Source organism: Bombina bombina, chromosome 6 (genome assembly GCF_027579735.1).
Source record: "Bombina bombina isolate aBomBom1 chromosome 6, aBomBom1.pri, whole genome shotgun sequence".
Classification (NCBI taxonomy): domain Eukaryota; kingdom Metazoa; phylum Chordata; class Amphibia; order Anura; family Bombinatoridae; genus Bombina; species Bombina bombina.
The window spans coordinates 699,421,019-699,565,197 of record NC_069504.1 but is presented as its reverse complement, the minus strand read 5'-3'; the positions used below and the strand labels follow the sequence as shown (position 1 = coordinate 699,565,197).

The 144,179-nt window shown below is 39.2% G+C and overlaps 1 protein-coding gene across 1 annotated transcript; it reads left to right on the top strand.

The window, feature by feature from the left end:
• The first annotated feature begins 44,721 nt into the window (after positions 1–44,721).
• LOC128663475 (WW domain-binding protein 1) lies at positions 44,722–133,318 on the top strand. Its single transcript, XM_053717820.1, has 4 exons — positions 44,722–44,767; positions 75,926–76,028; positions 121,369–121,518; positions 132,360–133,318. Exons 1-4 carry the CDS (start codon positions 44,723–44,725, stop codon positions 132,878–132,880), a joined length of 819 nt encoding a protein of 272 aa, XP_053573795.1. The 5' UTR covers position 44,722; the 3' UTR covers positions 132,881–133,318.
• Positions 133,319–144,179: the final 10,861 nt, after the last annotated feature.

Below are 144,179 nucleotides of genomic sequence, written 5' to 3'. Positions count from 1 at the left end.
TAGTTTGTTTTTAGTTATAGCTATTTTAGGGGGATATCTGTGTGTGCAGGTGACTATTACTGTGCATAATTATTAGGCAACTTAACAAAAAACAAATATATACCCATTTCAATTATTTATTTTTACCAGTGAAACCAATATAACATCTCAACATTCACAAATATACATTTCTGACATTCAAAAACAAAACAAAAACAAATCAGTGACCAATAGAGCCACCTTTCTTTGCAAGGACACTCAAAAGCCTGCCATCCATGGATTCTGTCAGTGTTTTGATCTGTTCACCATCAACATTGCGTGCAGCAGCAACCACAGCCTCCCAGACACTGTTCAGAGAGGTGTACTGTTTTCCCTCCTTGTAAATCTCACATTTGATGATGGACCACAGGTTCTCAATGGGGTTCAGATCAGGTGAACAAGGAGGCCATGTCATTAGATTTTCTTCTTTTATACCCTTTCTTGCCAGCCACGCTGTGGAGTACGTGGACGCGTGTGATGGAGCATTGTCCTGCATGAAAATCATGTTTTTCTTGAAGGATGCAGACTTCTTCCTGTACCACTGCTTGAAGAAGGTGTCTTCCAGAAACTGGCAGTAGGACTGGGAGTTGAGCTTGACTCCATCCTCAACCCGAAAAGGCCCCACAAGCTCATCTTTGATGATACCAGCCCAAACCAGTACTCCCCCTCCACCTTGCTGGCGTCTGAGTCGGACTGGAGCTCTCTGCCCTTTACCAATCCAGCCACGGGCCCATCCATCTGGCCCATCAAGACTCACTCTCATTTCATCAGTCCATAAAACCTTAGAAAAATCAGTCTTGAGATATTTCTTGGCCCAGTCTTGACGTTTCAGCTTGTGTGTCTTGTTCAGTGGTGGTCGTCTTTCAGCCTTTCTTACCTTGGCCATGTCTCTGAGTATTGCACACCTTGTGCTTTTGGGCACTCCAGTGATGTTGCAGCTCTGAAATATGGCCAAACTGGTGGCAAGTGGCATCTTGGCAGCTGCACGCTTGACTTTTCTCAGTTCATGGGCAGTTATTTTGTGCCTTGGTTTTTCCACACGCTTCTTGCGATCCTGTTGACTATTTTGAATGAAACGCTTGATTGTTCGATGATCACGCTTCAGAAGCTTTGCAATTTTAAGAGTGCTGCATCCCTCTGCAAGATATCTCACTATTTTTGACTTTTCTGAGCCTGTCAATTCCTTCTTTTGACCCATTTTGCCAAAGGAAAGGAAGTTGCCTAATAATTATGCATACCTGATATAGGGTGTTGATGTCATTAGACCACACCCCTTCTCATTACAGAGATGCACATCACCTAATATGCTTAATTGGTAGTAGGCTTTCGAGCCTATACAGCTTGGAGTAAGACAACATGCATAAAGAGGATGATGTGGTCAAAATACTAATTTGCCTAATAATTCTGCACTCCCTGTATCTATACTTATATAAGATCATATATATATATATATATATATATATATATATATATATATATATATATATATATATATATATAGGTATAATAGCTGGCGAGATAAACATAGCGCTACCTTCCTCTCAACCTGCACTTCGCTGCTTTGAACGTTTCAATCTTGTGTCAATGTGTCAAGTGCAGGATACTCCCTCTAAATGCCTATAACAACGTCATGCCTAAATTACACTCCCCCTGCTCCGCATCGCTACCTGCCACCGAAATCGGACTGGGGCTCAATTCAGATCCAGCATTCCAGGAGCTCAGATAGGCCGAGTAGGTTTTGAAGACCCTCCGGCGTTTATCCCATCTACATGAAAAAATATGCATTGTCATGTACAATGTAGAGTATTTAATATATTGGAGATATCTTAAAAGGGATGTAAAAGTTGCTTGCGATTATTTCATATATAAATATATATTTGAAAATAAATGTTTATGTTTCAAATAATATTAAGCAAACATTAAATCCATTATAAGATATCTACAATAACTTAATCAATATGCATTGTACACGACAAAGCATATTATTTAAACATTGACCCCTAATCTGCCATAACCTAAAACTAACTGAAGAAGCTAAGGGCCTACACATAAATATTCAATATCTAAATGATGCATTGTTATGTACAATGCATAATATTTAAATATTTGCATATACATTGAAATGTAATTAATGTTGCTTGTTGTGTTTTATTATTTTTAATTAAAGACAGTATAATTAATATTATAGATCTAGATAACTGGATGCCTGTTATGTAAATATATAATTTAATGATACTGACTACTATAACATAAATATTTATTAACATATATATCTATGTTATCACTAATAAACACAACACGCTTACAAAAACACATTTTAATTTATATGCAATAATTAAAGGGACAGTCAACACTAAAAATTTTATTGTTTATAGAGATAGATAACGTCCTTACCCATTTCCCAACTTTGCACATATAGATAACATTGTGCTTTTTCCCGTGGAGCTGTGTATAACACCGTACTAATTGGCTAAAATGCAAGTCAATTGATAATAAATAAATAGCCATGTGATCAGGAGTCTGTCAAAAGAGGCTTAGATTCAAGGTAATCACAGAGGTTAAAAGTATATTAATATAACCATGTTGGCTGTGCAAAACTGGGGAATGGGTAATAAAGGGATTATCTATCTTTTTAAACAATAACATTTTTGCAGTAGACTGTTCCTTTAAACCATTATGCAATATCCATGCAGAACTGTTTAAATATTGAATATCAATGCAATGCATGACAACATTATATCTACAATTTTTTAAAATAAAATACATGGTCATGTATAATTCATATTAGTTTAAGTATTGATATATAAATTAAAATGTAGATATTCTTGCTTGATGCATTTATTATTGTAAATAAAAATATGTTTTTAAAATAGATATTTATGTTATAAAAGACAGTTGCATTATAATTTTAGTATCACATACCTGCATGCCTGTTATGTCATAAAACAATTGTAACACTAATGCCTTTGGTAACATAAATATACATTTTAAAATATATATTTATATTTAAAATAAAAAAACACAATAGTGAATATGCATCATACATAATGCATAATATTTTAAAAATTGTAGATAAATGCACTATTAACCCCTAAGCTGCCCTAACCTAATCAACCCCTATACATGTATGGGGTAGTTAGTTGATTAAGCCTAATAAATGGTAACCATCATTGATTACCTAATCCACTCCCATACAGCTATGGGGAATTGTTAGGAGATTAAAGCCAAAAAATACTAACTAACAATAATCACCCAATTAGCACCCATACAGGTATAGGAGATTTTTATTTCATGTTTTTATTTTACATTTACCAATTGCATTCTCACTTTGGACGAATTCCTGCATACTCTGGAGACTGCCGGGCGGCTGTGAAGTCCTGGCCTGCTTTGGTTAGCATCCCTTTAGGTGCGCTCCAATTGTGAGTATTCTGATTTATCACCCAATCATTCTTTGGCTGTAGCTGTGCTGGGCTATGTTTGCATCTCCCCCATATAGGACTGGAGAGCTTGCTTCAATCAAAAATCCCAGATGAGCTATTGTCAGTGTGCTGGACTACTGAGAAGTTCCAGCATGTATAATCTGCACCTTGGAGATGTCTTTCCTTTGTTAGTTGCCTAAATATTTTTCATTTCCAATTGTTATTGCTGTACTAGGCCATTTGGCGCCTTTGTGTTTTTTGTTATAGATCATCAACTTTCAAGAGTAGCTGACCACCCTTATGACAAAGAGCAGCCTGCATTTTATTTATTTTCATAGGATTAATTGTATGGACTTATCTTTGGACATTGAATTGTATTTGGATTTATATTATTTATTACATTAATATGGACTTTTATGAAGAAAATGTCACGCTGCTCCTCCACTCTGCTGTGGCCGTTGCCATTGACGCAGGCAGTCCTCCTGTTGCTAGGGATGTGGCAGTGTAACTGCAGCACAGTGATGACATCATCACCGCTTGCCATGTCTTCCCTATGTAAGTGTCTCAGCCTCTCTCACCTGTGCCCAAGTATAGGTGTTACTTTGTGTTCTCCTGGGTGCTGTATTTCTGTTTACTGGATTGCTATATTGATACTCTGTTGATGAACTTTGCCTGTTTGACTACTCTGCTTGCCTTAACCCCTGAACTTCTGGATTTCTATAGTGATACTGAACTCTACTTGTTTGACTACTCTGCTGGCCTTAACCCCTGAACTACTGGAATGCTTTACTGACACTGAACTCTGCCTGTTTGACTACTCTGCTTGCCTTAACCCCTGAACTACTGTATTGCTTTACTGATGGTGAACTCTGCTTGTTTGACTACTCTGCTTGCTTAACCCCTGAACTACTGGATTGCTACTTTGTTGCTGAACTCTGCCAGTCTGACCATTCTATTGGTTTACCCCTGAACTTCTATACTGCTGGATATCCTTTTGTTGCTGACTCCTGCCTGTTCCTGGTCCATCTATTGGTTTACCCCTGAACTGCCATACTTCTGGATTACCTTCCTGTTGCCGCTTAGTACTGCCCTGCCTGCTGTGAGTACTGCTTACCTCATTTTACAAACTCTCTCTCTGCTCTGGGATATTTCCTATAATTCCACTTGACACCGGGATAAGAAGACTACTGGCCAAGTTTGGTCTGATAGTGGAATATCCCACGAGCATTACAGAAAGCACCTCCTAGGGGTGTTCACAATTGATGCTGTTGTCACTTTTTAGAGTTCCCCACATATTTATTATCATTCTAGCGTAAATTGCGATTGTGCTTGTGCGTTCACATTTAATTTCAACTTGTAATACCAGTGTAAATTAAATTGTGCACAAACGGATGTGAAAACCTGATATCTCTCTGGCACAAAAGATAGCACACCACACGTAATCTGACTTTATGTGTTTAATCCCTTTGCAGGGGGTTAAGCACACAGTTAGAACATTTTCTTTTTGGGCAGAAGAAGTGATGAGATATTGTAAAACAAAATGACAGTGTAAACCCTTGTCTTCTCCAATAACAAGCCTAGATTATCTCCTCCATCTACTCCAGACAAGGCAAGTGGTGTTGGGAACATTAAAACTGATTCCTGTATTCATACATTTTTCGTACAGGTACAAAAGCCTTTATACAACCTGCTTGGGATCGAAAAAGTTTTGGATTTCGTAATATTTGTATCTGTTAAATGTGACAGCTTGTAGAGGGGATAGGACCAAGTCTACAATACATCTTATGTCATTTAGATAATATTTACGTATCATAATGCAGCTTATACATGCAACCTTAAGGTAGTTTTATACTTTTATATATATATAGTACCATCGGGTATGGAGCAGGGCAGGGATGCTCCCATACTAATAAGCATAAATTTGCATATATGTGGTGGGTGGGTGTGATATGGTGGTGGCCCTTCCCTAATTTTTGCCCAGAGCCTTTGTCTCAGTCCACCCCTATACAGTACTGTAATCAGAAAGGTAATTGTTGTTGTTTTAAATAAATATAGACTAGTATTTGCATTTTAGAACACAAAAACTATACTAAATATGCAGGCAGAGAAGATTGTGACACATAATCGCACATACATAAGCTCGTTCGTAAGCCATTCTAATTTTTTTTTATTTAATGAACATAATTAAACATGTATACCCTTCAACAGTTGAACATTTTTTGCTTCCTGGGAAGGTTGGGACAGATCAAAATTTCTTATAGGCAGATATGAGTAAAGTGAGATAAGGTACTGCACCTATTTAGGGCAATCATACAAATTACAGTACAATTGGAAGTTCCCAATATAAAAAACCCTGCAGTTTTCTTTAGAGACCCCTAAGCCAAAGTGAATACATTTATTAGCTAAAGCACACCAATTTACATATTGTGATTTGCTGTTTTTTTTTTTTAGTTATTAGGAGTAGTGGTTTTCCTATACAGGTACAAATCCCCAAATCTGAAATTCTGGAATCCAAACTTTTTAATTAATTTAAAAAAAATAAAAATAAATACAATTATAAAAAATGTACTATTTTCCCTACCTATAAGTCACAATGTCCTCTGTGTCTTTGTTTTTGTGTGTGTTTCAAAATGCAAATGCTAGTCTATATATATAGCTTTATGATTACAGTACTGTACTATATTTCTGAGGGTACTATGTGTAGCCCTTCCTGTTGAACATTTTCCTGTTGAACTTTTGCACCTGTATACAGTCTGCAGGAGAAGTTACCTAGGTAACTATTAGACTGGTTGGTCATGTGATCAAGTGAAACTGAAAGAAGAGTGTAATACACAGGAGGAAGCAGACATTGAGCAGTGAAGGTGTGTGTGAGGCCTGGCTGTGAGAGCGCTTTGGAGAAGAATGCAGACAAAGTAAATGACTGACAGACCCTGGAGTTTTCTTTCAGCCTGTGCAGATGAATCCTGTTTAGTGGTAAGAAGTATCCTCTCCCCTTGTCATACTGACAGAGCATTCTGTCCATCACAGAAACTTATAAACATCTCTTCCTGTGGATTGCAGTTTCCTATGAGCTGTAACTGTTTAAATGCATGTGGATTACCTTAAAGGGCCCCAACATTTCTGTGCACCAACTGGTACCCATCAGCCATTAGGGTGAAGCCTGAGGGTGGGTTCGCAGGTGGTTTGGGAGGGTGCTAGGCCTGGTAAGAGAGAGTTGGTGTGTTAGTTAGCCACTGTATTTCTTGCCTTATTTTTATTTGCCATAATCCTTTAATACAGGTTCATACTGTTTTACTGTTATTATTGTGTGTGTTGTAGTAATTTATTATGTTCCTGTCTGGGAAACCCATTCTTGCCCTGGATGCCCAGTCAGGTGGAGGCACTGCCACAGTCATGTACCCCAACTCCCAGGTAGCGGAGACTCAGGATCAGCCTGCAGAGCACATGGAGGTAGCTGGGGTAAAGACCCACAGGGGTAATTGTGAGCCTAGGCCAAACCCCGTTACATTTGGTGGTACTGCTGAGATAAATTGGGGTACACCCAGTAAGGATACGTTAATTCCCCGGCCCACGCTCCCATTTGTAACAGATTGGGCCCAGCAACAGAAGGTACCATTGCATCATGCAGTGATTATATGCCAGGTACCTCCCTATAGTGAGATAAAACATGTCACCAAGTGCGTAGAGATTGTACTGGGAATAGAGATGGCTACGATCAGAGATATCCTGCATGATTCATACGGTCAAACTTACATGTTAGTATATTCCCATGCAGATTTGAGAGGCCGTCATAGGCCTACATGTCTATACCTTCTTGAAACAGCTCCTGAAGCATGTCGTTTAGTGTACGCTCTGCCTGATAAGGAGGAAGGGGTTACACTGCAGCAACCCTCCAGTATAGGCCGAAAAGACTAATGTATCAAGTTATTCCCAGATTCTGTCCCCTTTGTCAGAGAAACCCACCAGGAGATTACTGGTTACCCCTGTACAGACTGGGGCCATCCCCAAACGAAATGTCTACTTTTCCAGTGTGCAAGGGACAACTGCCCCTAAGACCCCAGATCTAGTGGTTCCCTTATCTCCAACATCCCCAAAACCAGGCGATTCCCTATTGAGAGCCACAAATTCAAGAGAGAGTAACATATCTGAAATACTGCAAAAACTGTCAGAAGCCATAGTAACAGCTACCCATACCCACAGTTACAGTAAGCTGAAAGTGTTTTCTGGGAATCAGCCTGTTCCTGCCGGGGAGGAACCCTTTAAGGCCTGGAAGGATAATGCTGTACAATTATTGGAAGAATGGTCTTGTACGGATAACATAAAAAAACAACGGATAATGGAGAGTCTTCGTTTCCCAGCTACGAATATGATAAGGCTGTTTAGGGGAGTGAATGAACAAGCTACCGGACAAGATCACCTGAAAGTTTTGCAGGATGCGTATGGAAAATCAGAGGACTCTGATGATCTATTAAAGGGACAGTAAACCTTAAAAATAATGTTATATAATTCTGCACATAGTGCAGAATTATATAACATTATTTAAGTGCTATAGTTCTAATAGCCTTTTTTCTCTTTAAATATGTAAAAATTATGGCGCTTTTACAGACCCGCTCTCTGCTGAGCGGGTCTGTAATATTTAGTCAGCGCATCGGGCCAGCTGTATAGTCACAGCCCGGCCCGACCGCGCCATAGCACTAATGTCACTGTCACAGGAGCGAGCTGCACTTAGTCTTATGGCGCGGTTGGGCCGGGCTGTGACTATACAGCTGGCCCGATGCGCTGACTAAATATTACAGACCCGCTGAGCAGAGAGCAGAGAGCGGGTCTGTAAAAGTGCCGTAATTTTTACATATTTAAAGAGAAAAAAGGCTATTAGAACTATAGAACTTAAATAATGTTATATAATTCTGCACTATGTGCAGAATTATATAACATTATTTTTAAGGTTCACTGTCCCTTTAATCAAGTTCCTAGCCACTAAACAGAAGAAACATGAGAAAGCTTCAGTCTATATCAATCGATTACAATTGTCACTGGGAAAACTGTTTCATAATGGAGCAGTCACTGCATCTGAGTTGGATGCTCGACTATCCAAACAAATTCAGAAGGTAGGCCTTAGCAATGATCCAGTCATGATCATGTTAAGAGTTAAGTTGGATGATCAAGCCTTGTCCTATTCCACACTGATCCGAAAAGCAAAAATATTGGAGAACCAAATGTCCCCATCTCCTCCACAAAAAGGAAATTCTTTTAAAGCCGCAGAGAAAGAGGACATGGAACTGTTCATCCTTAAAAAAAAGGTAGCTGAATTAGAATTATTGTCTAAGTCATCGCCAAGAAGAACAGATTATTCCCCTACCAGGAGGCAGCACCACAGGGAGACCACAGGAAGGTTATTCCCAGAGGAACAGTCCCCCTGAGGGAACTGTTTTAAGTGTGGAAAATCAGGGCATTTCAAGCGGGAGTGTCCCACTAATTCATCAGAGACAGGAGTGGAAGTGCTAGCTATTGAGCTGGAGGAGGCTCAAGTTACCAGTCCTTTCAGGAAAAGAGAAAAAAAAAACACACCCATGTTATCTGTGGGGGCCAAGATCGGGCCCAAATCTCTGATACAGTTACAAATAGAAGATATTCATGCCTCGGCCTTGTTAGATACTGGATCTCAGGTCACCATCATTAATAGAGACTTCTATGAAAATCACCTAAAACATATTCCCCTGGAGCCAGCAGGAGAGTTGCAGTTGTGGGGAGTGGGATCTCAGGCCCAGCCTGTAGAGGGATGTATAAGAGTGACAATAACCATCCCACAGTTAAACACAGGAATGATCTGCCCTATGGAATTGGAAGCTCTTGTATGCTCCATGAAGAAAACAATGTGCGCCCCAATAATTTTGGGTACCAACGCAAGAATGGTGCAGGACATGTTCAGGGCCTACCTAACTGAAGTGGGAGATGTATCTCTAACCAGACTGATGGAAGTCAGCCCTGTTCTAGGGAAAGAGTTCCATCGACTAGCCCTACAAGCTAGACCAGGATCATGCCACTACTCAGGGAAAAAACCTTTATTTGTAAGGCCTGGATAGACTAAGACTCTACGAGCCATAGCATCTATGCACCATGAAATATCAGGAGGAACCAGGCAATACCTCATTGAGTCCTTGCCTGAGGAGGATGCAAAAAAAAGTGTGGACTCTCATACCTGAGGTGAAAGACTGGCGGAATCACTGGTGTAAAGATTTTCCCATAATGATAAGAAATTTAACACCCACAGAGATCAGAATTGATCGTCACCAGAAGATTGGTGTGATTCACTTGTTGGACCAAGTCTCTTCAGTAATGTCTGTAAAGGCAGAACAGGGAGGTGATCATGAAGGACCTATAGTTTTTGAACTGGAAGATTCTCCTCTACCACAAAAGTGGAGAGATAGCCTCCGATCTAAATTAGCTACTCGAGAGAAAGTCTTCTCCAGGAAAGAAATGGATGTGGGATGTGCAAAGAGTGCCACACATGCTATCAGACTTTCTGACTCAGCTCCTTTCAGAGAAAGATCAAGGAGAATACCCCCTCGAGATGTGGAAGATGTCCGGGATATACTCAAACAGATGGAAGAATCTGGCATTATTAAAGAGTCCAGAAGTCCATATGCCTCACCCATAGTGGTAGTTAGGAAAAAGAATGGCACACAGTCCGGCTCTGCATAGAATATCAGACTTTAAACAAAAGGACTGTGCCAGATCAATATACTCTGCCACGGATAGAAGATCTGCTAGATGCCGTTTCTGGAAGCCAGTGGTTCAGCGTCCTGGACTCGAGGTCTGGGTATTATCAGGTACCCATGAAGAAGGAGGATCAGGAAAAGACAGCTTTCATCTGTCCCTTGGGATTTTATGAGTTTACCAGGATGCCCCAAGGGGTCACTGGAGCTCCCGCCACCTTTCAAAGGCTGATGGAGAAGACTGTGGGGGATATGAATCCCAAAGAGTGCCTAGTCTATCTTGATGATCTCATAGTGTTCGGAAGGACACTAGAAGAGCACGAACAGCGATTGCTGAAGGTGTTGGATCGACTCCAAGAAGAGGGTCTGAAATTATCAATAGACAAATGTCAGTTTGCCCAGAACTCTGTTACATATGTAGGTCACATTGTTTCCGCACAAGGTGTGACAACCGACCCGACCAAATTTGAAGTGGTGATGAACTGGCCCAGGCCAGATAACATCAGTGAGCTGCGCTCATTTCTTGGATTCTGCGGTTACTACCGGAGGTTTGTGAAAGACTATTCAAAGATTGCTTGAGAGCTACACAACCTGTTAAAGACTACCTCTGATATAGAGGGTGTTAAGGCGCCAAGTCCTAAAGACTCCTTCGTAAAGAAATGGACCTCAGGATGCGAAGAAGCCTTCTTAATCTTGAAGAAAAGACTCACAGAAGCTCCTGTATTGGCATATGTAGATCCCGAGAAACCATATGTGCTCCATGTTGATACCAGTATGGAAGGCCTAGGGGGCGTATTGCATCAGAGCTACCCAGAAGGGTTAAGACCAGTGGCCTACATAAGTAGAAGTCTAACTGGTGCAGAGAAAAACTATCCGGTCCATAAGCTAGAATTCTTGGCGCTCAAGTGGGCAATTGTGGACAAGTTACATGACTATTTATATGGAGCAACATTCAAGGTAAGGACGGATAACAATCCGCTTACTTATATTCAAACAACAGCAAAGCTGGATGCCACAGGGCATAGGTGGCTGGCAGCATTGTCGAACTATAGTTTCAGCCTTAAATACAAGCCAGGCCCTAAGAATGTCAGTGCAGATGCTCTGTCCCGCAAACCTGGACTTCCTCCTCATGAAGAAAAGGAGGAATGGGAAGAAATCCCTGTGGCTGGGGTAAGAGCCCTGTGCCAAACATATGTAGTGGCTGAGAGGCAGGATGAGTTCTCTGAACTCAGAGGAATAAACTCCATATGTCACTCCCCAGAAGCCGTACCAGAGGTATTCTGTTCTCCAGCAATGCTCCAACAGTGGTCTCACATAACCAATGAAGACAAGAAGAAAGCCCAGTCACAGGACTGGTATATAGGGACAGTCCTCAAGGCAATGAGAGCCAAGAACCCTAAATTACTGAGCTCCCTTCCCATTGGACATAGAGATTTGTACCAGAGAGAATGGAGTAAACTACATCTAGAAGATGGAATCCTTTATAGAATTATAAAATACCATGACCACCCTGGTCAAAAGCAGCTAGTGTTACCTCATAGATATCGGGGAATGGTTCTGAGAGCCCTCCATGATCAACATGGGCATCTTGGGGTAGACAAGACCTATGGCTTGGTACAAGACCGGTTCTATTGGCCTTGCATGAGAGAACATGTTGAACATTATGTGAAGACCTGCAGAAGATGTATTCAGAGAAAGACTCTGCCTGTGAGAGCTGCCCCTATGGGCCACCTGAGAAGTATAGGACCCCTGGATCTTGTGTGCATGGACTATCTATGTATTGAGAATGATACTACCGGAATTGGGAATGTTCTGGTAGTAACAGACCATTTCACCAGATACGCTCAGGCTTTTCCCACTAAAGACCAGAAGGCTGTGACCGTAGCCAAGGTCCTCTGGCAGAAATATTTTGTGCACTACGGTCTGCCCAATCGATACATTCTAATCAAGGTAGAGACTTTGAGAGTAAGCTGATCAAAGAACTGTTGGATATGTTGCAGGTTCACAAGTCCAGAACAACACCCTACCACCCTGAGGGTGATGCCCAGCCTGAGCATTTTAATAGGACACTCCTAGACATGCTCGGGACTCTGAAACAAGTGGAGAAGCGGTCCTGGAGTAAGCATGTAGAAGCCATGGTCCACACATATAATTGCACAAGGCATGAGTCTACAGGATTCTCACCCTATTTCCTAATGTTTGGAAGGGAAGCCAGACTACCGATAGATGTCCGGTTGGGGGTGTCCCCAGATGGGACAAAGTCAGACTCTCACTTCCAGTATGTGAGGACCCTCAGACAAAACCTTCACAGTGCCTACGAGTTGGCCACTAAAGCTTCAGCAAAAATGGATGAACGCAACAAAAGAAGATACGATACCAAAGTGAAGCATGGGGAAGTCCAAGCGGGAGATAAGGTTCTCCTCCGGAATCTAGGGGTACCTGGGAAACACAAATTAGCAGACAGATGGAAGGATACCCTATTTGAATTTGTGTCTAAGCTAAAGGGGCTGCCAGTGTACAATATAAAAGGCCTAGAAGTCCGGATCAAAGCTTGGCATAGGAACCATCTACTACCAATAGCCTATGTCGATGAAGAGGAAGGGAGTAGTAGTGAATGGGAGAAAAGCACAATGGAGAGTCCTGACAATGAGGCAGTGGAGACCCCAGAAGCTCTTAGTGCTGATGATCAATGGTGGTCTCCTCTTGCTGAGGAAACACAGCACTTTCCTTCCTCTCCTCCCTTAGCCTCCTCTACATTGAATCCCAACAGTCCCAACTTTGTGCCTGGGACCCCAAAAAGAGACTCTTGTATCATGGGAAAGCCAGGGCCTCAAGCATCTGGTGACCTCCCCACCCAAGTGGCCAGAGCTGAAGATTCCCAGGCACATTCTGGACTTCCTCAGAGAGAACAGAGACTGGGTACTAGAATATGACAGCCTCCCAGGGTTCTTACTTACGATCAAGTTGGAGAACCCAGTTATGTACATATGCCCCAGGTACAGTCTGAAATGGTTGATTTTCTGTATGCGGTTGCGGACATTATGAATGTTGGAACCCCTCTGTACTAGAGTAAACTGTAAGATAGTTAACATTTATTTATAGGAATGTTAGTGCATTTATTATTATTTATATGTTCTGTTTTTTCAATTTACCTCTTGGTGGAACCTTGCCAGTGGAAGGCAAGGATTTTACGAGGGGGAGAATGTAGCCCTTTCTGTTGAACATTTTCCTGTTGAACTTTTGCACCTGTATACAATCTGCAGGAGAAGTTGCCTAGGTAACTATTAGACTGGTTGGTCATGTGATCAAGTGAAACTGAAAGAAGAGTGTAAGGCACAGGAGGAAGCAGACATGTCAGAGCAGTGAAGGTGTGTGTGAGGCCTGGCTGTGAGAGAGCTGTGGAGAAGAATGCAGACAAAGTAAATGACTGGCAGACCCTGGAGTTTTCTTTCAGCCTGTGCAGATGAATCCTGTTTAGTGGTAAGAAGTATCCTCTCCCCTTGTCATACTGACAGGGCATTCTGTCCATCACAGAAACTTATAAACAGCTCTTCCTGTGGATTGCAGTTTCCTATGAGCTGTAACTGTTTAAATGCATGTGGATTACCTTAAAGGGCCCCAACATTTCTGTGCACCAACTGGTACCCATCAGTAATTAGGGTGAAGCCTGAGGGTGGGTTCGCAGGTGGTTTGGGAGGGTGCTGGGCCTGGTTAGAGAGAGTTGGTGTGTTAGTTAGCCACTGTATTTCTTGCCTTATTTTTATTTGCCATAATCCTTTAATACATGTTCATACTGTTTTACTGTTATTGTGTGTTGTAGTTATTTATTATGTTCCTGTCTGGGAAACCCATTCTTGCCCTGGATGACAGTCAGGTGGAGGCACTGCCACAATCATGTACCCCTACTCCCAGGTAGCGGAGACTCAGGATCAGCCTGCAGAGCACATGGAGGTAGCTGGGGTAAAGACCCACAGGGGTAATTGTGGGCCTAGGCCAAACCCCGTTACATATGCATACAAAATTATTAAAAATGATGATTATTTTCAAACCCCTATTTATCGTCAGTGCAATAGGTCTTTACCAAGCCGGCCGGTTGCAGACTTTCTTGGGAACAATGAATGCTGAACACAACATGTGTGCGACTGAGGACTCTAAGGAGGGACACGCCTCTATGTGTTTCTTCTGCCACATGTGCAAAGTCTGCATGTGTGGCAGACGAAATACGTAGAGGCGTGTCCCCCCTTGGAGTCCGTAGCCTCACACGTGTTGTGTTGAGGTTCAGTGTTCCCAAGAAAGTCTGCAACTGGCCAGCATGGTAAAGACCTTACACAGAGACAATCAACACCTCCCAACATTTTAAAATTCAAAAGAGGGACAGCCCTCCCTGCGGCAAAAAATTTAAATGTGGTGGGCAGGAGCAGGGACAGGACTTAAAAATAAATCATAAGACCAAAGTAATATAAATAAAATTCTAAATAAAGTAATATCTTTTAATACTCTTAGGCAGCAAATCAAACACAATCTCAAACCACTGGTATAGCTATGTGAGCTCTGTATTTAATTAGCCTTTGTAGAGACAGTGCTAGCTATTTTTATCTTAATTGGACATTTAATAATATATTCTTTAAAACTGCTCTCTGCATTCCCCATTAATATTCTAGATTCTGGCCTTTAAAGTCAGCAAAAATGGACAGTAACACACTACATAGCATACACTTACACATGCGGATACTCACACACATACACACTATAGCATTTTTTTATACATGTAGATACACACACACACTACATAGCATACACTTATACAGGCAGATACACATACACTACACAGCATACACTTATACATGTAGATACTCACACACATACACACTATAGCATTTTTTTTATACATGTAGATACACACACACACTACATAGCATACACTTATACATGCAGATACACCCACACTACATAGCATACGCTTACACATGCAGATACACACACTACATAGCATACACTTATACATGCAGATACACACACTACATAGCATACACTTATACATGCAGATACACACACATACACACTACATAGCATAAACTTATACAGGCAGATACACACACACTACACAGCATACACTTATAAATGCAGATACACACACTACATAGCATACATGTATACATGCAGATACACACTTATACATACAGATACATACACATACTACATAGCTTACATTTACACATGCAGACACACACACACTACATAGCATACACTTATACATGCAGATACACACACTAATACATGCAGATACACACACACACTACATAGCATATACTTATATATGCAGATACACACACACACTTATAGATACAGATAGACACACACACTACATTATATATGGGTATCTTTTATTCATTGTATGGGGTCCTGGGGTTGGCAAGCACATTAGCTGGCAGTCTGAGGCTGCCACTGTTCGTTACCCTGGTGTTAGCACTGCTCATTGTATAAAACTGAAGGCATGCTAGTATTATCACCAGGGGTTAGACGTCATCACTACCAGAGGTAGGTTAGAGGTCACCATTACCTGAGGTCAGAGCACTACAACATAATTTATGTAAGAACTTACCTGATAAATTCATTTCTTTCATATTAGCAAGAGTCCATGAGCTAGTGACGTATGGGATATACATTCCTACCAGGAGGGGCAAAGTTTCCCAAACCTCAAAATGCCTATAAATACACCCCTCACCACACCCACAATTCAGTTTAACGAATAGCCAAGAAGTGGGGTGATAAAAAAGTGCGAAAGCATATAAAATAAGGAATTGGAATAATTGTGCTTTATACAAAAATCATAACCACCACAAAAAAAGGGCGGGCCTCATGGACTCTTGCTAATATGAAAGAAATGAATTTATCAGGTAAGTTCTTACATAAATTATGTTTTCTTTCATGTAATTAGCAAGAGTCCATGAGCTAGTGACGTATGGGATAATGACTACCCAAGATGTGGATCTTTCCACACAAGAGTCACTAGAGAGGGAGGGATAAAATAAAGACAGCCAATTCCTGCTGAAAATAATCCACACCCAAAAATAAAGTTTAACGAAAAACATAAGCAGAAGATTCAAACTGAAACCGCTGCCTGAAGTACTTTTCTACCAAAAACTGCTTCAGAAGAAGAAAATACATCAAAATGGTAGAATTTAGTAAAAGTATGCAAAGAGGACCAAGTTGCTGCTTTGCAAATCTGGTCAACCGAAGCTTCATTCCTAAACGCCCAGGAAGTAGAAACTGACCTAGTAGAATGAGCTGTAATTCTTTGAGGCGGAGTTTTACCCGACTCAACATAGGCAAGATGAATTAAAGATTTCAACCAAGATGCCAAAGAAATGGCAGAAGCTTTCTGGCCTTTTCTAGAACCGGAAAAGATAACAAATAAACTAGAAGTCTTATGGAAAGATTTCGTAGCTTCAACATAATATTTCAAAGCTCTAACAACATCCAAAGAATGCAACGATTTCTCCTTAGAATTCTTAGGATTAGGACATAATGAAGGAACCACAATTTCTCTACTAATGTTGTTGGAATTCACAACTTTAGGTAAAAATTCAAAAGAAGTTCGCAACACCGCCTTATCCTGATGAAAAATCAGAAAAGGAGACTCACAAGAAAGAGCAGATAATTCAGAAACTCTTCTGGCAGAAGAGATGGCCAAAAGGAACAAAACTTTCCAAGAAAGTAATTTAATGTCCAATGAATGCATAGGTTCAAACGGAGGAGCTTGAAGAGCTCCCAGAACCAAATTCAAACTCCAAGGAGGAGAAATTGACTTAATAACAGGTTTTATACGAACCAAAGCTTGTACAAACCAATGAATATCAGGAAGAATAGCAATCTTTTTGTGAAAAAGAACAGAAAGAGCAGAGATTTGTCCTTTCAAAGAACTTGCGGACAAACCCTTATCTAAACCATCCTGAAGAAACTGTAAAATTCTCGGTATTCTAAAAGAATGCCAAGAAAAATGATGAGAAAGACACCAAGAAATATAAGTCTTCCAGACTCTATAATATATCTCTCGAGATACAGATTTACGAGCCTGTAACATAGTATTAATCACAGAGTCAGAGAAACCTCTTTGACCAAGAATCAAGCGTTCAATCTCCATACCTTTAAATTTAAGGATTTCAGATCCTGATGGAAAAAAGGACCTTGTGACAGAAGGTCTGGTTTTAATGGAAGAGTCCACGGTTGGCAAGAGGCCATCCGGACAAGATCCGCATACCAAAACCTGTGAGGCCATGCCGGAGCTACCAGCAGAACAAACGAGCATTCCTTCAGAATCTTGGAGATTACTCTTGGAAGAAGAACTAGAGGCGGAAAGATATAGGCAGGATGATACTTCCAAGGAAGTGATAATGCATCCACTGCCTCCGCCTGAGGATCCCGGGATCTGGACAGATACCTGGGAAGTTTCTTGTTTAGATGGGACGCCATCAGATCTATTTCTGGAAGTTCCCACATTTGAACAATCTGAAGAAATACCTCTGGGTGAAGAGACCATTCGCCCGGATGCAACGTTTGGCGACTGAGATAATCCGCTTCCCAATTGTCCATACCTGGGATATGAACCGCAGAGATTAGACAGGAGCTGGATTCCGCCCAAACCAAAATTCGAGATACTTCTTTCATAGCCAGAGGACTGTGAGTCCCTCCTTGATGATTGATGTATGCCACAGTTGTGACATTGTCTGTTTGAAAACAAATGAACGATTCTCTCTTCAGAAGAGGCCAAAACTGAAGAGCTCTGAAAATTGCACGGAGTTCCAAAATATTGATCGGTAATCTCACCTCCTGAGATTCCCAAACTCCTTGTGCCGTCAGAGATCCCCAACCTGTGAGACTTGCATCTGTTGAAATTACAGTCCAGGTCGGAAGCACAAAAGAAGCCCCCTGAATTAAACGATGGTGATCTGTCCACCATGTTAGAGAATGTCGAACAATCGGTTTTAAAGATATTAATTGAGATATCTTCGTGTAATCCTTGCACCATTGCTTCAGCATACAGAGCTGAAGAGGTCGCATGTGAAAACGAGCAAAGGGGATCGCGTCCGATGCAGCAGTCATAAGACCTAGAATTTCCATGCATAAGGCTACCGAAGGGAATGATTGTGACTGAAGGTTTCGACAAGCTGCAATCAATTTTAGACGTCTCTTGTCTGTTAAAGACAGAGTCATGGACACTGAATCCATCTGGAAACCCAGAAAGGTTACCCTTGTCTGAGGAATCAAAGAACTTTTTGGTAAATTGATCCTCCAACCATGATCTTGAAGAAACAACACAAGTCGATTCATATGAGATTCTGCTAAATGTAAAGACTGAGCAAGTACCAAGATATCGTCCAAATAAGGAAATACCACAATACCCTGTTCTCTGATTACAGACAGAAGGGCACCGAGAACCTTTGTAAAAATTCTTGGAGCTGTAGCTAGGCCAAACGGCAGAGCCACAAACTGGTAATGCTTGTCCAGAAAAGAGAATCTCAGGAACTGATAATGATCTGGATGAATCGGAATATGCAGATATGCATCCTGTAAATCTATTGTGGACATATAATTCCCTTGCTGAACAAAAGGCAAGATAGTCCTTACAGTTACCATCTTGAACGTTGGTATTCTTACATAACGATTCAATATTTTTAGATCCAGAACTGGTCTGAAGGAATTCTCCTTCTTTGGTACAATGAAGAGATTTGAATAAAACCCCATCCCCTGTTCCGGAACTGGAACTGGCATAATTACTCCAGTCAACTCTAGATCTGAAACACATTTCAGAAATGCTTGAGCTTTTACTGGATTTACTGGGACACGGGAAAGAAAAAATCTCTTTGCAGGAGGTCTCATCTTGAAACCAATTCTGTACCCTTCTGAAACAATGCTCTGAATCCAAAGATTGTGAACAGAATTGATCCAAATTTCCTTGAAAAAACGTAACCTGCCCCCTACCAGCTGAGCTGGAATGAGGGCCGCACCTTCATGTGGACTTAGAAGCAGGCTTTGCCTTTCTAGCTGGCTTGGATTTATTCCAGACTGGAGATGATTTCCGAACTGAAACTGCTCCTGAGGATGAAGGATCAGGCTTTTGTTCTTTGTTGAAACGAAAGGAACGAAAACGATTATTAGCCCTGCTTTTACCTTTAGATTTTTTATCCTGTGGTAAAAAAGTTCCTTTCCCACCAGTAACAGTTGAAATAATGGAATCCATCTGAGAACCAAATAATTTGTTACCCTGGAAAGAAATGGAAAGTAAAGTTGATTTAGAAGCCATATCAGCATTCCAAGTTTTAAGCCATAAAGCTCTTCTAGCTAAAATAGCTAGAGACATAAACCTGACATCAACTCTGATAATATCAAAAATGGCATCACAGATAAAATTATTAGCATGCTGTAGAAGAATAATAATATCATGAGAATCATGATGTGTTACTTGTTGCGCTAAGTTTCCAAGCAGAAAGTTGAAGCTGCAGCAACATCAGCCAAAGATATAGCAGGTCTAAGAAGATTACCTGAACACAGATAAGCTTTTCTTAGAAAGGATTCAATTTTCCTATCTAAAGGATCCTTAAACGAAGTACCATCTGACGTAGGAATAGTAGTACGTTTAGCAAGGGTAGAAATAGCCCCATCAACTTTAGGGATTTTGTCCCAAAATTCTAATCTGTCAGACGGCACAGGATATAATCGCTTAAAACGTTTAGAAGGAGTAAATGAATTACCCAATTTATCCCATTCTTTGGAAATTACTGCAGAAATAGCATTAGGAACAGGAAAAACTTCTGGAATAACCACAGGAGCTTTAAATACCTTATCCAAACGTTTAGAATTAGTATCAAGAGGACCAGAATCCTCTATTTCTAAAGCAATTAGTACTTCTTTAAGTAAAGAACGAATAAATTCCATTTTAAATAAATATGAAGATTTATCAGCATCAACCTCTGAGACAGAATCCTCTGAACCAGAAGAGTCATCAGAATCAGAATGATGATGTTCATTTAAAAATTCATCTGTAGGGAGAGAAGTTTTAAAAGATTTTTTACGTTTACTAGAAGGAGAAATAACAGACATAGCCTTCTTTATGGATTCAGAAACAAAATCTCTTATATTATCAGGAACATTCTGCACCTTAGATGTTGAAGGAACTGCAACAGGCAATGGTACTTTACTAAAGGAAATATTATCTGCTTTAACAAGTTTGTCATGACAATCAATACAAACAACAGCTGGAGGAATAGCTACCAAAAGTTTACAGCAGATACACTTAGCTTTGGTAGATCCAGCACTAGACAGCGATTTTCCTGTAGTATCTTCTGACTCAGATGCAACGTGAGACATCTTGCAATATGTAAGAGAAAAAACAACATATATATATAAAGCAAAATTGATCAAATTCCTTAAATGACAGTTTCAGGAATGGGAAAAAATGCCAAAGAACAAGCTTCTAGCAACGAGAAGCAATGAAAAATGAGACTTAAATAATGTGGAGACAAAAGCGACGCCCATATTTTTCGCGCCAATAAGACACCCACATAATTTGGCGCCTAAATGCTTTTTGGCGCCAAAATGACGCCACATCCGGAACGCCAACATTTTTGGCGCAAAATAACGTCAAAAAATGACGCAACTTCCGGCGACACGTATGACGCCGGAAACGGAAACGATTTTTTTGCGCCAAAAAAGTCCGCGCCAAGAATGACGCAATAAAATGAAGCATTTTCAGCCCCCGCAATCCTAACAGCCAACAGGGAAGAGTCAAATTTTTGAAGGTAAGAAAAAATGATTAAATCAAATGCATTATCCCAAATATGAAACTGACTGTCTGAAAATAAGGAAAGTTGAACATTCTGAGTCAAGGCAAATAAATGTTTGAATACATATATTTAGAACTTTATAAACAAAGTGCCCAACCATAGCTTAGAGTGTCACAGAAAATAAGATTTACTTACCCCAGGACACTCATCTACATGTTTGTAGAAAGCCAAACCAGTACTGAAACGAGAATCAGCAGAGGTAATGGTATATATAAGAGTATATCGTCGATCTGAAAAGGGAGGTAAGAGATGAATCTCTACGACCGATAACAGAGAACCTATGAAATAGACCCCGTAGAAGGAGATCACTGCATTCAAATAGGCAATACTCTCCTCACATCCCTCTGACATTCACTGCACGCTGAGAGGAAAACCGGGCTCCAACTTGCTGCGGAGCGCATATCAACGTAGAATCTAGCACAAACTTACTTCACCACCTCCATCGGAGGCAAAGTTTGTAAAACTGAATTGTGGGTGTGGTGAGGGGTGTATTTATAGGCATTTTGAGGTTTGGGAAACTTTGCCCCTCCTGGTAGGAATGTATATCCCATACGTCACTAGCTCATGGACTCTTGCTAATTACATGAAAGAAATTTTTTTTTCTGACCTTTTGTAGTGTACACAAGAGTATATAGTGATTTGCTGTAGTGTGAACACTACATGTATTTGTCACTAATATCATGAATTTTGTTGTCACCAATACTATTGATTATTATGGATTATATAGATTTGCAATCTGTGCAAATTGGTAAATGTTTATTGGTTGTGCACTGGGTGGGAGGATCCCTATGAGGTTATGTTTACACATTGTTTCACTGAGTTTGGTTTGTCTGAGGAAGGGATGAAGGCCCCAAAACGTTACATAATAAAAATTGAAGTGGGTTAAATCCAGCTTTGGATGAATATTATGTTCCATGCTGATACTGTGACTGAACATTGTTAGTGAGAGAACCTATAAGCTTTGTTTATCAGTACTCAAGCAGCACCCGCTGCATTTTATTTGGAACTCCCGTCCCCAGGAGCACAACAATACAGGCACTGTTGATGGCACTTTTTTCATTTCTATTCCCATTATTTATATACCATGGATACTTCTTCTAAACCAACATCTCAGGTAACTATACCTTTGGAATTGGAAGGAGCTGAAGTTACTTTTACCAAAGATGATGCTGCCACCATTATTTTTGAATCTGAGATACTGAATTTAAGTTCTGAATCTATGCAATGGGGTTATATGTTTTTATTGAAGTTGAAGAAAAGAGAAAACAATTTATACTTGCATGGCGTTTGCCTTTCAGAGTATCACAAGAAGAAAATTATACCCAAGGGGTTCAGGATCTGTAATGTACTCACTATAGGGTGGAACAATATTGAGGTCTGTAAAAATGGTGTGATGTACTGAAGAAATTTCTTTGTACTTGCTATTACTAGTTGTAGAGGAAGTCAGAACCTTACTACAGAAATTAAAGGAGGAAATTAACATTTTTTAACTAAATAAAAAACCTTTATTACAACAGGACACCATGGAAGATTGGTATAACAAATTTTCTGTACAATTTAAGGAATATAAAGATGAACAAATGGCATTGAAGAAATATAAATTACACCAAGTAGTTGATGACTAGAAAGAAAAGAAAGTGTATAAATGGACCTTGAGTACTTAAGAGAGTTGGACCTTTCAGCCTTGGAGACCTCGTAGGCAGGGAGCATATACAATAAGATAATTGACAACTATTGAAAGCAGTTTGTATTCTGGCTCTGATATTCTTATGATGCCTGGCAACCCCATGCAGTCTTCTATAGGATTTCATCCTTTTTTATGGGTGACTACCGGTTAGTACATCAAAGAAAGGACGAAGGAAACAACCCAAACGGGGGTGGGGGGATACTATACCAAAAAAAGGCCTTTACCTGGCAGAGTGATCAACCTTAATTATAGTGAATTGACTACAGTTGAACAAGTACTAAATTGAGGACTAATGTTTGTTTCGACAACAAAACCAGATCAATTAAGCTGGATAGTGGATACCACAACTGGGTGAAGGTCCTGACAGTAGAAGCATCTCACTTGAAGCAGAGTCTCCGAATTTGTGACGTTAGTCGTTGAGCCACATTGAGGACCTTTTGCTATAAGTTTATGTGCTTTTAATTGAATACACTTCTGAGACCATTTTATTTTTCACTATTAATAGTGTTTTGATCAAATTACATTAAGAACCCTTGTTTGTGTTTGAACTCCCTCTTTCTAATGATTTGCTTGCTACTGTTACAGTGTTGAGAGTCATCGATCTGCTGTGAGGAGCTGCATCCTTCAAAGGAGGGCACAGAATTCAGCTGGGTTTACATTGTTTTTGGCTCTGGAGTTTTAAACACTTGAACTTTTCAGAAGTAAGACTGTTCCATACTGAATTACTGCTATTTATTTATTTACTTTTGTAACTTTTTATTTTGTAACAGAACAGTTTGAGGTCTGGGTAGATCTTTAAAAATTTCAGAGATCTCTCGTTAAAATATTTTTTTCAGTCTACCACTCCAGAAGAGAGTCACAAGGTGTTCAAGGCATATAGCTAATTTGACCCTGTACACATGGCATCTTTAGGACTTACATGTAACTTATCACACAGGATACACAGTCCATTTTACAGCCAAGTTTTGAGATAATCTAATTTGGGATGAGAAACTGGCCATTCACAATTTGGCCAAGGATACCCAGATTGTGATTCGTACAGCCAATAACAGGGAGGATATTATGTTACAATTGGGTGTTACAAACCACTGCCTGGAGAACCAACATCAAAATTCCATCTAGAGATCAACAAGATTCTAGAGATGTGTTTGAAGATAGTTGGATAGATTTAAATACATTTGAATGGTTGCAGGTAAAACATCCAATCTGCCCAAATTGATACACAATTTGAAGGGTGCATAAACTATTACATAAACCTCCAGGTTGTCCTATAGTCTCAGCTAGATGGTCTTTAATGCAACTTTTGGCTATGTGGGCTGATTATTACCTAGAACCTCTAGTGATCCACATGCAATTATACATTTGTGATTTTACTGACAAAGATGTTACTTCCATTTCAGGCCTAAAACAGACAGACTTGCTGCTGACATTCTAGCTTGTATACAATCATACCACTTGAAGATAGGCTCATGGCAGTTAAACAGGCACCAATGAAGGGCCTTTACTGACATAGTAAAATAAAGTGGTTTGACCACACCCCATCTAATATATTACAGTGCTGAGGTTGTTTGTAGTCTTCTTCTGAAGGATTGGGATGAGTGGACATGATTAGGGCAGTGTGATGAGATATGATTAATTGATGAATTTGATTTAAGATCTTCGTTAGTGCCCGCTGCCCATGATGATGTAGTTATAAACTGTGTTTGACCACGCCCCCTCTGCCACATGTAAACAGAAGTTTTCAGATTTTTTTAATCTTTGCAACTTTTAATAGCGGGGAATTATTCGCCTAGATTATGAGTCTTGCGTTAGCCTTAATAAGCAGTGTTGAGAGGTCCCAACGCTGCTTTTTAACGCCCGCTGGTATTATGATTCTGGCAGGTACAGGTGTACCGCTCACTTTTTTTTTGCGGATCGAGCATACCGCAAATCCACTTACGTAAATTGCATATTCTATCTTTTTAATGGGATTTGCCTAACGCCGGTATTGCGAGTCTTGGAAAAAGTGAGCGGTAGACCTTCTCCTGTCAAGACTAATACCACATTTAAAAGTCAGTAGTTAAGAGTTTTATGGGCTAACGCAGTAACATAAAACTCTTAACTAATGTGCTAAAAAGTACACTAACACTCATAAACTACCTATTAACCCCTAAACTGAGCCTCCCCCCCACATCGCAAACACTTAAATACATTTTTTAACCCCTAATCTGCCAACCGGACATCGCCGTCACTTCAATAAATATATTAACCCCTAAACTGCCGCACTCCCACCTCGCAAACATTAGTTAAATTTTATTAACCCCTAATCTGCCATCCCTAACATCGCCGACACCTACCTACATTTATTAACCCCTAATCTGCCGCCCCCAACATCGCCGCAACTATATTAAATATATTTCCCCTAAACCTAAGTCTAACCCTAACACCCCCCTAACTTAAATATAATTTCAACTAATCTAAATAAAATTACTACAATTAACTAAATTATTCCTATTTAAAACTAAATACTTACCGATAAAATAAGCCCTAAGCTAGCTACAATATAACTAATAGTTACATTGTAGCTAGCTTAGGGTTTATATTTATTTTACAGGCAACTTTGTATTTATTTTAACTAGGTAGAATAGTTGTAAAATATTTATTAACTATTTAATAGCGTCCTAGTTAAAATAAATACAAATATACCTGTAAAATAAATCCTAACCTAAGTTACAATTACACCTAACACTACACTATCATTAAATAAATTACCTAAATTAACTACAATTAATTACAATTAAATTCAATAAACTAAATTACGGAAAAAAAACCCCCACTAAATTACAGAAAAAAATAAAATAATTAAAAAAAATTTAAACTAATTACACCTAATCTAATCCCCTAATAAAATAAAAAAGCTCCCCAAAATAATAAAAATCCCTACCATATACTAAATTACAAATAGCCCTTAAAAGGGCTTTTTGCGGGGCATTGCCCAAAGTAATCAGCTCTTTTACCTGTAAAAAAAAATACAATACCCCCCAACATTAAAGCCCACCACCCACACACCCAACCAACCAACCCTACTCTAAAACCACCCAATCCCCCTTAATAAAACCTAACACTACCCCCATGAAGATCAACCTACTTTGAGACGTCTTCACCCAACCGGGCAGAAGTGGTCCTCCAGACGATCCGAAGTCTTCATCCTATCCGGGCAGAAGAAGTCCTCCAGACGGGCAGAAGTCTTCATCCAGGCGGCATCTTCTATCTTCATCCATCCGGAGCGGAGCGGGTCCATCTTCAAGACATCCGACGCGGAGCATCCTCTTCTTCTTCCGACGACTAACACTAAATGACGGTACCTTTAAGTGACGTCATCCAAGATGGCATCCCTTCAATTCCGATTGGCTGATAGAATTCTATCAGCCAATCGGAATTAAGGTAGAAAAAATCCTATTGGCTGATCCAATCAGCCAATAGGATTGAGCTTGCATTCTATTGGCTGATCCAATCAGCCAATAGCATGCAAGCTTAATCCTATTGGCTGATTGGATCAGCCAATAGGATTGAAGTTCAATCCTATTGGCTGATTGCATCAGCCAATAGGATTTTTTCTACCTTAATTCCGATTGGCTGATAGAAATCAGCCAATCGGAATTGAAGGGACGCCATCTTGGATGATGTCACTTAAAGGTACCGTCATTTAGTGTTAGTCGTCGGAAGAAGAGGATGCTCCGCATCGGATGTCTTGAAGATGGACCTGCTCCGCTCCGGATGGATGAAGATAGAAGATGCCGCCTGGTTGAAGACTTCTGCCCGTCTGGAGGACTTCTTCTGCCTGGATAGATTAGGTGTAATTAGTTTTAAAAAAATTGTAATTATTTTTTTTTTCTGTAATTTAGTGTTTTTTTCCCCGTAATTTAGTTTATTGAATTTAATTTTAATTCATTGTAGTTAATTTAGGTAATTTATTTAATTATAGTGTAGTGTTAGGTGTAATTGTAACTTAGGTTAGGATTTATTTTACAGGTATATTTGTATTTATTTTAACTAGGTAGTTATTAAATAGTTAATAACTATTAATAACTATTGTACCTAGTTAAAATAAATTCAAAGTTGCCCGTAAAATAAAAATAAACCCTAAGCTAGCTGCAATGTAACTATTAGTTATATTGTAGCTAGCATTGTTTATTTTATAGGTAAGTATTTAGTTTTAAATAGGAATAATTTACGCCTAGATTTAGAGTTTTGTCGGTAACGACCCGCGTAGCTAACGCTGGCTTTTCCCCCCCCGCACCTTTTAAATACTGCTGGTATTTAGAGTTCACAGAAGGGCTGCGTTAGGCTCCAAAAAGGGAGCGTATAGCATATTTACCGCCATTGCAACTCTCAATATTAGCGGTGCTTACGGACTCGGCCAGCTTCAAAAACGTGCTCGTGCACGATTCCCCCATAGAAAACAATGGGGCAGTTTGAGCTGAAAAAAAACCTAACACCTGCAAAAAAGCAGCGTTCAGCTCCTAACGCAGCCCCATTGTTTCCTATGGGGAAACAGTTTCTAAGTCTGCACCTAACACTCTAACATGTACCCCAAGTCTAAACACCCTTAACCTTACACTTATTAACTCCTAATCTGCCGCCCCCGCTATCGCTGACCCCTGCATATTTTTTTTTACACCGCCGCAACCTACATTATACCTATGTACCCCTAATCTGCTGCCCCTAACACAGCCGACCCCTATATTATATTTATTAACCCCTAATCTACCGCCCCCAACGTTGCCGCCACCTACCTACAATAATTAACCCTTAATCTGCCGACCGGACCTCACCGCTACTATAATAAATGTATTAACCACTAATCCGCCTCACTAACCCTAGAATAAATAGTATTAACCCCTAATCTGCCCTCCCTAACATCGCTGACACCTAACTTCAAGTATTAACCCCTAATCTGCTGACCAGACCTCACCGCTACTCTAATAAATTTATTAACCCCTAAAACTAAGTCTAACCCTAACACCCCCCTAACTTAAATATAATTTAGATCTAACGAAATAAATTAACTCTTATTAAATAAATTATTCCGATTTAAAGCTAAATACTTACCTGTAAAATAAACCCGAATATAGCTACAATATAAATTATAATTATATTGTAGCTATTTTAGGAATAATATTTATTTTACAGGTAACTTTGTAATTATTTTAACTAAGTACAATAGCTATTAAATAGTTAAGAACTATTTCATAGCTACCTAGTTAAAATAATTACAAAATTACCTGTAAAATAAATCCTAACCTAAGTTACAATTAAACCTAACACTACATTATCAATAAATTAATTAAATAAAATACCTACACATATCTACAATTAAACCTAACACTAAACTATCAATAAATTAATTAAATAAAATACCTACAAATATCTACAATTAAACCTAACACTACACTATCAATAAATTAATTAAATAAAATACCTACAAATAAATAAACTAACTAAAGTACAAAAAATAAAAAAAGCTGTTACAAAAAATAAAAAAAATAATTACAAACATAATAAAAATATTACAACAATTTTAAGCTAATTACACCTACTCTAAGCCCCTTAATAAAATAACAAAGACCCCCAAAATAAAAAATGCCCTACCCTATTCTAAAATTAAAATAGAAAAGCTCTTTTACCTTACCAGCCCTTAAAATGGCCTTTTGCGGGGCATGCCCCAAAGAATTCAGCTCTTTTGCCTGTAAAAAAAACATACAATACCCCACCCAACATTACAACCCACCACCCACATACCCCTAATCTAACCCAAACCTCCCTTAAATAAACCTAACACTAAGCCCCTGAAGATCTTCCTACCTTATCTTCACCACACCGGGTATGACCGATCCGTCCAGGCTCCGAAATCTTCATCCAAGCCCAAGCGGGGGCTGGAGATCCATCATCTGGCTGAAGTCTTCTATCAAGTGGCAAGAATAAGTCCAGAAGAGGCTCCAAAGTCTTATCCTATCCGGGCAGAAGAGGAAATCCGGACCGGCAACCATCTTCATCCAAGCGGCATCTTCTATCTTCATCCGATGGCGAGAGGCTCCATCTTGAAGACCTCCGGCGCGGATCCATCCTCTTCTTCCGACGTCCTAAATCCGAATGAAGGTTCCTTTAAATGACGTCATCCAAGATGGCGTCCCTCGAATTCCGATTGGCTGATAGGATTCTATCAGCCAATCGGAATTAAGGTAGGAAAAATCTGATTGGCTGATGGAATCATCAAATCAGATTCAAGTTCAATCCGATTGGCTGATCCAATCAGCCAATCAGATTGAGCTTGCATTCTATTGGCTGATCGGAACAGCCAATAGAATGCAAGCTCAATCTGATTGGCTGATTCAATCAGCCAATCAGATTTTCCCTACCTTAATTCCGATTGGCTGATAGAATCCTATCAGCCAATCGGAATTTGAGGGACGCCATCTTGGATGACGTCATTTAAAGGAACCTTCATTCGGACTTAGGACGTCGGAAGAAGAGGATGGATCCGCGCCGGAGGTCTTCAAGATGGAGCCTCTCGTCATCGGATGAAGATCGAAGATGCCGCTTGGATGAAGATGGTTGCCGGTCCGGATCTCCTCTTCTGCCCAGATAGGATGAAGACTTTGGAGCCTCTTCTGGACTTCTTCTTGCCGCTTGATAGAAGACTTCAGCCGGATGATGGATCTCCAGCCCCCGCTTGGGCTTGGATGAAGATTTCAGAGCCTGGACGGATCGGTCATACCCGGTGTGGTGAAGATAAGGTAGGAAGATATTCAGGGGCTTAGTGTTAGGTTTATTTAAGGGAGGTTTGGGTTAGATTAGGGGTATGTGGGTGGTGGGTTGTAATGTTGGGGGGGGTATTGTGTTTATTTTTACAGGCAAAAGAGATGAATTATTTGGGGCATGCCCCGCAAAAGGCCCTTTTAAGGGCTGGTAAGGTAAAAGAGCTTTTCTATTTTAATTTTAGAATAGGGTAGGGCATTTTTTTATTTTGGGGGGGCTTTGTTATTTTATTAGGGGGCTTAGAGTAGGTGTAATTAGCTTAAAATTGTTGTAATATTTTTATTATGTTTGTAATTAATTTTTTTATTTTTTGTAACTTAGCTTTTTTTATTTTTTGTACTTTAGTTAGTTTATTTAATTGTATTTATTTGTAGGGATTTGTATGTAATTAATTTATTGATAGTGTAGTGTTAGATTTAATTGTAGGTATTTTATTTAATTAATTTATTGATAGTGTAGTGTTAGGTTTAATTGTAACTTAGGTTAGGATTTATTTTACAGGTAATTTTGTACTTATTTTAACTAGGTAGCTATTAAATAGTTCTTAACTATTTAATAGCTATTGTACCTGGTTAAAATAAATACAAAGTTGCCTGTAAAATAAATATAAATCCTAAAATAGCTACAATATAATTATTATTTATATTGTAGCTATATTAGGATTTATTTAACAGGTAAGTATTTAGCTTTAAATAGGAATAATTTATTTAATAATAGTTAATTTATTTCGTTAGATTTAAATTATATTTAATTTAGGGGGGTGTTAGTGTTTGGTTTAGACTTAGCTTTAGGGGTTAATACATTTATTATAGTAGCGGTGAGGTCCGGTCGGCAGATTAGGGGTTAATACTTGAAGTTAGGTGTCGGCGATGTTAGGGAGGGCAGATTAGGGGTTAATACTATTTATTATAGGGTTAGTGAGGCGGGAGTGAGGCGGATTAGGGGTTAATAACTTTATTATAGTATCGGTGAGGTCCGGTCGGCAGATTAGGGGTTAATAATTGTAGGTAAGGTAGCAGTGACGTTGGGGGCGGCAGATTAGGGGTTAATAAATATAATATAGGGGTCGGCGGTGTTAGGGGCAGCAGATTAGGGGTACATAGGGATAACGTAGGTTGCGGCGGTGTGCGGTCGGCAGATTAGGGTTTAAAAATTTTTATTAGAGTGGCGGCGATGTGGGGGGGCCTCGGTTTAGGGGTACATAGGTAGTTTATGGGTGTTAGTGTACTTTAGAGCACAGTAGTTAAGAGCTTTATGAACTGGCGTTAGCCCAAAAAGCTCTTAACTCCTGACTTTTTTCTGCTGCTGGAGTTTTGTCGTTAGATTTCTAACGCTCACTTCAGCCAAGACTCTAAATACCAGCGTTAGAAAGATCCCATTGAAAAGATAGGATACGCAAATGGCGTAGGGGGATCTGCGGTATGGAAAAGTCGCGGCTGCAAAGTGAGCGTTAGACCCTTACCTACAAGACTCTAAATACCAGCGGTAGCCCAAAACCAGCGTTAGGAGCCTCTAACGCTGGTTTTGACGGCTAACGCCAAACTCTAAATCTAGCCGTTTGTTAATAGTAGTAATTTTATTTAGATTTATTTAAATTATATTTAAAGGGACAGTCTACACCAGAATTTTTATTGTTTTAAAAGATAGATTATCCCTTTATTACCCATTTCCCGGTTTTGCATAACTAACACAGTTATAATAATATACTTTTAACCTCTGTGATTATCTTGTATCTAAGCCTCTGCAAACTGCCCCTTTTTTCAGTTCTTTTGAGAGACTTGCAGTCTAGCCAATCAGTGCCTGCTCCCAGATAACTTCTCGTGCACGAGCACAGTGTTATCTATATGAAATACGTGAACTAACACCCTCTAGTGGTGAAAAACTGTTAAAATGCAATCTGAAAGAGGTGGGCTTCAAGGTCTAAGAAATTAGCATATGAACCTCCTAGGTTAAGCTTTCAACTAAGAATACCAAGAGAACAAAGCAAAATTGGTGATAAAAGTAAATTGGAAAATTGTTTAAAATTACATTCTCTATCTGAATCATAAAAGTTTATTTTGGCCTAGACTGTCCCTTTAAGTTAAGGGGTGTTAGGGTTAGGGTTATACTTAGATTTAAGGGTAAATAACTTTATTATAGTGGCGGCGACGTTGGGGGCGGCAGATTAGGGGTTATTAAGTTAGGTAGGTTGCGGCAACATTGGGGCGGCAAATTAGGGGTTAATAAATATAATGTAGGTGTCGGCGATGTTGGGGGCAGCAGATTAGGGGTTCATAAGTATAAAGTAGGTGGCGGCGGTGTCCGGAGCGGCAGATTAGGGGTTAATAATATAATGTAGGTGTCAGCGATAGCGGGGACGGCAGATTAGGGTTAATAAGTGTAAGATTAGTGGTGCTTAGACTCGGGGTTCATGTTAGGGTGTTAGGTGTAGACATAAAATATGTTTCCCCATAGGAATCAATGGGGCTGCGTTAGGAGTTGAACGCTGCTTTTTTGCAGGTGTTAGGTTTTTTTCAGCCTGTTCTGCCCCATTGATTCCTATGGGGAAATTGTGCACGAGCACGTTTAGCCAGCTCACCGCTATCGTAAGCAGCGCTGGTATTGAGGTGAGATGTGGAGCTAAATTCTGCTCTACGCTCACTTTTTTGCGGCTAACGCCGGGTTTAAAAAAAACCTGTAATACCAGAATTACTTTAGGTGAGCGGTGAGGGAAAACTGTGCGTTAGCCACGCACACCATTATCGTCAAAAACTCATAATCTAGCCGATAGTAAGGTAAGCAGGCATAATATTTAGATACACTTTTAATTGGAGCTAGTTGTGATTTATTATATGAATTATTCACGTATTATACACAAGAGTATATAATGATTTGCTGATGCACATGCAATTCGAATTAATATGATCTTTACCTGTATATTTCACAAATATAAACTTTGTTGTTACTAATGATATTGATAAATATGGATGATATAGATTTGCAATCTGTGCAAAGTGGTAACTGTTTATTGGTTGTGCACAGGGTGGAAGGAGCCCTATAAAGCTATATTTACACATTGTTTCACTGAGTTTGATTTGTCTGAGAAAGGAGAGAAGGCCCTGAAATGTCACATAATAAAAGTTAAAGTAGGAAATTCAGAGAGTGTGATCATTATTGGACAGCATAAGTATTTGTGTGTGTGTATATATATATTTTATATATATATATATATATATATATACAGCTCTACAAAAAAATGTTGCTGTGCGGCTATACCACTGAAAAATTGGCTATTGCACAAGGAATATGCAGGTCCCATTTTACAAGTAGCGGTGGTACAGCTATACCGCGACTATATACTTTTGAGTGTGGGATTTTCATTGCGCCCGTATTACAGGTTGTGCAGTCCAGCTATAACGCTAGTGTTATGGTCTATACCTCCGCGATCCATTCCGCTATCTGAGACCAGTAGTTATGGATTTTGCAAAACAAAATTTTTTCACAAAACTCATAACTAACATCCATAAACTACCTATTAACCCCTAAACCGCCACCCCCGCATCGCAAATACTATATTAAACCTATTAACGACTAATCCGCCGACCCCCCACATAGCCAACACTAAACAAACCTATTAACCCCTAAACCGCGGGGCCCCCACTTCGCTACTACTCTATTAAACTTATTAACCCCTAAACCACCGGCCCCCACATCGCTACTAATAAAATAAACCTAAAAATTTAATTCACAATCCAAAATATAAGTTTATTCTCATAAATGAAAGGAAAATAAATAAATCAAAAGCAGAAGAATCAAACTGAAACAGCTGCCTGAAGAACTTTTCTATCAAAAACTGTTTCCGAAGAAGCAAATACATCAAAATGGTAGAATTTAGTAAATGTATGCAAAGAAGACCAAGTTGCTGCTTTGCAAATCTGATCAACTGAAGCTTTATTCTTAAAAGCCCAGGAAGTGGAAACTGATCTAGTAGAATGAGCTGTAATTCTCTGAGGTGGGGCTTGGCCCGACTCCAAATAGGCTTGATGAATCAAAAGCTTTAACCACGGAGCCAAAGAAATGGCAGAAGCCTTCTGACCTTTTCTGGAACCAGAAAAGATAACAAATAGACTAGAAGTCTTCCCGAAATCTCTAGTAGCTTCAACATAATATTTCAGAGCTCTTACTACATCCAAAGAATGTAAAGATCTCTCCAAATAATTCTTAGGATTAGGACACAAGTAAGGAACAACAATTTCTCTATTAATCTTGTTAGAATTCACAACCTTAGGTAAGAATTTAAATGAAGTCCGCAAAACTGCCTTATCCTGAAGAAAAATCAGAAAAGGAAATTCACAAGAGAGAGCGGATAATTTAGAAACTCTTCTAGCAGAAGAGATGGCCAAAAGAAACAACATTTTCCAAGAAAGTAGATTATTGTTCAAAGAATGCATAGGCTCAAACGGAGGAGCCTGTAAAGCCTTCAAAACCAAATTAAGATTTCAAAGAGGAGAGATTGATTAATGACATTCTTGATACAAACCAAAGCCGGCACAAAACAATGAATATCAGGAAGTTTAGCAATCTTTCTGTAAAATAAAACTGAAAGAGCAGAGATTTGACCTTTCAAGGAACTTGCAGACAAACCTTTATCCAAACCATCCTGAAGAAAGTGTAAAATTCTAGGAATTCTAAAAGAATGCCAAGAGAATTTATGAGGAGAACACCATGAAATGTAAGTCTTCCAAACTTGATAATAAATCTTACTAGAAACAGATTTATGAGCCTGCAACATAGTATTAATCATGGAGTCAGAAAAAACTCTAAGACTAAGCACTAAGCGTTCAATTTCCATACCTTCAAATTTAATGATTTGAGATCATGATGGAAAAACGGACCTTGAGATAGAAAGTCTGGCCTTAATGGCCAAGGTTGGCAACTGGACATCCGAACAAGATCCGCGTACCAAAACCTGTGAGGCCATGCTGGAGCCACCAGCAGCACAAATGATTGCTCCATGATGATTTTGGAGATCACTTTTGGAAGAAGAACTAGAGGCGGGAAATTATAAGCCAGTTGATAACACCAAGGAAGTGTCAATGCATCGATTGCTTCCGCCTGAGGATTCCTGGATCTGGACAGGTACCTGGGAAGTTTCTTGTTTAGATGAGATGCCATCAGATCTATTTCTGGAAGCCCCCACATCTGAACAACTTGAGAAAACACATCTGGGTGGACGGACCATCCTCCGGTTCTGACAACTGAGGCAATTCACTTCCCAATTGTCTATAACTGGGATATGAACCACATAAATTAGACAGGAGCTGGATTCTGCCCCAAACAAGTATCCAAGATTCTTCTTTCATAGCTTGGGGACTGTGAGTCCCACCCTGATGTTTGACATATGCCACAGTTGTGATATTGTCTATCTGAAAACAAATGAACGGTTCTCTCTTCAACAGAGGCCAAAACTCAAGAGCCCTGAGAATTGCACGGAGTTCCAAAATATTTATTGGTAATCTCGCCTCTTGAGATTTCCAAACCCCTTATGCTGTCAGAGATCCCCAAACAGCTCCTCAACCTGAAAGACTCGCATCTGTTGTGATCACAGTCTAGGTTGGATGAACGAAAGAGGACCCTAGAATTATACGATGGTGATGTAACCACCAAGTCAGAGAAAGTCAAACATTGGGATTTAAGGATATTAATTGTGATATCCTTATATAATCCATGCACCATTGGTTCAGCATACAAAGCTGGAGAGGTCTCATATGAAAACGAGCAAAGGGGATCACGTCCGATGCTGCAGTCATGAGACCTAAAACTTCCATGCACATAGCTACTGAAGGAATGACTGAGACTGAAGGTTCCAACAGGCCTCAACCAATTTCAAAACGTCTCTTGTCTGTTAGAGACAAAGTTATGGACACTGAATCTATCTGGAAACCTAAAAAGGTTACCTTTGTCTGAGGAATCAAAGAACTTTTTGGTAAATTGATCATCCAACCATGTCTTCCAAGTAACAACAGTAGTTGATTCGTGTGAGATTCTGCAGAACATAGACTGAGCAAGTACCAAGATATTGTCCAAATAAGGAAACACAACACCCCGCTCTCTGATAACAGAGAGTAGGACACTGAGAACCTTTGAAAAGATTCTTAGAGCTGTCGCTAGGCCAAAAAGGAAGAGCTACAAATTGGTAATGCTTGTCTAGAAAAGAGAATCTCAGGAACTGATAGCAATCTGGTTGAATCGGAATATGAAGATATGCATCCTGTAAGTCTACTGTGGCATATAATGCCCTTGCTGAACAAAAGGAAGAATAGACCTTATAGTCACCATTTTAAAAGTTGGTACTCTTACATATCGATTCAAAATTTTTAGATCCAAAACTGGTCTGAATGAATTTTCTTTCTTTGGGACAATGAATAGATTTGAATAAAACCCCAGACCCTGTTCCTGAAACGGAACTAGCATGATTACCCCTATTCTGTACCCCTGAGAGACAATATTCTGAATCCAATGATTTTGGACCGAATTGATCCAAACATCTTTGAAAAATCTTAATCTGCCCCCTACCAGCTGAGCTGGAATAAGGGCCGCACCTTCATTTGGACTTGGGGGCTGACTTTGATCTCTTAAATGGCTTGGATTTATTCCAATTTGAAGAAGGCTTCCAATTGGAAACAGATTCCTTGGGGAAGAATTAGATTTCTGTTCCTTATTTAAGAACGAAAACAGTTAGAAGCTTTAGATTTACCCTTAGATCTTTATCCTGTGGCAAAAAAACTCCCTTCCCCTCAGTGACAGTTGAAATTATTGAATCCAACTGTGAACTAAATAATTTTTTACCTTGGAAAGAAAGAGATAGCAATCTGGATTTAGAAGTCATATCAGCATTCCAAGATTTAAGCCACAAAGCTCTTCTAGCTAAAATAGCTAAAGACATAGATTTAACATCAATGTTGATGATATCAAAAATGGCATCACAAATGAAATTTTTAGCATGTTGAATCAAGTTAACAATGCTAGACATATCATTATTCAATACTTGTTGCGCTAAAGTTTCCAACCAAAAAGTTGAAGCAGCTGCAACATCAGCCAAAGACATTGCAGACCTAAGAAGAAGATCTGAAAATAAATAAGCTTTCCTTAGATAAGATTCAAATTTCCTATCTAAAGGTTCTTAAAAGAAGTACTATCTTCCGTAGGAATAGTAGTACGTTTAGCAAGAGTAGAGATAGCCCTCTCAACTTGGGGATCTTTCCCCAAAACTCCAATCTAACTGCTGGCAAAGGATACAATTTTTTAAACCTTAAAGAAGGAATAAAATAAGTACCAGGCCTATTCCATTCCTTAGAAATCATATCAGAAATAGCATCAGGAACTGAAAAAACCTCTGGAATAACCACATGAGGTTTACTAGTTTTAATATCAAGAGGACTAGTCTCCTCAATATCCAATATAATCAACACTTCTTGAACAAAGAACGAATGTACTCCATTTTAAATAAATAAGTAGATTTGTCAGTGTCAAAATCTGAGGAAGGATCTTCTGAATCAGATAGATCCTCATCAGAGGAGGATAATTCAGTATGTTGTCGGTCATTTGAAATTTCATCAACTTTATGAGAAGTTTTAAAGACCTTTATATTTATTAGAAGGTGGGATGGCAGACAAAGCCTTCTGAATAGAATCAACAATAAATTCTTATAAATTCACAGGTATATATTGTACATTAGATGTTAAAAGAACAGCAACAGGCAATGTACTAATACTGATGGACACATTCTCTGCATGTAAAAGTTTATCATGACAACTTATTACAAACCACAGTTGGAGATATAATCTCCACAAGATTACAACAAATGTACTTAGCTTTGGTAGAACTGTTATCAGTCAGCAGGATTCCAGCAGTGATTTCTGAGACAGGATCAGATTGAGACATCTTGCAAATGTAAGAGAAAAAACAACATATAAAGGAAAATGATCAATTTCCTTATATGGCAGTTTCAGGAATGGGAAAAAAAATGCAATCAGCATAGCCCTCTGATAGAGAAATGGGGTTTAAAATAATGAAAATATTTGGCGCCAAGTATGACGCACAAACAAACAGAGAAATCTTTTTGGCGCTTACACACTCGCGTCAATGAAGACGCAACCTTGTGAAAGGACTCGGCGTCGAGAAAGACGCTGGAAATGACGAATTTGCGTCATAGAACGTAACTTCGCGCCAAAAAAATATCGCACCAAAAATGACGCAATATAGTTTGGCATTTTGCGCCCTCGCGAGCCTAATTCTGCCCGCGAATTTAAAATGACAGTTTATTGAAAAAAGACTATACCCCAGGTAAGAAATAAATTTTCCTAAAAAATGCATTTCCCAGATATGAAACTGACAGTCTGCAAAAGGAAATATACTAAAACCTGAATCATGGCAAATATAAGTACAATACATATATTTAGAACTTTATATAAATACATAAAATGCCAAACCATAGCTGAAAGCGTCTTAAAGTGAATGTAAATTTTGATGCTAAAGTGCCCTTTTTTTTAAATTTCATTAAAACAGGGGCACTTTAATTCATCAAAATTTACATTTCACTCGTGTTGTGAAAAAAAACTTACCTTTTAATCTTGACAGCAGCTCCAGCTTCCTCCACCCGTTGCAAAGCCTCTTCCTGGGTCTAAAATAAGGAATCCGGCTTCCTCTAATCACGTCATTGAATCAGACACTGATTCCCCCGGGGGAAATCTGTGATTGGAGGATGACCTATCCATTATTTCTGACATCAGAAATGGCTTGCGACGACCAGAGGAAGCTGGAGCTACTGTGAAGTTTAAAAGGTAATTTTTTTTTCACAACAGGAGTGAAATGTAAATTTTGATGAATTAAAGTGCCCCTGTTTTTAATCGAATTTTTAAAAACCGGGCACTTTAGCATCAAAATTTACATTCATGTTAATTAATGAAAACATACTTACCAAAAGACACCCATCCACATATAGCAGATAGCCAAACCAGTACTGAAACAGTTATCAGTAGAGGTAATGGAATATGAGAGTATTTCGTCAATCTGAAAAGGTAGGTAGGAGATGAATCTCTACGACCGATAACAGAGAACCTATGAAATAGATCCCCGTGAGGAAAACCATTGCATTCAATAGGTGATACTCCCTTGACATCTCTCTGACATTCACTGTACTCTGAGAGGAATCGGGCTTCAAAAAATGCTGAGAAGGGCATATCAACGTAGAAATCTTAGCACAAACTTACTTCACCACCTCCATAGGAGGCAAAGTTTGTAAAATTGAATTGTGGGTGTGGTGAGGGGTGTATTTATAGGCATTTTGAGGTTTGGGAAACTTTGCCCCTCCTGGTAGGATTGTATATCCCATATGTCACTAGCTCATGGACTCTTGCCAATTACATGAAAGAACTAAAGAACTGAAGAAATACTAAACACCCCCTAACAGTAAAAACCTCCATCCACCAAACCCCCCAAAATAAAAAAAAAACTAACACAAAAAAAACTAAGTTACCCATTGCCCCTAAAGGGGCATTTGTATGGACATTTCCCTTAAAAGGGCAATCAGCTCTTTTGCAGGCAATTAAAATAAAGAAATCCCTAATCTAAAAAACAAACCCACCCCAAAAAATCTAGTGTAACCCCCAAATAGGTACTCATCGTTCCAGAAGTCTGACGGAGAAGGTCTTCTTCCAGGCGGTGAAGGTCTTCTTCCAGGTGGCGACATCTTTATCCAGCGCGGGGACCTCTTCTATCTTCATCCAAGGTGAAGGCAGCGTGATGCCAATGCGGCCGCGGAACAGGACCGGCAGCTGCATGCGGTTGCTACCGCACACTGAAGCTTGAATGCAAGGTACCCATTTTATATTTGGGGTACCTTGCATTCCTATTGGCTGAATTTTTTTTAATTTTAAGGGCTTATTGCAGGTTTTAAGGGTTTATTGCATTGTGAGGGATGGTGGCTTAGGGGTTAATAGGTTTATTTTATTAGTAGCAATGTGGGGGCCGGCGGTTTAGGGGTTAATAGGTTTATTGTATTAGAAGCAATGTGGGGGGGCCAGTGATTTAGGGGTTAATAGTTTAATTATAGTATTAGCGATGTGGGGGGGCCTGCGTTTTAGGGGTTAATAGGTTTATTTAGGTGTTAGCGATGCGGGGGGCGGCAGGTGTTATGTTTTTACATAACTTTCTTTTCCCCATAGACATCAGTGGGGATTGAGTTATGGCGATTGCCATTCCGCGATCGCAGGTGTTAGTTTTTTTCTTACACTTTCTCTCCATTGATGTCTATGGGGGAAAACGTGCACAAGCACGTTAAGTCAGGCCTTGGATTTTGTGCGGTATGGAGATTATCGCACCTTACTGCCCAACAAAAGAAGGTTTTTCATTAACGTGTAATGGCAGCGCTATAGAGAGTGCGAAACCGCTCATTTTTTTGCATTATTTATGCACCTGGTTTAGCACACAACTTGTAATTTTGCCGTAAGAGACCACGGCAAAATGATCAGTTTCTCTGGTTTTACTGTGAATTTAACATAATGAACAAGATAAAATCTAGAACTATAGATTATTGTTAAATATTTCTTCTCACTAGATATATTATCCTTCATTCTAAAATGCTTTATATCTGAATATTATAGATTTCTATCATTTGTATTTCTGTATGTGTTCCTTTTTCTATAGAGAAGAAAGTCTATTTATGCACAAGCTCATAGAATTAGAATGTGATGTCAAACAGACGAAATAGAACTATATTTATGTTTATGTTTTGTTCTGGATGTATTTATGTTATCATTTATCTTTTTTCCAATAAATATATATTAAAACAAAAAGTATCTTCAAAACCAATAGGGGTTTGGACACTACTTTCTTTCCAAAAAGCACTGATAGAAATTCCATTCTCCACGGTAGGAGTTGTCATCCTCTGGCCCTATGCCAGTACCAGCTTGTTATAAGAAATAATACTGAGGATATAAATACACAAACTCAACTAAAAGAAATGGAATTGAGATTCCATCAAAGAGGCTATAACTACAAAAACTTAAGGGAGTGCAAAATCAAAGCCTTTGAGAACAAGAAACCAGATGACAGGACATCCAAATGGCTAACTTGTATCACCACTTACAGACAAGACAAGGGCCAGATTAGCTCTAGCATACAGAAGCATTGGCACATCTTACAATCTGACAAAACCTTACCTTTTCAGAATATTAACCCTCCCCGAGTAGGATTTTGCAGGGGTAACAGCCTGACGGACCAACTAATGCACCCTGACACATATTTAGCAACTGTACAAAGAACCTGGTTACCTCCTCCAAAGACGGAATGTTACCGCTGCTCTAGTTGTACCACTTGCAACAGTTTAATAGCTGGCAAGACTTTTAATCATCCTCATACAAATAAAAGGTTTTATATTAAAGGGACACTAAACCCCAAAATTTTCTTTCATGAATCAGGTAGAGAATACAATTTTAAATAACATTCCAATTTACTTCTATTATCTAATTTGTTTCATTCTTTAGATATCCTTTGTTTAAGAAATAGCAATATACATGGGTGAGCCAATCACACAAGACATCTATGTGCAGCCACCTATCAGCAGCTACTGAGCCTATCTAGATATGCTTTTAAGCTAAAATTATAAATAGAATGAAGCAAATTAGTTAATAGAAGTAAATGAGAAAGTTGCTTAAAATTGTATGCTCTTTCTAAATCATGAAAGAAAAGGGTTTCATGTCCCATTAAACATCACCTAACTTGTACAACATCACACATAGTGTATTTCATTGTCTGTGTGTGCAGTTTGTACTATGTGGGTAAAACGAGTGACAAGTAAAAATTATGGAGAATCAGATCAACCTGTTGCCAGGCACTTTCTGGAGTAGGGACATTCTGTCTCGCAAATAAAGACCATGATTATAGATCATGTGCCACCATTAAAAAGAGGTGAAAATAGAGACAAGACTTTGCGCAGATTGGAATCCAGATGGATTCCATAAACTGGACACTTTGGCTCCTAAAGACTTGAATACTATGCTTGAGTGGCAGTGTTTCTTATGATTCCATTATAAAATCTTTTTGAAACCTGTTAGGACATCCCTCTGTCTTAATAGACAGATTTTATCAGCTTGATATATAGTGTGCACAGATTGGCTGTCTTGCATAGGTCTGACTCTATATATCCTACCTAGCTGTCTGTATGCAGGTTATTTCTATTTTGTGCTACTAATAATATACATAGTGTTCTAGCGTTTTGAATATGCTGTATAGTCTGTATTTGAGAAAATAAATGTTTATTTAAGTTATAATTTTGGAAATTATAGTAATAGTCAGATAGTAGCTGGTATTCAGCCATATGACAATATAATGGAATTTTCTGTTGACGTATATTTAAAATATTTGTTTGGTACATGCAAATTACTGCAGATAAAGTCTGGAATATTGACTATTGTACACAATTGTTATATATAGCCTCCTCAACACATTGGGTGTGTGCATATTTACCATATTTAACACATTAGACTTTGTTTCCATTACTAAGTTTGTACAACTACCCAAGGTGTATATACTAATTGGGATTGTGAATAACGATGCTGGTATCTCTATATCCTCCCAAGTTTGAGTTCCAACATTCTATGTTTTTAATTAGACCTTAGGATGTATTTTCCTCATGGCTTAGATCCCATATTTACACTTGTCACTTTAGTTACATCACTTTATTTACATTATAGAAATACATTACGCTTTTTGTTTAGCATGTTGTCACAGTAACCTTGGGGGTGTGAATTTGCATGCGACACGCTGCACCGGAAGTGTGTCCTTCCATGGCGCTCACATGTACAGGGGTCACCATTTGTTTAAAGCTCGTTTGTGAGTATAAATTGCACTTTATTACTTATTTTTTTCTCTGAAGAAGGGATTATTTAGCCTAAAACGTCACATTAAAACACTGTTGTGAAATCCAGAGAGTGACCCTTCCCACTTATTCTTTTGCTGTTTGTGGGTTTTTGGACTACATATTTCTTAAAATGGACACCCTGGTCTATTGATTACATTTAAAGTGAGAGTGCCCTTTCCCTAAGGATTTGTATATATATATATATATATATGTGTGTGTGTGTGTGTGTGTGTATATATCTAAATAATCTATTGAAGCTATCTACCATCATCTATCTATCATCATCTATTATCTATCAATCTATCTATAACTATCTTTAGCTATCATCTATATATCTTTATCCATCTATCTTCTATCTAATCTATCATCAATCTTATCTATCATTTTACTATCATCATTTATCAATCTTTCCATCTGTATCTATCATCTATCTAGCATCTATCATCTATCTATCTATCTATCTATCTATCTATCTATCTATCTATCTATCTATCTATCTATCTGTCTATCATCTACCCATAATCTATCAATCTATATCTATAATCTATCTAGCTATAATCTATCTATTATCAATCTATCTATTATCAATCTATCTATCTTTATCTATATATCTATCATCTATCTAGCTATCATCTATTTATCTATCTATCTAACTATCTATCTATCAATATATATATATATAAATATATATATATATAAAATAAATCCTATTATCTATCTATCATCTATATATATCTATAATCTATCTATTAACCAATTATCTATCCATATATATCTATAATCTATCTAGCTATAATCAATCTATCATTGATCTATCATCTATCTATCTAATCTATCATCAATCTATCATCTATAACTTATCTATCATCATCTATCAATCTATATTTATCATCTATATAGCTGTAATCTATCTATATATCATCAATCTATTATCTATCTGTTTGTATCTATCATCTAGCTATTTATCTATCTTTATCTATCTATCTATCATCTATCTAGCTATCATCTATATATATATATATATATATATATATATATATATATATATATATATATATATATATATATATACATACATATATCCATCATAAATCTATATCTATTTATATATCTATCTATCTATCATTTAGCTATTAAACCATTATCTATCAATCTATATCTATCCTCTATATTTATCTATCTATCTATCTATCTATCTATCTATCTATCTATCTATCTCTATCTATCTATCTATCTATCATCAATCTATTTATCTATCATATATCTTATTTATCAATCTATCATCTATCTATCTGTCTATCTACCTATCTGTCTATATATCTATTTATCTATATATTTATCTATCAATCTATCATCTATCTCTATCAATCATCTAGAGCTATCATCTATCTATCTATCTATCTATCTATCTATCTATCTATCTATCTATCTATCTATCATATATCTATAATCTACCCATCATTTATCAATCTATATCTATCATCTATCTATCTATCATCTATCTATCTATCTTGGTTATTTACACATTAAACGGATTATATTATATATATATATATATATATATATATATATATATATATATATATATATATATATATATATATATATATATATATATATTATATATATATATATATATATATATATATATATATATATATTCTATTTATAATCTATATCTATCATCAATTTATTATTCATCTATCCATCTATTTTTATCTATCTATATCTATTATCTAGCTATATATCATCTATATCTAATTATCTATCTAATCTATCATAGATATATCTAGCAGCTATCACCTATCAATCTATCAGCTTATCTACCTATTTATTTCTAATCTATCTATTCATGCCCCTTCCAGTTCTTTCAGACCCCGTCATATTATTATATGTCAATTATGTGCTTGTTCTAAGTTTGTTTTGTACAAACATTGCATCACTACACACTGATCAAAACTTTGGGATCTTTGTAAACAAAACCCAAAGATACCAGTGACATTATACGACAGACAAAATATGCTTGGCTTTTACCATTAAAAAAATAGATCTACCAGCACATTCAGTGTTAAATTGGCAGTGCTACAGCTTTTAATGCGTGAAAAACCATCGCGTCAGAGACATATCAGACACCTGCTGCAAGCTATGCTGTTTCACTGTCACTTTCACATATTGGTATGCAATATAACTCCTCAGCTCCATCTACTGGCAATATAATATATTACCTTCACTAGCCAGGAGGAAAGCTTGGCCAATTAAAATGAAAGGAAGTTGAACAAGAGACCAATTGGGAGGAGAGGTTAATATAAACCAGGAAGTGTTATAACAGGAGCAGAAAGATGAGACGAGAAGAGCTGGAGTTGGGAGTGCGAGGATCAGTATATGTACGTATAATACAACTACTGTACACTGTGTATATGGAGAATGCTTATAGCAGTTTATAAATACTAATTGTAGAATATATATTAGTTATAATGACCTATCTGAAAATATATTAATTATTTATAACTTATTTTTATCACTTCTTTATTCTGTGCCTGCTCTTTATTAAGATGTATAAATAAATAACTGCTGTATATAAATGTCTCTATATATAGGTTATGGGAATTGTATATATTAGCTCTTATTAAAGCAGTATGTTTTGTATATACAAACCTCTTTTGTTTTATAGATGCTATATACAGTGTGCCCACTTTGATTTTCTGGGGTACTCTACAGATAAATAATGTGTCCATATAATCTTTTTATTTTGTTTTACTTGCTACTGAGAGATCCTGGCTAAAACAGCCATAATATGACTCACTGTGATTCAATCTTGATGGTAGAGCTCAGTTGTACCTGGTTTTTAACATTCTGCAAAACTAGAATGGGTTGATAGAACCGGATGAGTCAGCTTAAACCTGTACTGGTTTCAATAATACCAGTTCATGTTGATGATGTGTATTAAAATGTTTTTATACCTATTTATGTAGGCTATTGCTTTCAGCAAACACACACACATATACAGATTTTCAAGTGTGTGTGTCAGAAGAGCCTTATACAAAGTGCTGTCAGTAACAGATGTTCCTTATACAGAGAGCTGTCAGTAACAGAACAGCCTTATACTGAGAGATGTCATTAACAGAAGAGCCTTATACAGAGAGATGTCGGTAACAGAAGTGCCTTATACAGAGAGCTGTCAGTAACAGAAGTGCCTTTTACAGAGAGCTGTCAGTAACAGAAGAGCCTTTTACAGAGAGCTGTCAGTAACAGAAGAGCCTTATACAGAGAGCTGTCAGTAACAGAAGTGCCTTATACAGAGAGCTGTCAGTAACAGAAGTGCCTTATACAGAGAGCTGTCAGTAACAGAAGTGCCTTATACAGAGAGATGTCAGTAACAGAAGAGCCTTATACAGAGAGATGTCAGTAACAGAAGAGCCTTATACAGAGAGATGTCAGTAACAGAAGAGCCTTATACAGAGAGATGTCAGTAACAGAAGAGCCTTATACAGAGAGATGTCAGTAACAGAAGAGCCTTATACAGAGAGATGTCAGTAACAGAAGAGCCTTATACAGAGAGATGTCAGTAACAGAAGAGCCTTATACAGAGAGATGTCAGTAACAGAAGAGCCTTATACAGAGAGATGTCAGTAACAGAGGAGCCTTATACAGAGAGATGTCAGTAACAGAGGAGCCTTATACAGAGAGCTATCAGTAACAGATGTGCCTTATACAGAGAGCTGTAGTTTACAGAAGTGCTTTATACAGAGAGCAGCCAGTATCAGAAGCGCCTTATACAGAGAGCTGTCATTATCACATGTGCCTTTTACAGAGAGCTGTAATTTACATAAGTGTTTTATACAGAGAGCAGCCAGTATCAGAAGCGCCTTATACAGAGAGCTGTCAGTAACAATAAGAAGTATGAGAGCACACGAGTTAAAGCAAGCAAATCAATTTAATGGACAAATCCAAAAAACATGTACATCCTTAGCGTAGGGAGTATATACTCCCGGTTAAAAGTGCAGAGAAAACAGTGGAAAAGATAAGTGCAGGGCACCTAAACAAACAGCTTACGCATTTCGGCCTAAGCCTTACTCATAGCCTTTAACTGTTAGTAACAAAAGAGCCTTATAGAGAGAGTTGTCAGTAACAGAAGAGCCTTATACAGAGGGATGTCAGTAACAACAGAGGTTTATATAGAGAGCTGTTAGTAAAAAAATATCCTTATACAGAGAGATGTCAGTAACAGGAGAGCTTTATACAGAGAGGTGCTAGTAACTGATGAGCCTTATACAGAGAGCTGTTGGTAACAAAAGAGCCTTATACAGAGAGATGTTAGTAACAGGAGAGCTTTATACAGAGATGTGCTAGTAACAAAAGAGCCTTATACAGAGAGATGTTAGTAACAAGAGAGCCTTATACAGAGAGATGTTAGTAACAGGAGAGCTTTATACAGAGAGATGTTAGTAACAGGGGAGCTTTATACAAAGAGATGTTAGTAACAGGAGAGCTTTATACAGAGAGATGTTAGTAACAGGAGAGCTTTATACAGAGAGATGTTAGTAACAGGAGAGCTTTATACAGAGAGATGTCAGTAACAGGAGAGCTTTATACAGAGAGATGTTAGTAACAGGAGAGCTTTATACAGAGAGATGTCAGTAACAGGAGAGCTTTATACAGAGAGATGTTAGTAACTGAAGAGCTTTATACAGAGAGATGTTAGTAACAGGAGAGCTTTATACAGAGAGATGTTAGTAACAGGAGAGCTTTATACAGAGAGATGTTAGTAGCTGAAGAGCTTTATACAGAGAGATGTTAGTAACAGGAGAGCTTTATACAGAGAGATGTTAGTAACTGAAGAGCTTTATACAGAGATATGTTAGTAACAGGAGAGCTTTATACAGAGAGATGTTAGTAACTGAAGAGCTTTATACAGAGAGATGTTAGTAACAGGAGAGCTTTATACAGAGAGATGTTAGTAACAGGAGAGCTTTATACAGAGAGATGTTAGTAACTGAAGAGCTTTATACAGAGAGATGTTAGTAACTGAAGAGCTTTATACAGGGAGGTGCTAGTAACTGAAGAGCTTTATACAGAGAGATGTTAGTAACTGAAGAGCTTTATACAGAGAGATGTTAGTAACAGGAGAGCTTTATACAGAGAGATATTAGTAACAGGAGAGCTTTATACAGAGAGGTGTCAGTAACTGAAGAGCTTTATACAGGGAGGTGCTAGTAACTGAAGAGCTTTATACAGAGAGATGTTAGTAACTGAAGAGCTTTATACAGAGAGATGTTAGTAACTGAAGAGCTTTATACAGAGATATGTTAGTAACTGAAGAGCTTTATACAGAGAGGTGTCAGTAACTGAAGAGCTTTATACAGAGAGGTGTCAGTAACTGAAGAGCTTTATACAGAGAGATATTAGTAACAGGAGAGCTTTATACAGAGAGATGTTAGTAACAGGAGAGCTTTATACAGAGAGATGTTAGTAACAGGAGAGCTTTATACAGAGAGATGTTAGTAACAGGAGAGCTTTATACAGAGAGATGTTAGTAACTGAAGAGCTTTATACAGAGAGATGTTAGTAACTGAAGAGCTTTATACAGAGAGATGTTAGTAACAGGAGAGCTTTATACAGAGAGATGTTAGTAACAGGAGAGCTTTATACAGAGAGCTGTTAGTAACAGGAGAGCTTTATACAGAGAGATGTTAGTAACTGAAGAGCTTTATACAGAGAGATGTTAGTAACAGGAGAGCTTTATACAGAGAGATGTTAGTAACTGAAGAGCTTTATACAGAGAGATGTTAGTAACAGGAGAGCTTTATACAGAGAGATGTTAGTAACTGAAGAGCTTTATACAGAGAGGTGTCAGTAACTGAAGAGCTTTATACAGAGAGATGTTAGTAACAGGAGAGCTTTATACAGAGAGATGTTAGTAACAGGAGAGCTTTATACAGAGAGATGTTAGTAACAGGAGAGCTTTATACAGAGAGATGTTAGTAACTGAAGAGCTTTATACAGAGAGATGTTAGTAACTGAAGAGCTTTATACAGAGAGATGTTAGTAACTGAAGAGCTTTATACAGAGAGATTTAAGTAACTGAAGAGCTTTAGACAGAGAGATTTTAGTAACTGAAGAGCTTTATACAGAGAGATTGTGTAACAGGAGAGCTTTATACAGAGAGGTGCTAATAACTGAAGAGCCTTATACAGAGAGCTATTAGTAACAGAAGAGTCTTATACAGAGAGATGTTGGTAACAGATGAGTCTTATACAGAGAGATGTTGGTAACAGATGTGCCTTATACAGAGAGATGTTGGTAACAGATGTGCCTTATACAGAGAGATGTTGGTAACAGATGTGCCTTATACAGAGAGATGTTGGTAACAGATGTGTCTTATACAGAGAGATGTTGGTAACAGATGTGCCTTATACAGAGAGATGTTGGTAACAGATGTGCCTTATACAGAGAGATGTTGGTAACAGATGTGCCTTATACAGAGAGATGTTGGTAACAGATGTGCCTTATACAGAGAGATGTTAGTAACAGATGTGCCTTATACAGAGAGATGTTGGTAACAGATGTGCCTTATACAGAGAGATGTTAGTAACAGATGTGCCTTATACAGAGAGATGTTAGTAACAGGAGAGCTTTATACAGAGAGATGTTAGTAACTGAAGAGCCTTATACAGAGAGATGTTAGTAACTGAAGAGCCTTATACAGAGAGATGTTAGTAACAGATGTGCCTTATACAGAGAGATGTTAGTAACTGATGAGCCTTATACAGAGAGCTGTCAGTAAAAGAGGAGCTTTGAACAAACAAATATCAATAGTAAACTTAGAAGAGTCTTATACAGAGATTTGTTTAAAGGGAAATATAACCCAACATTGTTCTTTCATAATTCAGATAGAGCAGTGATTTTAAACAACTTTCTAATTTACTTCTAATAATTTTTCTTCGTTCTCTTGGTATATTTTGTTGAAAAGCAGGGGCCTTAGCATAGGAGCCGGCCCATTTCTGGAGCACTATTTAATATCAACAATATAAATTCTTTATTCAGTCCTAAATAACAGAAACAGATTTTTATTTGTATTGGTTTATTAAGTTATTTTCTGTCTAATTTTGGTGACTTAATTTCAATAAAAGTGTGGTTATTTATTTTATTGGCGTGTAGTTTTTCATTTTAGAGTAATTCAATTCATTAAAAGTCTAATATTATTAATACAATTATAGAAAAAACCTATTTTAAAATCATTTGGGGAAAAAGGTCATTTTCGGTTTCGGTTTTTGGCCAAGGGCATCCTGAATTTTCGGGTTTCGGTCCCAAATTTTCATTTCGGTGCATCCCTACATACAAATATACAGTATCTCACAAAAGTGAGTACACCCCTCACATTTTTGTAAATATTTTATTATATCTTGTCATGTGACAACACTGAAGAAATTACACTTTGCTACAAAGTAAAGTAGTGAGTGTACAGCCTGTATAACAGTGTACATTTGCTGTCCCCTCAAAATAACTTAACACACAGCCATTAATGTCTAAACCGTTGGCAACAAAAATGAGTACATCCTTAAGTGGAAATGTCCAAATTGGGCCCAAAGTGTCAATATTTTGTGTGGCCACCATTATTTTCCAGCACTGCCTTAACCCTCTTGGGCATGGAGTTCACCAGAGCTTCACAGGTTGCCACTGGAGTCCTCTTCCACTCCTCCATGATGACATCACGGAGCTGGTGGATGTTAGAGACTTTGCGCTCCCCCACCTTCTGTTTGAGGATGCCCCACAGATGCTCAATAGGGTTTAGGTCTGGAGACATGCTTGGCCACTCCATCACCTTTACCCTCAGCTTCTTTAGCAAGGCAGTGGTTGTCTTGGAGGTGAGTTTGGGGTCGTTATCATGTTGGAATACTGCCCTGCGGCCCAGTCTCCAAAGGGAGGGGATCATGCTCTGCTTCAGTATGTCACAGTACATGTTGGCATTCATGGTTCCCTCAATGAACTGTAGCTCCCCAGTGCTGGCAGCACTCATGCAGGCACAGACCATGACAATCCCACCACCATGCTTGACTGTAGGCAAGACACACTTGTCTTTGTACTCCTCACCTGGTTGCCGCCACACAAGCTTGACACCATCTGAACCAAATAAGTTTATCTTGGTCTCATCGGACCACAGGACATGGCTCCAGTAATCCATGTCCTTAGTCTGCTTGTCTTCAGCAAACTGTTTGCTGGCTTTCTTGTGCATAATCTTTAGAAGAGGCTTCCTTTTGGGATGACAGCCATGCAGACCAATTTAATGCAGTGTGCGGCGTATGGTCTGAGCACTGACAGGCTGATCCCCCAACCTTTCAACCTCTGCAGCAATGCTGGCAGTACTCATTGTCTATTTCCCAAAGACAACTTCTGGATATGATGCTGAGCACGTGCACTCAACCTCTTTGGTCGACCATGGCGAGGCTTGTTCTTAGTGGATCCTGTCCTGTGAAACCGCTGTATGGTCTTGCCCACTGTGCTGCAGCTCAGTTTTAGGGTCTTCGCAATCTTCTTATAGCCTAGGCCATCTTTATGTAGAGCAAAAATTATTTTTTTCAGATCCTCAGAGAGTTCTTTGCCATGAGGTGCCATGTTGAACTTCCAGTGACCAGTATGAGAAAGTTTGAGAGCGATAACACCAAATGTAACACACTTGCTCCTCATTCACATCTGAGACCTTGTAACACTAACAAGTTACATGACACCGGGGAGGGAAAATGGCTAATTGGGCCCAATTTGGACATGTCCACTTAGGGGTGTACTCACTTTTGTTGCCAATGGTTTAGACATTAATGGCTGTGTGTTGAATTATTTTGAGGGGACATCAAATTTACACTGTTATACAGGCTGTACACTCACTAATTTACATTGTAGCAATGTGTCATTTCTTCAGTGTTGTCACATGAAAAGATATAATAAAATATTTACAAAAATGTGAGGGGTGTACTCACTTTTGTGAGATACTGTATATATTGTGTCTGTGGGAAGTGAGCAACTTTTAGAAATTAGAAAAAAAGTGACCTTAGTCGCCAGAGGGCGCTATTGGCAATATGAATGTACGGTGTTAAAATACTAGATAAACTATTCAATAAAATAATGAAACATAAATATACAAATGTATTGCAAATACCCTATATATGACGATAATGTATCTTATACAGAAATTATATACATTTAAATAATGGAAAATGGAACCTCATTAAAGACTGATGTATTCTACTTCAATATGCAAAGTCCATTGACATCAAATAAAGGACGTTCCAATGTGAAGTGGCGTTGTACTAAGTCCCAAATGTTCACTTGAAAAATCTCACTTCATCCGGCCGCACCCTCCAAACTTTATCCAGCAGGAAAAAGAGACTTCTAGAAGATGGAAAAAGAAAGGCGCACAAATGTGTGTATCGATAAGGACAATAGGAAGACAGACTGCTATTAATCTGTGCGCAGGGTACTCACAATAGTAAAAAGAACACCGGTGTGCTTGTGGACACTGGCTGGTAATCAGAGCTGACCAGCTGGCTCTCTCCGGTATGCAACTCTCCTTGGGCAGTTAAGGCGTCTGGTAGTGAACTGCTTGTTATATATAGATTCCAGGCACAAGTTTTTCTTAAAACAAAAACTTTTATTACTAGCTCTGCAAATGAGCCTTGGAACATCAAAGTGATTCAACAAGCATGTGAAAATAGCAAGTAAAAATTGCTACGTGTTTCTCGGCTCTCCTGGCCGTTTCATCAGGCATACTAAACAAGTTTTAAAACCGGCTTTTATTGCCGCCACTACCAGACGGAAAAAATTCACACCCCTAATGGGTGTGTGCACAGGTTAGCCAATGAGGATGCAGGGATCAAGGGGAGTGTACACACAAACACCTTTGGCCAATGGGAAGATAAAATCCAAGGGGTAATGTGTAAATATTTATTTTTACTGAAGGAAAAGCTTTAGACCAAAGGCGCTTGTGTGTTGACTCGGGGGGGGGGGGGGTGTATACTGCTCTGACAGATCGTGAATGTCCATTGACAACGCTCCTATTACATATACAATATTAAAAACATAGATGCAGTCACAGATGATAACAATTTTTACTGTGATTAATTGTTTTCAAAAAGGTTTATTGTGTAATGTATGTTACCCTAAAGTACAATTGATAAATGCCTTCATCTTGAATAGAAATTATAATAATATGTATCCTATTGTGACGCTCGTGGTAATGGGGAATAGTGTAGCGAATTAATAGATGTGGCTTAAAAGAACATGATAAACAAGTGCACATAAACATCTATTATGTGCTCCTTAGTAGTCGGTGATAGGTATGATAATAATCGAGGACCGCAAACCGCTGTTGTGAAAATTGTTTAATATGTTACTGTGACATTATACTATAGAGTGTTGTTTGATATAGAGTGATAAGTGCATATACATAAAATAGGCAGCTTTAACGCTGTTGTGGGGAATAATTATTTATATGTTGCGGGGACAGGGTGTGATGGATAATGTTCTCGTACTAAATGGAAGTGACTAAACCTAATATGGGGGGTGTCTAAATGTATGTGTAATAAAATATCACTAAATAAAAAATAAATTTATGAACGTGAGTACATCATATCTTAATTATAATTTAAATTATTAGACCCTATATATGAAGACCTAAATGGATAAAATTGGTGAATGGTATAGTAGGATATCACTAAATAAAGAATAAATTAACGAACGTGAGTAAATCAGATCTTAATTATAATTTAAATTATTTGACCCTATATACAAAGACCTAAATGGATATAAAATTTGGTAAATGGTGTGAAAGTGAATACATATATACCTAAAATAATATGTAAAAAATATATATTTATATGGACCCATTGCGTTAGCCGGAGGGGAACGATATATTATACAATTAATAGGATATGTTGACATAATATGAAATACACTGATAAATGTTAAAATAAAATCATGTATATATAATCACAGTAAAGTATAGTCTGTGACTTCATCCAAATTGATATCATTACTATCTAAAAATCACAAATATCTACACAAAAACAATCATAAAATATAAAAATGTATCTATATTATGGAATAAACCGATAAAATATTAAATTTAAAAAGTGATATAGACACAACCTAACAGCACTGCATTGTCTTGTATCAACTAAACCTCCTGTATATACTAAGAACATGGGGTATATGTAACTCTGCAAATACATAAACATGAAGTATTGATCGAATGATGGGGCTTCAATATGGACCGGAGAAAATTAACCAGAACAAGTGTATGTATATATATATATATATATATATATATATATATATATATATATATATATATATATATATATATAACAAGTAAACCTAAATTATTATTGTCTCAAAAAGCAGCAGAATCTATAACCTCATTTAGCCCATTCGGAAACAAAGAACCAAACCTATAAATCCAAAAGGTTTCCCTTTGGCGCAATTTGGTGAACCTATTATATTTATTGGAAGCAGGGATGCTTTCAAGTGGTGTAATGGTAAAGGGGCAATTCTCTCCATTGTGTTCATGGATGTAGTGTCGAGATGCACTATGCTTGGTAGATTTATTCTTAATATTGCGATGATGTTCGCTCCATCTGGTGCGAACATTTCCTATCGTACGCCCCAAGTATTGCAGTCCACATTTACAAGATAATATATAAATAACATATGATGAGCTGCATGTCAAATTATCTTCAATATGAAATATTTCCCCAGTGGTATGTGATCTGATAGTTTTCACACGGTGTGTTATGTATTTACACATATGGCATCTTGTTTTCCCACATTTCTAGACACCCTTACGACCAGTTGGGTTCCTGTATACTGTACTTTTAATTGCTCTTTTTGAAATAACTACTTTACTAGGAGCCAGAGACTGTTTAATTGTGGGAGCCCTTTTGAAAACAATGTTAGGTGTACAATTTAGATTTTTCTTTAATATCGGATCTTTAAGTAAAATTGGCCAGTGCTTTTGTAATACTTTTTTTATACATTTAAAATTTGAATTGTATTGGGTCACAAAACAAGGTTGTTTTGTTTTATCCATAGTGTCATTGGTGTTTTCAAAGTTCTTCTTACTTTGGAGAATGGTGGATCTATCTAATTTGCATGCTTTTTCAAACCCATTTAAGATGATGTTCAAAGGATAACCCTTTTCTTCAAATCTTTTAATTAGAATATTATATTGTTCATGGAATGTTTCTGTTGAACTACAGTTCCTCTTAATTCTACAGAATTGGCTGTATGGTATGTTATTTTTCCACTGTTGGTAATGGTTGCTGGTATAATGGAGAAAGTCATTGCAGTCAACCGATTTAAAAAATGTAGATGTGGATATATTATTTTCTCTATCCCAAGTTAGTACTAGATCTAAAAATTCTATCTTTTCTAGTTGGATATTAGAAGTAAATTGAATACCCATTGAGTTATCATTGAGATCCAAACAAAATAGTTTGGCCTCTTCTACTGTCTCTTTAAAAATAAAATCATCTATGTAATGGCCATAGAACACCAGGTTTGCCCTCCAATTTGAGTTATAGATATATTTATCTTCAAAATAACCCATGACTAAATTTGCAAAACTTGGGGCAAACCTGGTGCCCATGGCCGTACCTTTAACCTGTAAATAAAATTATCTAAAAATTGAAAATAATTATGTTTCAATATAAATTCAATGAGTGTCAAAATGTATTCCTTTTGGATAATAGGCATGTAAATGTCGTCATCTAGATAATATTTCGTAGTAAAAAGACCCAATTCATGAGAAATATTGGAATAAAGGGCACTCACATCTGCAGTTACCCAAATAACATCTTTACTCTGTTTAAAATCCTTGATTTTATATAGTAGATCTGTGGTATCTCGGATAAAAGATGGTAGATTTTGGACATATTTTTGAAGGAAGCTATCGATATATTGTGATAATTTATCGGTAAGGCTATTAATGCCTGCGATGATGGGCCGACCTCGGGGTTTGAGGCGATCTTTATCAATTTTGGGGAGATGGTGGTAGTAGTATGGCATCGAAGGATGTATAGGAGTTAAAAATGTCCTTTCTTTAGTATTCAAAATGCCCATACTACTACCATCCTCCAAAATCTGCAGTAATTTTTGTAAAAATACCTGTGTGGGATTTTTTTTCCAATGTTCTATAATATTCCACATTGAAAAGGATGTTCTGGGCCTCACTTACATAATCTCTGTAATCTTGCAGGACAATCCCACCCCCCTTGTCAGCCTGTCTGATCACCAGGGAAGAGTCATTGGCTAAAGATTTAAGAGCTCTTTCCTCATTAGGCCATAATTTTTTATGTTTATTGGGAAATCTAGGTAATTTGTCAAAGTCTTCCATCACTAATTGCTGAAAAAGATCAATATATGTTACATCATCCTTAGGAGGATTGAAGTTTGATGGTAAAGCCAAAGGGGTATGTATGATACCTTCAAACATTTCTTCTGTTATTAGATCTGGTTCAGCATAAATAGTATGCGTCTGACTATTCATAGAGTGGGTAAGAATAGGTATACCTTCTATATTTCTTTTTTTGAGAGTATTTAAGGAAAAATATCTCTGTAGCGATAATTTTCTAGTGTATTTATTCAAATCCACAAATAAATTGAAGAGTTTATGTGGATTGGGGGGACAATAGGACAAACCTCTTCCCAAAATTCTGACCTCATCGTTGGTTAACTCATGGGAAGAAAGATTAATATACCTTTAGCTAGTTTTTGTAGTTGCTTTTTTTGTGCGGTGTTGCCTCTCCCTCGTCTTCCCCGTTTGGGTAGGGCCTTTTTCTTTTTTTTGTTGTTGTAATTGTTGGCTTAGTTGTTGTGAGTGTGATGTATTCGGAGGGCCTATGTTCAATTTTTACTTTTAGAAATTATACTACATTATACAAAAATGTATATTGTTCATATATATATATATATACAAACTTAAAAAGGCAGATGCTTCCTCGAGCTATACTATTGTATGTGGCTTACACAGATAGTAGTACCAATATCTTCCTGGTACCAATAAGCAGCTATAATATTGTACACACAAAGACATTGGCATACAGGATATTTTCTACCTGTTCCTACATCAGTGCGCAATTGCCGCTAGAAGAGTAATTTTGCTGTTATAAGATCAGATTTCTGACAAATCGTTTCCGGCTCTGACAGATACAGCATGCAACTTGTAGTAGTAGAGAGCCCCATGCATATTTTAAGGTCTGCCATATACATTCAAAACAGAAAAAAAAAAAAAGTTTAGTGTTCACTTAAAGGGATATGAAACCCAAAAAATTTCTTTCATGATTCTGATAGATTTTAAACAACTTTCTAATTTACTTCTATTATAAAATTTGCTTTGTTCTTTGCTATCTTTGTTTGAAAAGCTGGGATGTATGCTTGGGAGCCGGCCCATTTTTGGAGCACTGTATGGCAGCAGTTTAGCAAGAATGTTATCCATTTGCAAGAGCACTAGAGGGCAGCATTTCCTACCATATAGTGCTCCAGATGCCTACCTAGGTATCTCTTCAACACCGCATTTTATAGGAACGGAGCAAATTTGATAATAGAAGAAAAATGGAAAGTTTTTAAAATGCTCTGTCTGAATCACAAAATCCATTTTTTGGGTTTCATATCCCTTTTAATTGACATTCAAAATATAGATTCAGTATTCACCCTTAGACACTAAATAGAAGCACAACTGCATAAAAGCACAATGTTGTAACATATCTCAGCCTAATGTCACTATCCCTTTAAGAAATCCTTTTCTGACTGCTGCATTTGGGCAGTATTCACATTCAGCTTGCCTGCCTGCCTGATTAATCATTCATGCACCTGATTACCTCAGCCTCTTTTTAAGCCTTCTCAGGTCTAATGTGCCTTGCATTAACATTGAAGTTGTGATCCTGAACAGAGGTCTGTGACTGTTTCCTGCATGAACTTAGCAACTATTCCAAGATACAGCATTTCCTATTACCTATGCAAAATATCATCAAACCGCAAGTATCAAAAATATCTCCATTCTGTTTCCTGGACACAGCTACTTAACAATCTCTGAACTTTATTATAATTCAACTATGCTTTTGTTTACCATCACTCTCTAATTACAACAGCATCTTACTCAGAACTTTATAACTATTTCTCTGCTACAAGTTGTCATTGCTGAAATATCCTGCTGCAAATATGTTAACATATTCTGAACTCTGCATCTATGTGTTCAATTAAAAGCTTTCCTGTGATTCTCCAATATATGTTCAAACAGTAATTAATGCCTTAAACTTAACTTTCACCTGTGCTGCTCTGCTAATTACTGACATACAGCTCATTATAATAATATGTACTGTGAACCTGCAATAAACCAAGTTTGCATCTAAATGCACAAACAGTAATTAATGCCTAAACTTGCAGCTTGTCTAAGTACCTGTGCAGCTGTGCTTTAACTCTGACATACAGCTTTATATAATATTATGTACTGTGAACCTGCAACAATCCTTAGTTTGCATCTAAGTGTCAAACTTTCACCAGGTTACTCTGAAGCCTGAACATTCCACTTTGCTATATTTCTCTCTCATTGAATCCTGCAGTTACTTCTATTAACTAACTATAAGTCACAGTGAACTCAGAATATATTGTATACAAATGTTGCACTCTCCATTTATTCTACAATAACTTCTAGCAACTATGAATCACAGAATATCATCTATCCACGTCCAGGATACTCTTCCCCGGGTCAGGGGTCGGTGTCTTCAAATCCCTACCACTGCCCCGAGGGTCTGTTTCCTGAGCGCATGTACACCGGATCATGACAGAATGTTAATGCCTAAAAAAGGGATCCGCAGTGGTAGTGGATGCACCGACCCTCAAAGGAAAATAAAAAATTACAACATAACTCAGACCCAAGCAATCCCTAAAGGAAAAACAGAAGATTTTCAAACTTTAAAAAATTTAAAGACACAGTACTCCCATTCTAGACAATCCTCTACTCATGTTCGTGGTTACCATTTTGGTGAAACTGATCCTGAATCTGACTATGAAAATGAAGAGGATTTAACCATAGCTTCAGCAGAAAAAATTCAGGCTTTCAAAGATTTAAAGAGACAGAACCACTTTTCCAAAATGTCATCTGTTCATGTTCGTGATTACCATTTTGGTGAAACTGATTCTGAATCTGACTATGAAAATGAAGAGAATATATCCATCGATTCAGCAGAAAAAAATCAGATCTTTAAAGATTTAAAGAGACAGAACCACTTTTCTAGAATTTCATCTGTTCCTCATGTTTGTGATTCCTATCCTGATGATACTGATTCTGAGTCTGTATATGTCAACAAGGAGGATGACTTCACAGATCCAGCTGAATTGGCATTAGACTGGTATGACCGCAACTTTAATTCGCCACAAACTCAGACAAGACCTCAACCTATTTGCTATAATGACATCCTTGGTTGTTATATTTACAACATGGATGATACAGACAGCTCCCATCATGAAACCTCTCATGGAAATACTGATATTACCATGGATTCGTTAGATTGGACAGATTCAGAGCTGGAAGAAAGGACATCTGGTTTACAGACTGCTGTTAGGAGTAAAGGTCCGCTCAACTACTATGCTGATTTATCACATCAGAATTATGCATCCAGTGATGAAGAGGATTTCTGTTCTCAACCTTACTACAAGCCACAATGGCAGCAACTTAAGAAGCCTCATACTGGGAAGAAATCTAAGCTCTCTAAGAAAAAGAAGAAGAAGAAGAAAATCCTTCTGCCCACAGAAAATCAGAAGTGCAAAGAGGAAACTCAGCCTGATTCCCCTGTTTTAGATTCTGTTGTACCAGACCCTCTCTTGCCTCCTGACACTGTCAACACCGAGCTGGATGATGTCTATAGTCACTATCAGTCTCTTCTTAAAGCATCTAATGGTATCTCTTCTCAGACTCTACAACAACTACAAAAACTGTTTCCAACTATTGATTTCTTGCATCCCTCTCATGCTGCCTCAATACCTGTAAACCCTGTGCTAGAAGCAAAAGATAATTCTGTTCCAGATATACAACCTTTCAGTTTACCAGAGATAATCCCTGGAGAATTTAGCTCTGATATTCAAACTCAAATAAGCATGCCTGCTGAACTCCAGATAACTTCTCAGTCAGAATCTTGTGTCACAATTCCTCCGCATCTACCTGAGTGTGGCATATTGCAGTACACTTCACCTTCTCAAAATTCTTCTGTTATTGCATCTAAGAAATTGTTTCCCTTGGGAGATACTTTGCATCAACCTACATTTTCTACTACTTCAGTTTCCTGTACAGGAATTCCTGATACTCAATCCTGTGAGGACAACTTTGAACCAAGTTTGCAAGTGGACATTCTTGAACCTGAAACTTGTACAAAAGTTCTTCAAGAAGATTCCCCTGTGCCCATTCCTGTTCCTGTTTTCCATGATTATACTACTAAACCTGACATCAAGGTGGACTCTCCTGTTTTTGACCCTGGTATGGGTATTCCTTTGTTTAACCCAGAAATGGGTGTAATAATACTTGATCCTGAAGATAGCCATGCCCTCTACTCAGAAGCGAGTATGGTTCTTGGCTCTAAAGTGGGTCTTGTTAATTCTTCGTTTATGAACCCTGAAGAAAGCCTTGCCCTCTGCTCAGAAGAGAGTATGGTTCCTGGCTCTAAAGTGGGTTCTTTTTCTTTCTCTATAGTTGAACATTGCCCTGGCATGGGCATTCCTTCACCTGATCCTACTGAGGATATTCCTGAACCTTGCCCAGATGTGGGTACTTCTGAACATTGCCCTGGCATGGGCATTCCTTCACCTGATCCTACTGAGGATATTCCTGAACCTTGCCCAGATGTGGGTACTTCTGAACATTGCCCTGGCATGGGCATTCCTTCACCTGATCCTACTGAGGATATGACTGAAACTTGCCCAGATGTGGGTATTCCTGAACCTTACCCTGGTGTGGACATTCATATACCTATTCTTAGTGAGAACACTTTTGATTCTGAATCCAGTAAGGAGACATTTCATTTTGAATTAGAAGATGGCAAGAACTGGACAAATCTTGCACTCTACACTCCTATCTCCTATTTTGAAGAAAGCCCTGCTATTGCGTTAGAAGTGGCTATAGCTTTTTCTTTTGGAGTATATCTAATCCTCAGCCAAGAGGTTAATTCTGAGGATACTCAAATCTCTGACCCAAAGGTGGTTAATCTGGTTATCAATCCAGAATGCTGCATCTCTATTTCTGAAGCTGAGGAAAGCCTATTCATATCTCTAGGACTGGCTGCCTTTTCATTGGCTATATACATGGTCATCTATCATGAAGAACATCCACCTGTCTACCCTCAGGATGATTCTGTGGTAGGAAGCTCATTGTATGTTACGTTCATGCATTCTCACGATGACTACAAAAAAGTTGACTTCAAGTTTTGCTCTCATCATTGTCAAGATCTTTTGATACCTGAATTACATGGCCTTTACTTCGTCATTCAACTTTTTCAAGAGATCTCCAACCCTCCTTTCTTGATTTCCGATTGGACTCACTACCTCCATACACCTACTACCGATTCTCCATATCAATTTTGTTCTCTCTCCTTTTGGATTGTATTGGGCGCCCGGAGGTCGCCTTTAAGGAGGGGAATCTGTAACATATCTCAGCCTAATGTCACTATCCCTTTAAGAAATCCTTTTCTGACTGCTGCATTTGGGCAGTATTCACATTCAGCTTGCCTGCCTGCCTGATTAATCATTCATGCACCTGATTACCTCAGCCTCTTTTTAAGCCTTCTCAGGTCTAATGTGCCTTGCATTAACATTGAAGTTGTGATCCTGAACAGAGGTCTGTGACTGTTTCCTGCATGAACTTAGCAACTATTCCAAGATACAGCATTTCCTATTACCTATGCAAAATATCATCAAACCGCAAGTATCAAAAATATCTCCATTCTGTTTCCTGGACACAGCTACTTAACAATCTCTGAACTTTATTATAATTCAACTATGCTTTTGTTTACCATCACTCTCTAATTACAACAGCATCTTACTCAGAACTTTATAACTATTTCTCTGCTACAAGTTGTCATTGCTGAAATATCCTGCTGCAAATATGTTAACATATTCTGAACTCTGCATCTATGTGTTCAATTAAAAGCTTTCCTGTGATTCTCCAATATATGTTCAAACAGTAATTAATGCCTTAAACTTAACTTTCACCTGTGCTGCTCTGCTAATTACTGACATACAGCTCATTATAATAATATGTACTGTGAACCTGCAATAAACCAAGTTTGCATCTAAATGCACAAACAGTAATTAATGCCTAAACTTGCAGCTTGTCTAAGTACCTGTGCAGCTGTGCTTTAACTCTGACATACAGCTTTATATAATATTATGTACTGTGAACCTGCAACAATCCTTAGTTTGCATCTAAGTGTCAAACTTTCACCAGGTTACTCTGAAGCCTGAACATTCCACTTTGCTATATTTCTCTCTCATTGAATCCTGCAGTTACTTCTATTAACTAACTATAAGTCACAGTGAACTCAGAATATATTGTATACAAATGTTGCACTCTCCATTTATTCTACAATAACTTCTAGCAACTATGAATCACAGAATATCATCTATCCACGTCCAGGATACTCTTCCCCGGGTCAGGGGTCGGTGTCTTCAAATCCCTACCACTGCCCCGAGGGTCTGTTTCCTGAGCGCATGTACACCGGATCATGACAAATGTCCTTACTCAGGAGCTCTTCATTAAATCATAAGAGGTTATAATATGTGGAGAAGTTCTGATTACCATACAGCCTCTGAGGAAGAGGAATCGAAATGCGTCAGGTGCTGTGGTAGGGGTCCTCGGAGTATATGCATTGAGTTGAATGGCATTTTAACTTGTTGCAATAAAATAGACTATATATTCAGTATAAGGTTCTGATTGACATGTTTAGTGACTGTGGGCTTAAACTTTGACTAAATGATTATCGTCACAAAAGGTCGTACCATAAAACTAAAAGGCTATAATAATGTGTGCTTTGTTTAACACAAGCAAAGGATTTGAACACGTAGTTAAAGTACTATTTGGTAGCCACAGAGCAGTGCTAGTCCCGAGCTGACCCAATCACAACCTAGCGGTGCAACTACTGCTGCTGACTGGGTGACCAGTAGTTTCCGCTTGAGACAGAAGTGCTCTGTGGCTTACAAACAGTACTTTAACTATGTGTTTAACCATTTAGGTAGTGTTGTGACATTGCCATCTTAAGATTTGGTGTCAGAAGTAAAGTTTTGATTCTGGCTTAACCTAACTGGACCATATAAAAAAGGCTCTCTCTGTTGGTCGCTTACACTTAGTCTATAATACATAAAAGACAAGTGCATATTTTACCATTGTTGGTATGTATGTATATGTATATGTATGTGTGTGTGTATATATATATATATATATATATATATATATATATATATATATATATATATATATATATATATATATATATATCTATCACACACACACACACACGTGTGTGTGCGCGCATACATACCCACGCACACATATATAAACGCATACACACACACATAGATATATACATTATATATATATATATATATATATATACACGCATACATACACGCATACACACAGACACACATATATATATATATATATATATATATATATATATATACACACACACACATATATATATATATATATATATATATATATATATATATATATATATATATATATACACACACATATATATCACACACACACCACACACATATATATGACACACACACACCAAGCTATTGGTAGATCATATAACTACATGGACTATGGTGATAGATGTACCAACCTTTCCAACTTGCTGATGAGCCGCCCTCAGCCTCCTGAGCCAGCTCCTTTTTCAGCTCAGTGCAGTGGTTCTGTGAAGGAGGTCGGACTTGGTGGTGAAAGACAAGTCACGTTGGTGGCTGCAGAGGGATACACATATACCCAGCAGCAATAAACGGCCATCCACAGGCACCCACTGCCCACCTCCTGCAGCCTCCAGAAAGACAAACGCTTCCACTAGTGCCGGCCCAGTCCCTGGGTAAGAGCTGCAGGTCCTACCTTGATGGATTGAGGCTCAGCTTTTGTGTTTGATGTGTTGTGGTGCTGCCTGTGCGGGATGGGGCTACAGCACCCGGCTCACCAGGCATTTGCCCGGTATGCCCAATAAGCAATCTGGGCCTGATTCAGACAGAACATGCAACTTTTTAAACAACTTTCCATTTTATTTACCTTATCAAAATTGCTTTGTTATTTTGGTATCCTTTTTTGAAGAGCAAACCTAGGAGCAGAAATGCACTACTAGGAGCTAGCTGAATACATCAGGTGGGCCAATGACAAGAGGCATATGTTTATCCACCTATCACCATTTAGGACCCAGCAGTGCCTTGCTGCACCTTAGCCTACCTAGGTTTACTGTTCTATTTAGACAATAAAAACAGCAACATTTCGGGGTTGATCCCCTTTATCATACTCAAATTAAAGGGACAGTCAAGTCCAAAAAATCACTTTCATGATTCAAATAGGGCATGTAATTTTAAACAACTTTCCAATTTACTTTTATCACCAATTTTGCTTTGTTCTCTTGGTATTCTTAGTTGAAAGCTAAACCTAGGAGGTTCATATGCTAATTTTTTAGACCTTAAAGGCCGCCTCTAATCTGAAAGCATTTTGACAGTTTTACACCACTAGAGGGCATTAGTTCATGTGTTTCACATAGATAACATTGAGCTCACGCACGTGAATTTACTGAGGAGTGAGCACTGATTGACTAAAATGCAAGTCTGTCAAATGAACTGAAATAAGGGGGCAGTCTGCAGAGGCTTAGATACAAGGTAATTACAGAGGTAAAACATGTATTATTATAACTGTGTTTGTTATTCAAATCTGGGGAATGGGTAATAAAGGGATTATCTATCTTTTTTAAACAACAAAAATTCTGGTATTGACTGTCCCTTTAACATGCAAACTTCAAGACTTTTTAATCTTATTTTTCGCACCAAATACCTTTGGCTGTGTACATACTCCATCTTGTGGACATTTTATGTAATTACATCTCTTACACATTCATACATTTTGTATATAAATACATCTCTTCTAAAAAAAAAAAAATTAAAAAGGAAAAGAAACAATTCAAAACTGGATACTATCAAATCTAACCATTTATCCTACCTTCACATGGAGATTTATACAGAAGATTAATATGGGGAAACATAAGGACAGGGAATAAAAGAAGAACCTTAGTTAAAGAAACAAGTAAGGTCATAATCTTTAGTTAGGCCCCTAGGGGGCAATCTTTCTAGTTTATGTATCCACCACGTCTCCCTTTGTTTTAATAATTTTTCCTGTCCATACCATCTCTGGAAGGCCATATGTGATCTTTAACTTGCCATCTCAATTGGCTTATGCCATGTTTTTTTCCAGAAAATATCTGGACAAGGAAGCCTCCAGATTCCTACACAGATTCGAGCGGTGTTGGCTCATACTGTCCCTCACTTTGCATGACGTTTCCCCTATATATACACAAAGGAACACGGCCACTTTATAAGATACACTACATGGGGGGTTTCACATGTAAAGAACCCATTGATTTTGTACTTTTTACCACTATGGGGATGATGAAAATTTTCACCTCTTATAATAGAGCTGCAGCTCGTGCAATTTAAACATGGGAAACCACCCGTTTTTTTACTCCCTATATGTGTTTGTATGCGTTCCTTACTGGGCCCTACATCTGTTTTGACCAAATGGTCTCTCAAGCTTTTGACCCTCCTGTGTGCCATTAGTGGGGGATTTTTTAATAAACACACTTGTTGATTACAGTCTCTCAGAATGTGCTAATTTTTGCATATGATCTTTGAAATCTTATCCCTCAATGTGCTATACTGTGAAACAAAAACCATCCTGTTCCCTTTTTCTCTCTTACTTTGGTTGGTGATGTTCCCTTTTATTTCTTTCACTTTATTCTGTATTAGACTCATAGATGATGCTTTCTTCGAATTCATTCATAAACAAATTGGCGTATGATAGGGTTATATTGGGTTCCACTGTCGCATCATCATAAGCCAATTTTTTCACGAATGAATTCGAAGAAAGCATCATCTATGAGAATGATAAATTTAAAGAATATGGAGCGCTATGGTGGCGCTACATTGATGATGTGTTTGGCGTGTGGTGGGGTGACAGTGGAACCCTCTTAGATTTTGTGAGAGTATTGAACTCCATGGTAAGAGTTCTGGAGTTTACTGTTGCTCACAGTGAACAATCAGTGTCATTTTTAGATACCAAGTCTATAAGACAGGTAACTATCTAAAGTTTGACCTACACTCTATTACAATATGACAGCTTCCACCTTAAGACATTGATAGATTCTCTTCCTAAGAGTCAACGTCTCAAGGTTAAAAGAATAGTGAGTGAGGAGAAGGACTGTGAACACAGAATGCAGGAAATGTCCAAAAAGTTCACAGAGGGTATCCAGTGAGTCTAATACAGAATAAAGTGAAACAAATTAAAGGGAACATCACAAAACAAAGTAAGGGAGAGAAAGAGAATAGGATGGTTTTTGTTTCACAGTATAGCCCATTGAGGGATAAGATTTTAAAGATCATACGCAAAAATTGGCAAATCCCCCACTAATGGCACACAGGAGGGTCAAAAGCTTGACCATTTGGTCAAAACAGACGTAGGGCACTGCACGAGCTGCAGCTCTATTATAAGAGTTGAAAATTTTCATCATCCCCACAGTGGTAAAAAGTACAAAATCAATGGGTTCTTTACATGTGAAACCACCCATGCAGTGTATCTTATAAAGTGGCCGTGTTCCTTTGTGTATATATAGGGGAAACGTCATGCAAAGTGAAGGACAGAATGAGCCAACACTGCTCGAATATAAGGTGTAGGAATCTGGAGGCTCCCCTGTCCGGATATTTTCTGGAAAAAAGCCATGGCATAAGCCAATTGAGATGGCAAGTTAAAGATCACACATGGCCTCCCAGAGATGGTATGGACAGGGAAAATTATTAAAACAAAGGGAGATGTGGTGGATACATAAACTAGAACCATTGGCCCCTACTTCTTTAACTAAAGTTATTCTTTATGTTTCCTTATATTAATCTTCTGTATAACTCTCCATGTGAAGGTAGGATAAATGGTTAGATTTGATAGTATCCAGTTTTGAATAGTTTCTTTTCCTATTTAATTTAGTTTTCAGAAGAGATGCATTTATATACAAAGTTTATGAATGTGTAAGAGATGTAATTACATAAAATGTCCACAAGATGGAGTATGTACACAGCCAAAGGTCTTTGGCATGAAAAATAAGATTTAAAAGTCTTGAAGTTTCTGTTAACGTGAGCATAATTAAGGGGATCAAACCCGAAAACGATGCTGTTTTTATTGTCTAAATATTAGCATTATTAATATATTTTGGTGCTGTTGACGTTGTTGGAGTGATATATTTGTTTATAAAATATTTTACCAGGAAGTATACATTGAGATGTCTCTCATTTTCAAGTATGTGCGGGATGAACAAAACATTGCATTGATAAAATAGGGTACAATAAAATACAAAAACAATAATAATAAACAGTATAACAAAATGTAACATAGAACAGGTAGGAAATATATAATCAACCATAACAGGTGCATTCTGTTTTGAGATATGCAGAGAGGGATCTCTTAAAGGATATTAGGCTTTGGGAAGGTTAGAAAGTGTGGGAATAGTAAAGAGACACTGCTGAAGGGACTTGGCAGTGTCTCTTGTACTATCGTGCACCGTTCAGTAGTGCTGTGTTAACTATTGTTGCATAGGTTTACTGTTCAGCACACGGGATACTAAGACAACAGGAACATTTTATAATATGAGTAAAATAGATAGTAGTTTACAATTGCATGCTGTGTCTGAATCATAAACATTTCATTTTGTTTTTACTGTCTCTGCATACTGCTTATAAAAGCAGCTGAATAATTTGACACCCAGTGTCATCTTTCATTGTGAAACAGGACACAAATGGTTTGCTCCAGTCTGGGACTCATGTGCTGCTGGATGTAGGGGACATGAGAACTGACTGGCACCAGCCCAGCTTTTCTCTAACTGCATCCCATTGGGATATCTGCTTGATAAGGGGAAAGCCAAGCACAGCGTGGGCCCCCGTAAGGGGAACACTATTGTTATTATAAAGATAGAACGCTTCTAAAATGGTTTAATAACGAACGCATTTTAAAACGATTCATTTGCATTTCTTTGTATAATTTTGCTATTCGTCTTCAGTGTTATCTGTTAATAGAACTTGGACATCGGGGAGGGAGACAGATATCGGGAAAACTGGGAGTTGAACTGGTATTGGAGGTGGCTTTTTAATTCTATAACATTTATTGTAAGGAAGGTGAGCATTCTACTAATTTACTCCTATTATAACATTTTCCTCGTTCTCTTGTTATCTTTATTTGAAAAAGCAGGAATGTACGCTTAGGCGCTGGCCCATTTTTGGTTCAGAACCTGGGTAGCGCTTGCTGATTAGTGGCTACTGGCTACATTTAACACAAATGCACACATCTTCTGTATAATAATTTTTGGAGTCAAGATTCTGTTTAAGCTTTGTGAAACCTATGGCTATGTTAACACAGATTTTTTGTAGCCTATACTTAATTATAGAAACTTAGGTAAAGGAGTTCTTTAAAAACAATTGAATACATTGAAGCAGATAAAATAGATAAGATAAAATGATTACACCCCAACAGATTTGTCAGAAAACCTTTACTTATCTTTCAGAAACAACATATTCTATGGGACACTATACTGTACTACAAAATAATCCCACAAAAGTGGGCCATTGATTGCTGTGGGTGCAAATTAACAAATCTTGGTTGCAAAGTATTTTTCCTAACAAATTCGTTCAAGACCATGTTGCAAAAATGAATACACCCCAATGAAGTCACAGGAGCAAAGCTAATTTGTCTGACAACAAATTCCTCATTAAGAAGAATTTAACTACAGGTGAGTCTAATTATTCATTAAACAGGTGTCCAGCAGACAGTTGATTATAAAAGGGCGCTACTTACCAAAGAAAACCCCTTCCCATGTCATGTGGTCAGCAATGGCACCACAGGGAAGAGAAATGTCACAAGGCCTGAGAAATAAAATAATTTCTTTACACAAGAAAGGTGAAGGAAGGAAAAAGGAAACACAGCGCATCCGCGATTCACAGTATCATTTTATTCACCAAAAAATGACACGCAACCTAAATACACTTACAGGATAGAAGTGTAAGGAAAGCACTTCAGCACAATGCCAACTCGATAAAACAATACTGTGAATCGCGGATGCGCTGTGTTTCCTTTTTCCTTTTTTGTACAGCTTCTTGCCTTGGAATCGAACACAGTTGGAGTCCCGTGAATATTCGGCTGCTCCGCACACAGCAGGACAACTTATAACACCCACATTAAGTGATTCACCAAAATTGCACTCCTTTTACCAGTATTGACTAGACCTAACAGGACTGATCACGTTGGGACTAAGTTAAGTGTGTATAGACTTTTGGAATAATTTTAAACTAGTAACTACTTTCGTTATATTGTTTTTTTACTGTGTGTCTTTTGAATAGTGTGTACTTTCTGGGTTTTATTGCGCTGTTTATCATCTATCAAGAAAGGTGAAGGCTACAAGAAGATCAGCAAAGCTTTACTTATCAGTCAGAATACTGTAGCAAAAGTGATACAAAAATGTAACAAAGATGGAACTGCAACAATCTCACAAAGACGTCCAGGCCATCCACAGAAGGTGACACCTCGACAAGAGCGTCTTCTGATGCCATGCAAGTTCATTGCAGTTAGCTAAAGAAGTAAAAAGCCAAACTGGGGTGATTGTTTCCCATGACACAATACGGCGTACACTGCAGAGGAATGGCATGCATGGGTTTCGTCCACGAAGGAAGCCTCTCCTAAAGCCCAAGTACAAAAAAGTCTGCCTAGAATTTGCCAGGACACATGCTGAAAAAGAAGACTACTGGGACGCTGTACTCTGGAGTGATAAGACCATGATAAATGTTTTTGGAACTGATGGCTTCAAAACTGTATGGTGTCACAAAGGTGAGGAGTACAATGAAAAATGCATGGTGCCTACAGTGAAACGTGGTGGCAGTGTCCTGCTGGTGTCGGGGAGCTGCATTTCATTGATGGTATCGTAAATTCACAGATGTACTGCTCTATATTGAAAGAGAAGATGCTACCATCACTCCATACCCTTGGTCGTCATGCAGTTTTCCAATAAACACACATCTAAGGCCACTGTTGCATTTCTGAAGAAGAACAGTGTGAAAGTGATGCAGTGGCCAAGTATGTCTCCTGATCTAAACCCAATCTAACACCTACGGGGAATTCTGAAGAGACAAGTTGTGCATCACTCTCTATACAGCATCCAGGCTCTAAAAGAGGTCGTTCTTGAAGAATGGAAAAAGAAAGATGTTGCAATATGTTACCAACTTGTTCATTCCATGCCTAGAAGACTTGGTGCTGTCCTTACAAATCATGGCGGTCATAAAAAATACTAGATGTAGTAGTTTTTGTTGTGGGGTGTATTCATTTGTGCATTCACCTACTTTAAGTAAACCTGAAGATTTTGTAATCTTAGTTACATTATTAACTTTACTTTCATTTAATGAGCTAAACAAAAGTTCTATAAAACTTAGTTTTGTCAAAATTATGGACATTGTTCTTGTGTTCAATGAGATATTGATTAAAATCTTACTTTTCAAAATGGGTGTACTTATTTATGCTGAGCACTGTGTGTGTGTAAATATATATATATATATATATATATATATATATATATATATATATATATATATATATATATAATCAAGAGAGAGACTAAAGCACTCAGTGGTCTTTAGTCAACAGTCAAACAATTTTATTGTGATGTGACATTTCGGGGTAAACAAGCCCCTTCTACTGACAAACAAACAGTGAGTCTTATAAAGCCTAGATAGGCCCTTCTCCAGCAATCTGCCAATTGAAGAGCAGCATGTGCAAAAAACAAAACGTGTTACCAAACAGCTAGTTAACTGTGTAAAATATATATAGTGGCTACTAATAATAAAACAGACTCAATGGTGATCATACTCACGCCATAATGGCACCCACACTGAAAACTGCCAAGTCTCCAAGGAATAGTAACAAAATCCTAACATAAAGAATTTATATCAACTAACTCATATAGATGTTGCAGAAAATCACAACACCTCATTGGTGGGGTCACACACACCCCTTCTCATGACATCATGGACCAAAGGATAACAACCCACCATACCAACCATACACCCTGACAAGAGAGAGTATCAGATTAAGCATTTCCTGACCTGCATGACCATGTACATCATTTACCTATTACATTGCCCGTGTGGCAAGTTCTACACTGGCAAAACGTGCAATGATGCACGCACGAGCATGGCGAATCATCGCTCTTCTATCCGTCAAGCCCTGGACACCAAGAAAGCATAACAACCAGTGGCTCACTACTTCCTGGAAGCTAAACATTCCATGAAGGACTTAAGGTTCCATATAATTGACCATGGCCCTCCACTCCAGAGGGGAGGATATAGAGAGAAGATTCTACTCAAGAGAGAGACGAGGTGGATTTTTGTGCTTGGAACTCTTGCACCCAAGGGACTCATTATCAACACGGGATGGCAATGCTATCTCTAAGGACTGTTCACATTGAGAGTCCACAATTTCACTCAGATCTCTGTATGAATATAATACATTTGGGAGCTTTTATGACAGAGTCCACATATATTCATGATGGCTTTTGTGATTTGACCTACATCTATGGTATTTATGTTTTTGATAGTTTTGATATTATCTGCTGTTTTGATAATGTCTGCTGTTTCACATTTTTAAGATGTGCCATTTGTTTATTTTGGCTGAAGTCATGTATATGTCTGCTTTTAATTTAATGTAATCATATACTTTTAACTTTTTCCCCATTTGCACTTTGAAATCCCTTTTTTTTGAGACTCTGTGGTGGTCTATGCACGCCACCGGTGGCACCTCACTGGACTCCTCTCTTTTGTTTTTTAAGCTGTTTGTGACATCCATTATTGTTACTCTTGTCATTTTATATGCCTCTTGTTTCTATGACAGATATTATATGAATATTCGCTATACCGTATCAAACATCTTATGTTTTTATGTGTCTTCCCTTGTGCTTTTGATAACACTTTGCTAATATGATGGGAGTTGCCTCTACTAACAAATGGCCATTTGCCTTCCACATAGGCTTGATTTTGACAGATTTTGCTGCTTTGACACTGAGTCTGTCTCTTGTCTCTATGACAGATATCAGAGTAATGCTAGAGCTTGTCTAAGTTTCTGATTTTTTTTTTTTTCCTTGTTGTGTTGAACATAATTCTGTTTGTTTTTGTGTGTTTTTCCCTTGTGCTTTTGATGACACTTTGCCAATATTATGGTAGTTGCCACTGTTAACCAATGACTATCTACCTTCCACATAGACTTGATTTCAACAGATGTTGGTTTTTCTGCACTGAGCTGTGACATCTTTGGGGTGATAAGCATATGTAGTGTTTATGACCGTAACCAATGGCACGATCAGTTTTTGATGCCTCCCTAAATATTGCCAGCACAGCATCTGCAACTTCTGTTTACTTTAGCCAGCTAATCATCAGAATACAGCAGCGTGACCACACCTCCTCTTTGTGACAAATCAATGCCTTTTTTGTTTGGAGTTGGGCACTATCATGTTATGATGCGTTCGGGGGTGGCCACGCCCCTTTGTGTTTGATTGGTTCTACTGCATTTAGCTTGGAGGTTGCTATGATGACCGTACACGCCCCTTGGGGGTACTATTTTGATAAGTTGAATGTTTTTTATTTTTATCGTCTTATGCTCTGTTGTGTTCTTAAACCGATTGAGCCAGGCTACTAGTTTATGTTTGCTTCTCTCTAAGTATACATTATCGGCTAAATGGCTAGAGATCGGTATGTTAGGTTGTTATCCTTTGGCCCATGACGTCATGAGAAGGTGTTGTGATTTTCTGCAACATCTACAGTTGTGCTCATAAGTTTACATACCCTGTCAGAATTTGATTTCTTGGCCATTTTTAGAGACTATGAATGATAACACAAAAACTTTTCTTTCACTCATGGTTAGTGTTTGGCTGAAGCCATGTATTATCAATCAACTGTGTTTATTCTTTTTAAATCATAATGACAACAGAAACTACCCAAATGACCCCGATCAAAAGTTTACATACCTTGGTGATTTTGGCCTGATAACATGTACAGAAGTTGACACAAAGGAGTTTGAATGGCTTTTAAAGGTAACCATCCTCACCTGTGATCTGTTTTCTTGTAATTAGTGTGTGTATATAAAAGGTCAATGGGTTTCTGGACTCCTGACAGACCCTTGCATCTTTCATCCAGTGCTGCACTGACGTTTCTGGATTCTGAGTCATGGGGAAAGCAAAAGAATTGTCAAAAGAACCTCTGGAAAAGGTAGTTGAACTGTATAAAACAGGAAAGGGAAATAAAAAGATATCCAAGGAATGCCCTTCCTCCAGACTGAGATAATGATGGAAGCGACACTAAGGGGGGAGTGGGGAGCTCTGTATGAACCTCTCCCTAATATACCCTTAACAGAGCCTGGGAATGACATTGAGGTGACATCTTTCTTCTAAGGAATGTAGGAACTTTCTTCCTTTTCTACTTATAATTTTTTTTCTTTCTTTTTTTTTTTTCTCTCTCCTCTTCCTCCCCCCTCCCTCTCTCTCTTGAGGAGGATTTAAAAAGACATATCCCCCAGAGACTGAACTGTTTATGAGTGTTTGGCCAATGTTATTTATTAGAGTATGTTTAATAAGGTTATAAGTTATGCTAAGTTATTGTTTATAAAATATTAAAAATGGAGGGTGACAGCTACTTGTACGAACGTTGATATATGCAAACACCCTGATGAAGGATTATGTTAAATATGCTAATGATGATGGAATTGTAGATCTTTCTTGTCACTATGTGATCCGATTACTAATCAGACTGAACTCCATGTTAAGTATTGTATACTTACTGAGATGTATGTCTTCTGACGTCTAATGCTGTAACTCCCTTTTAATAAAGATATATTTAAAAAAAAAGATATCCAAGGAATTAAGAATGCCAATCAGCAGTGTTCAAACTCTAATCAAGAAGTGGAAAATGAGGGGTTCTGTTAAAACCACGTTCAGGTAGGCCAACTAAAATTTCAGCCACAACTGCCAGGAAAATTGTTCGGGATGCAAAGAAAAACCCACAAATAACTTCAGGTGTAATATAGGACTCTCTGTAAACATGTGGTGTGGCTGTCTCAAGATGCACAATAAGGAGGCACTTGAAGAAAGATGGGCTGCATGGTCGAGTCACCAGAAGGAAGCCATTACTACTCAAATGCCACAAAGTATCCCGCTTACAATACGCCAAACAGTACAGAGATAAGCCTCAAACCTTCTGGCACAAAGTCATTTGGAGTGATAAGACCAAAATTGAGCTTTTTGGCCACAACCATAAACGCTACATTTGGAGAGGAGTCAACAAGGCCTATGATGAAAGGTACACCAATCCTACTGTGAAACACAGAGGTGGATCGCTGATGTTTTGGGGATGTGTGAGCTACAAAGGCACATGAAATTTGGTCAGAATTCATGGCAAGATGAATGCAGTATGTTATCAAAAAATACTAGAGTAAAATTTGCATTCATCAGCCCGGAAGCTGCACATGGGACATACTTGGACGTACTTGGACATTACAACATGACAATGATCCTAAACACAAGGGCAAGTCGACCTGTCATTGGCTACAACAGAATAAAATGAAGGTTCTGGAGTGCCCATCTCAGTCTCCTGACCTCAATATCATTGAGCCACTCTGGGGAGATCTCAAACGTGCAGTTCATGCAAGAAAGCCCAAGAATTTACAGGAACTGGAGGCTTTTTGCCAGGAAGAATGGGCAGCTTTACCATCTGAGAAGATAAAGAGCCTCATCCACAAATACCACAAAAGAATTCAAACTGTCATTGATGTTAAAGGGGGCAATAAACGGTATTAAGAACTGGGGTATGTAAACTTTTGACAGGGTCATTTGGGTAGTTTCTGTTGTCATTATGATTTAAAAAGAGTAAACACAGCCAAACACTAACCATGAGTGAAAGAAAAGTTTTTGTGTTCTCATTCATATACTCTGAAAAATGGCCAAGAAATCATAGATTCTGCTAGGGTATGTAAACTTATGAGCATAACTGTATATGAGTTAGTTGATATGAATTCTTTACGTTAGGATTTTGTTACTATTCCTTGGAGACTTTGTAGTTTTCAGTGTGGGTGCCATTATGGCGTGAGCATGATCACCATTGAATCTATTTTATTATTAGTAGCCCTTTTATATATTTTACACAGTTAACTAGCTGTTTGGTAACCCGTTTTGTTTTTGCACACGCTGCTCCCCAATTGGCAGATTTCTGGAGGAGGGCCTATCTAGGCTTTATAAGGCTCACTGTTTCACTGTTTGTGTGTCAGAAGAAGGGGCTTGTTTACCCCAAAACGTCACATCAGAATAAAATAGTTTGACTGTTGACTAAAGACCAGCGAGTGCTTTATTCTCTCTCTTGATCTGTTACACCAAGAGCACCCTGGCAGCTGCTGTACCTTTGGTGAGAGTTTGCACACCCTGCAACTTTTGTGTGTGTATATATGTGTGTGTATGTATGTATGTGTATATATGTATATATATATATATATGTGTATATATATATATGTATATGTGTGTGTATATGTGTGTGTATGTGTGTGTATATATATATATATATATATATATATATATATATATATATATATATATATAAAGAAACGAGGACTAGCTGGATCGTTTGCAACCAAGTAGGTTTATTCAGGCATAGGTGATAGAACACTCAGTGGTGTACAAGGTAAGGTGTTATAGGTCTGACGCGTTTCGCGCATGTGCAATGCGCTTCATCAGAGAGATATATATATATATATATATATATATATATATATATATACAGTAAATTCAAAATGAACATTTCATGCTTAGACAAAACTTTAAATAAAAGAAATAAAAAATAAACTTTCAGTTTATGTTCTCAAATTTAATTTGTTTTTTGGTATTATTTTTTTTACAAGTAAGGAACGTGCACATCTAGCATTGTATGACAGCAATGTTTGTAGCAATTTTTAACATTGCTACAAATATTGGATACTAAGAGAATGAAGCAAACTTGATAATAGAAATAAATTGGATTTATTTTTAATTGGCATGCTCTAGCTAAACATGAAAATTTAATTTCAACTTTACAATCTCTTTTATGAATTGCTTATTAGAACATTTTCATGTTATGGAGATATATGGTATATTTTGGGCCACTGCTCAACTCTTTTTTTTTTTTTTTTTCTGTAACAGGGCAGGGAATTCTGTTTTGGAGAAGATCGAAAGCCGTATAGATGTGAAATTGGTTACTGCTGTGGAGATACTGAATGCTGCACCTACTACTATGAGCTATGGTGTAAGGGATTTTATTTAAAAATTTGATTCATTTTTTAAAATTTCTTCATCGGAAAATTACACATTACAGTCTTGTACAAAGGACAGTTATAACAAAGTATAAATCAATATTTTTAGATGGGCTCATTATACAAAAACAGGTTCAATGAAGTCTTCTAACAGTGTGTATTATACGACACTGATTACAAACTGTGGTTATTCCTCTCATGTTTAAACGCTTGTATAAAATATATTTAAAATTTTTTGTAATAACACCTCTAATGTTAATATTAACCTTGTACATACAGAAAGAGAAGCTCTCTTTTAGAAACAAACAGCTCAGTAGCTTGTTGTATAAATACCAGACAATTCCTCTCTGAACAAGGAACATGGCAACCCCAGATAATTGTTTTGGCATTTTTTGGGCCTCTTCAGTGAGGTGCAGCTATATTCTTCTAAGCAAATTGGGTACGGAGTCCACATCTGGTTTCTCCATCACTCTTAGAGAGACTTCCCTAGGGTCATATTACAAATACACACAGAAAGTGAAGCGCTCACTCAGGAACGAACAACAGCTCAATAGCTTGTTCTATGGAGATTTACCAACTGGGGAAGTCTCTCTAAGGGTGATGGGGAAACCAGACGTGGACTCCTTGCCCAATGTGCTATACCACAATTCCTCTGGAGGGCAGCACTTCCGTTAGTGACTCTATAGATAGGAAGTTTGAGAGTTTTCTCTGAAAATCTGCAGGGGTGTCTCCTATTCCCCCAGCTGTGGGTATTGCTTTTGTTGCATCCAAAGCACTCCAGCCACCAGAAAAATCTTTGTTTAAAAGACCTTTATTCTCATTAGTTGGGTCCGAAAGTTGACAGGAGCAACGTTTCGAACCTACTATAGGCGCTTAGTCATGTACACTGATTGCATACAGGTTATACTTTTTATACCCTCACTTGTGTAATGCAGAGTTCTAGGTAACATTATAGTGACATCTATTGGTAACATATTGGTATTACATCTTTTTTCAACTACAATGTTAACCCTTAATGTACCATACTCACAAAGTTAAAAACATAGGTAAAGTAAAACCATTATATACAATTTAAAAAAAAAAAAAGCAGAATATAACACAACAAGTATGTTCTGTGAGTCTCTCTCTGGCCTTTCTACAGGTCTCACCAATGTAAATTAAACCACATGGGCATTTGATTAGATAGATAAGAAATGTAGATCTACAAGTGAGATACTCTCTAATCTTAAATTTGTTACTATTGGTCGGATGGAAGAAAAATTCTCCTCTGATCGTTGATCTACAGTGACTATAATTGAGGCATGGGTAACAGCCAGTTTTTGTACTCCCTATGGTTTTTTGTATAGTTTTTTTTTATTACTTCCAATATCTGAATAGACCAATTGGTCTTTGCGACTTTTATTCCTCTTAAATGCTATCATGGGCATATTTTTAAAGGCTTCTATTTGTGGATTGCAGTCCCTAATTATGTGCCAATACTTTTTCACAATCTGTTTAATTTTAGGACTAAGTCTGTTATACTGAGTAATAAAAATGAACCTCTCTTGTCCATTGACTTTATTTTTTTTTTGTGTTTTTTTTTTTTTTGTCATGTGTTGTAATCTCAGTTTAAATAACATGTTGTAATTGTTCCTCTATTACTGTTGGTGGATATCCTCTTTCTTTGAATTTATCAGACATTTCTTTTAACCTCAGTTTACATTTAGTCTCGTCAGTCACTATACGCTTAGCCCTTAGAAATTGGCTTTTGGGTATAGCTTTTAAGATGTTAATAGGATGAAAACTGCCAAATTCTAATAAGTTATTTTTATCTGTGGGTTTAACATATAAATCAGAATGTAAAAACCATTCAATATATATATATATATATATATATATATATATATATATATATATATATATATATATATATATATATATATATATATATATATGTGTGTATATATCTAAAAAAAGAATTCCTATTTCACTCATTTCCAGAATGAATTTAAGGCCCTGTACTGTGTTGTTCAGATCCTCAACAAACTCTACCAGGGTTCCAACGTCGCCCAACCACACACCAAAAATATCATCTATGTACCTCCACCAGGAGGCACCATAGAGCAAGAACAACTTATTGGCGTAAACAAAGTGCTCCTCAAAGTTGCTCATGAAAATATTAGCGTATGTGGGTTCGGCGTTAGAACCCATGGCAGTTCCCTGTTTCTGCAAATAAAAAGTATCCATAAAAAGAAAATAATTGTAGTGTAATATAATAGTTAACAGGTCTACCAAAAATTGAATCTCTCCCGATGTATATTCACCTTCTGATATTAAAAGATTCTCTACTGAAGAGATGCTACTTGTATATTTTATTGAGGTATAAATGCTACATACATCAAGAGAGAAGAATATACGTTTGTCACCAATATGGCCTAGTTCTTTAATTTTTGCTAAAAAATCATTAGTGTCCCTTATGTAGGAAGTAGTTTTTACTACCAAAGTTTGCAATACTTTATCTAGGAAGATAGCAATTTGTGCAAAGATGGACCCCATGCCTGCCACTATGGGGCGTCCTGGAGGCTTATAAGGATTTTTGTGAATTTTGGGGAGTACATAAATTACCGGTCTGATTGGATGTTTTACTAATAATGCATTTTTTAATTTTTCTGTAATAATGCCCATTTTAACAGCTCTGGTAACAACAGATTAAATCTCTTTGTTAATTTGAATGGTTGGATCTCTTGGTAATTCTTGATATATTTGTTTATCTGCCAACTGTTTCTTAATTTCGTCAATGTAATCTTTTTTTTTTTTATTTTGCACAACTACCGCCCACCCTTGTCCGCCTCCTTTATGATAATGTTCTCATTATTTTTCAAGGAGTTTATTGCTAATTGGGCTTTCTTATTCTCATTCACAAGATGTCTTTTTTTTTCTCTTTTTTAAAAAGATTGTCAATTTCTCCTGTTAAGTGTAGTCAGTCCACGGGTCATCATTACTTATGGGATATTAACTCCTCCCCAACAGGAAGTGCAAGAGGATCACCCAAGCAGAGCTGCTATATAGCTCCTCCCCTCTACGTCACACCCAGTCATTCTCTTGCACCCAACTAATAGATAGGATGTGTGAGAGGACTGTGGTGATTAAACTTAGTTTTTTTATATCTTCAATCAAAAGTTTGTTATTTTAAACGGCACCGGAGTGTGTTGTTAACTTCTCAGGCAGAATTTGAAGAAGAATCTACCTGAGTTTTTGTATATGATCTTAGCGGACGTAACTAAGATCCGTTTGCTGTTCTCGGCCATTCTGAGGAGTAAGGTAACTTCAGATCAGGGGACAGCGGGCAGGTTCACCTGCAAAGAGGTATGTGGCAGTATATTATTTTCTAAGGAATGGAATTGACTGAGAAAATACTGCTAATACCGATATAATGTAAGTACAGCCTTAAATGCAGTAGTAGCAACTGGTATCAGGCTGATATGTATATATGTTTACACTTAAGTATTTCTGGGGAATGGCACTTCACTGGGAAAATACTGTATGCATATAATTTTTAGCCTAACTTGCAGTGTGAGCGACTAGCAGCAGGCTTTTTAATGACATTTCATATATTAGATTTTAAACGTTTACTGGCATGTTAAATCGTTTAATTATCTGAGGTACTTGGTGAAAATTGTTTTGGGCTTTATTTTCCACATGGCTGTCGTTTGTTTTAAATTAAAACAGTTTACTGAGCTTCCCTCACTGTTGTAATGTGAGTGGGAGGGGCCTATTTTGGCGCTTTTACTACGCATCAGAAATTCAGTCACAGTCTGTCTTTTTCTCCCTGCATGATCCAGGACGTCTCCACAGAGCTCAGGGGTCTTCAAAACTAGTTTTGAGGGAGGTAATCACTCACAGCAGACCTGTGAGACTGTGCTTGACTGTGATAAAAACGCTTATATTTTCAATTGTTATACGTTTTTTCTGATATTAAGGGTTAATCATCCATTGCTAATGAGTGCAATCCTTTGCTAAATTTGGTTTCTATAACTAATCCGGTTCATTGTTATTCAACTGTGACAGTTTTTGTGTGCTTCTTAAAGGCACAGTAACGTTTTTACATATTGCTTGTAAATTTAGTTGAAAAGTATTTCCAAGCTTGCTAGTCTAATTGCTAGTTTGTTTAAACATGTCTGACACAGAGGAATCTCTTTGTGCAATATGTTCAAAAGCCAAGGTGGAGCCCAATAGAAATTTATGTACTAATTGCATTGATGCTACTTTAAATAAAAGTCAATCTGTACATGTTAAGCAACATTCACCAGACAACGAGGGGGAAGTTATGCCGACTAACTTGCCTCACGTGTCAGTACCTGCATCTCCCGCTCAGGAGGTGCGTGATATTGTAACGCCAAGTACATCAGGGCGGCCATTACAAATCACTCTACAAGGCATGGCTAATGTTATGACTGAAGTTTTGTCTAAATTGCCAGAACTTAGAGGTAAACAAGATCACTCTGGGATGAGAACAGAGTATACTGATAATGCTAGGGCCATGTCTGATACTGCGTCACAATTGGCAGAGCATGAGGACGGAGAGCTTCATTCTGCGGGTGACGGATCTGATCCAAATAAACTGGATTCAGACATTTCAAATTTTAAGTTTAAGCTGGAAAACCTCCGTGTATTGCTAGGGGAGGTGTTAGCGGCTCTGAATGATTGTAACACAGTTGCAATCCCAGAGAAAATGTGTAGGTTGGATAAATATTTTGCGGTACTGACGTTTTTCCTATACCTAAGAGACTTACTGAAATTATTACTAAGGAGTGGGATAGACCCGGTGTGCCTTTCTCACCCCCTCCTATATTCAGAAAAATGTTTCCAATAGACGCCACCACACGGGACTTATGGCAAACGGTCCCTAAGGTGGAGGGAGCAGTTTCTACTTTAGCTAAACGTACCACTATCCCGGTGGAGGATAGCTGTGCATTTTCAGATCCAATGGATAAAAAGTTAGAGGGTTACCTTAAGAAAATGTTTGTTCAACAAGGTTTTATATTACAACCCCTTGCATGCATTGCGCCTGTCACGGCTGCGGCAGCATTTTGGTTTGAGTCTCTGGAAGAGACCCTTGACTCAGCTCCATTAGATGAGATTACACACAAGCTTAAAACCCTTAAGCTAGCTAATTCATTTATTTCTGATGCCGTAGTACACTTAACTAAACTTACGGCTAAGAATTCCGGATTCGCCATTCAGGCACGCAGAGCGCTGTGGCTAAAATCCTGGTCAGCTGATGTAACTTCTAAATCGAAATTACTTAACATACCTTTCAAGGGGCAGACTTTATTCGGGCCCGGTTTGAAAGAAATTATCGCTGATATTACGGGAGGTAAAGGCCATGCCCTGCCTCAAGACAGAGCCAAACCCAGGGCTAGACAGTCTAATTTTCGTGCCTTTCGTAACTTCAAGGCAGGAGCAGCTTCAACTTCCTCTGCTCCAAAACAGGAAGGAGCTGTTGCTCGCTACAGACAGGGCTGGAAACCTAACCAGGCCTGGAACAAGGGCAAGCAGGCCAGAAAACCTGCTGCTGCCCCTAAGACAGCATGAAGTGAGGGCCCCCGATCCGGAAACGGATCTAGTGGGGGGCAGACTCTCTCTCTTCGCCCAGGCTTGGGCAAGAGATGTCCAGGATCCCTGGGCGTTGGAGATCATATCTCAGGGATATCTTCTGGACTTCAAAGCTTCTCCTCCACAAGGGAGATTTCACCTTTCAAGGTTGTCAACAAGCCAGATAAAGAAAGAGGCGTTTCTACGCTGTGTACAAGACCTTTTACTAATGGGAGTGATCCACCCAGTTCCGCGGTCGGAACACGGACAAGGGTTTTACTCAAATCTGTTTGTGGTTCCCAAAAAAGAGGGAACCTTCAGACCAATATTGGATTTAAAGATCCTAAACAAATTCCTAAGAGTTCCATCATTCAAGATGGAAACTATTCGGACAATCTTACCCATGATCCAAAGAGGTCAGTACATGACCACAGTGGATTTAAAGGATGCTTACCTTCACATACCGATTCACAGAGAGCATTACCGGTATCTAAGGTTTGCCTTCCTAGACAGGCATTACCAGTTTGTAGCTCTTCCCTTCGGGTTGGCTACGGCTCCAAGAATCTTTACAAAGGTTCTGGGCTCTCTTCTGGCGGTACTAAGACCGCAAGGAATTTCGGTAGCTCCGTACCTAGACGACATTCTGATACAAGCGTCAAGCTTTCAAACTGCCAAGTCTCATACAGAGTTAGTACTGGCATTTCTAAGGTCGCATGGGTGGAAAGTAAACGAGGAGAAGAGTTCTCTCTTACCACTCACAAGAGTTCCCTTCTTGGGGACTCTTATAGATTCTGTAGAAATGAAAATTTACCTGACAGAGGACAGGTTAACAAAGCTTCTAAATGCTTGCCGTGCCCTTCATTCCATTCAACACCCGTCAGTGGCTCAATGCATGGAGGTAATCGGCTTAATGGTAGCGGCAATGGACATAGTTCCTTTTGCACGCCTGCACCTCAGACCACTGCAATTGTGCATGCTAAGTCAGTGGAATGGGGATTACTCAGATTTGTCCCCTACGCTGAATCTGGATCAAGAGACCAGAGATTCTCTTCTATGGTGGCTTTCTCGGCCACATCTGTCCAGGGGGATGCCCTTCAGCAGGCCAGACTGGACAATTGTAACTACAGACGCCAGCCTACTAGGTTGGGGCGCTGTCTGGAATTCCCTGAAGGCTCAGGGATCATGGACTCAAGAGGAGAGTCTCCTTCCAATAAACATTCTGGAATTGAGAGCAGTTCTCAATGCCCTTCTGGCTTGGCCTCAGTTAGCAACCCTGAGGTTCATCAGGTTTCAGTCGGACAACATCACGACTGTGGCTTACATCAACCATCAGGGGGGGACAAGAAGTTCCTTAGCGATGATGGAAGTATCAAAGATAATTCGCTGGGCAGAGTCTCACTCTTGCCACCTGTCAGCGATCCACATCCCAGGAGTGGAGAACTGGGAGGCGGATTTCCTAAGTCGCCAGACTTTTCATCCGGGGGAGTGGGAACTTCATCCGGAGGTCTTTGCCCAAATACTTCGACGTTGGGGCAAACCAGATATGGATCTCATGGCGTCTCGCCGGAACGCCAAGCTTCCTCGTTACGGTTCCAGGTCCAGGGACCCGGGAGCGGTCCTGATAGATGCCTTGACAGCACCTTGGACCTTCAGGATGGCTTATGTGTTTCCACCCTTCCCGATGCTTCCTCGTTTAATTGCCAGGATCAAACAGGAGAAAGCATCAGTGATTCTAATAGCGCCTGCGTGGCCACGCAGGACCTGGTATGCAGATCTAGTGGACATGTCATCCTGTCCACCTTGGTCTCTGCCTCTGAGACAGGACCTTCTAATTCAGGGTCCTTTCAAACATCAAAATCTAATTTCTCTGAAGCTGACTGCATGGAAATTGAAGGCTTAATTTTATCAAAGCGTGGGTTTTCGGAGCCAGTAATTGATACCTTAATACAGGCTAGGAAACCTGTTACCAGGAAGATTTACCATAAGATATGGCGTAAATACTTACACTGGTGCGAATCCAAGGGTTACTCATGGAGTAAGGTTAGGATTCCCAGGATATTGTCTTTTCTACAAGAAGGTTTAGAAAAGGGTTTATCTGCAAGTTCTTTAAAGGGACAGATCTCAGCTCTGTCCATCCTTCTACACAAACGTCTGTCAGAAGTTCCAGACGTTCAGGCTTTTTGTCAGGCTTTGGCTAGAATTAAGCCTGTGTTTAAGACTGTAGCTCCACCGTGGAGCTTAAACTTAGTTCTTAACGTTTTACAGGGTGTTCCGTTTGAACCCCTTCATTCCATTGATATCAAGCTGTTATCTTGGAAAGTTCTGTTTTTAATGGCTATTTCCTCGGCTCGTAGAGTCTCTGAGTTATCAGCCTTACATTGTGATTCTCCGTATCTGATTTTTCATTCAGATAAGGTAGTTCTGCGTACTAAACCTGGGTTCTTACCTAAGGTAGTCACTAACAAGAATATCAATCAAGAGATTGTTGTTCCATCATTGTGTCCTAACCCTTCTTCAAAGAAGGAACGACTTCTGCACAATCTAGATGTAGTCCGTGCCCTGAAATTTTATTTACAGGCAACTAAAGATTTTCGCCAAACTTCTTCCCTGTTTGTCGTTTATTCTGGACAGAGGAGAGGTCAAAAAGCATCTGCTACCTCTCTATCCTTTTGGCTTCGTAGCATAATACGCTTGGCCTATGAGACTGCTGGACAGCAACCTCCTGAAAGGATTACAGCTCATTCTACTAGAGCTGTGGCTTCCACTTGGGCCTTTAAGAACGAGGCCTCTGTTGAACAGATTTGCAAGGCTGCAACTTGGTCTTCTCTTCATACTTTTTCCAAATTTTCCAAATTTGACACTTTTGCTTCTTCGGAGGCTGTTTTTGGGAGAAAGGTTCTTCAGGCAGTGGTTCCTTCCGTATAGAGATCCTGCCTGTCCCTCCCGTCATCCGTGTACTTAGCTTTGGTATTGGTATCCCATAAGTAATGATGACCCGTGGACTGACTACACTTAACAGGAGAAAACATAATTTATGCTTACCTGATAAATTCCTTTCTCCTGTAGTGTAGTCAGTCCACGGCCCGCCCTGTTTTTTAAGGCAGGTCTAAATTTTTAAATTATACTCCAGTCACCACTGCACCCTATAGTTTCTCCTTTCTCGTTTGGTTCTCGGTCGAATCACTGGGTGTGACGTAGAGGGGAGGAGCTATATAGCAGCTCTGCTTGGGTGATCCTCTTGCACTTCCTGTTGGGGAGGAGTTAATATCCCATAAGTAATGATGACCCGTGGACTGACTACACTACAGGAGAAAGGAATTTATCAGGTAAGCATAAATTATGTTTTTCTTCTGCACTATATTCATATATGTTGCTACACTGTGAGTAGATGTAGGTGTAAATTTGACTTGCAATACCATATTTCTTTGTGTCTTGAAATTTATTATTATTCAAACTAGTGATTATATTAGGACTCCAAACTATGTCACGTGAATTGGCAAAGTGTACTTTTAATTTCAATTTCCTAAAATATTTCTGCAAATCCTGTTCAATTTTAAATAAATCACAATAGTCACCAAAACAAAACAATAAACCCTTATTTAATATACCCATTTCATCTTTACTTAAATTGTGCTCTGAAATAATGTGAACTAAATTTAATTCTTTATAGTGCATATTCTTTTTAAAGTGCATATTACATTCAATCCCGGTATTGCTATTGTTTGCATCAACATCAATCACATTTAAAGTGTCAGTAAACCTAAAAAATAATGTAGACCCGCTCTCTGTGATCTTCTGAGCGGGTCTGTTTTTATTACACAGCGCATTGGGCCAGCTGTATAGTCACAGCCCGGCCCGACCGCGCCATAACACTAAGTGCAGCTCGCTCCTGTTGTCAGACAGAGCAGGAGCGAGCTGCACTTAGTGTTATGGCGCGGTTGGGCCGGGCTGTGACTATACAGCTGGCCCGATGCGCTGTGTAATAAAAACAGACCCGCGCAGAGAGCGGGTCTGAAAACCTGTCATATTTTAAAAAAATTCAAAGGGGAAATAAGGTTTTATAACGATAACACTAATATAATGTTATATAATTTTGCACTATGTGCAGAATTATATAACATTATTTTTTAGGTTTACTGTCCCTTTAAATTATTAGCTGTGTGCATGACTGTAACAGCATCAGAGCTAACATTATTAATATCAGTGGTCATCATAGTCCCTTTATTTAATAAAATGTCCTCTGCACCAGTATCAGCATGTGTTCTTATTAGGCATAGGGGACATGCATTCTGATTCTGATAGAGGTCAATGGAAAAAAAACCTAACACCCCATTCTCGAGCAAACACCATCACATAAAACCCGGTATGAAAATATGAATATTTCATATTCCATTCTTCTTTAGGTAACTGAATATGTTCTATCTATTCATAAATAAATATTTCTACATATATCTGATGTATTTTTAAAGAAATATATATTTACAGATACATATAGGAATATCTATTTAAAAACACAAAGAACATTTTCCCCTGTGTACAGAACATTGGAAAGTGAAATATTTACAGTAAATACATAGTTGAATTTTTTATTAAAAATGTATATTCCATAAATATGTTTTTACATGTTTTCATCTACTTAACGGCAAAAGGCTCTAATGCACTTATATATATGTCTGTATATGTATATTTATATGCTTATATGTGTATATATGTCTGTAAATACATATATACACATATAAAACAAAATGTATGCTTACATGATAAATTTCTTTCTTTCCAGATGTGGTGAGTCCACGACGTCATCAATAACTAGTGGAAATATCTCTCCTGTCCAGCAGGAGGCGGCAAAGAGCACCACAGCAAAAGCTGTTAAATATCACTCCCCTTCCTTTAATCCCCAGTCATTCAACCAAAGGGAAATGGAAAAAGGAATAACACAAAGGTGTAGAGGTGCCTGAGGTTTAGTAAAAAAATAACTGTCTTAAATATAAGGGTGGGGTCGTGGACTCACCATATCAGGAAAGAAATACATTTATCAGGTAAGCATTAATTTTGTTTTCTTTCCTAAGATATGGTGAGTCCACGGCGTCATCAGTTACTAGTGGGAACCAATACCCAAGCTAGAGGACACAGATGACTAGGGAGGGAGAACAAGACAGGCAGACCTTAACCGAAGTCACCACCGCTTGAATAACCTTTCTCCTAAAAGCAGAGGCAAAAGTATCAAATTTGGAAAAAGTATACAAAGAGGACCAAGTTGCAGCCTTGCAAATCTGTTCCACAGAAGCTTCTGTTTTGAAAACCCAAGAAGAAGAGACAGCCCTAATGAAATGAACTGTAATTCTCTCAGGAGGCTGCTGTCCAGCAGTCTCATAAGCTAAACGAATCATACTTCTCAACCAAAAGGAAAGAGAGGTAGCAGTAGCCTTCCCGTGAAACAAACAAAAAAGGCAGAAGACTGGCGAAAATCCTTAATCGCCTGTAAATAGAATTTTAAAGCACACACTACATCCAAGTTGTGCAACAGTCGCTCCTTATGAGAAGGAGGATTGGGACAGAGCGAAGGAACAACAATTTCCTGATTAATATTCCTAACCGAAAGCACTTTAGGAAGAAAACCCAACCTAGTACGTAGGACCACCTTATCCACATGAAAGATAAGGTAAGGAGAATCATACTAAGAATAGGTAACAAAGAGATACCCCAAAAAGGTAGTTTCTGCAACTCACAAAGTGTGATTTTCCCAATATTCACACTAATAAAAATATATATACCAAAGATCAGAGTGCGCTAAATTAGCTCTACCTTATAGTTATAACCATACAATTAATTTATTCCAATTAATGCTAAAATGGATAGTAGTAAATGTATATACATATTTCTCCAACATAGGTGTGTCCGGTCCACGGCGTCATCCTTACTTGTGGGATATTCTCTTCCCCAACAGGAAATGGCAAAGAGCCCAGCAAAGCTGGTCACATGATCCCTCCTAGGCTCCGCCTACCCCAGTCATTCTCTTTGCCGTTGTACAGGCAACATCTCCACGGAGATGGCTTAGAGTTTTTTAGTGTTTAACTGTAGTTTTTATTATTCAATCAAGAGTTTGTTATTTTGAAATAGTGCTGGTATGTACTATTTACTCAGAAACAGAAAAGAGATGAAGATTTCTGTTTGTATGAGGAAAATGATTTTAGCAACCGTCACTAAAATCCATGGCTGTTCCACACAGGACTGTTGAGAGCAATTAACTTCAGTTGGGGGAACAGTGAGCAGTCTCTTGCTGCTTGAGGTATGACACATTCTAACAAGACGATGTAATGCTGGAAGCTGTCATTTTCCCTATGGGATCCGGTAAGCCATGTTTATTAAGATCGTAAATAAGGGCTTCACAAGGGCTTATTAAGACTGTAGACTTTTTCTGGGCTAAATCGATTCATTATTAACACATATTTAGCCTTGAGGAATCATTTATTCTGGGTATTTTGATATAATAATATCGGCAGGCACTGTTTTAGACACCTTATTCTTTAGGGGCTTTCCCAAATCATAGGCAGAGCCTCATTTTCGCGCCGGTGTTGCGCACTTGTTTTTGAGAGGCATGACATGCAGTCGCATGTGAGAGGAGCTCTGATACTTAGAAAAGACTTTCTGAAGGCGTCATTTGGTATCGTATTCCCCTTTGGGCTTGGTTGGGTCTCAGCAAAGCAGATACCAGGGACTGTAAAGGGGTTAAAGTTAAAAACGGCTCCGGTTCCGTTATTTTAAGGGTTAAAGCTTCCAAATTTGGTGTGCAATACTTTTAAGGCTTTAAGACACTGTGGTGAAAATTTGGTGAATTTTGAACAATTCCTTCATGTTTTTTCGCAATTGCAGTAATAAAGTGTGTTCAGTTTAAAATTTAAAGTGACAGTAACGGTTTTATTTTAAAACGTTTTTTGTACTTTGTTATCAAGTTTATGCCTGTTTAACATGTCTGAACTACCAGATAGACTGTGTTCTGAATGTGGGGAAGCCAGAATTCCCATTCATTTAAATAAATGTGATTTATGTGACAATGACAATGATGCCCAAGATGATTCCTCAAGTGAGGGGAGTAAGCATGGTACTGCATCATTCCCTCCTTCGTCTACACGAGTCTTGCCCACTCAGGAGGCCCCTAGTACATCTAGCGCGCCAATACTCCTTACTATGCAACAATTAACGGCTGTAATGGATAATTCTGTCAAAAACATTTTAGCCAAAATGAACACTTATCAGCGTAAGCGCGACTGCTCTGTTTTAGATACTGAAGAGCATGACGACGCTGATAATAATGGTTCTGAAGGGCCCCTAACCCAGTCTGATGGGGCCAGGGAGGTTTTGTCTGAGGGAGAAATTACTGATTCAGGGAACATTTCTCAACAAGCTGAACCTGATGTGATTTCGTTTAAATTTAAGTTGGAACATCTCCGCATTCTGCTTAAGGAGGTATTATCCACTCTGGATGATTGTGACAAGTTGGTCATCCCAGAGAAACTATGTAAAATGGACAAGTTCCTAGAGGTCCCGGGGCTCCCAGAAGCTTTTCCTATACCCAAGCGGGTGGCGGACATTGTTAATAAAGAATGGGAAAGGCCCGGTATTCCTTTCGTCCCTCCCCCCATATTTAAAAAATTGTTTTCTATGGTCGACCCCAGAAAGGACTTATGGCAGACAGTCCCCAAGGTCGAGGGAGCGGTTTCCACTTTAAACAAACGCACCACTATACCCATAGAGGATAGTTGTGCTTTCAAAGATCCTATGGATAAAAAATTAGAAGGTTTACTTAAAAAGATGTTTGTTCAGCAGGGTTACCTTCTACAACCAATTTCATGCATTGTCCCTGTAGCTACAGCCGCATGTTTCTGGTTCGATGAGCTGATAAAGGCGGTCGATAGTGATTCTCCTCCTTATGAGGAGATTATGGACAGAATCAATGCTCTCAAATTGGCTAATTCTTTCACCCTAGACGCCACTTTGCAATTGGCTAGGTTAGCGGCTAAGAATTCTGGGTTTGCTATTGTGGCGCGCAGAGCGCTTTGGTTGAAATCTTGGTCAGCTGATGCGTCTTCCAAGAACAAGCTACTTAACATTCCTTTCAAGGGGAAAACGCTGTTTGGCCCTGACTTGAAAGAGATTATCTCTGATATCACTGGGGGTAAGGGCCATGCCCTGCCTCAGGATCGGCCTTTCAAGGCCAAAAATAAACCTAATTTTCGTCCTTTTCGTAGAAACGGACCAGCCCAAAGTGCTACGTCCTCTAAGCAAGAGGGTAATACTTCTCAAGCCAAGCCAGCTTGGAGACCAATGCAAGGCTGGAACAAGGGAAAGCAGGCCAAGAAACCTGCCACTGCTACCAAGACAACATGAAATGTTGGCCCCCGATCCGGGACCGGATCTGGTGGGGGGCAGACTCTCTCTTCGCTCGGGCTTGGGCAAGAGATGTTCTGGATCCTTGGGCGCTAGAAATAGTCTCCCAAGGTTATCTTCTGGAATTCAAGGGGCTTCCCCCAAGGGGGAGGTTCCACAGGTCTCAGTTGTCTTCAGACCACATAAAAAGACAGGCATTCTTACATTGTGTAGAAGACCTGTTAAAAATGGGAGTGATTCATCCTGTTCCATTAAGAGAACAAGGGATGGGGTTCTACTCCAATCTGTTCATAGTTCCCAAAAAAGAGGGAACGTTCAGACCAATCTTGGATCTCAAGATCTTAAACAAGTTTCTCAAGGTTCCATCGTTCAAGATGGAAACCATTCGAACTATTCTTCCTTCCATCCAGGAAGGTCAATTCATGACCACAGTGGATTTAAAGGATGCGTATCTACATATTCCTATCCACAAGGAACATCATCGGTTCCTAAGGTTCGCATTCCTGGACAAGCATTACCAGTTCGTGGCGCTTCCTTTCGGATTAGCCACTGCTCCAAGGATTTTCACAAAGGTACTAGGGTCCCTTCTAGCTGTGCTAAGACCAAGGGGCATTGCTGTAGTACCTTACTTGGACGACATTCTGATTCATGCGTCGTCCCTTCCTCAAGCAAAGGCTCACACGGACATTGTCCTGGCCTTTCTCAGATCTCACGGATGGAAAGTGAACGTGGAAAAGAGTTCTCTATCTCCGTCAACAAGGGTTCCCTTCTTGGGAACAATAATAGACTCCTTAGAAATGAGGATTTTTCTGACAGAGGCCAGAAAAACAAAACTTCTAGACTCTTGTCGGATACTTCATTCCGTTCCTCTTCCTTCCATAGCGCAGTGCATGGAAGTGATCGGTTTTATGGTAGCGGCAATGGACATAGTTCCTTTTGCGCGCATTCATCTAAGACCATTACAACTGTGCATGCTCAGTCAGTGGAATGGGGACTATACAGACTTGTCTCCGAAGATACAAGTAAATCAGAGGACCAGAGACTCACTCCGTTGGTGGCTGTCCCTGGACAACCTGTCACAAGGGATGACATTCCGCAGACCGGAGTGGGTCATCGTCACGACCGACGCCAGTCTGATGGGCTGGGGCGCGGTCTGGGGATCCCTGAAAGCTCAGGGTCTTTGGTCTCGGGAAGAATCTCTTCTACCGATAAATATTCTGGAACTGAGAGCGATATTCAATGCTCTCAAGGCTTGGCCTCAGCTAGCGAGGGCCAAGTTCATACGGTTTCAATCAGACAACATGACAACTGTTGCGTACATCAACCATCAGGGGGGAACAAGGAGTTCCCTAGCGATGGAAGAAGTGACCAAAATCATTCTATGGGCGGAGTCTCACTCCTGCCACCTGTCTGCTATCCACATCCCAGGAGTGGAAAATTGGGAAGCGGATTTTCTGAGTCGTCAGACATTGCATCCGGGGGAGTGGGAACTCCATCCGGAAATCTTTGCCCAAGTCACTCAGCTGTGGGGCATTCCAGACATGGATCTGATGGCCTCTCGTCAGAACTTCAAAGTTCCTTGCTACGGGTCCAGATCCAGGGATCCCAAGGCGGCTCTAGTGGATGCACTAGTAGCACCTTGGACCTTCAAACTAGCTTATGTGTTCCCGCCGTTTCCTCTCATCCCCAGGCTGGTAGCCAGGATCAATCAGGAGAGGGCGTCGGTGATCTTGATAGCTCCTGCGTGGCCACGCAGGACTTGGTATGCAGATCTGGTGAATATGTCATCGGCTCCACCTTGGAAGCTACCTTTGAGACGAGACCTTCTTGTTCAGGGTCCGTTCGAACATCCGAATCTGGTTTCACTCCAGCTGACTGCTTGGAGATTGAACGCTTGATCTTATCGAAGCGAGGGTTCTCAGATTCTGTTATCGATACTCTTGTTCAGGCCAGAAAGCCTGTAACTAGAAAGATTTACCACAAAATTTGGAAAAAATATATCTGTTGGTGTGAATCTAAAGGATTCCCTTGGGACAAGGTTAAGATTCCTAAGATTCTATCCTTCCTTCAAGAAGGATTGGAAAAAGGATTATCTGCTAGTTCCCTGAAGGGACAGATTTCTGCCTTGTCTGTGTTACTTCACAAAAAGCTGGCAGCTGTGCCAGATGTTCAAGCCTTTGTTCAGGCTCTGGTTAGAATTAAGCCTGTTTACAAACCTTTGACTCCTCCTTGGAGTCTCAACTTAGTTCTTTCAGTTCTTCAGGGGGTTCCGTTTGAACCCTTACATTCCGTTGATATTAAGTTATTATCTTGGAAAGTTTTGTTTTTAGTTGCAATTTCTTCTGCTAGAAGAGTTTCAGAATTATCTGCTCTGCAGTGTTCTCCTCCTTATCTGGTGTTCCATGCAGATAAGGTGGTTTTACGTACTAAACCTGGTTTTCTTCCAAAAGTTGTTTCTAACAAAAACATTAACCAGGAGATTATCGTACCTTCTCTGTGTCCGAAACCAGTTTCAAAGAAGGAACGTTTGTTGCACAATTTGGATGTTGTTCGCGCTCTAAAATTCTATTTAGATGCTACAAAGGATTTTAGACAAACATCTTCCTTGTTTGTTGTTTATTCCGGTAAAAGGAGAGGTCAAAAAGCAACTTCTACCTCTCTCTCTCTTTGGATTAAAAGCATCATCAGATTGGCTTACGAGACTGCCGGACGGCAGCCTCCCGAAAGAATCACGGCTCATTCCACTAGGGCTGTGGCTTCCACATGGGCCTTCAAGAACGAGGCTTCTGTTGATCAGATATGTAGGGCAGCGACTTGGTCTTCACTGCACACTTTTACCAAATTTTACAAGTTTGATACTTTTGCTTCTTCTGAGGCTATTTTTGGGAGAAAGGTTTTGCAAGCCGTGGTGCCTTCCATTTAGGTGACCTGATTTGCTCCCTCCCTTCATCCGTGTCCTAAAGCTTTGGTATTGGTTCCCACAAGTAAGGATGACGCCGTGGACCGGGACACACCTATGTTGGAGAAAACAGAATTTATGTTTACCTGATAAATTACTTTCTCCAACGGTGTGTCCGGTCCACGGCCCGCCCTGGTTTTTTTAATCAGGTCTGATAATTTATTTTCTTTAACTACAGTCACCACGGTACCATATGGTTTTTCCTATGCAAATATTCCTCCTTAACGTCGGTCGAATGACTGGGGTAGGCGGAGCCTAGGAGGGATCATGTGACCAGCTTTGCTGGGCTCTTTGCCATTTCCTGTTGGGGAAGAGAATATCCCACAAGTAAGGATGACGCCGTGGACCGGACACACCGTTGGAGAAAGTAATTTATCAGGTAAACATAAATTCTGTTATTTAAAATATTAATGGTTTATTTCTCTTGCAAGGTGTATCCAGTTCACGGATTCATCCTTTACTTGTGGGATATTCTCATTCCCTACAGGAAGTGGCAAAGAGAGCACACAGCAGAGCTGTCCATATAGCTCCCCCTCTAGCTCCACCCCCCAGTCATTCTCTTTGCCGGCTCTAAGCACTAGGGTCTCTCTACGGGAGGGTAAAGTGAATGTGGTGTTAGAATTGTAGTTTTATTATCTTCAATCAAAAGTTTGTTATTTTTAAATGGTACCGGTTTGTACTATTTACTCTCTGGCAGAAAAAGGATGAAGAATTCTGCTGAGAGGAAGATGATTTTAGCATGTTGTAACTAAAATCCATTGCTGTTCCCACACAGGACTGAGGAGTACCAGAAAACTTCAGTTGGGGGGAACAGTTTGCAGGCTTGACTGCAATGAGGTATGTTCAGTCATTTATACCTAGACAAGACTGAGATAATGCTAGAAGACTGACAATATCCCCATGTGGGGAGGGTAAGCTATGTTCTGAGACTTAGTAAAGAATTGAATGCTTACATAACAGGTTATGCTGGTTGACTCTAACTTAGGGAAATCGATTATTTTACTTAAGAAATACTCGTTGGGAGACACTTTTAAAGCACTTTTGAGTTCTTTCTGGGGTTATTACCCACATGGCTAAAATGTATTCACTTAGAAGTGATTTTTGTAGGCCTCATAGCTATGGAGTGGGAGGGGCCTAATTTTGCGCCTCAGATGCGCAGTTAGAATTGAAAGACAAGTTCATGCTGCTTCACATGGAGGGTCCTGCTGCTGTTTGAGAGCCTAAAATAAGCTTCATTCCCCCAAAACTGATCCCTAAGGGCAGGTAGGGCCACAGCAGTAAGCTGTGGCAAGGTGCTGTAGTAATTTAACCGGTTGTTGGCTTAAGGCTGCTCCGGTTTGGGCATTAAGGGGTTAATCGTTTTGCAACTTGTGGTGCAATCTTATTAAGGCTTTAGGTACATACTGTGAAAATTTCAAAAGGATTGCTGCATTTTTCCCTGTTTTGTAAAATTGTGTGCTCTTTTTATCTCTTAAAGGCACAGTAACGTTTTTTCAAATTGTGTATCTTATTTATTTAAAGTGATTTCTAAGCCTGTTTGTACATATTACTAGTCTGTTAAACATGTCTGAGACCAAGGAAAATCCTTGTTCAATGTGTTTAGAAGCCATGGTGGAACCCCCTCTTAGAATGTGTCCCAATTGCACTAATGTGTCTATACACTTTAAAGATGATATTGTTGCACTTAAAAGTGTGGCCCTAGATGATTTTCAGACTGAAGGTAATGAGGATAGTCCGTCTACCTCTCCCCATGTGTCACAACCAGTTACGCCCGCTCAAGCGATGCCTATTACCTCTAGTGCGTCTGCCCCTATTACATTGCAACAACTAGCGGCAGTCATGGATAACTCCCTTGCAGCCTTCCTATCTAAACTGCCAGTTTTTCCTGCAAAGCGCGATAGCTCTGTTTTAAGAACAGATTATGAGCAATCTGAAGCTTTGGTAGCCTTATCTGATGTACCCTCACAACGCTCTGAAGTGGGAGTGAGGGACTTGATGTCTGAGGGAGAAATTTCCGTTTCAGGAAAGGTTTCTCATCAGGCAGATTCAGATACATTAGCGTTTAAATTTAAATTGGAACACCTCCGGGTATTGCTCAGAGAGGTATTAGCTACTCTGGATGGTTGTGACCCTATGGTGGTCCCAGAGAAATTTTGTAAAATGGACAAGTACCTAGAGGTGCCTGTATACACTGATGCGTTTCCGGTCCCTAAGAGGGTTGCGGATATTGTTACTAGGGAGTGGGATAGACCAGGTGTCCCTTTTGTGTCCCCCCCCCCTATTTTTAAGAAAATATTCCCCATAACAGACCCCATGCGGGACTCGTGGCAGACGGTCCCTAAGGTAGAGGGGGCTGTTTCTTTGCTTGCTAAACGCACAACCATACCAATTGAAGACAGTTGTGTTTTTAAAGACCCTATGGATAAAAAGTTAGAGGGTTTACTTAAGAAAATTTTTGTTCAACAAGGTTTTCTTCTCCAACCTATTGCCTGCATTATTCCTGTAACTACTGCAGCTGCTTTCTGGTTTGAGGCGCTGGAGGATTCGCTCCAGACGGAGACCTCATACGACGAAATTATGGATAGAATTAAGGCTCTAAAGCTGGCTAATTCTTTTATCACAGATGCCGCTTTGCAATTAGCTAAGTTAGCGGCAAAAAATTCAGGTTTCGCCATTATGGCGCGCAGAGCGCTTTGGCTCAAGTCATGGTCGGCCGATGTGTCGTCAAAATCCAAATTATTAAATATCCCTTTCAAAGGAAAGACCCTTTTCGGGCCAGAATTGAAAGAGATTATTTCAGAAATCACCGGGGGAAAGGGCCATGCTCTCCCTCAGGACAAGCCCTTTAAGGCTAAAAACAAAGCTAATTTTCGTTCCTTTCGTAATTTCAGGAGCGGTCCCGCTTCAGCCTCTACAGCTGCAAAGCAAGTGGGTAATGCTTCACAGCCCAAGGCAACCTGGAAGCCTTACCAGGGCTGGAACAAGGGTAAACAGGCCAAAAAGCCTGCAGCTGCTACCAAGACAGCATGAAGGGGTAGCCCCCGATCCGGGACCGGATCTAGTAGGGGGCAGACTTTCTCTCTTCGCTCAGGCCTGGTCAAGAGATGTTCACGATCACTGGGCATTAGAGTTTGTTTCCCAGGGATATCTTCTAGAATTCAAGGACTCCCCTCCAAGGGGAAGGTTCCACATTTCTCGTCTGTCTACAGACCAGACAAAGAAAGAGGCGTTCTTACGCTGTGTAGAAGATCTACATATGATGGGAGTGATATACCCAGTTCCAATTGCAGAACAAGGACTGGGTTTTTACTCAAACCTGTTTGTGGTTCCCAAAAAAGAAGGAACTTTCAGATCAATCCTGGATCTAAAAATTCTAAACAAATTCCTCAGTCCCATCATTCAAGATGGAGACCATTCGGACAATCTTACCTTTGATCCAGGAAGGTCAATATATGACTACCGTGGATCTAATGGATGCGTACCTGCATATTCCTATCCACAAAGATCATCATCAGTTCATCAGGTTTGCTTTTCTAGACAAGCATTACCAGTTCGTGGCTCTTCCATTCGGGTTAGCCACTGCTCCCAGAATTTTCACAAAGGTGCTAGGGTCCCTTCTGGCGGTTCTAAGACCGCGGGGCATAGCAGTGGCGCCTTATTTAGACGACATCTTAATTCAGGCGCCGTCTTCTCACAGAGCCAAGGCTCATACGGAGATTGTATTGGCCTTTCTGAGGTCTCACGGGTGGAAGGTGAACATCAAAAAGAGTTCTCTGTCCCCACTCACAAGGGTTCCTTTCCAAGGGACACTAATAGATTCGGTAGAAATGAAAATATTTCTGACGGAGGTCAGAAAGTTGAAACTTTTAACTACTTGCCGAGTTCTTCATTCCATTCCTCGGCCATCTGTAGCTCAGTGCATGGAGGTAATCGGATTAATGGTAGCGGCAATGGACATAGTCCCTTTCGCTCGGATACATCTCAGACCACTGCAACTATGCATGCTCTAACAGTGGAATGGGGATTATGCAGATTTGTCTCCTCAAATACAGTTGGACCAGGAGACCAGAGATTCTCTTCTCTGGTGGTTGTCTCAGGATCACCTGTCTCAGGGAATATGTTTCCGCAGACCAGAGTGGATCATTGTAACGACCGACGCCAGTCTGTTAGGCTGGGGTGCAGTCTGGGACTCCCTGAAAGCTCAAGGCTTATGGTCTCGGGAAGAATCTCTTCTCCCGATAAACATTCTGGAGCTGAGGGCGATATTCAACGTGCTTCAGGCATGGCCTCAACTATCTGCGGCCAAATTCATCAGATTTCAGTCGGATAACATCACGACTATAGCTTACATCAATCATCAAGGGGAAACAAAGAGTTCCCTAGCGATGAAGGAAGTAACCAAAATAATCAGGTGGGCGGAGGATCACTCCTGCCATCTCTCAGCAATTCACATCCCAGGAGTAGACAACTTGGAGGCGGATTTCCTGAGTCGTCAGACTTTTCATCTGGGGGAGTGGGAAATCCACCCGGAGGTATTTGCCCAGCTGACTCAGCTTTGGGGCACTCCAGAGTTGGATCTGATGGCGTCCCGTCAGAACACCAAACTTCCTCTCTACGGGGCCAGGTCCCGGGACCCCAAGGCGGTATTGATAGATGCTCTAGCAGCGCCTTGGTCCTTCAATCTGGCTTATGTTTTCCCACCGTTTCCCCTTCTCCCTCGTCTGGTCTCCAGAATCAAGCAGGAGAAGGCTTCTGTGATTCTGATAGCGCCTGCGTGGCCACGCAGGACTTGGTATGCAGACCTAGTGGACATGTCATCTGTCCCACCATGGACACTGCCAATGAGGCAGGATCTTCTAATTCGGGGTCCATTCAAGCATCCAAATCTAATTTCTCTACGTCTGACTGCTTGGAGATTGAACGCTTAATTCTATCAAAGCGTGGTTTCTCTGAGTCAGTTATAGATACCCTGATTCAGGCGAGAAAGCCTGTCACCAGGAAAATCTACCATAAGATATGGCGGAAATATCTTTGTTGGTGTGAATCCAAGGGTTACTCATGGAGTAAGATTAGGATTCCCAGGATATTGTCTTTTCTCCATGAAGGTTTGGAGAAAGGATTGTCAGCTAGTTCCTTAAAAGGACAGATATCTGCTCTGTCTATCCTTTTACACAAGCGTCTGGCAGAGGTTCCAGGCGTTCAAGCGTTTGCACAGGCCTTAGTCAGAATTAAGCCTGTCTATAAACCTGTGGCTCCGCCATGGAGTCTAAATCTAGTTCTTTCAGTTCTTCAAGGGGTTCCGTTTGAACCTTTACATTCCATAGATATTAAGTTATCTTGGAAAGTTTTGTTTTTGGTAGCTATCTCTTCTGCTCGAAGAGTCTCAGAATTATCTGCCTTACAGTGCGATTCACCTGGTGGTTTCCTTCCTAAAGTGGTTTCTAATAAGAATATTAACCAGGAAATAGTTGTTCCTTCTCTGTGTCCTAATCCTTCTTCGAAGAAGGAACATCTGTTGCACAATCTTGATGTAGTTCGTGCTCTAAAGTTCTATTTGCAAGCAACTAAGGATTTCAGACAAACATCTTCCTTGTTTGTTATCTATTCTGGTAAGAGGAGAGGTCAGAAAGCGACTGCTACCTCTCTTTCCTTTTGGCTGAAAAGCATCATCCATTTGGCCTATGAGACTGCTGGCCAGCAGCCTCCTGAAACTATTACTGCTCATTCTACCAGAGCAGTGGCTTCCACATGGGCTTTTAAAAACGAGGCTTCTGTTGAACAGATTTATAAGGCAGCGACTTGGTCTTCACTGCATACTTTTTCAAAATTTTACAAATTCGATACTTTTGCTTCTTCGGATGCTATTTTTGGGAGAAAGGTTTTGCAAGCAGTGGTGCCTTCCGTTTAAGGTACCTGCCTTGTTCCCTCCCTTCATCCGTGTCCTAAAGCTTTGGTATTGGTATCCCACAAGTAAAGGATGAATCCGTGGACTGGATACACCTTGCAAGAGAAAACAGAATTTATGCTTACCTGATAAATTACTTTCTCTTGCGGTGTATCCAGTCCACGGCCTGCCCTGGCAATTAAGTCAGGTGAAAATGTTTTGTTTAAACTACAGTCACCACTGCACCCTATGGTTTCTCCTTTTTCTTCCTAACCTTTGGTCGAATGACTGGGGGGTGGAGCTAGAGGGGGAGCTATATTGACAGCTCTGCTGTGTGCTCTCTTTGCCACTTCCTGTAGGGAATGAGAATATCCCACAAGTAAAGGATGAATCCGTGGACTGGATACACCGCAAGAGAAAGTAATTTATCAGGTAAGCATAAATTCTGTTTTTTAAAATACATATAATTCATGCAAACACTTTAAAAAATATTAAGGTGCACCTTTTAAACAATTCTAAAACTAACACTTTATAAATCACAATTTGCAATGGTACTCTTATTTTGTTATTGTACAATAAATGTCCATATAATCCCAAACACTTAGGGTGAAAACTCGAAATAGATAGAAAAATGCTGTCTCCAATACTGCAGCTTTGCTCATCAGAGCCTTATGTATCCGTTTTTTAAGCTGAAACAGTTTCACTTGAGCTCTTATCAAAGTGTCAATATAGTATCACTCCACTCTTACGTTTTTTTGTTATTATTAAGGAGATTGTGAATAGAACTTTAGCCCCAAAAGCTTGTTATAACTCACCAGAATCCGAAAGGTTTTTATTATCTTTCCCCAACCGTGCAAATACCTCTGTGCAAAGTTGTTGGCATCTCCAAATCGGCCATTAGCTCTGGCCGTGACGTGGGGCTCCCACGTGTCCAATACGATCTGCCAATAGCTTGGTCAGGTTACCGGTGGTAAATTCAAACTGCGGGTTTCCTTAAAAATGAATATACCCAGTTCAATGGGGTCTTGTTGTCCTCGTAAGCTTTTTTCAAGTTCTTGGAAAAAAGCTTACGAGCTGAAACGCGTAGATGACCTAACCTGTTGAGCTGGCCAGCTTTCATGACATGATCGGACTTTGCTAATATTTACCATTTCGAATGGTTAAAGTGAATTTGGAGAGATTGGTAAAGTAAAGGAGTACCATCGAGGACAACATGACCCCATTGAACTGGGTATATTCATTTTTAAGGAAACCCGCAGTTTGAATTTACCACCGGTAACCTGACCAAGCTATTGGCAGATCGTATTGGACACGTGGGAGCCCCACGTCATGGCCAGAGCTAACGGCCGATTTGGAGACGCCAACAACTTTGCACAGAGGTATTTGCACGGTCGGGGAAAGATAATAAAAACCTTTCGGATTCTGGTGAGTTATAACAAGCTTTTGGGGCTAAAGTTCTATTCACAGTCTACTTAATAATAACAAAAAACGTAAGAGTGGAGTAATACTATATTGACACTTTGATAAGAGCTCAAGTGAAACTGTTTCAGCTTAAAAACGGATACATAAGGCTCTGATGAGCAAAGCTGCAGTATTGGAGAAAGCATTTTTCTATAAATTTCAAGCTTTTTCCCGAACTGTTTCAGCTTAAAAACAGATACATAAGGCTTTGATAAGCAAAGCTGCAATATTGGAGACGGCATTTCTCTATCTATTTCAAGTTTTCACCCTAAGTGTTTGGGATTATATGGACATTTATTGTACAATAACAAAATAAGAGTACCATTGCAAATTGTGGTTTATAAAGTGTTAGTTTTAGAATTGTTTAAAAGGTGCACCTTAATATTTTTTAAAGTGTTTGCATGAATTATATGTATCTTAAAAATAAACCATTAATATTTTAAATATATGTATATACATTTACTACTATCCATTTTAGCATTAATTGGAATAAATTAATTGTATGGTTATAACTATAAGGTAGAGCTATTTCAGCGCACTCTGATCTTTGGTATATATAAGGAGAATCATACTGCAAAGCCGAGAGTTCCGAAACTCTCCTGGCAGAAGAAATAGCAACAGGAAACAAAACCTTCCAAGATAACAATTTAATATCTAAGGAATGCATTGGCTCAAACGGAGCCTGCTGCAAAACCTTAAGAACAAGGTTAAGACTCCAAGGCGGAGTAACCGACTTAAACACAGGCTTGATTCTGACCAAGGCCTGAAAAAAAGACTGAACATCTGGTACAACCGCCAAACGCTTATGCAACAAAATAGATAAAGCAGAAATCTGACCCTTCAGAGTACTGACTGACAAACCCTTCTCCAGACCTACCTGGAGAAAAAACAGAATTCTAGGAATCTTAACCCAAGAGTAACCCTTAGATTTACGCCATACCTTATGATAAATTTTCTGAGTATCAGGCTTACAAACCTGGATCATGGTCTCAATGACCGAGCCAGAAAAACCATGCTTAGATAAAACTAAGCGTTCAATCTCCAAGCAGTCAGTTTCAGAGAAACGAGCTTTGGATGGAAGAAAGGACCCTGAATTAGAAGATCCTTCCTTAGAGGCAGCCTCCAAGGAGGCAGAGATGACATGTTAACTAGGTTTACATACCAGATCCTGCGCGGCCATGCCGGAGCTATTATAATTACTGACACTCTCTTCTGTTTGATATGAGCAATGACTCGTGGAAGAAGAGCAAAACAGATAAACTAGACCGAACCCCCAAGACACCGCCAGAGCATCTATTCGAGCTGCCTACGGATCTCTTGACCTTGAACCATACCTTGGAAGCTTGACGTTCTGCCGAGACGCCATCAGATCCAACTCCTGCATCCCCCACTTGAGGGTTAACCTGGAAAACACCTCCGGATGGAGAGCCGACTCCCCGGGATAAAAAATCTGTCTGCTCAGAAAATCCGCCTCCCAGTTGTCCACTCCTGGAATGTGGATGGCAGACAACAATTGTGAGCTTCTGCCCACTGAATAATCCGTGCCACCTTCTTCATGGCTAAGGAACTCTGAGTTCTCCCTGGTGGTTGATGTAAGCCACTGAGGTGATATTGTCCGATTGAAATCTGATAAAGCGGGCTAAAGCCAAGTGAGGCCAAGTTAACAGAGAATTGTAAATCGCTCTCAACTCCAAGATATTTATGGGGAGAGCAGACTCTTCCTGAGTCCATAACCCCTGCACCTTTAACAAGTCCCAGACTGCTCCCCAGCCTAGCAGGCTGGCATCCATGGTCACAATCACCCAAGAAGGTCTCCAGAAACCAGTGCCCTGAGAGAGATGCTCCTGAGAAAACCACCATGGAAGAGAGTCTCTCGTTAACATGTCTAGATCTATCCTCTGGGACAGATCAGAATGATTTCCGTTCCATTGTTTGAGCATGCATAATTGCAGAGCTCTCAAATAGAATCTAGAAAAGGGAATGATGTTCATGGAAGCGACCATCAACCCAATTACTTCCATACATTGGGCTACAGATGCCCGAACAGTAGACTGAAGAGAGAGGCAAGCAGAAAGAATTTTGGATTTCCTGACCGCCGTCAGAAAAACCTTCATAGATAGGGAATCTATTATAGTCCCTAAGAACACTACCCTTGTAGCTGGAACAAGGGAACTCTTTCCCAGATTCACTTTCCATCCATGGGAACGTAGAAAAGACAACAAGATCTCTGTGAGGGAGTTTGCTTGTTGAAAAGATGGCACCTGAACCAGAATGTCATCTAAGTAAGGCGCCATCGCAATTCCCTGAGACCTGATCACTGCCAAGAGAGCCCCCAGAACATTTGAGAAAATTCTGGGAGCTGTGGCAAGGCCAAACGGAAGAGCCACAAACTGAAAGTGTTTGTCTAGAAAAGTCAGAATCTCAGAAATTTGTGATGATCCCTTTGAATAGAAATATGCGTCCTTCAGATCTATGGTCGTTATGAACTGACCTTCCTGAACCAAAGGAAGAATGGACCGAATAGTCTCCATTTTAAAGGACGGCGCCCTGAGAAACCTGTTGAGACACTTTAGGTCTAAAATGGGATGAAAAGTTCCCTCTTTTTTTGGAACTACAAACAGATTTGAATAGAATCCTAGACCCTGTTCCTTTACTGGAACTGGAGCAATCACTCCCAGAGAGAAAAGATCCTGAACGCAGTTCAAGAATGCCTCTATTTTTACCTGATCTGCAGACAACCTTGAGAGGTGAAACCTGCCCCTGGGAGGGAGAAAATTGAATTCTATTTTTTTTTTTGTAACCCTGAGAAACAATGCCCACAGCCTAAGGATCTGGGACATCTTATAACCACTCCCAATAAAACAGGGAAAGTCTACCCCCACTTGATCCGACTCCGGACCAAGGGCGACCCATCATGCTGGTTTCTTAGATTGCCTTGATCCAGGACTGACTGGGTCTCCAAGAGGACTTGGATTGTTCCTGTCTGGAAGCGGAAGAGGAAGGCTTTTGACCTTTGAAATTACGAAAGGAACGAAAATTACTTTGACGTCCCTTAAATCTAATCTTCTTATCTTTCGGTAGAAAAGATCCCTTTCCACCCGTAATATCAGATATAATTTCTGCCAATCCAGGCCCAAACAAAGTCTTACCCTTGTAGGGAAGCGCCAAAAGCTTAGACTTATAGGAAACATCAGCTGACCAAGACTTAAGCCACAAAGCCCTGCGAGCCAAGACAGAGTAACCAGACAGCTTGACCCCCAATTTAATAACTTGCATGTTAGCAAATGAAACATGAAATGAAACAATTGGCTAGCTTAATAGCCTTAATCCTATCCTGAATTTCCTCTAACAAAGTTTCCTCTTAAATAGATTCAGATAAAGCATTGCACCAGTAAGATGCTGCACTAGTCACTGTGGCAATACAAACTGCAGGTTGCCATTGAAGAGCCTGATGCACATACATCTTCTTCAAATATACCTCCAGCTTCTTATTCATAGGATCCTTTAAAAGAGCAACTATCCTCTATAGGGATCGTAGTTCTCTTAGCCAGAGAAGAAATAGCCCCTTCTACTTTAGGCACCGTGCACCAAGAATCCTTAATGGATTCAGTAATTGGAAACATCTTCTTAAAAACTGAAGACGGAGAGAAAGGAATCCCTGGTTTTTCCCATTCCTGCGCAATAATCTCCGTCACACGATCTGGAACAGGAAACACTTCCATAGAGGAAGAGACATCATAGAATCTATTAAGCTTACTAGATTTCTTAGGGTTAACTACAACAGGAGTGTCAGATTCATCCAAAGTAGCCAAAACCACCTTTAATAAAACATGAAGATGTTCAAGCTTAAACCTAAAGCTTACTTCTTCCACCTCAGACCAAATATTAACAGTGTCAGAATCAGAAATTTCACCCTCAGAAGGAACTGAGGTAACATCCTCCCTAGAGTTATGAGGAAGATCAACCTGTATAGTAGCTGCGGAAACAAGCACTTTACAATCTATTAAGTGTTTTGTTTTCCTCTTGCGTTTTCCTAAAACAGGAAAGGCAGATAAAGCTGCAGATACCGCAGAAGATATCTGTGCCACAAAATCTGCAGGCAAATATACCCCACCAGGAGGTTGAGAGGAACCCCAGGGCACTGCATGTGATGCCATAGAGGCATGGGAAGTTTGAGGAGAAGGCTGCAGCATTGCCTGAACAGCATCATCCTGAGAGACATTAGGCTCATAAGCCAATCATTTATCTTTACAATGAAGCTTTCTAGCCTAACAAGTAGTACAAAATTGCAAAGGAGAAACAATTTACGCCTCTAAATATAATAAACATTTATTAAAAACAATATCATAATTTTCTATGTCCATAGCTAAGAAAATTCAGCCCCAGGAATAAATTTGAATAAACTGTCACTTTAAGAGAACATAAAAAAACAAAAAACGTTATAAAAAAAAACTAAAGTTTGACAACCTCTACACCTCAGCAGCACTGAGGTGCCTACCGCAATTCCAGGAGACTTGAAGAGGACACAGAGACTGACACACAACTGCACATACACTGAGACAGACTGCAGCAACAACACAGAGACGCTGATACGTTCCGTATAACTGAAACACAAGGATCACATGACCAGCACATCCGGAAAAGCGCAGACAGGAAAAAAGGCGTGCAATTCGAAAAGACATAGCCACAATCGTTACTATACAAACATTAGCTAAAACAATAAAGAATTTAGCAGCACCCGGTCTAACATGCAAATCCCAAATAACATAGTGCCTGCATACTGCCAAACGAATCCTATTTAAAGCAGACATGTCCAAAGTCCGGCCCGCGGGCCAATTGCGGCACGAGTACTGGACTGATATGGCCCCACAGATAATTTATACAAATATAGATGATACGGCCCCCCAGTGAGTTCCCGACCGGCGCTCAGTGAAGTCCCCAAGCGCCGCTCAGTGAGTCCCCGAGCGCCGCTCTGGTTTGACGTCATCAGCCGGCACATGAAGAAGGGGAAAGCCCAAATCTCGCGAGATCTCGGACGCATAGGAATCTGGCCAATTTTAATAATGGCAACTATAAATAAGAAAAGAAAAGTTGACAGTGAGGGACGCCGCTTCCAAGACAGGTGGAAAGTGGAATATGTTTTCACTGAAATACAGAATCACTGTGTTTGTCTGATATGCCAAGAGACTGGCTGTTTAAAAGGAATTCAATGTTAAGAGACACTACCAGTCGAGACATAGCACAAATTATAACAAGCTAACAGGGCGTGACCGCAGTGAAAAATTGAAGCAACTTGAAGCTGTTTTAATGTCACAACAGCGATTTTTTTACAAAAGCCCGTGTGTCAAATGAAAATGCCACAAGGGTTAGCTATGATGTGGCAACGTTAATTGCTAAAAATTGCAAATCTTTTGCTGAGGGTGACTTTATCAAAGAATGCTTTATGAAAATGGTGCAGAATATCTGTCCCGAGAAGAAGCAGGAGTTTTCCAAAATTTGCCTGGCTCATAGCACTGTAGCACGGAGAATTGAAGAAATTTCATCAGATATTAAGAGACAGTTAACGTCAAAAGGAGTTGAGTTTGACTTCTTTTCAATAGCCTGTGATGAAAGCACGGACCTCTCTGACACAGCTCAGTTGCTGATTTTTCTGAGAGGGGTGGACGATGAAATGAATATGACTGAAGAGCTACTTGACCTCCAGAGCCTTGAGGACCAAACAAGAGGAAATGATTTATTTGTTTCTGTTAGTTCTGCCATAGATGACATGAAAATGCCTCGGAACAAAGTTACTGGGATTATTACTGATGGGGCACCTGCCATGGCTGGTGACCGAAGTGGATTATCAACCCTAGTCTGTAACAAGGTGATCGAAGAAGGTGGCAAAGCTATTAAACTTCATTGTATCATTCATCAACAAGTTATCTGTGCTAAACATCTCAAATATGATCATGTTATGAAACCGGTGCAAAAGACCATTAATTTTATTCAGTCTAAAGCCCTGTGCCACCGCCAGTTTAAACAGTTTCTACTGGATATCCAGGCTGAATACGAAGATGTTTTATATCATAATGATGTAAGATGGCTCAGTCGGGGATCTGCACTGCAGCGTTTCTACTCTCACAGAAAGGAAATTGGAGAATTCTTGGAAACAAAGGGACAACCGATGCAAGAACTATCTGATCCTATTTGGCTGGCTGATTTGGGGTTTATAGTCGACATAACAAAGCATCTGAATGTACTGAACACGAGTCTTCAGGGCAAAGATGCAGCGGTGAACCAGCTTTATTCACACCTCAAAGCCTTTGGAACAAAGCTGCAACTTTTCCTAAGGCATTTGTCACAAACAGAGCCAAATACCATTCATTTTTCAGCGTTGCAGGAAATAATGAACAGTTTTCCACATGATGATATCAGTGCGCAAACGAGCAGGTATGCAGCAGACATCACATTTCTGGCTGGGGAGTTTAAACAGCGTTTTCAAGATTTTGCAGCTATTGAAAAGGAGATCAGCCTTTTCTCCTCTCCATTCTCTGTTGACCCCAACGATGCTCCAGATCAGCTGCAGCTCGAGCTCATTGAGCTGCATTGTGACAGCGAGTTACGCAGTCGTCACCAACAGCTCTCTCTTGTAAACTTTTACCGCCAACTGGATAAGAGCCGGTTTCAAGAGATTCGAACATTGGCTAAGAAAATGCTGAGCTTGTTTGGCTCAACATATTTGTGTGAGAAGACATTCTCTGTTATGAACTTTAACAAGAACCGCGTGAGGACAAGACTAAGTGACTCTCACCTGCGTGACATTTTGCGCATCAAAACCACGGCCTTTGAACCAGACCTAGTCTATGTGCTGCAGCCCAGATCTCACCCTTTTCACATTAGTGCAGGCAAGTTTTTTTTTTTCCAATTGAGATGAATACATTGTAAAATCTCGGTTAATGTCAGTTGGTCTAAATCAGTTATAAATATATTTGAACACATGTATACATGTGTTATGTTCCTGTTCACATTTTCTGAACTTAAAAATTGACAGACAACCTTTATTACTTTGTGTAATGTACTTTACAATGTTCCTGAAATATTTCAGCTTCCTATTTTTTTATATTAAAGGTAGAGTGATTTAACACCTGTTTAGATTTGTCACCCAAGTCACAAAATGTAAAAGTATGCTGTTTTCAATAAACTTTGCATTAAATAGTTAATTTGCATTTATTTTAAAATGGTTCAAAGAATGTCAGGCAAAATGGTCGTCCCTCTCACTTGTTCACTTCATCAAATCTGGCACTCTTCCAAAAAAGTTTGGACACCCCTGTATTTAAAGGATTACTAAATCACAGAAAGAAAAACTGCAGAATATAAATAATGAATCTTTAAAAGTAGAAAGTCTCCTATACCTAGAAGACAAAAAAGCACTTACCTGCAGTCTAGCTGTCTGGCAGGAAGAAAGCTCACAAGGTGTGAAAGGACACAAACTCCTATCAGAGACCTGTGAGAAAAAGAAAGAACAGAGTAACCAACTCTGGCTTTCTACACTTAGGGCAGCAATATGTTAGGAAACAAAGTAAGCACAACCTTACAACTTCCTAACGGCTTAAAAGCCACCACTACTCTGCAGCAGATATTGATGTGGACTACAGCTATACCCAAATTCTTGCTTGCAGGGAAAACTATCCCCATAAAGGATTTCAATTCTTCAGACACCAAAACTTCACCTCCTCCATTGACAGAGGCAAAGAGAGTGACTGAGGATTATAGGAAGCAGAGTGATATTTAACAGCTTTTGCTGTGGTGCTCTTTGCTGCCTCCTGCTGGACAGGAGAGATATTTCTACTAGTAATTGATGACATAGTGGACTCACCATATCTTAGGAAAGAAATACATAAATACATATGTACACACACACACACACACACACATATATATATATATATATATATATATATATATATATATATATATATATATATATATATAGCAAGAGTATTGCATTGAGCAATTATACTTTTTTATTGGACTAACTATACATTTATAAGTTGACAAGCTTTCGGAAGAATGCATTCCTTTTTGAAGTCTGAAGCAATACTTATGCATATTGATGTATCTCTATGTTAAAGTCCTTTGGCGGCTTTTTTCCCCCCTAATACCTGAGATCTCATACCTTTGAGCCCTTATAACTTTTTTGTGCTATATTTTTTTAAAGTAATTTTTTAGACAGTGTTATTATAAGTGTAACTGTACTTTGTAATTTATTTTTGAAGTGTTTTGTGAAACTTTTTATTTTCACCAAACAGTTAACCACAGCTCTAAAATCGCAGTAATGATTCTAGCATAAATTACGATTGAGCTCACACGATCGCATTTATTTTCAGCTTGTAATACGAGCGGCAAACCCTCTTGAGTTATACAACTTATCGCTATGCTACGATTGTACTCCACTTGTAATCTAGCCCTTAGTGTTTAATGTCCCTTTAAAGCTCTGGTATAGGGTGTCTTTGATTCCTCCTGGTGGCCAGGTGATGAATTCACAACAGTAAGGAATTGTGTACTCTCGCCAACAAGAAAGAGAAAACAATTTATCAAGTAAGAATACATTTTGTTTTTGTTGTGAATAATTTCTGATGCATACAATTTTTTTGACTTTAATATCCGGTTAAAGGGACAGTCAAGTCCAAAATAGACTTTCATGATTCATATAGGGCATTTAATTTTAAACAACTTTCCAATTTACTTTTTTTTTTTTTTTTTTTTGATTCAATAGTTTTTATTGATTTTTTGTTTCAAAACAATACATATGAAAAAAGTAAATTTACATTCAACATTTGAGACACTGTATAATTGCAATTTCAGAAAATTATTAATCAGTGGCATATTTATGAAAGGCTGTGATATAACCTGAAAATAGAATAGTATAGATAAACATTCAATTCAAAGGGAATACAATCAATCTTTGGTTGTTGATAAGCTGTCCGATAATAGTGTCCCTTATGTAAGGGGCAGTGGGGTAGGGAGGAGGAGGGAGGAAGGAGAGGGACAGGGGGGCGGAAAAGGTAGGGTGCTAGAGGGGTATGTAGAGTTCAGAAGTGAAGGTACAATTCTAGATTGTCCCTATTTTATGCTTTAGATTTCTCTGTCTTCGTTTAGTTTATAGAGGCCTTGTTCCCAGATAAAGAACATGTCATTGAAAAGGTTTCGTTTTCCCACATAGTAGTAATGTTGTTTTTCTAGTTTCAGTATGTGTCCTACTTCTACTACCCACTGTGTGTGTGTTGGAATGTTTTGCGTCTTCCACATTCTAGGTATCAGTCTCTTTGCACATGCTAACATCAATTTGAGGAGTTTCGTGCGATACATACAGTGTATTGGTGGGATCATATTAAGCAGTATAATTCTAGAGTTCAAGGTGATTTCCAAGCCTAAAATTTTATTAGTACACCTCTCTATGTTTTGCCAGAATTCCGATAAGAGGGGGCAACCCCACCAAATGTGGGTCATTGTCCGCAATTCTCCGCAACGTCTCCAACAGGTTGATGAAGCAGTAGGGTAAATATATCTAAGGCGCTGGGGTGTTAAGTACCACCGGGTAAGTATTTTATAATTCAGTTCAGATATGAACAGAGAAGTTGAGACAGAGTGTGTCATTTTGAAGCTATTTCTCCACTCTTCTTCAGTGAAATAATCTATTATTTCTGATTCCCATTTCCTAATGAAAGAGGGGTGTTGATCCGGGGAGGAGCGTCTCAGCAATTTATAAGTTAGCGACAAATGAGCTTTTTTGCACTCGGGGTTTATACATAGCTTCTCAAAAGTAGTCAGTGATCTAAATATATTAGCTTTAAATATGTTCTCTGAAAGCGCGTGTCTTATTTGCAGGTATGAGTACCAGCTATGGAAGGGTGGTCCTAGTTCCTCTTGTAGTTTTGATCTATCCTTAATCTTCCCCGACTCCACTAGTAGGTAAATTGGTAGGTTATGTAAGTGTTCCTCTTTGTTCACATGGGAGAAAGAAAGGTTCTGTAAGAAAATCTGATTATTCAGTAGTGGGGAGAGGGGGGAAACAGAGGTGGATATGCCTACAAAGTGTGTTATCACATGGTCCCATACATCTAAGGTGGCTTTAACATAGTTATTCCGATATGCCAGCTGAGATCTTTGAGATTTGGGCAGCCACGCCACGTCTCTCATGGATCTAGTCTCCAAAAGAGAGCTTTCGATTTGCACCCATAGGGCAGAGTCAGCGGAATGGGACCATGAGATCACTCGGGATAAGTGTACAGCCCTATAATAGTTTAGGAGATTTGGGACGTTGAGCCCACCATCTTCTTTATGCATATATAGTGTCTGTTGGGCAACTCTGGGTTTTTTGTAGGACCATATGAATGAGTTGATCATATTTTGTTGGGTTTTTAGGTATGAGACCGGCAGGGCCATCGGCAGCGTCTGGAATAGAAATAGGTATTTTGGTATGATCATCATTTTTACAGTGTTAATTCTACCCATCCACGATAGATGACCCTGTCTGTGCCACCCCTCCAGTAGGGCATCCACTGATTTTTGGAGGCCCAGGTAATTAATTTGGAATAAATCTTGGTGATTGTGTGGGATCAATAGGCCTAGATATTTAAGTTTATCAACAATTTGGAACGGTGTTTGCTGGGTTACAAAGTCTATGTCACTTTGAGGGGAGTTTAATAGCATGATTCCCGACTTCTCCATATTAATGGAGAAGTTAGAGACCTGTCCATACTCTTTTAGGGTTTGTAACAAGGCGGGTAAGGTGGTAGAAGGGGTTCGTAGGGTAAAGATCACATCATCTGCAAATAGCAAACATTTCTGATTAATTTGGTTAAATTGTAGGCCTAATATATTTTTGTTGTCTCTGATCTTAATAGCCAAGATCTCTATGGTTAAAGCAAACAATAGTGGAGACAGTGGGCACCCTTGGCGGGTTCCATTGGTAATTGGAAAGGAGTGGGATATAGTTCCATTTACTCGAACTCTAGCTTGTGGGGTGGAGTATAACGCTTGAATTCTATCAACAAAGGTTTTAGAGAAGCCAAACTTCGACAGGGCCCCCCACATGAATTGCCAGCTGACCCTGTCGAAGGCTTTTTCAGCGTCAGTCGATAAGAGCGCCAAGGGGGTTTTGTTATCATGCGAAGCCTGTAAAGAATGCAGGACTCGGATTGTGTTATCCTTGGCCTCTCTACCTTTGACAAATCCCACTTGATCTGGATGTATAATTTTTGGTAGGATCATATTAAGGCGATTAGCCAGAATTTTAGCATAAATCTTTATATCTATATTTAAAAGTGATATGGGTCTATAATTACCCACCAGGGTGCCCACCTTGTCCGCTTTTGGGATTACAGTGATTGTAGCTTCTAGTAGAGAGTTAGAGAAAGCTTCTCCTTTGTCTATAGAGGTAAATAATGCATGCAGGGGTGGACACATTTGTGATTGGAACAGTTGGTAAAATTTAGCCGTTAACCCATCCGGTCCAGGGGATTTTCCATTAGGGAGTGCATTGATGGCGTTGAGAATTTCTTGGGTTGTGATAGGGGCGTCTAGGGCATGACTATCATCCTCTGATATGCTAGGGGTCTCTAAAGTGGCAAGATAGCGTGTTATACTATTGCTAGTATCTTGGGTTATGTTGGGGTTAATGTTATAAAGTTTAGTGTAGTAGGATACGAATGTTTCGGCAATTTCTTCATGTTTGCTAACCATCTTGCCAGAGGGGTGTGAAATGGATCTAATGAATGAATTATATTTTTGCTTTTTAAGTGATCTCGCCAGCAGCCGCCCAGCTTTGTTGCTTTCTGCAAAGAATTTGGCCTTAGTAGTTAAGGCCCTAAGGTGGGCTTGTTGGGTTAAAAATTTATTTAGGCATTCTCTGGCTGAGATGAGATCTGCTAGTTTTTGGGTTGAGGTTGGATCAGTTTTATGTAACCTGTCTGCTGTGGTTAAAGTGTCAGTTAAAGATGTTACTTGGGCCTTCATCATCTTGCGTATTTTAGCTGTATGTTTTATTAGGAAACCCCTAATATAGCATTTGTATGTTTCCCAATTGTTTCTTGCAGATGTATCTGCAGGTTTGTTATTGAGAAAAAATTAGTCAGTCGCTTCTGTCAGTTTTTCCAGCGTTTCCTGGTTAGTCAGGATGGTTTCATCTAGTCTCCAGTTTAAAGTGTTTATCGGTTTAGTAGACCACTGGAAAGTAGATAGAACCATGCTATGGTCTGACCATGGGGTATGTGATATTTTAGACTGAACCAGGTTAGTTAAGAGTGTCTGGCTGCATAGTATGTAGTCCAGTGTAGAGTAGGAATGTTGTGGGTGGGAAAAGAATGTGTAATCTCTTTGTGTGGGGTGCGCTATTCTCCAGGTATCGAACAGGGAAATAGAGCATAAGGCCGCACAATTGGCTTTTAGAATTTTGTTACCGAGGTATGACTTCCCTGTGGAGTTATCTAGAGAAGGGTGCATAGTGAAGTTGAGGTCACCTCCTAAGATGATGGGGCCTTTTGAAACATCTAGAATGGTATTTATGACCGATTTATAGAACCTGGGTGTGGGTCTATTTGGGGCATAAACATTGACCAAGGTGATTAAGGCGCCGTAGCACAGTCCTACTAAAATTAACAGTCTCCCGTCTTTGTCTGAGTGTTTTTGCATTAATTCAAAGGGGACATTGCGTTTAATTGATATGCATACTCCATTTTTTCTACTTAACCCTGAGCTGAAGAAGTGCTTGTCAAAGTAGCGTGTAGCTAAGTGGGGTTCATTTCGTCTCCTAAAGTGTGTTTCTTGTAACATGGCTACTTCAATGCCCTTCTTATAAAAGTCAAAGTATGCTATAGAGCGTTTTTCAGCAGATAGGAATCCTTTTACATTTTGGCTTGCTATAGTCAGTGTTCATTCTTACTGTAAGGGATCTATAGGCAAGGTGGATGAATATAGGGGTTTATGCTCAGCGTTTACGTGTAGCAGATGTGAGGAGGATAGGGGGGAAGGAGGGAAGAAGGAGGGAACTTGGAGGGGAGAGTAATGTATAAGTAGATTATAACTAGAGGACAAAGCTCAGTGCTATACAGTGTCTATTGGATTCACAAACAATGGTATAGATATGATTGTATTTAGTAAAAGAAAATATAAACTTGAAAAACTTTCAACAGGTGAGGCAGGTTAACAAGCCTGGTGGCTACTTACGATGCGCATCTTATATTCAGCTCAACGAATAAATAACCATAACAATTAATTAAAGTTAGAGGTTAGTTATAACTTAGGTACATGTCATACAATTATTGAAGACCTTTCTAATTAGGAGGTAGTTTCCTATAACTTGATTGAACATTTCGGGAGTGTATATTCTCATACTGGTGCTGAATGTGTAACACCGGTAGTTCAAACTATCAGGTTCTTTGTCTAGATCTTAAAGGTGTATGCAATCATACAGACCCCTGCGCACCAACGGCGTTCCTTCTGCTTGCAGCCACAACTGGGCTGTGTGATAGTGAGAACAGAAAGAGTAGGGCCGGTTCGCCGTAGGGTGCTCAGGGGTGTGAGGTAAAAAAAAACAAAAAACATATAACACCTGTAACTAGCTATTATACTAGCTTAATAGCCCTTATCCGTCTAATAGTAATAGTGTAAAATAAGCAAGAACTGTAGGTAATTAGCTCATTGACCACTAAAATCAGGCAAGTGGTCATATGGGGAACTTTCTTTTCCTATATATTTTGTTAAAGTGTGGTAGGTAAGAGAAACTGCAATTGGTATAAGCCTAAAACAAAGAAGATAATAAAGAACATCAACCTTAAACAGTTTAGATATACATACAGTCATCTTGTAAACAGTGCTGCAGGGCACTAACAGGGGATATACTTGCCACATAGTTCTGCAGTTATTGCATTATATAGAGTTCTAGCTCCCCAATGTGAGTATCAAGTGGGGGTCAGTCTCTGGAGGTCTGTCCCTGGCAGGTTATGTCAAATTTAGCCAGATGTGATGGGCTAGGCCCATAGTAGGGTATGGAGTATGAGATCCTTGTAAGGTCAGCCCGGTTGTATTAAGTCAGATTCCACAGGGCTGATCTGCTTCCTTTTAAGTTGGCTTGATGGATTTGTCACTCCAGGTGTTTTCTGTGACTTATAGGCCGGTCTTCCTAGCGTTGAATTTTGCGGAGGCAAATCCAAGTCTCCGGTTGGGACCGGAATTGCCAGCATGTGGCAGAATTTTTCAACATCAGACAGATATCGGCATTCAAATTTCTTCCCATTTTTCATGGAGATCACTGAGGTAGGAAATCCCCATCTGTAAGGGATCCTTAGTTGCCTATGATGGAGTGTCAGAACCGAAAAGTCTCTTCTTTTTTGCAGTGTCCTTATGGACAGGTCTTGATAGATCTGTATACGGTGCCCTTGGTATGACACTGATTGTTGTTTTCGGGACATATTCTAAATAACTTCACGATGTTGATAATTTTGGAATTTGACAATAATGTCTCTGGGTGGAGAGTCCTCATCAGGTTTAGGGCGCAGAGCTCTGTGCGCTCTTTCTAGAGTAACATTCGTCAGCTCCATATTTCCTTTCTCGGCCATTTCAGAAAAAAGACCTTGGGCGCGATCCGATATCGATCGCAGTTTGCGGCGCAAGCGAGGGAACTGGCGTCGCCCGCAGTTTCAGCTCGCAACTCGAGCCATCCCATATAACTCGCCGTCAGATGCTAACGTGCCGTAAGTCTGACAAACCAGCGATGTCCAGAAATCTGCGTAAGTACAAATTTCTGGCGTCGCCAGTGACTTGCGGCACGTTAGAAACTGCCGGCGCCTACAAAACCTGACTAAAGTCTAAAACACCCGCACTGTCTAACACGCCTCCCTAACATAGCCCGCACTGTCTAACACGCCTCCCTAACATAGCCCGCACTGTCTAACCCTCTATCCGCTATCCCCCCTCACTATCCTAACAATAAAAAAGCTATTAACCCCTAAACCGCCGCTCCCGTACCCCGCCGCAACCTAATAAAGTTATTAACCCCTAAACCGCCGCTCCTGTACCCCGCCGCCAGCTATATTATATCTATAACCCCCTAAAGTGAGCCCCTAACACCGCAGCCATCTATATTAAAATTATTAACCCCTAATGTAAGCCCCTTACACCGCCGCCATCTCTATTAAAATGATTAACCCCTAATTTAATCTACCTACCCCGCCGCCAGCTATATTATCTATATTAACCCTAAGTATATTATAGTTAATATAGGTATTACATTATATATATTAACTATATTAACCCTAATTATATTAGGGTTAATATAGTTAATATAGTTACTATAGTATTTATATTAACTATATTAACTCTATCTAACCCTAACACCCCTAACTAAATTCTTATTAAATTAATCTAATTCATTTATAAACTAAAATATTCCTATTTAAATCTAAATACTTACCTATAAAATAAACCCTAAGATAGCTACAATATAATTAATAATTACATTGTAGCTATGTTAGGGTTAATATTTATTTTACAGGTAAATTGTTAATTATTTTAACTAGGTATAATAGATATTAAATAGTTATTAACTATTTAATATCTACCTAGTTAAAATAATTACCCAATTACCTGTAAAATAAATCCTAACCTAAGTTACAAATACACCTACACTATCAATACATTTAATAAACTACAAACATCTATCTAAAAATACAATTAAACTAAATTACAAAAAAAACAAACACTAAATTACAAAAAATAAAAAAAAGATTACAAGATATTTAAGCTAATTACACCTATTCTAAGCCCCCTAATAAAATAATAAACCCCCAAAATAAAAAAAATTCCCTGCCCTATTCTAAATTCAACAAATTTCAAAGCTCTTTACCTTACCAGCCCTTAAAAGGGCCTTTTGTGGGGCATGCCCCAAAGAATTCAGCTCTTTTGCATACAACAAATACAATACCCCCCCCCCCCATTACAACCTACCACCCACATACCCCTATTCTAAACCCACCCAAACCCCCCTTAAAAAAGCCTAACACTACCCCCCTGAAGATCTCCCTACCTTGTCTTCACCACACCGGGCCGAACTCCTGATCCGATCCGGGCGATGTCTTCCTCCAAGCGGCAAAGAAGAATTCTTCCTCCGGCGACGTCTTCCTCCAAGCGGCAGCAAAGTCTTCATTCTTCCGGCGGCATCTTCAATCTTCTTTCTTCGCTCCGCCGCCGCGGAGCATCCATCCCGGCCGACTGCTGAACTTGGAATGAGGTACCTTTTAAATGACGTCATCCAAGATGGCGTCCGCCGAATTCCGATTGGCTGATAGGATTCTATCAGCCAATCGGAATTAAGTTAAAAAAATCTGATTGGCTGATTGAATCAGCCAATCAGATTCAAGTTCAATCCGATTGGCTGATCCAATCAGCCAATCAGATTGAGCTCGCATTCTATTGGCTGATCGGAACAGCCAATAGAATGCGAGCTCAATAAAAAAGCTATTAACCCCTAAACCGCCGCTCCCGTACCCCGCCGCAACCTAATAAAGTTATTAACCCCTAAACCGCCGCTCCCGTACCCCGCCGCCAGCTATATTATATCTATAACCCCCTAAAGTGAGCCCCTAACACCGCCGCCATCTATATTAAAATTATTAACCCCTAATGTAAGCCCCTTACACCGCCGCCATCTCTATTAAAATGATTAACCCCTAATTTAATCTACCTACCCCGCCGCCAGCTATATTATCTATATTAACCCTAAGTATATTATAGTTAATATAGGTATTACATTATATATATTAACTATATTAACCCTAATTATATTAGGGTTAATATAGTTAATATAGTTACTATAGTATTTATATTAACTATATTAACTCTATCTAACCCTAACACCCCTAACTAAATTCTTATTAAATTAATCTAATTCATTTATAAACTAAAATATTCCTATTTAAATCCAATCAGCCAATCAGATTGAGCTCGCATTCTATTGGCTGATCGGAACAGCCAATAGAATGCGAGCTCAATCTGATTGGCTGATTGGATCAGCCAATCGGATTGAACTTGAATCTGATTGGCTGATTCAATCAGCCAATCAGATTTTTTTAACTTAATTCCGATTGGCTGATAGAATCCTATCAGCCAATCGGAATTCGGCGGACACCATCTTGGATGACGTCATTTAAAGGTACCTCATTCCAAGTTCAGCAGTCGGCCGGGATGGATGCTCCGCGGCAGCGGAGCGAAGAAAGAAGATTGAAGATGCCGCCGGAAGAATGAAGACTTTGCTGCCGCTTGGAGGAAGACGTCGCCGGAGGAAGAATTCTTCTTTGCCGCTTGGAGGATGACATCGCCGGAGGAAGAATTCTTCTTTGCCGCTTGGAGGAAGACATCGCCCGGATCGGATCAGGAGTTCGGCCCGGTGTGGTGAAGACAAGGTAGGGAGATCTTCAGGGGGGTAGTGTTAGGCTTTTTTAAGGGGGGTTTGGGTGGGTTTAGAATAGGGGTATGTGGGTGGTGGGTTGTAATGGGGGGGGGGTATTGTATTTGTTGTATGCAAAAGAGCTGAATTCTTTGGGGCATGCCCCACAAAAGGCCCTTTTAAGGGCTGGTAAGGTAAAGAGCTTTGAAATTTGTTGAATTTAGAATAGGGCAGGGAATTTTTTTTATTTTGGGGGTTTATTATTTTATTAGGGGGCTTAGAATAGGTGTAATTAGCTTAAATATCTTGTAATCTTTTTTTTATTTTTTGTAATTTAGTGTTTGTTTTTTTTGTAATTTAGTTTAATTGTATTTTTAGATAGATGTTTGTAGTTTATTAAATTTATTGATAGTGTAGGTGTATTTGTAACTTAGGTTAGGATTTATTTTACAGGTAATTGGGTAATTATTTTAACTAGGTAGATATTAAATAGTTAATAACTATTTAATATCTATTATACCTAGTTAAAATAATTAACAATTTACCTGTAAAATAAATATTAACCCTAACATAGCTACAATGTAATTATTAATTATATTGTAGCTATCTTAGGGTTTATTTTATAGGTAAGTATTTAGATTTAAATAGGAATATTTTAGTTTATAAATGAATTAGATTAATTTAATATAAATTTAGTTAGGGTTAGATAGAGTTAATATAGTTAATATAAATACTATAGTAACTATATTAACTATATTAACCCTAATATAATTAGGGTTAATATAGTTAATATATATAATGTAATACCTATATTAACTATAATATACTTAGGGTTAATATAGATAATATAGCTGGCGGCGGGGTAGGTAGATTAAATTAGGGGTTAATCATTTTAATAGAGATGGCGGCGGTGTAAGGGGCTTACATTAGGGGTTAATAATTTTTATATAGGTGGCGGGGGTGTAAGGGGTCAGATTAGGGGATAGATAAGGTAGATGGCGGCGGTTTTAGAGGCTCACAGTAGGGGGTTAGTTTATGTAGATGGCGGCGGGGTCCGGGAGCGGCGCTTTAGGGGGTAATAACTTTATTAGGGATTTCGGGGGGGGGGGATCGCGGTTGACAGGGAGATAGACATTGCGCATGCGTTAGGTGTTAGGTTTATTTTAGCAGATCGCGGTTGACAGGGAGATAGACATTGCGCATGCGTTAGGTGTTAGGTTTATTTTCTAGTTAGTTTAGGGAGTTACGGGGCTCCAATAGTCAGCGTAAGGCTTCTTACGGCTGCTTTTTGTGGCAAGGTGAAAATGGAGTAAGTTTTCTCCATTTTCGCCACGTAAGTCCTTACGCTGCATATTGGATACCAAACTGCGCGGGTTTGGTATACCTGCCTATGGCCCAAAAAACTGCGGGCGACGGCAGAAATATACGGGCGTAACTTCTAGGTTACGCCGTATATGTGATACCAAACCCGCGCAAATATTGGCGTCGCCGGCTTTTGCGGGCGACGATTTATATCGGATCGACCCCCTTGTAGATATTCTCGTATCTCATTGTTTTGAACTGTTTCAGGAATGCCTCGAAAGCGCAAATTATTGCGCCTAGTGCGGTTTTCGAGGTCGTCTAGCTTGTCTTCCATGTCTGCGAAACTTTGGTGATGATGTGAGACTTTGGAAGTCAAATCAGCTATCTTCTGAGAAAAGACATATTCATGCTCCTCAAGTGAGTCAACTCTGCGGCCCAAATCCAAGATGTCTTTTTTCAAGTCTGCACATTCCTCCTTTATGCAAACTTTAACTTGGTCTATCAAAGCTTTGATGGTCTTATAGGTAATGGGTGGATCAACAGCAGTTTCAGGTGTTTGAGGTGACGAGCTGCTGGAGCTGTCAGAGCAGCCCTCATTATCATCAGGTGCAGTTGAGAGCAGAGGAGCCGTGTTGTTTTTCCAATTTACTTTTATCACCAATTTTTCTTTGTTCTCTTGGTATTCTTAGTTGAAAGCTAAACCTAGGTAGGCTCATATGCTGATTTCTTAGACCTTGAAGGCTGCCTCTTATGTGAATGTGTTTTGACAGTTTTCACCACTAGAGGGCGTTAGTTCATGTGTGCTATATAGATAACATTGAGCTCACGCACGTGAAGTTACCTAGGAGTAAGCACTGGTTGGCTAAAATGCAAATCTGTCAAAAGAACTGAAATAAGGGGGCAGTCTACAGAGGCTTAGTTACAAGATAATCACAGAGGTAAAAAGTCTATTATTATAACTGTGTTTGTTATGCAATAGTGGGGAATGGGTAATAAAGGGATTATCTACCTTTTTAAACAATAACAATTCTGGTGTTGACTGTCCCTTTAAGTATGGTAAGTTACTTAATACAGTACTGCACCCTGTGCTACATAAATATTTTGAAGTCTGTTTTCCCTTAGTTTATAGTAAATATCAGTAAAATGAAATTATTTTTTTAAGGTTTGGTCTGTTTAAAGGGATATGAAACCCAAAAAATGTATTTTGTGATTCAGACAGAGCACATTGTTTAAAAAAAAGTTTCCAATTTAGTTCTATTATCAAATTTGCTTTGTTCCCATGATATTCTGTGTTGAAGAGATACCTAGGTAGTCATCTGGAGCACTACATGGCAGGAGACTATTGCTGTCCTCTAGTGCTCTTGCAAATAGATAGCATTCTTTCAAAACGGCTGCCATATAGTGCTCCAAAAATGGGCCAGCTCCTAAGCCTACATCCCTGCTTTTAAACAAAAGATATCAAAAGAACAAAGAAAATTTGATAAAAGAAGTAAATTAGAAAGTTGTTTAAAATTAAATGTTCTAGCTGAATTACAAAAGAAAAAACTATTTGGTTTCATATCCCTTTAAAGGGACATTAAACACTAAATAAATATTAGATAGAATGATGCATTCAAAGAAAAGATTATTCTGAGAATAACATGCAGATGTATTTTTTTAAGTTTTATTAGTTTTTTAAATATTGACGAAATAAGTGTAAAATTTAAATGTCTATAAAACAATGGGAGCTGCCATGTTGTAACTTAGGTTAACTTCTCTGCTGTGCCAATTAGGGACAGTTATAAATAGGTCACTAGAGTGTGCAGCCAATGACTGTGAGGAATATAACAGTGTTCTGCACTTCCATTTCTAACAGGAACTGAAATGCTCACAATTTCAGAATGGAATTACAGGCAAAGGGGACAAAATAAATAATGAAAGTATATTGCAGAGTTGTTTTATTATATACAATTTATCATTTTATATTACTATTTTAAAGTGTTTAATGTCCCTTTAAGCAATGTTTAGGGATTTTACACCATGAAGATGTAATTCCACATTTACTGAGTCATATTGGTGGAGTAATTGTGATTGACCTGTAATATTAGAACATTTCCCTTGGTTTATATGAGTATAGGAGTTTCACCTTTTTGTTCACAGGGAAATGCTATATAATTTATGTTCTGACACATGGTACTTCTTACTAGTAATTGTTTTATACATTAGGTGGCTGTTTTTAGGCAGCTAAAGGCCATATAAAATGTGAGTGTAAACCCTATGATTATGAAGTGATGTCTTGTATTGCATATCTCTGTATGAGGGTCTTTTAATATAGTGTTAAATTGCTGTCTACTCATACAGGGTTCTGGCTCGCCTGGACTCTGATTATAATGGCAGGATGCTGCTGCGCTTATCGTCATCGTAGGATCAAGCTTAGAAATCAGCAGGAGCAAAGGCAGAGAGAGATCAGTCTCATGGCTTATCAAGGAGTCGCTCCCTCGGCTGCAGTAGGTAATTGCCTTTCCTACCTATAATGCACAATATTTCTATGGGAAAAAAGGTGATATTACAGCCATAGAGTGGGGAGTATAAAACAATTGGGTTAAATGTAATACAATATATCCATATAAAGGCAAACCTCTCACATGATATAGAACATAAATTGTCAGCTTAAGTAAAGTAATGTCACCGTCTAGTGAACTAGAAAGTAAATATAATATATGTAAAAGAGATTATGTAGTTATTTTCTCTTCCTAATCAAGTGTATGCTATCACTGTGTGTTCCGTACAAAATAGTCTAGCGCCCTAGCCCCAACACGGCCCTGGCCGCTGGCCGCAAAGTAAGGACCAAAACACAGGACAATGATATATAAGATCTGTGGTGGTGGTTATATATGTAGGAACATGTATATATCCCATAGTTGCCTTATTTAAATATTGTTAATAAAGGCACGTAACAAAAATGAAGTTATATTATCTCTTAATGTCACTGAATAGAGTTAAACATTAGAACTACGCATTAGGTAATGTTATAGAGGGTTTATATGCGACTACATTTTTAAACTCACATTTTAGTAAATCAAAAACTTAACTTTAAACAGTATCGCTAAACAGGAAACACATAAACTTAACTAAATAGACCAGAAATAAGAACTGTGTCCTCTAGTTTTAACCCGAGACAAATCTCCTTCTACAAGCAGGTACTATATCATAATCACAGATAACGTCTATGTCAGGAATCCAGGTAAAGGCTTGACAAGGAAGGCCAAGACTATGTGAGTAATGTAAAGTTCGGGCTAGTTTGCCGATTGTATTGAATCCCAATTGCGATGCAGTGGAGAGATGTGGTGATGATCCAAAGTCATCTCTTACTTGTCGGGGACCCAATGTGGTATGATCAGTCCATGGTGTCTTCTGGATGCGTTTTTTACTGCGTTTGAGCTGATTTAGTAGTGATCGGTCAGCTGTGGTGAGTTTCAGAATTGGCGCGCCCAGGAGATTAGACGCCATTTTAGAGATCTTGCCCCTTTTCCATAGCGACAATTTGCTTGTTTGTTTTTTTGTTGTAGTATTGTTTTTTTTAGAAGGCTGTCTGTTAGATTTTAGTTGAAGTTTCCGATGGGCCCTTTGTACCGGAGGGTAAGCAAAATCATCTAGTGATTCTCGTGGTCTGTCTTCCTGTATCAACGCCTTGGTGATTGACGTCTTTTTTTAATGATATGTCATATTCCTGAATGGGATCTGTTATGCAATCGACCGGCTGGGGAAGTCCCATAGCATCTTCTGCTAAATCTCTTAAAATGTAGTCTGGTAGCGATTTGTCCATTAGAGAATGTAGCAGCTCCTCCATTCTACTAAAGATGGTGTCTAGGTGCTGTAATAGCTTCTCAACAGGCATGGTCGCTGGATATGAATATACTGTATATCTCCCCTAGCTGGAGTTTCATAGATAAGTAATGCAATTTTTTATGCTAAATCTACGCAGTCCAGTTATGGTAGTGTAACCCGGTTTCCCAGGGGGGGTTCACCTAATGTTGAGCCGCCGCTCTAGGTCTTCTGTGTCTAATCTGTGGCTCCAGTTTCATGAAAACAGCAGAGCAAAGCTGTATCAGAGCCTCACAAGGTAGGGCAATGTTATATCTTAGGATTCTTATGTAGATACTGTTATTAGGATTTGATATTCGGCGGTTTACCGAAAATTCCTCCGGAGCTCTTAAGATGTGCGTCCTTACTCGAACGCTGTTAGGACACCCGATTTTCAATTTTCTACCGTTAAAGGGGGCAGTAAACCTAGAAAATAATGTTATATAATTCTGCACATAGTGCGGAATTATATAACATTATCTTAGCCAAACTTTATGCAACATAATATTGCCGGTGAAATTTGATTTAAAAAGAGGGCTTTTCAGACCGCCGCTCTTGCTTTACTGAGTGGGTCTGGTTTTCCCCCTGAGCGCATCTGGGCAGCTGCTGTCTAGTCACAGCCCGGCCCGATCGCTCCATTACACTCAATGTAGCTCGCTCCCACTATCAGACAGAGCAGGAGCGAGCCACATTGAGTGTAATGGCGCAATCGGGCCGGGCTGTGACTAGACAGGTGCCCAGATGTGCTCAGGGGGAAAACCAGACCCACTCAGTAGAGCAAGAGCGGCGGTCTGAAAAACATTCTTTTTTTATTAAAGAAACACAGGTACAAGTAGATATATATCAGCATTTACAAGGCATAGTTATAAGACATTAAAGAAATGCTACATATTAAACATCCGTATATTAACATTTGTGGTCTAGTTGCTATTGAGCGTTACAGAAGAAGGTGGTATATTGCTCAAAGGTATATATGGACTATGCAAATCTGAATACAAAGGAATGAGACTGTATAAAAGAGATCTTAACATTGAGAGGTACATAAAGGACTAGTCGAGTACCATTTTATACTAAACCTGTGCCTCTTAATTTTTTTTTTATATTAACTAAGAACAGAACAAAACATACAACAAAACATACAACAAAACATAAAACAAAACGTAAAACCAAATATTAACACTGGTGGTATGCCCAAAAGCATATACTAATTCTCGTTGCAGTGGGTATAACAGGTAATATGCAGCTTTATAGAAGATGGAATATATGTATATGTGGTGCTCACAAAGAAACCAAGTTACATTCAGTTGTGCATATATATATATATATACGCACACACACATACATATACATACATGCCCACACATACAAGTCGTTGTAGATGAAACCAATAAAGTGAAACAGCAGGCTTTTATAATATGAGATGAGTTAAGCCAAGGCATGAAATACCAGTTGCATCATTCAATATGAAGAGAGAGGCAGCACTGAAAGATAATTGGCAGGAATGTTTAAGTAATGCTACTAATGTCAAGGCTATACTGTGGAAACAGACTGGGCAATCCCAGTATATTAAACACAAGTGATGCTTGAGACTGCAAATAATTCTAATAAGTAAAACAGCATGCTTCTGCATATAGAGTAAACTGAAGTATATCAGAAAATACAAATTGCATCCTACAATGTAAAAAAAAAAAAAAAGAGGCAGGATTGAGAAATCATTAACAAAATCTATAAGCAATAATACCAATGTCTAGGTTATACTGTGGATACAAATCAGGGGTTTTCAGCACTGGGCAACCTCAATATGTTAACTCTAAAGTATGTAACTAAGAAAGGGAAACCATATTTTCCTACATATACACATAGAAAGCAAAATGAGGTATCAGAGTATAAAATGCAAATTGTTTCATTCAATGTGATGACTGAGACAGCATTGATAGGGAGTAAACAAAATATACATTGCTGAATACTTGCTGTTGAATATTCAAAAGAAAAAAAAAGGATTGCAGGCATATTTTTTATCAAGGTTGTAAGCAACCTGTCATAAGTCATAAGTAAATGATGGTGCACTGCCATCTCTTTAAAGCAGTCCATTATGGAAGTCCCAAACATGAGGGGGGTGAATTAAGGACCCTGATGTGTTCACCTCTGTTGCCACCCATTTTAAATTTGAACATTTGGGAAAATTCTAGCCTGGCAAATTTCCAAGCAATTGATCATGTTCCTTTCTCCAAGAGAGGTGGGGACAGAGAACATTATTTAAGCAAAAAGGAGGTTAGATGGATTTTTCATCTCAATACTAGGACCCCTCTTGGCTTGAATGTTGAAGCCGATGTCAATCTCTTTGTTTAAATAAACACAAAAATTTTTTTGGTTTTTGTGTACTATAGCAATTAAGCCAATATTTGAATTGAAATTAAAATTAAATTTGAATTTGAGTTATAATTAAATAATAGTATCAACAACAATATATGATACCTCATTTGCCCCTTCTTTCATCTGTTACTGTTCACTAAATTATAAGAATTATAAAAATTAATAATTAAAAATTAAATATTATAAATCATGAATTAGAAACTATGTATATATAATAATAATTGTTTGTAATTTTTCTTGAGATTGAATCGATTATCTACTTTGCTCCCCTTTCATGTTTTGTTATTTTTGCTGTTTTTTGTTGTTTTTGATTGTTTATATAAGTATAAACTTGTATTGTTGTGTGTGCAAACCTTCCTGTGTCCTGTACATTACAGTCTATGAATTAGGGATTAATTGTTTAAGGCTTTATGAATTACTAAGTTGGACACATATGATGTTAATTGCCTAATTATATGCCCCTTTAAATAGACTATAGGCAGTTTCTTATGCTAAGCAGTGATCAAGTGCGGTGGACCCGCATGAAACGCGTCTGCTGTTACTGCCTTTATGTGACCACTACTTGATTTGGGTGGAGGTCATTTCTAGCTATTGTCCGCTCTTTGTTTTTAGTGCACAGTGCTTTGAATAAAGAAATCTTTTGAATTTACTTACCACTGTTTGGAGCGTCTTCCTAGTTAGCCGGAACTGTCTTTCTCAGGGGTGAATTAATACCCTATCTCTGCAAAGGATATCATCCAACTCCTACATGAGCAGGGAGAGGATGAACACTGCAATCAAAGCATGAGTGAACAGGACATAAACTGCTCCAAGTGTGGAATGAGAAATATATTGCAGCTGTCCCTGAAAAGGGCCTGCAGAGCTTTACATCTTTTCTATCCAGACAGTCTGCCCACGTGTTGCTCCACTGAAATGGTCTTGTAAGTTTATAACACTGAGGGTTCCTCTGAGAGCAGCCAGCTGCTAGTAGCTCCGGAGCTGACATCAGTAAATCAAATAGGCACAAATCTGTTATGTTTAAACTGACCTCAGGGCATGTTTCTGTAGTCTTAGGTGGGAGTCTCAGTGATCCAAGAGATATATCCTCTGAGCAGCCGTTATGAGAGTCCAATATGAGAACAGTTAGATTGTCAGCATACTTCACATAGCCATGCTGTATTGGGTACTCAGTAATAGAATTTTCCTTGTGATCTTCACACATGGTCATTATCGGTTTGGTGCCTTTCACAACTCCCTAAACTTCCTGGCATAACTCTGATCAGGCAGATAGCAATCTGTCCAGTGAAGGTGTAAACAGCATGGTCAGTTCCTGGATGAGGTTATCTTTGCACATCAGCATGTTGAATCCTACTTTGCATCCAGGATTGTAGGAGGCCTCAGCTGCTGTTTATAAGATGGTGTAGGCAGTTTTACTGCTGTCTCTTCTCAGGGGCAAGGGCATGATGTAGGGGCCCTTCACGCATCAGGTTTCAGCTGCAGCAAGTGCCCGCATAAATTAGGATGCCTGCTCAGCAAGAAAAGTAGCGTGGGTTAGCTGGTGGCAGCGATTAATTGCTTTTTTTAAGAGCTGTTCTGCAGAGCTCTTTCTTCTTGCTGCCACCTGGTTGCTCCGCCCACCGGAAGTCCCAACCCTCTTTTTTTTAATCAGATTTCACCGGCAATATTATGTTGCATAAAGTTTGGCTAAGATAATGTTATACAATTTTGCACTATGTGCAGAATTATATAACATTATTTTCTAGGTTTACTGCCCCTTTAAGGACCAGGGCTATTTTTACATTTCTGCGGTGTTTGTGTTTAGCTGTAATTTTCCTCTTACTCATTTATTGTACCCACACATGTTATATACCGTTTTTCTTGCCATTAAATGGAATTTCTAAAGATACCGTTATTTTCATCATATCATATAATTTACTATAATTTCTTTTTATAAAACATGATGAAAAAATGGAAAAAAACACACTTTCTCTAATTTTGACCCCCAAAATCTGTTACACATCTACAACCACCAAAAACACCCATGCTAAATAGTTTCAAAATTTTATCCTGAGTTTAGAAATACCCAATGTTTACATGTTCTTTGCTTTTTTTTCAAGTTATAGGGCAATAAGTACAAGTAGTACGTTGCTATTTCCAAACCATTTCCCCCCCCAAAATTAGCGATAGTTACATTGTAACACTGATATCTGTCAGGAATCCCTGAATATCCCATCACATGTATATATTTTTTTTTTAGTAGACAGCCAAAAGTATTGATCTAGGCCCATTTTGGTATATTTCATGCCACCATTTCACCGCCAAATGCGATCAAATTATTTACAAACAGTGCAATCATGGCACAAATGGTTGTAAATGCTTCTCTGGGATCCCCTTTGCTCAGAAATAGCAGACATATATGGCTTTGGCATTGCTTTTTGGTAATTGGAATAGCCAATAGAATGCAAGCTCAATCCTATTGGCTGATTGGATCAGCCAATAGGATTGAAGCTCAATCCTATTGGCTGATTGCATCAGCCAATAGGATTTTTCACCTTTAATTCCGATTGGCTGATAGAATTCTATCAGCCAATCGGAATTCAAGGGACACCATCTTGGATGACGTCACTTAAAAGAACCTTCATTCTGCAAGAAGACTTCGATTGAAGAGGATGCTCCGCGCCGGATGTCTTGAAGATGGAGCCGCGCCGGATGGATGAAGATAGAAGATGCTGCTTGGATGAAGACTTCGCCGCCTGGATGAAGACTTCGGCCAGCTACAATGAGGACTTCTGCCGCTTGTTGAGGATGGATGTCGGGTCTTCAAAAACTGTAAGTGGATCTTCGGGGGTTAGTGTTAGGCTTTTTTAAGGGTTTATTGGGTGGGTTTTATTTTTAGATTAGGGGTTTGGGCACTTGAAAAAGAGCTAAATGCCCTTTTAAGGGCAATGCCCATCCTTTTCAGGGCAATGGTGAGCTTAGGTTTTCTTAGTTAGGATTTTATTTGGGGGGTTGGTTGTGTGGGTGGTAGGTTTTACTGTTGGGGGGTTGTTTGTATTTTTTTTTACAGGTAAAAGAGCTGATTTCTTTGGGGCAATGCCCCGCAAAAGGCCCCTTTAAGGGCTATTGATAGTTTAGTTTAGGCTAGGGTTTTTTTTTTTATTGGGGGGGGGCTTTTTTTTATTTTGATAGGGCTATTAGATTAGGTGTAATTAGTTTAAATATGTGATAATTTATTTTTTTTATTTTGTGTAATTTAGTGTTATTTTTTTTTGTAATTTATGTAATTGTATTTAATTTAGGTAATTGATTTAATTGTAGTGTAAGGTTAGGTGTTAGTGTAAGACAGGTTAGGTTTTATAACTAGTCTACCTAGTTAAAATAAATACAATCTTGCCTGTAAAATAAAAATAAACCCCAAGCTAGCTACAATGTAACTATTAGTTATATTGTAGCTAGCTTTGGGTTTATTTTATAGGTAAGTATTTAGTTTTAAATAGGAATTATTTAGGTAATGATAGTAGGTTTTATTTAGATTTATTTTAATTATATTTAAGTTAGGGGGTGTCAGTGTTAGACTTAGGTTTAGGGGTTAATAAATTTAGTATAGTGGCGGCGACATTGGGGGTGGCAGATTAGGGGTTAATAAATGTAGGTAAGGGGCGGCAGATTAGGAGTTAATAATATTTAACTAGTGTTTGCGATGCGGGAGTGTGGCGGTTTAGGGGTTAATATGTTATAGTGGCGGCGATGTCCAGAGCGGCAGATTAGGGGTTAATAATTTTATTTTAGTGTTTGCAATGCGGGAGGGCCTCGGTTTAGGGGTTAATAGGTAGTTTATGGGTGTTAGTGTACTTTTTAGCACTTTAGTTATGAGTTTTATGCTACAGATTTGTAACGTAAAACCCATAACTACTGACTTTCAGTTTACGGTATGGATCTTGTAGTTATAGGCTGTACTGCTCACTTTTTGGCCTCCCAGGCAGACTCGTAATACCGGCGCTGTGGAAGGTCCATTGAAAAAGGACTTTTTTAAAGCTGCAGTAATTACGTTGCGTTACGGCCAAAAAAGTGTGCGGTGCAGCTAAACCTGCAAGACTCGTAACACCAGCGGTAGTGAAAAAGAGCCTTAAAGGGACACTGAACCCAAATTTTTTCTTTCGTGATTCAGATAGAGCATGCAATTTTAAGCAACTTTCTAATTTACTCCTATTATCAATTTTTCTTCGTTCACTTGCTATCTTTATTTGAAAAGGAAGGCATCTAAGCTTCTTTTTTGGTTCAGCACTATGGACAGCACTTTTTTATTGGTAGATGAATTTATCCACCAATCAGCAAGAATAACCCAGGTTATTCACCAAAAATAGGCCGGCATCTAAACGTACATTCTTGCATTTCAAATAAAAATACCAAGAGAATGAAGAAAATTTGATAATAGGAGTAAATTAGAAAGTTGCTTAAAATTGCATGCTCTGTCTGAATCACAAAATAAAAAATTTGGGTTTAGTGTCCCTTTAACGCTGCTTTTTCACCCATACCGCAAAATCCGTAATCTAGCCGATAGGTATTTTAGAATAATTAAGGATGCTAACAAATATCCTACTTTATATGTTGAATATTAGGGCAACAAAGGTATGGTTATGGGATAATAGTGTTGTCATGTATTCATATTAGCATTGCTCTGTGCACTGTAAGAAGTGCTATTCACTTGTGCACAGGTGCGTTCCTCTTCTTTGGTGCAACTCAATACCTAAAAATGACTTCAGCTTATAAATCACCTTCTCTGGTAACAGTTATACTCCAGCTTCTGTCCAGCTGCAAGTTGGTAATGTTATACTTTGCTTTAATCTTATGAGATTTCAAACTAAACATCCTTAACCCCTTAGTGACCAGAGCACTTTTCCATTTGTTGACCATTTGGGACCAGGGCTATTTTTACATTTCTGCAGTGTTTGTGTTTAGCTGTAATTTCCCTCCCTGAATATCCCTTCACATGTATATTTTTTTTTTTAGTAGACAACACAAAGTATTGATCTAGGCCCATTTTGGTATATTTCATGCCACGATTTCACTGCCAAATGGGATCAAATAAAACAAATCATTCATTTTTTCAGAAACTTTAGGTTTTTCACTGAAATTATTTACAAACTGTTAGTGCAATCATGGCACAAATGGTTGTAAATGCTTCTCTGTGATTCCCTTTGTTCAGAAATAGCAGACATATATGGCTTTGGCATTGCTTTTTGGTAATTAGAAGGCTGCTAAATGCCGCTGCGCACAACACTTGTATTATGCCCAGCAGTAAAGGGGTTAATTAGGTAGCTTGTAGTTTTAATTTTAGCTTTAGTGTAGAGATCAGCCTCCCACCTGACACATCCCACCCCCTGATCCCTCCCTGACCCCACTCAAACAGCTCTCTTCCCTCCCCCACCTCCCCCCAACAATGGCTTCTTTTAGAAAAAAAAATCCCAATTTTCTGTAGTGTAGCTGCTCCCCCTTAACACCCTCTCCCCCTCCCCGATCCCTGAACAAACATTAATTTCCCTCTCCCTCAGCTTAATATAGTGTGTGTGTGTGCACATCCCCCGCACGCTCCAGATGACTTGTGCGCACTGCAGGGACAGGATCAGGAAGTCACTCCAACGTTGGGCCGCCCACCCGCCTCCCTGCTACGGCTCCCACCCACCAACGATCTGCACCATCCCTGGCCGATGCAGAGAGGGCCACAGAGTGGCTCTCTGCATCAATGGCTAAAAAAAGGTATTGCAGTGATGCCTCAATATCGAGGCATCACTGCAATACCTTGAAAGTGACTGGAAGCGATCACAATCGCTTCCACCGCTTGAAACCCCAGAGTCGTGTCAGGCACGTCCTTGGTCGTTAACTGACACCCATTGGAAGACGTGCCTGACACGTCCTTGGTCTTTAAGGGGTTAAACTGAATAACATGAACATGGGAAATAACATGACTGTGCCTGCACATGCCAGGTGCATGCTCCCAGTGGGGTGTGAATACTTTCACTTTCAAGTGCTTTAACATCTGGGTATTTCATGACCTTTTAAATCTTAAAGCTTTTAGAAATGATTTCTATTCCTCTAAAATGTATGCACCACAACTTGCTGCACTCAAGCTCACAGTGTTTACACTTTAAGAGAGTGGAAAATGCCTCAAGTAAAGGTGATTTTGGTTTCTTTGTGGTGGGAGGGGGGGGGGGGGTGCAGAGGTATTAAATCTAAAGGGCTATTATTGTTAAAAAAACACTAGGGCCTATACAATGCATAACCCATAGTTAAAGGATTACTTTCTGTTATAATTTTTAAGCTAAACAACTAACATATTAAAGTTAATAAACATTAATTAAAACCTTCTGACCTATATTTTCTCCAAAACGAAGTTTCATAACGTTCTAAAAGTTATATCTTTTATTCACTGATGATGTCACGTTATCCTGCCCACTATTTTCAGCACTGAGTGTTCAAAATACTTAAACCAATAACTTTGTGTTTAAAGCGCCATTTTGAAACCTAGGTATTGTAAACGGATTGGTACAGAGCAAAGGATACCCACGGAGTGGGTTTGGAAAACAATTAAATTTGCAGACAAGATTTCTGATATACGGTAGAGATATGTTAATGAAATGCTATTGATAAAAAGCGTATTTGGGGTAGTTAGTTAGTAACAGGCATAGAAAATATTTACTTACAGTGGCCCTTTAACGTATCGCTGGGAACCACAGAGTACTGCTGATAACAAACAGACATGGTTGCTGACCTAGTCAGTTGCTGTAGTTGTACAACCCAACTGTGTCTGCGGCAGTTTCAACACAAAGATTTACAGGGTCACTTGGGTTAAAATGATGTACTCTTACAAATTAGAGCATGTAATGTTTCCACTATAAAATATTGAGAACAACTATTTTTCAAACTATAGCAATAAATAAATGTTTAAAGTAAAAAAAAATCATAAAAGATCACCTCTTAGTTAATGAGTCTATTCATTTAAGTTGGTTGGTTTATAAATGTTTTTCTAGCAGTTTGGTTTACAGTTCCTGTGTATTCCATTAAAAGTTCTGCCTATTGCATGGAGCCTGAAATCATGTTACATCTGTGTCTCTGACTTTCCTATATTATCCCAACAGAGATGTGGTCAAACTGTAAACTGCCTTCCTATGATGAGGTGACACAGGAACCTCCTACACCACCACCACCATATCATGAGATTTTGAGGGAACCTGCAACTAATGTGAATTCTGCTCCATGTTCATCCAATTTGGACAGTGCACTACCAGAGCAGAGGGAGAACTTAACAGAGACACTGGGATCCAGTGTGGTGTCAGAAGAAACTGTGCAAGCACATACCACAGCCGAATCTCTACTACATTACGACAGGAATCTTGAGGAGAAAAAGGGAAATGCTTCAGAGCGCAGACGCCATGTTACAGGGGATTCTGGGATAGAACTTTGTGAGCAGGAAGAAGAGGCAGTATGCCTGGGTGAAGGTACAAGGAGAATTCAGGTTTGGGAGCAGAACAGAGAGCGTTTAGGCTTGTGCAGAGGAGAATCTCTAGGAGAGGAGTTGCAGCCGGCATGTATAGTGGAAGAGACAGGGAGTGCAGGAAAGTTTGATTATAAAGAAGAGGAAAACAACGTGATCCTGTAGAGAGGAATCATTAGGGGCAGAAAGCTGAAGATTGACATTTTAATAAATAGAATAGGAATCTCTAAACAAATAGCATTCATATTAATTAAACAGGACAGTGAGCCAGTGTAGTGTCCTGTTTAAATACTTTTTGGGAAGGCAATCATTTGGCCAGTAGTCTACAAGGGCTTTTACTCCAGGGGTAACCAGAGGTATAGCCAACCCTGTTAAACCCCTTTACCCTGGCACTGTATTCTTGCACTGACGGCATTCACTTACAAAGCTTTTGCACTTTGTTTTTGTAAATTTATATTTGGATTTTTTTCTATTATATATATATTTAGAGTTTTGCTACAACATATAGAAAACCATTAATGTTTTTCACATGATCTTCTGCACTGTGGAAAATATCCATTCATCAGAAGGGAATATGCAGAAATAAATACTATTTGTCATTGATGTCTTTGTTTCTATTATTTTGTAGACTATGTTTCACAGGAAAACATTTGTCACCTGTCAACAACAGAAATGACTAATTCTACAAATTGCATTAATCCTGTTTTTTCAATCTAGATCTGTGCACATGTTCAGATAAAAAGAAGAAAACAGCTGAATTGTTTCATTCATTGTTACACTATTCAGAACTAAATATCAAACATGATCTTCTGTACTGAATAAATATGAGGCCAGCACGAAATGCGTTTGGTGGGCTTCATTCTGTTACCATATTTATATTTGTATCATGTGTTAAATACTATCAGCTAGATTACAAGTTTTGAGCGCTATAGGGAAATTAACGAACGCAACAAAAGTTGCGTTAGTTAACCCCCTATAGCGCAGCCATTACAAGTTTTTAAAAACCCGGGTTGTGCGGGCGTTATGGGGTTTTTAAATGCTAATGCACGCTTTCCCCATAGACATCAATGGGGAGGTGTCAGAAAAAAGTCTAACACCTGCGATCGCGGAAAGAAAAGCTCTGTAACGCAGCCCCATTGAAGTCTATGGGGAAAAAAAACTAACGTTTAAACCTAACAAGCAAACGAAGAACAAGGAGCACCGGATCTTCTAAAAACACTTTTATTGTTGCAATAGTTTAAAAACTTTGATTCATCAGCATACAGTTAGAGAGATCGGAACAGTTGTCCCCCTTAGCTAGACTGAATTGCGGCTGACGCGTTTCGGCTTACGCCGTACTCTAAGCCCATTAAAAACCCAAGTACAGTGCTTCCTTAAAAACATATACAGGTGGCCCTCGTTTTACAACAGTTCAATTTACACCGTTTCAGAATAACAACCTTTTTTTCCAGTCATGTGACTGCTATTGAGAAGCAGTGCATTTATTAAAATAGCCAGTAGGTGGAGCTGTCCGCTTGTGTTGTAGCGCAGCCAAGCAAGCTGAAATTAATCAGTTTAACCAGACCTGAGCTATCGAGCAGATTTCAAAGGAACAAGATCTTCCTGTCTATAAATCAGTCCAGATTGGAATGCATAGAAATAACTTTTTGCAGAAAAATGCAAGTGAAGTCTGTGTTGTGTAATTATTTTATTAGGTTTATAATGCTGTTTAACAAATGTTTTTGTTAATTTAACTTAGTTTAATTATATATTCTGTGTTGTGTGATTATTTTATTAGGTTTATAATGCTGTTTAGCATTTAAAGTCTTCATTTCAAACGGTTTTGATTTACAACCATTCCTTCTGGAACCTAACCCCGGCGTAAACTGAGGGCTACCTGTACTACCTATCCTATTGGTCAAATTCCATCCATACAGATCGCTATGTGTTTTTAATGGTCTTAGAGTACGGCGTAAGCTGAAACACGTCAGCCGCAATTCAGTCTAGCTAAGGGGGACAACTGTTCCGATCTCTCTAACTGTATGCTGATGAATCAAAGTTTTTAAACTATTGCAACAATAAAAGTGTTTTTAGTAGATCGGGTACTCCTTGTTCTTCGTTTGCTTGCTATTACACAGTTGGGGCCATCCAGTGAAGCACGGATCTTTATTACGGCATTGCTCGGGATAGGCTGGCTGCCTAATACACACACACACGTGCTGACCAATAGCCGTCCGAACCGGCTCCCAGATGAGGATACGTCACACGCAGAAGTGAGAGACTACACGCTGTGTAGAGAGATCACTGTGGTGAGAAGCTGGAGTTTCGGAGACTGTTTGGTCATTAAACAGTAGGAGAGTAAGATTGTTCCACACGTATTTCAAGACACAGTGTACTAATTGTAAACACATCGTTATGAGACGCATGATTTATACAGTATATTTCAAAGAATTGTTTTACTACTGTCTTGACCCAATCAGCTAATTACGGCAGTGGCAGGCTTACAGGTGCGTTTGTAAACATATATGATGTGGTTAAGTGTGGCTTACCCGAAATGACTGTATATTGGTTATTTGTATTGTACTGGGGATCAACGCTTATTGAAACAGAAGCTTGAGACAAATCAAAACCCAGAGTCCTTTGCATCAATATTCTGGAGTACCAATACCAGCGTGAAAAAAAATAAATTTGTTGATCACAACGTGGCATTATTTTTCCAGTGGGGACTTTATATCTGTCGACCCTATATCTGTCTACTTTCCAAAACCAATATTGGATGTGGGTGTGTGTAATCTGTATCTGTGTGATTGTATCAGAGAACAGTATAATGGACTGTTGATGTCATTATAAGGATTGATTAGACATTTAACCCTGCATCCCACCATCTATTTGATACTTTGTTTAAACCTAACACCCTGACATAAACCCCACATCTAAACACCCCTAATCTGCCACCCTCCAACATCGCCGCCACCTACATAATGTTATTAACCCCTAATCTGTCGCTCCCGATATCGCCACCACCTAAATAAACCTATTAACCCCTAATATGCCGCTCTCGATATCGCCGCCACTATACTAAAGTTATTAACCCCTATTACGCTGCACCCCAACATTGCCGCCACTATATTAAAGTTATTAACTCCTATTCAGCTGCTCCCTGACATCGCTGCAACTAAATAAAGTTATTAGCCCCTAAACCTCTGGCCTCCCTCATCACTACCACTAAATAAACCTATTAACCCCTAAACCGCCAGGCCCCCACATCGCAACAACCTAAATTAAACTATTAACCCCTAAACCTAACACCCCCTAACTTTAACATAATTTAAATAGACCTAAATTAAACTTACAATTATTAACTAAATTATTCATATTTAAAACTAGATACATACTTACCTGTGAAATAAAACCAAAGCTAGTTACAGTTATAGTTTTATTTCACAGGTAAGTTTGTATTTATTTTAACTAGGTAGACTAGTTAGTAAATAGTTAATAACTATTTACTAACTACCTAGTTAAAATAAATACAAACTTACCTGTGAAATAAAACCTAACCTGCCTTACATTAAAACTTAAAATTACAAAAAATAAAAAAAACACTAAATTACAAAAAAAACACACGAAATTATCAAAAACAAAAAAGAATTACACCTAATCTAATATCTTTTCAAAATAAAGCCCACCCAAAATAAAAAAAAACCCTAGCCTACAATAAACTACAAATAGCCCTTAAAAGGGCTTTTTGTGGGGCATTGCCCCAAAGATATCAGCTCTTTTACCTGTAAAAAAAAATAATACAAAGACCCCCCCCAACAGTAAAACCCAGCACCCAACAAACCCCCCAAAATAAAAATCCTAACTCTAAAAAAAAAACTTAGCTACCCATTGCCCTAAAAAGGGCATTTGGATGGGCATTGGCCTTAAAAGGGCATTTAGCTCTTTTACATTGCCCAAACCCTACCCAAAAAACCCTTAAAAAAACCCAAAACCTATCACTAACCCCCGAAGATCCACTTACAGTGTTTGAAGTCCCGCTTGAACGATCTTCATCCAGGTGGTGAGAAGTCTTCATCCAGACGGCCTCTTCAATCTTCATGCCGGTGGCGAAGTCCTCATCCAATCGGCGAGGTCTTCATCCAGGCAGCATCTTGTATCTTGATCCCGACGGCGCGGAGCTGGTCCATCCTGAAGACATCCGGCGCGGAGCATCCTCTTCATACGGTCGCCGCCATACACTGAATCTTCAATGCAAGGTACGCAATTCAAGATGGCGTCCCTTGCATTCCTATTGGCTGACAAATTTTAATCAGCCAATAGGAATTAGAGCTGCTAAAATCCTATTGGCTGTTCAAATCAGCCAATAGGATTTAAGCAGCTCTCATTTCTTTTGGATGATTCGAGTCAGCCAATAGAATGAGAGCTGCTCAAATCCTATTGGCTGATTAAACATTTTCAGCCAATAGGAATGCAAGGAACGCCATCTTGAATCGCGTACCTTGCATCGAAGATTCAGTGTACGGCGGCGACCGTATGAAGAGGATGCTCTTTGCCGGATGTCTTCAGGATGGACCTGCTCCGCGCCGCCGGGATCAAGATAGAAGAGGCTGTCTGGATGAAGATTGAAGAGGCCGCCTGGATGAAGACTTCTCGGCGCTTGGATGAGGACTTCGCCGCCGGGATGAAGATTGAAGAGGCCGTCTGGATGAAGAATTCTCGCCGCCTGGATGAAGATCGTTCAAGCAGGACTTCAAAAACTGTAAGTGGATCTTCAGGGGTTAGTGATAGTTTTTTTGTTTTTGTTTTTTTTTTAAGGTTTTTTTTGGGTGTTTTTGTTTTTTTTTAGTTTAGGATTTGGGCAATGTAAAATAGCTAAATGCCCTTTTAAGAGCAATGCCCATCCAAATGCCCTTTTCAGGGCAATGGGTAGCTTAGTTTTTTTTTAGAGTTAGGTTTTTTTATTTTGGGGGGTTGGTTTTACTGTTGGGGGGGTCTTTGTAAAAATGTTTTACAGGTAAAAGAGCTGATATCTTTGGGGCAATGCCCCACAAAAAGCCCTTTTAAGGGCTATTGGTAGTTTATTGTAGGCTAGGTTTTTTTTTATTTTGATAGGGCTATTAAATTAGGTGTAATTCTTTTTTATTTTTGATCATTTCTTTTTTTTATTTTCCGTAATTTAGTGTTTGTTATTTTTTGTAATTTAGTTTTTATTTTAATTTTGTATTTAGATACTTTGTAATTTTTATAGTGTTAGGATTTTTTTAATGTGTAGTTTAGTTTTAGTTAATTGGTAGTTAGTTTAATTTTAGTTTAATAATTATATTAGTTTAATTGTTAGTTTAAACTTTTTTTTTAAGGTAAATTTTAATTTAATTTAAGATAGGGAAATTGTAATTTTAATCTAAAGTTAGGGGGTTATTAGGTTTAGGGGTTACTAGTTTAATTTAGTTTATTGCGATGTAGGGAGTTATTAGGTTTAGGTGTTAATAGTTTACTTTAGTATATTTTGTTGTGGGGGGCTTGCGGTTTAGGGGTTAATAGGTTTATTATAGTGTTGGCGATGTCAGGGAGCGGCGGAATAGGGGTTAATATTTTTTTAAATGGCTGCGATATCAGGAGCGGCAGATTAGGGGTTAATAAATTTAATTTAGTGTTTGTGAAGCGGGAGGGCCTCGGTTTAGGGGTTAATAGATAGTTTATGGGTGTTAGTGTACTTTTTAACACTTTAGTTATGAGTTTTATGTTACAGATTTGTAGCGTAAAACTAATAACTACTGCTTTTAGATTGCGTTACAGATCTTGTCGTTTTAGGCTGTAACGCCGTTTTTCTCTTGTAAGGTGTATCCAGTCCACGGATCATCCAGTACTTGTGGGATATTCTCCTTCCCAAAAGGAAGCTGCAAGAGGATCACCCACAGCAGAGCTGTCTATATAGCTCCTCCCCTAACTGCCACCTCCCAGTCATTCTCTTGCAGCTCTCGACAATAAAGGAAGTAGCTAGAGAGATGTGGTGAATTAATGTAGTTTATCTTCAATCAAAAGTTTGTTATTTTCAAATGGTACCGGAGTTGTACTATTTTAGCCTCAGGCAGAAAGTTGAAGAAGAGTCTGCCTGTGGTCTTTGATGATCTTAGCAGGTTGTAACTAAGATCCATTGCTGTTCTCACACATAACTGAAGAGATGGGTAACTTCAGCTGGGGGAATGGCGTGCAGGGTTTCCTGCTCTGAGGTATGTGCAGTTTTAAATTTTTCTAGAGAAATGAATATGCTAGAAAATGCTGACGATACTGGATTTATTTAAGGTAAGCCTGATTACAGTGATTTAATAACGACTGGTATCATGCTTGCTGTAAAGGTAATATTTTTTATTATTTACTCACATTACTGAATAGATATAACGTTTGCTTGAAGTGTATAAACGTTTATTACATATTGGTGATAAAACTTGATTCTGGGGCCCAGTTTTTTCCACATGGCTGTCTAGATTTTGCCTAGGGATAGTTTTTTAAGGCCCTCTCACTGTGAGTAGAGGTTGGGAGGGGCCTATTTTCGCGCCTAAATGCGCATTAGTTTTTGCAGCTTGAGACATACAGCTTCCCTGAAGGAGTCCCCTGAACATTTAGGACCTCTCTAAAGGGTTTTTGTGCCTTCCAAAGTCGTTGTATGGGCAGGTAGGGCCACAGCAGAGCTGTGGCAGTTTGTTGTGACTGTTTAAAAACGTTTATATCGTTTTTTTTATCTGGTTTTGAAACTAAGGGGTTAATCATCCATTTGCAAGTGGGTGCAATGCTCTTTCAGCCTATTATACACACTGTAAAAATTTCGTAAGATTTACTGCTTTTTTCACTGTTTTGCAGTTTCTGTGATTGTTTTTTTCTCTTAAAGGCACAGTACCGTTTTTATTTTTTGCTTGTTCACAATTATTAAAGTGTTTTCCAAGCTTGCTGGTCTCATTACTAGTCTGTTTAAACATGTCTGACATAGAGGAAACTCCTTGTTCATTATGTTTAGAAGCCATTGTGGAACCACCTCTTAGAATGTGTACCAAATGCACTGATCTTACTATAAGTTATAAAGATCATATTCTGGCTTTAAAAGATTTATCACCAGAGGAAACTGACAAGGGGGAAGTTATGCCGACTAACTCTCCCCACGTGTCAGAACCTTTGACTCCCGCTCAAGGGACGCCCGCTCAAGAGGCGCCAAGTACATCTAGCGCGCCCATAGCGTTTACTTTACAAGACATGGCGGCAGTTATGGATCATACACTTACAGCGGTATTGTCCAAACTACCAGGGTTACAAGGAAAGGGAGACAGCTCTGGGGCTAGGAGAAATACAGAGCACTCTGACGCTTTAGTAGCTATGTCTGATATCCCCTCACAATATGCAGAAGCTGAGGTAGGAGAGCTTCTATCTGTGGGTGATTTTTCTGACTCAGGGAAGATGCTTCAACCTGATTCTGATATGTCAACATTTAAATTTAAGCTTGAACACCTCCGCGTGTTGCTCAGGGAGGTTTTAGCTACTCTGGATGACTGTGACACCATTATAGTGCCAGAGAAATTGTGTAGATTGGATAAATACTATGCAGTGCCTGTTTACACTGATGTTTTTCCAATACCGAAGAGGTTTTCAGAAATTATTACTAAGGAATGGGATAGACCAGGTGTACCGTTCTCTCCCCCTCCTGTTTTTAAGAAAATGTTTCCAATAGATGCCGCTACACGGGACTTATGGCAAACGGTCCCTAAGGTGGAGGGAGCAGTCTCTACCCTAGCTAAGCGTACAACTATCCCCATCGAGGACAGTTGTGCTTTCCTAGATCCAATGGATAAAAAGTTAGAGGGTTACCTTAAGAAAATGTTTATTCAACAGGGTTTTATTCTCCAGCCTCTTGCATGCATTGCCCCGGTCACTGCTGCTGCGGCCTTCTGATTTGAGTCTCTGGAAGAGGCTCTAAAGGTAGAAACCCCATTGGATGATATACTTGACAAGCTTAAAGCACTTAAGCTAGCCAATTCATTTGTTTCTGACGCCGTTGTTCATTTAACCAAACTAACGGCTAAGAACTCAGGTTTTGCTATACAGGCGCGTAGGGCGCTATGGCTTAAATCCTGGTCAGCTGACGTTACTTCAAAGTCTAAGCTTCTCAACATTCCCTTCAAGGGGCAGACCCTATTCGGGCCTGGACTGAAGGAGATCATTTCTGATATTACTGGAGGAAAAGGTCATGCCCTTCCTCAGGATAGGTCCAACAAATTAAGGACCAAACAAACTAATTTTCGTGCCTTTCGAAACTTCAAGACTGGCGCGGCATCAACTTCCTCTAATACAAAACAAGAGGGAAATTTTGCCCAGTCCAAGCCGGTCTGGAGACCTAACCAGGCTTGGAAAAAAGGAAAGCAGGCCAAGAAGCCTGCTGCTGCCTCTAAGACAGCATGAAAGATCAGCCCCCGATCCGGTAATGGGTCTAGTAGGGGGCAGACTTTCTCTCTTCGCCCAGGCTTGGGCAAGAGCTGTCCAGGATCCCTGGGCGTTGGAAATTGTGTCCCAGGGATATCTTCTGGACTTCAAAGCTTCTTCCCCAAAAGGAAGATTTCACCTCTCACAATTATCTGCAAACCAGATAAAGAGACAGGCATTCTTACATTGTGTTCAAGACCTCCTAGTTATGGGAGTGATCCACCCAGTTCCAAAGGAGGAACAGGGGCAAGGCTTCTATTCAAATCTATTTGTGGTTCCCAAGAAAGAGGGAACCTTCAGACCAATCTTAGATCTCAAGATCCTAAACAAATTTCTCAGGGTCCCATCCTTCAAGATGGAGACTATTCGAACTATCCTACCTATGATCCAGGAGGGTCAATATATGACTACAGTGGACTTAAAGGATGCTTATCTTCACATTTCGATACACAGAGATCATCATCGGTTTCTCAGGTTCGCCTTCCTGGCATTACCAGTTTGTGGCTCTTCCCTTTGTGTTAGCTACGGCACCAAGAATCTTTACGAAGGTTCTGGGGTCACTTCTGGCGGTCCTAAGGCCGCGGGGTATAGCAGTAGCCCCTTACTTAGACGACATTCTGATACAGGCATCGAATTTTCAAATTGCCAAGTCCCATACGGACATTGTTCTGGCATTCCTGAGGTCTCATGGGTGGAAAGTGAACGAAGAAAAGAGTTCTCTATCCCCTCTCACAAGAGTTTCCTTCCTGGGAACTCTGATAGATTCTGTAGAAATGAAGATTTACCTGACAGAGGCCAGGTTGTCAAAACTTCTAAATTCCTGCCGTGTTCTTTATTCTACGTCTCGCCCTTCAGTGGCTCAGTGTATGGAAGTAAGCGGCTTAATGGTAGCGGCAATGGACATAGTGCCGTTTGCCCGCCTACATCTCAGACCACTGCAACTCTGCATGCTCAGTCAGTGGAATGGGGATTACACAGATTTGTCCCCCCTACTAAATCTGGATCAAGAGACCAGGGATTCTCTTCTCTGGTGGCTATCTCGGGTCCATCTGTCCAAAGGTATGACCTTCCGCAGGCCAGATTGGACAATAGTAACAACAGATGCCAGCCTTCTGGGCTGGGGTGCAGTCTGGAACTCCCTGAAGGCTCAGGGCTCGTGGACTCAGGAGGAGGCACTCCTTCCGATAAACATTCTGGAACTAAGAGCAATATTCAATGCTCTTCAGGCTTGGCCTCAGCTTGCTGCGGTCAAGTTCATCAGATTTCAGTCGGACAACATCACAACTGTAGCTTACATCAACCATCAAGGGTGAACAAGGAGTTCCCTAGCAATTTTGGAGGTTTCAAAGATAATTCGATGGGCAGAGATTCACTCTTGCCATCTATCAGCTATCCATATCCCAGGAGTAGAGAACTGGGAGGCGGATTTTCTGAGTCGACAGACTTTTCATCCGGGGGAGTGGGAGCTCCATCCGGAGGTGTTTGCACAGTTGATTCAACTTTGGGGCAAACCAGAACTGTATCTCCTGGTGTCTCGTCAGAACGCCAAGCTTCCTTGTTACGGATCCAGGTCCAGGGATCCCAAGGCAGCACTGATAGATGCTCTAGCAGCGCCTTGGTCCTTCAACCTGGCTTATGTGTTTCCACCGTTTCCTCTGCTCCCTCGTCTGATTGCCAAGATCAAGCAGGAGAGAGCATCTGTGATTTTGATAGCACCTGCGTGGCCACGCAGGACTTGGTATGTAGATCTGGTGGACATGTCATCCTTTCCACCATGGACTCTGCCTCTGAGACAGGACCTTCTACTTCAGGGTCCTTTCAACCATCCAAATCTAATTTCTCTGCGTCTGACTGCTTGGAGATTGAACGCTTGATTTTATCAAAGCGTGGTTTCTCCGAGTCGGTCATTGATACCTTAATACAGGCGCTAAAGCCTGCCACCAGGAAAATCTATCATAAGATATGGTGTAAATATCTTCATTGGTGTGAATCCAAGGGTTACTCATGGAGTAAGGTCAGGATTCCTAGGATATTATATTTTCTCCAAGAAGGATTGGAGAAGGGTTTGTCAGCTAGTTCCTTAAAGGGACAGATTTCTGCTCTGTCTATTCTTTTGCACAAACGTCTGGCTGAGGTTCCAGACGTTCAGGCGTTTTGTCAGGCTTTAGTTAGAATCAAGCCTGTGTTTAAACCTGTTGCTCCGCCATGGAGTTTAAATTTAGTTCTTAAGGTTCTTCAAGGGGTTCCGTTTGAACCTTTGCATTCCATAGATATTAAGCTCTTATCTTGGAAAGTTCTTTTTTTAGTAGCTATCTCTTCGTCTCGAAGAGTTTCGGAGTTATCTGCTTTACAATGTGATTCCACTTATCTCATTTTCCATGCAGATAAGGTAGTGTTACGTACCAAATCTGGTTTTCTACCTAAGGTGGTATCTAATAAAAATATCAATCAGGAGATTGTTGTACCGTCACTGTGTCCTAATCCTTCTTCAAAGAAGGAACGTCTTTTACACAATCTTGACGTGGTTCGTGCTTTAAAGTTTTATTTACAAGCTACTAAAGATTTTCGTCAAACATCTGCATTGTTTGTTGTCTACTCTGGACAGAGGAGAGGCCAAAAGGCTTCGGCAACTTCTCTTTCTTTTTGGCTAAGGAGTATAATACGCTTAGCTTATGAGACTGCTGGCCAGCAGCCTCCTGAAAGAATTACAGCTCATTCTACTAGAGTGGTAGCTTCCACATAGGCTTTTAAGAATGAGGCTTCTGTTGAACAAATTTGTAAGGCGGCGACTTGGTCTTCGCTTCATACTTTTTCTAAATTCTATAAATTTGATACTTTTGCTTCTTCGGAGGCTATTTTTGGGAGAAAGGTCTTACAGGCAGTGGTGCCTTCCGTTTAAGCGCCTGCCTTGTCCCTCCCTTCATCCGTGTCCTATAGCTTTGGTATTGGTATCCCACAAGTAATGGATGATCCTTGGACTGGATACACCTTACAAGAGAAAACAAAATTTATGCTTACC

Bases quoted from the DNA above. Each gene is read 5' to 3' on its own strand.
- LOC128663475 (XM_053717820.1), top strand. From the start codon at position 44,723: ATGAGACGAGAAGAGCTGGAGTTGGGAGTGCGAGGATCAGTATAT. The intron at 44,768-75,925 runs GTACGTATAATA...TTTCTGTAACAG, and splicing joins GAGTGCGAGGATCAGTATAT to GGCAGGGAATTCTGTTTTGG. The intron at 76,029-121,368 runs GTAAGGGATTTT...CTACTCATACAG, and splicing joins CTACTACTATGAGCTATGGT to GGTTCTGGCTCGCCTGGACT.